Here is a 144,179-nt window from a genome sequence, read left to right as displayed (position 1 = left end):
CTGCAGGAGTGGCATACAGATGGCAGCGGCAAAAGGGGAGGAGATACCTGTCACCCAAATGAAATGAAAAAGAATAGAATGGGCATCAGAACTTCATTTGTATTACTCACTTCAATGATCACACTAAATCTACAGCCATATGCATGCTAGCCCACTCAAAAGGATTATTTCCACCCAAAAATCACTTGCGAATCATAACTATATAAATCGAGGTGAAAACACTATTACAAACGAGTGTTTGTGTGCATGCGTCTGTTAAGACAGAATCCATTAGATGGGATTAGTAACGTGCATAGACACAAGTGTTTGAAGGCGCGTCGAGACAGGGAGGGTTCAACAAGGGCAGATCGACGATGGTCCCACTATGGCAGCTCTGCATCACATAGCGCAGGGGAAGGGGATAGATTCCGAAAAGCCATGTACATGGCAAACTCTCAATTAAATCATCTGTCCATGCATCCATACATCATTCCCTCATCCCGGTATAAAAACGCCTGATTATTTACTCACATCACATTAGAAATTTCCATTGAGTCTGTGCGTAATGCAGTCTGCAAAATCCACTGTGCTCCAGCCCGGAATTCTAGTGTTGTGAAGTAACATGTATTTGGGAACGTCCTGCCTTATCGTCCACTACGCTATTGCGCATCCCATACTATTCATATCAATCATTGCATTCTCGCCATGGCCCCTGTCCCAAGGACATTAAACAATAGAACGTTATATTTGCAGTCAGACCTGTGGGCGTCTCCTCGCCGCTAGCTGAAAACCGAAAGCGCTGTCCTTCGAATTCCTCATTTGCAACATCACGTCGAAAAGGCATCTGTGACCGCTTGAAATCACAAATTCATCCATGTAGTGCGGCAGTGTGTGAAAATGGCAACTGGCTTCACTCACAAATGGGACGCCCCGCCCGTCGGTGAACCTCGGTACAGTGCTGCATGAGGGTCCACCGTTAATCGAGTACTACATTCCACTGACCCTTCACAAGTTTGTTCGCGACTGCAAAGATAGTATGTGAAACAATGGGACCATAGCAGAATGAACATATAAACCAATATTTCACTGCCATCGGGATTAAATACATGATTGTAATAGCAAGATGCCATGCGTCACATTGCAGCGTTGTGTGCGGGACGTGCTCGCCCAAAGGGGATTGCAGCTGGCACAGGTGGAATGAATCACCACAGGTGGAGTCTATACAGCCTGAAAACACATAAATTGCACACCCAACCCCCTCCCACAACCACACCCACTCCAAAATGCTACCGGCAGGACTAGCGATGTTGGCCCTGGGGGACCTGATAGCACTGCAAGTACTACAACTTCAAGAAGAAGACGAACACCAACTACTACAACAACCGGCCGCACAGAGGAGACGCAGGAGGAGGAGGAGGGCAAGGCAGGGCCAGCAAGGGCCACCAGCACAGCCACTACCACCACGCAGGCAGCCCGCAATCCCACGCCTCCGAGCTCATCCGTTCAATCTCACTGCTGAGCAGATCCACACCCTCTACCGTTTGGACGGGGACACCATAACCGCCATTGTGAACATGACACACTCTGACCTTGTCAGCATGATAGATAGCCCAACCGCCATCCCACCCCTACTGAAGGTGGTGTCTGTACTCCACTTCCTGGCCACAGGCACCTACCAGCACACAGTCGGACAGTTGCATGGCATTTCACAGCCACTGTTGTCACGGACACTATCGCAAGTGCTCGATGCCCTCCTGAAGCACGCAGACGACTACATCTCTTTACCACGCTCGGAGCAGGAGATTACAAACACAAAAGTGGGATTCCATGCACTGGCCGGCATACCGGGTTGCATTGGTGCCATCGACTGCACCCATGTGGAATTGGTTGTCCCACATGCCATGGAGGCCCAGTACCGCAACCGGAAACAATATCATTCTCTTAATGTACAGATGGTGTGTGACTCCAACAGGATCTTTACACATTGTTGTGCCCGATTTCCTGGATCAACCCATGATTCTATGGTCTTGAGGAACTCTACAATACCACGCTACATGGAGCGACACGCAGGGAACAGATCCTGGCTACTCGGTGAGTCTCATTTCATGCATGATAATGTGGGGTATGTGATGCGGCAATGACCTGGCAGGAAGGGGGGGGATGCGTACGTAGCAATGTCATTCCACAAACATCCTTTATTGTCCACATACAGGTGATGCCGGGTATCCACTGAAGAGATGGCTCCTTACACCACTCCGGAACCCACAGAACCAGCATGAGGAGGACTACAACCATGCCCACTCACGTACCCGTGTAGTCATTGAACAGGCATTCGGCCTACTGAAGGCTCGTTTCCGCTGCCTCAGCAGGTCTGGCGGGGCACTCCTGTACCGCCATGAGAAGGTTGCAAAGATGGTCATGGCATGTGTCATGCTACACAACATGTGCGTACGTAGAAATGTGCCCATGCCCCCTGATGCAGAACTGCAAGCACCTGAAGATGGTCATGATAAGGGTGGGGATGTGGCAGCACCTCAAGGAGTCCGCGAGGCACAGGAGGCCCGTGAAATTCGTCAGAATATCATAGATCCATGCTTCTAGCACTCACGCCTGGTGGCTGATACATGGACACGGGACTTGTGGCACTGTGTGTGTCTGGAACATGCACAATGTGGACTGTACGCCAATAAAGGCCTCGTACACACAGATCAATGTCCACACATCTCATTGGATGATCATGTAATGTTTATAGCATATGTGAAATTATATTACACACCCCATCGACCCGCCATTCAAGAAAGCCCAACACCCCCCCTCCACACTCCTACCTCCCCCCCGAACACCAGTGTCCAAAGATGCTCATTGTCAGTGGGCAGACGCTATTGCAAGCCCCCTCTCCGGTATCAGGGGCACCCCTGCCTGTGGAGCGCAGGTTCCTCCCAGATCTACGTTGGGGGCTGCCCTGGACGGAACTTGCAACGGATGATGTCTCTGCCTGCTCACGTCCATGCATGTCCCTAAGGGTTTGTGAGAGCTCAGTGAGCACACGGCGCACAGCGGCAAGTTCACCACATACGTCTTTGGACGTCGCATGCAGTTCCCCCCTCAGGCTCTCGGTGCTTCTCTCCATTTGTACCCTTAGTGTCTCTGTACTTCTCTCCATTTGTACCCTTAGTGTCTCTGTACTTCTCTCCATTTGTGCCCTAAGTGTCTCAGTAGATGTTTCTATGACTGCCTTAGAACTCCCACATTCATCAGCATGCTCCTTGAGGAGCGTGGCCAGTTGCTGCTGTTGCACGATCACCTGGTCGAGGGACTGTTGCCTCTGCTGGGCCATGGCCATTTGCGGTGGTGTCACAGAGGGGCTGATCACCTCATGTTGCCTTGCCACAGGGCTTGTGGGGGATGGCCAGTCGTCGTCTTGTGGGTGCCCCTGCGTGGTATCCTCATGGTGTACGGGATGAAACAAACAGGGGGATTGAGACAGGTCATGGATGGGTCCTACATCGACAGCACCGTTTTCTGTGTCGGAGCATGCTGCCATTAATGCAGTGTCACCTATGGTGCTGCTGCCACCAGAAGCAGTGCCTTCTGTGGCATCCATTGGGGGGACCTGTGGTGCTGCTGTTGTGGGCATGCTGGCTGCTGGGGTGCCTGTTGAAGTCCCCTCCTGTGTGCTGCCACTTGATTTGTGCTGCTGCCGTGTCTTGATCCGTGCAGCTGAGGTGGAGGGTCTTTGGCCGTTGGTCTTGGCCCTCTTTGCAGGTGTGCTGGTAGGGGTGTCCTGGAGCTCGTCGTTTGAATCAGACCCTGTGGTGGAGTAAAGGAGGGCGAGCGTTATTTATGGGTCTGTGGAAATTGGAATGGCAATGTATCACATGCATTGGGGTGGTACCTGAGGGTGATTTGGGTCAGGGCCTTGGAGGTGGTTTCATTTTTGTGTGGATTGAGGATGCAGTTGTTTTGCAGCCTGCAGTTAGGGTGTGCATGCTGCACGTGTAGAGGGTGTTTTTAGGATTTTTGATTATTCATGTATTTAATGTGAGTTTTAAAGTGCGCTATCAGGCCAATGTATGTGGACGTTCTCCTGGACATGTGTTTCTGTTGCACTATGTGGACACATGGTACTTCACATGATTGGACATTGTGGATTTAGCATTGTTTTATTTGGCCCACCTACCTGATTCTTCGGATGTCTGCACTCCTTTCTCCATCCCTCCGACTCCCTCTATACTCTCCATTCCAATGGTGGAGGCACAGATTTCTTCCCAGGGGGTCAACTTGATGGGTGATTCCGATCCTCCCCCGGTAGCTGTGGCAATGTTACGGTTGGCTGACAGTATGCTCCGTACGCGTATCCGCAAGTCGTCCCATCGCTTTCTGCATTGCTGTGGGTTGCGGGGTGCGGTCCCCACCGCACTTACCCGCTGTGCCACCAGGGCCCATATGGCCTTCTTGTTCGCAAGTGCCGTCCTGGTCATTTGCGTCGAGAAGACGACGGCAGCATTCTCCTGGAGGGTCTCTGTGAGCACGGTGAGTTCCTCATGGGAGAAGTGGACCTGCCGCTTGCGGTCGCACGCTTTTTTAGCAACTTTTCCCATTTTGATTGTTTTGACTAGGGTGGCTTACGGGTTGGGATGTGTCTCAGGGTCGGATTTGTAATGGTTGTATTCAGTGGCGTAACACAAAATGTGGGGGCCCCCCTGCGAGCCATGCTGAGGGGGCCCCCCAACTCGGCAACAAATCACGGGTTGCGCCACACTCTGGGCCGGCCTAGACTGTCACGCTTGCACAATACGCATGAACGTGCTGCTGAAGGGGTATGCCGCACACTGCACTAGGAAAAAGATATAAATATGTGTTTTAATGCAATATACAGCACAATTTCTGAGATAAATTGGCTATAAAGCCAGAGTGTTTGCAATTGTTTTGTAGGGTAACACAATCCAATACATGCAAGTCACCAACAGTGCACAGGAACATTAATGCTTCCAACTGGCTGCACAATGTAGACCAGTGTAAACACGTAATAACATTATAGTACAGAATGCCAGGCCACATTTAGACATACCTAGACTGTAATAACACTCATCAAGAAGAGAGCACACAATAAAGCATGTGTCTCCATGGCCTCGAACAACACGGCCAAACTCTTTAAAATCTGCAAGGAACTGGTCAATCCTGTTGTGGTCTATACCTCTTCTGTTCCCTCCCATGCCCTGTGTACAGCTCTGGCCTCTCATTTCTCTGCTAAATCTCAGGACATCCTGTCCTCTATGTCCTCTTCCTCTCTCGGCCCATTTTGGCCATCTCTTCTCTCCTCCTCCTTTTTCCTCTTTCTCTCTGACAACACCTGACGAGGTTTCTAGACAAGTCAGATCTATGAAAGTGTCGTCCAAACAGGTGCTCCGCTGCTCCTCCAGAACCATCAAAGCCCATATTGACACCCTCACTCCAACCTTGGCCGATTTCTGTAATCACTCTTTCGCCACTGCAATGTTCCCCTCTCCCTTTGAGCACTCCCTTGTGCACCCACTCCTCAAGAAGCAGTTTGCTGATCCTACCTGCTGGAAAACTATCGCTCAATCTCCACCTTTCCTGAGCAAACTCTTGGAAAAGCTTGCCATCTCTCAGCTTACTCTCCACACTGAATCTGTTGGTTGTCTCCATGACCATCAGTCTGGCTTCAGAGCTGCCAGAGGCATGGAAACTGCTCTCCTTAACACCTGTGCTGCTCTCTAACCTTGATTCCAGCATTCCTTCTATTCTCATCCTTCATCTTTCCTCTGCTTTCGACAGGGTCAACATCGCCATCCTGATCAATCGACTCTGTGAGAACCTGGGCATCACAGATTAGACCCTAGAGTGACTGACCTACTTCCACTTGGACCGCCACTCCGCTCCCAGGTCGATCGTGGTCCCATTCTCTCTGCCACCTCTCTCTACCTGTGGCATTCCCCAGGGCTCTATCCTCTCACGCTGGTTTTTCAACCTCTACTTGGCCACTTTGGCCTCCCTGATCTCTACCTTATCCTCTAACTTTCAGTGTTGTGCAGATGACTCAGCTTTCCTTCAGGCTCCCCTCATCCTCCTCTCCTCTCTTGCTCATTCCTGACTGTCTATCCACGATTCAGGATTGGTGCGCCTCCAACAATCTCTGCCTTAATGCCAGTAAGACAGAGATCCTTCTCATTGGGACCCTTGCCACTGTGTTTCCTCTCTCACTATAGCAGACCACCTTGGGCCCTCTTCCTTTGCCCTCCTGCGAGGCAAAAAACCTTGGTGTCATCTTCAACGCCACACTCCCTTTCTCTCCTAACATCTCGGACATCACCAAGAAGGCCCACTACCAGCTGCTCCTCCTCAAAGGGACTCTTCCCCTTCTCACTCTCCACCAGAAGCTCACTGTCTCTAAGCTGCACTACTGCAACAGCCACTTTCTCAATCTGTCTTCCTCTAGTCTCCGTCATCTGCAAATAATCCAGAACAGGACTGCAAGACTTAGCCTTGGCCTCAAGCCCTGGGATTGTATTTCTCCAGCCCTGAAATCTCTCCACTGGCTGCGAGGATCAAGTTCAAGAACCTTTGCATTGCCCACAAGGCTTTCTGGGGCCAGTGCCAACACTAAATCCAATGCTCTCTTCCAAAATACCTTCTTTCTCTAACCCTTCACTCAGCTACCTCCAACTCTCTAAGGCTTAGACATTTCTCCAGGCAGAGAGTGGGGGTAGACCTCTCTCCTCTGTTGGTGCCTCCAACTGGAATGGCCTCCCTGCCCCTCTCAAACTTGAGGCGGACAACCTGAAGTTTCGGAAGCAGCTAAAAGCTTTCCTCTTCTCTGCTGCTTTCGCTCTCACTCCCCCCCTGCTGACCTACCTGACCTACCTGTCTGCTGTACTGACTGGCTGCTTGGCTACCCTCAGAGTCTCTCTGAGTCCAGGCTCTTTCTTGATTGGTCACCCTTGCACTGCCTCCGGGCCTACCATGCACTTAGGGGCTGTAACTGTAACCCTGCAGTCCATTGTTCTCCTTGCACAACCAATAGCTGCTCTGCCCTGGCTGCACTTACTGAGAGCATTGCTGCCCTGTTTTCCCCTCCCCTCTCACTTGCACTTCCCTGCTCCCTTTTCCCTTGCACTTCTCGTTCTCACAATGACACAAGGCCTAGTGTGATCGTTTGTCTTGTCCTCCCTCTATCATCCCTCCCTTGTGTACACTTGTGTACAGGCGCATTATAAATGACTTGAATCACATCATATCATTTTATCACAGATGCCCAAAAAAATATACAATGCCGCAGAAAGAAATGGCTAGACTGGCAGCACCCAAATGCCAATCTAGCCAGGTAATTAAAGTTAGCAGGACTACTTTATCAGAAATGTCCAGTTAAAAGAAAGTCATACCAAACTGAGGAATGACTAGACTGGCTAAATCAAAATGCCTCTCTAGCCACTAATACCACATATCATGCCTGCTTAGCCTGGACATGGACAACCATTATGATTTATCACGCAATCCTGCCCCCCCACACATCCACTCTCCCTCCCACCCACCACCCCAACCTCCACAATCAGCTCCTCGGCCCAGAATTACCTCTGCGTCCCTCTTCCTTGTCCCAGAGCTTTCGTATGAGGCTCCTTGCCTCATAGGTAAGTACTGGGATGAGGAACAGTGAGACTAGGAGGGATGAAGATTACAGGTAGCTAAATCAGGCATTACCTCCATGTACCTCTACCTCTTCCCAGTACTTTTGTATGAGGCAGAGTGCCTCAAACACACGTACTGCCTCGTATATAAGTACTGGGACGAGGAAGAATAGGGCTAGGAGTAAGCAAGGCATTAAACACAAGTAGTAGCGCAACACCATTGAGTTGACTGGGCTTCAGCACTACCCCCCCCGACATTTTGGGCTATATTGACTCAACTTGGCTAACCTTTAGAGCAGTTGCCAGACCGAACAGGACACAGATTTTAAACAGCACCTGGTTTTTGCTGTTAACAAGAACCCAGCAATTACCAACGTAAAGCATTTCACTGTTAGTACCTGCATTCAAATGCCACATTATTTAGGCGATTGAAATCGTGATGTGGGTTTAGTACTTGCATGCCAGGGGAGTGATTGGAAGGGTAGAGAGGGAACAGGAGACTTATAGGAGAGAGTTAACTGCTTGTAACATTGAATCTGCACTAGAATAGTCTCATTAAAATGCGTAAATAATTTGGATGCGCCCACACAAATAAGTTTCCCCCTCCCCACCGCATGTGAAGTTAGCGCCTCTCCCAACATTTGAAGGGTTAGCCCCCCGAAATGAAGGTTTTCTTGTGCCCCTGTACACAAGCACACACACCATTCACCTTATACACACCCAGTCATCCACACATTTAAGTGTGCACCCTTTCACCATACACTCACACAGGTAGCCACCTATACATTTATGTGTGCACCCTTTCACCATGCAGGCACACCCCCACAGCCACCCATACATTTAAGTGTGCACCCTTTCACCATACACACACAGGCAGCCGGCTATACATTTGAGTGTGCACCCTTTCACCATAGACTCATACACGCACACCTCATGGAGTTGAGGGGGGGCCCTATTACTTAAAAAAGAAATTGGGGCTCATTACGGGTCCAGCAGTAACCGTGCCGGTGCTACCGGCGGGTTGCCGCCAGACCCATATAAAATTACTATGGCCTGACTTCCCGGTGCCACCGTGCTATTTCAAGTCCGGCGGCTGGGAAATCAGGTGCCGGTAATTTCGTTAAACCCCAGACTCCACGGGAATGGGGACACAGAAGCACCTGCACCATTGTTAACGGTGCCGGTGCTTCCGTGACAGGTCTGCCTACCGTGGCTGCTGTGCCTGGCAGGGTCAGACCTGTCGGGCACGGCAGCCCCACCAGGCAGACCTGTAATATGCCGGTCCGGAAACAACAGTGCCTGTAAGCTTACCAGCAGCGTTGTTTCCGGACCGGCATGGTCAGAATGAGCCCCATTGTTTCTTTTTTAAGTCACTATAACTTCATTAAGAAATTATTTCAGTTAAGGACCGAACCATAATCAAAATAATTTCTTTATGATGGCTGAGTGGCTTCAAAAACAAACAATTTCTTTTTGAAGGCATAGGGTTCCCCACCCCCCCCCCCCCCACCCCATGACATGGAGGCCTCCAGCCTAGGGTCTTCCATGTCATGGGGTACGGGGGCCCTCAGACTTCAAAAAGAAAGTTTCTTTTTGTAGTCACTCTGCCTTCATAAAGAAATTATTTCTGTTACAGAAATGTTCTTTATGAATGCAGAGTGAATTTCAAAAGAAACTTTTTTTTTTTTTTTTTTTAATTTTTTCTTTTTTTTTTTTTTTTTATACTGGGGCCCCCTCCCAGCCATGTGCTGTTGGAGCCCCCCACACCGCGGGCCCCCCCGCACCGCGGGGGCTGCGGGGGCCCCTGTTACGCCAGTGGTTGTGTTGTGATTCTGATTTTGTAGGTGTACGGCGTGCTGTTTCCCGTTCCGGCCCCATGTTTTTACTTCCGTTTCCGTATATTTACGGTCACCGTATTTTGCGATTACCGCTCATTACGGTGACCGCTATGATGGGTGGCGCAATTGCACCTAGGGCGCCGTACGACGGCGGTGAGGGGCGTTTTGGGGACATTTCCGCCATCGCGGACTTTGCACTTCCGCCATGGCGTAATGCTCGTGCCCGATGGGTCAGAATTAGCCGCACTTTACTCCATCGTGCAATGGCGGAAACGCTATTTACGCTATGGCGGTCAGGTCAGTTACTTTCTGCCAAGGTCGTAATGAGGGCCATTGTGTTTCTGGCTATTCCACAGAGCACACTGCATTTTGCTGCATAATTTGCAGATTTTGAGATGTCTATCTCCAAGCCGATGACATCCATGGCTCCAGTATTGCCACCTGGTGCTACATCTGCCTCAGCACCACCCCCACCCCCTCCACCACCACCATCTCCCCAAGGGCCTGAAGAGGGGAACAGGAGTGAGGATACAGAGGAGGAAGAAGAGGATGACGAGAATGAGGTAGAGGAAATCCCTACTACCCGCCCTCTGCGTGATTCTTGGGTGTGGCGGTTGTTTACCGTTCATGGGAATGGTCCTAAGGCTTGTGTGAACCGTGTCCCCTGCAATGAGTGCAAAATGGTACTCAGTCGCGGGAGGCATGGTTCGTATAGCTTTGGGACCACTACCATGAAGCGACACCTCAACTTATTCCACACTGGGGCCATTCGCCAGGTTGTACCTTACGAAGAGCGTAGTAGGTTGATTGCCTCTACTTCATCCTCCGTTTCTGATCCCGTCACCACAAGGAACACCTCTGTGGGATAGCGTATTCCTCAAGCTGACTCACAGGCCATACAGAATTCTGATGACCCTTAACTTTCGAGGGTCACAGTTGTATGTATGTACTGTGACACAGTACTCTGCAGGGGGGAGCGACTTCGGAGTGCTTTTGAGACTATTGTCTCACAGCACGGGAAGACCTGCTCACTACCCAAATAAAACCCACTCTACATGTTCCTCTCTCAGCTCGTCCTTTCTTATCCCTGTGGTTGGTGTCCCCCCCTTTACCCTCCTTTCCCCTCCTCTCCTAGTGTGTCGTGTATAAAAAAAAAAAAAATACAAAACAACAAAAATAAAAAAAAATAAGGCTATTTTCAGAGCCGCCTTTCACAGTTAAAATATAGAAGTGAAGATAAATAACGCAGGGCCCTTTGTATTTCTTGAAAGTCCACGGACAGTTTGCGAACATAAAAAAATTGTGGTGCTACCCTATTGTAACCATTGCATTTTTCTCTGGGAGGAAGTGGTGGCTCTGAAAAGAGCCTTTGGGGGGTGTTTGTATGTCAAAAATTATAAATACTTAACACCTACTTCAAAATGGATGCTGTATTTCTAAAAAAGGTTGCAATGCATTTTGTACATTTCTCAGAAAAATCTGATTGCCAGCATAAGTAAGATAGACTCCATCTCTGTGAAAAATGTATGTACTACGAAACATAATATTTTCATTGTGAAAAGAGGACATGCCAAAATCTCTTAGGAAGGCACAAACAGCCTTATTAACATTACGCCTTGCTTTCTCCATTTGTGGACCACATGAGAAAGAACAAAGCCACATTTGTCTCTGCTCAATCCGTGAAAAAATTACTTTGGAGTTTGGAAACATGTCCATGATCTTCTGAAGTCCTTCTTTCATTGCAAATTGCAAAGAAATTCCAGACACATGTCCTAAACTGTTCCCTCCACAATGAATTACAATTATGTCTGGATGTTCCTCTATCTTCAAAGTTGCACAGAGAGGTAGCAAGTCCAACCACTTCATTCCACGCACTCCATGCCAGTGCACTTCCACATGTGCGAATCCAAGATCTATAGATGCTCCACAGCTTTCTGCATGCACCTTCAACCAATGTATCCACGAGTCTCCCAAAATCCACACAATCTGTTTTTTGAAACACTCAGCCATAGCTATCTGTTCTTCTCTCAGCAAAAAGAATATTTGAGAAAACCTCTCCTAGCAAAACACACTCACTAAACTTTACTGACCAATCCCTTGCTACATTCAATCTAATGTGCATGCCTCCCCACCCCAAATTCCCCAGATGTAATACGCAGTGTCCTAGAACTACCGCCATGTCCGCGAACATATTGTAACATGGACAGCCCTTCTACCATTTCCACTTCACTCTCTGTGCCATTCCCTCATTGGATGTAGCTAAGAAATCAAATGACCATCCACCAATCAAATCCAAGACCTCTACATGTAACTACATCATCATAGATCAGCAATGCAAATGTACAGTGAATCTCTCGGAGTACAAGTCTCATACCATTGGCAAGCACGATCTATGAGAAATAATATACAAGTCTCCAAGATTTCTACTCGCAGCTTCGTCCATATCCATATGCATGAACACAAACTACAGGTATGCATATTTTCTATACAGTACATGAACACATTTTCTAGCCGAATTATACCTTGTATAATCTGTAAAATGAATCTACGATCATTTTTTCATTGTCCTAAAATGAACTGTGACTTACAAACCTTTATACCGTTTAATTTCTTCATACACACACACACGCAAATAATGTTAAACTAACGTTTGTGAAATAAAATATATAGACTACATGTAATCAAACAAAATTACATGCACACTCTATGATCAAATCTCAAACAATAATATTTGTACAAACACATAATTGGTTTTAATTTTTTTATTTTATATAATTACTTAAATTTATATAGGACAAGCAGGCTATGACATTGACTCACTATTACGTGGAAAAGCAGGCTATGACATTGACTCACTATTACGTGGAAAAGCTTAGTTAGAGGAATAGTGGTATACAGTGGTACATTATGAATTTCACAAGCCATGGTAAAGATTTTTCCTTTCCTACAGTTAGTCATAAGATAGTTTTAATGGTTTTGAAGAAGGCGCTGAGCATTTCAATTTAAAAACTCTATGTCTAAATTAAAAACAGTGCTATATACAAACCAAATTACTAATTTCTTTCTTTTACAATTGCAGTGAAGACCAGTCTCCTGAAAAGAAGCAGCCAAATTTGAAGTACAAAGAACAACTAAGAAGCAAACTGCTCATTTTAGAAAAAAAGTAAGTAGAATGTTACCATAATATTTGAATTATTACTCAAACACACTGTAAGGTTAACTCATGCTATTTCTGTGCCTACAAAATAGAGATTCTGCACCATTCTGACCAATTTTTCGACACACAAATTACCCAACTAAGCTGCTAGAATTTAGATGTTGTAGAACACACAAATGTTTTAATTGTATAGCTTTAGATATACTATTTATACTTCTCCACACCACTGGCTTACTTTTTTCTGTCATCTGAACCCCAGTTTAGTAACACATTAATTCAAGAATACCCATCCCTAGTAGTTGTACTTCCAAATGCACAATCACACACCATTACATACATCTTTATCATCTTAATCAAACACTCATGCACACAACACACATGCATTGCAGAACACCCCAACCCATACCTTCTGTATTTTTTTCAACAGACCCTAAAGATTGCCTACCAAAAAGGAACTCTGTAGAAAGGAACGCAGAAGTAGAGCAAATGAAAAGAAAAGTCTCCAACATAAACATCCATCTATAGCAGAATTTGTAAAAAAAAGTTCAAACACAACAGCTAATACAGTCATGTGGTGAAACAGAAGAGGTTTTTAGTACAAAAACTTTGCCTCCTCTATCGAAAAGTAAAACAACCCAAAAAACAATTAACAGAAAATCAACTATCACTACAAATAAAAGTCTTCTATAAATCTTGATATAGTACAAAGTAAGCATACCAAGAACAGTATTTTAGCCAAAATGTTCAGTCACAAAGTCCTTCAAAATCTTATAAAAACAGGAGAGAAACCAGGTTCAACACTTCAAGCCTATCGTAGGAAAGTAATCTTAGAAGCGTTGATAGACAGTGCAATTCTTCTCAAAAGAAAGTTATTTATTTTAGTGTTAAACAGAATGAAACCACTAACAAAACTAATAACTAAATTACAAAAAAGACTTCTCAATAAACGAAATGTCAACAGAAATAACTTCTTAAATATCTATGGAGGTGAATGGAGTAACACTACAAGCACAGAACCATACTTTAATGAAGAAGCGTACAAACAAAAGCAAACAAATACAATTGCCATAGATAGCAGTGGTCGAGGTTATGAAAAAGTTAATAATACCATAATGGAACAAGAAGCACTCCTTACAAAAATATGCCCTGAAAACGTAGATTTACCCCTCCATTCAACTGAATCAGAACATCTAGTGTACAAATGGCCATGCACGTCAATGTGTAACATTCCCAAAAAAATGTTCAAGTCTTTACGCCAATTCCTCAATCAATATGTGAAAAGCAAAGACAAAATCAAAATGAAACTACTGCAAAATATGGATGCTTGTCCAGTACGCAAGTACACAGGACTACAAGGCCATTCATTGGCATGCATTACAGGACCTACTTGCAAAACAACCTTCCATGATATCAAAAGGATATCAACACATCATGCAAGTATAAGAAATCTAGTTTATAAACTATACTATGCTAAAAGTCCTGCTTTAGCACTAGCCAATTTAAATAACATTCTTCTACATGGTACAGCAAAAGACCTACTAGAAGAAATCGACTATATCCAGACAAAATATTTTGGAAGGGAAACCCACTTACAAGATGAATTAGCTGTAAACCAACTTTGGAACAATTCTGCACATGGCAACCTTTCACTACACACATACAAAAAATAAATACTAAAATTTGAAAGTACTTCAGCTGAAGTACCAAACCACGTGTGTGTATGTTGCCGCAGAACTTTTTATATAAGTAACACAAAAACTGTAGACCTATAATACAAAATAAAAGACAAAGAAGATTCTAAATGGTTTAAATTAGCTCTCTACCTTATAGCAGAAAACAAATACGAAATAACTGACCCCATAATACTTTGCAGTTACTGCACTACAAAACTTGACAACAACCAAACTCCTTCACGTGCTATCACAAATAACTTGGAATTATATTCACTACCAAAACCCCTTCAACAACTTAATTTATATGAGAGCATCATAATTCAAACAGTGCACCCATTTCAAGCAATAATACGCCTTCAACCAAAAACTGCAAAATTACCTCCCTCTGAATTAGTGAAAGGTATTTACCATTAGATCTAAAAGAAAATGTGCACACTCTAGGAGTGCAACGTCCAATGCAACAATCTTGGTAAATGGAGTACCTACAAAAGACAAAAAATATTGGCAACAACTGGTAGATTTACATAAAGTTAGAGAAGCCCTGCAATATCTTAAAGGAGAGTTCCGGGACTTTTTTTTTATTGTCCCTACGGTTCGGCCATGTGTTTTTAAGCATAACTCGGTAGATCGTAGAAAACTTTCCTATGGACCTTACCCGACTTTTCGTCCATTAACGCACTCGAAATCAGCCGCCATTTTCTGATAATCCTATCACTTGCCGCATCGCCCTGGCTCACCTGCTTTTGCGGCACTAAATCAAATCCCCCGCCCCTGAGCCTGACATCAGCAGACGCGTACCGCCCATTTCCCAACGCCAAAGCACGTTTCGTGTCAACAATCGCTGCGCCTCAGCTAATGAAGTGTCGCCATGGAAATGGCAGGACGCCTCTTTCCTCAATAAGTATAAACACACCGTTTCACAACACACAGCAGCAGATTTTCGATTCCATTACTCTCTGTGTGTTACTTTGAGTATTCTGTGACTCGTTTCTGTGCTCTGGTCAGCTACCTTCGTTGATTGTAGCCCGTGTGAACAGATACCAGTACCACCGCTATAAATTATTTTACTTTCTTTACCACACAATGGCTACAATAATGCCGTATATGTACGAGCCCGAGTACACCGAGGAAGAACTACTGGAAAGGCAAGCACGCGAAAACGATGGGGATTCGGACGACAGTTGGGAGGACCAGTCAACGGATGAAGAGCCTGGACCATGTCGCATGGACGGCGTCTCCACCTGGTGCACGTGCAATCGGTGCGAGCTAATGCCAACTGAGGAGGAGAACTGCTGCTGCCGTGAAAATTCCGGGTGCTTGGCCTACATTTCGGAAGGCGAGCCAAGTCCGCAATGCATCACCGAGCTCCCAGAGTTCAGGGAAGCCTGCCTCTCACGGACCGTGTTGAGGATGATGATGGTGCTTATGCACGAACTTTGCGGCACTGTTCGTCTGCGTAATCCGAGTAACGAGTAAGTATACTCTGGTTGTGATGTCATTGATGCCACTACTATTTCATGGTCGTCTCCCACATATAAAACTACATCTACATATCATTCGAATGCATGTAAATTGGTTCCATGTTGTGCATTTTCTAGATAGAATTTTTTTCAAAGCAGAATGACATTTTTTACCTGAATCGACAGTGATAAGAAAGTTGTCATTTTAATACAGTTTGCATCTTTAATATTCACAGGTGGTACAGGCTGGTGGCCTATCGTTGCTTCACTTGGTGGCTTCACGGGAGGCTCGGACACCGCGTTCGGAGAGTAATACCTGCCTGTGCGGTACTTGCCATTAGACAACATTTCCCCAGCGACAGTGGACAATACCGCGGATTTTCCCTGGATGTGCTGCAACCGCAACTTTACAATGTGTAATGTTTATTATTTATGTTCAATTGAAATTAAGATCTAAAATAAAACCCAACATATATTTTAACAATGGTTGTTTTGATTTTTTAAATGAATCTAGTGTGTCTCCATTGAATAGTCTTCCTGTGCCTTGTCTTGTCACACCACATGTCTCCGGCCAGCATCCTCCCTCACGCTGGCCGCCCACCTTCAATCCACATAACCGTTGAACCCATATGCATCAGACATACATATGTTATTTTGCGGGTTGGCATCAAGCCTCCCGGCCTTGCCTCCTCCCCCAAAAATACTTACCACACCACTTTGTTGAAGCGTTGGCAATAAAAGGAAGGCCGTTGGATTTTATTGATATAAAACATGGTTATAGGTAAATAATCAATATGGTTGATCATAATAAATCATCCTTTTGGGCACCGGGTACAGAGATGACCCCCTCTGGCCCGTGCCGCCTAGCCACCACAGGCCAGCCTGCTGCTGACTAACTGCCTAGGCATCCAGGGTCTCCAGGGTGAACTGCACCCATATATTCTCCTGGGAGGGTGAGGTATTTATAAACTCACCCCCCTGCCTTCCATGTACTAGATCCTGCAGCCTGCCTCTTACATGCAGTTAGATGGCCTCTCCATGGTGAGGCCCTGTGGCAAACGAGTCTTGTCTGCACGACCACCGCCCCAATCCACCCCCCCCCGCCCTATCAAAGGCAGTTTGCACCGGGGTACTTGTGCTGGCAAGTGGAGCTGTCAGGGAGCGATAAAGGCCAAGAGGTGCCAAAGACCATGTACACTTCAAAGTGGTCTATAGAGCATGGGTTGTTGTTCCCATGTCTACCTCCAGACCCCGTGTCTCCTGCCAAGCATCCCCCCTCACGCTGGACGCCCCCCTGCAATCCACATAAGTGTGTCTCCATTCACGAGTCTTCCTGTGTCTTGTCTGCACGACCACCGCCCCAATCCACCCCCCGCCCTATCAAAGGCAGTTCGCACCGGGGTACTTGTGCTGGCAAGTGGAGCTGTCAGGGAGCGATAAAGGCCAAGAGGTGCCAAAGACCATGTACACATCAAAGTAGTCTATAGAGCATGGGTTGTTGTTCCCATGTCTACCTCCAGACCCCGTGTCTCCTGCCAAGCATCCCCCCTCACGCTGGACGCCCCCCTGCAATCCACATAAGTGTGTCTCCATTCACGAGTCTTCCTGTGTCTTGTCTGCACGACCACCGCCCCAATCCACCCCCCGCCCTATCAAAGGCAGTTCGCACCGGGGTACTTGTGCTGGCAAGTGGAGCTGTCAGGGAGCGATAAAGGCCAAGAGGTGCCAAAGACCATGTACACATCAAAGTGGTCTATAGAGCATGGGTTGTTGTTCCCATGTCTACCTCCAGACCCCGTGTCTCCTGCCAAGCATCCCCCTCACGCTGGACGGCCCCCTGCAAACCGCATAATGCCACAACATATACACGTCATTCATTCACAAACACACCCCTGTTTCGAATTCTTTATAACCCACTTCATATTTATAATGAGAACTTCTTTGCACTTTGCTAGTCAACCCGTGAAGGTGCTGGTTTTCTGCTCTTCGTCTCTGTGAACTTCCGTGACCACTTCGAGGAAACTCGTCAGTTTGCAACCTGTGAACTGCTCCCTGTTCTACGACAAGAAACTACTCTGATCCCTGCATCTAACTGTTTGCTCGTCAAGGTAAGGCCATGTACCATACTCATTTTGCGTCCAATTTCTTTTCGTTCAAGACAGTACATGCAAGGAACTAGTCACATGTTCTGAGTTTAGTCAAATTATTTTTCTATTTTTTTAAAGTTATTCAAATACTTATCCGCATGTGAATAACGTGTATAGTTCCAAGAACCAAAACATACCTTGCATTGAACCTTTTATGTGTCATTTAATTTTTTAACACATTGGTATTCATAGAGAATTGTTGATCTTTACTTTTCAGAACTTTCCACAATGCCTGCCTGTTCCATTGGCGGTTGCCCTTCGAAGACCCATAATAAATCTGAAGGTACTATAATGCATGTTTTCCCTAAGACAATAGATCAGATAAGAGAATGGGTCCGATATTGCGGATATCCACCCTCTGAGCTTGAAAGTAGAGTCCTAGAAGTCTTTGCGGACAAGAGGGGTGATCGATACCGCATCTGCAGCAGGCACTTTACCTCTGACATGTACTCCACATCATTGCTAATAAAGAAGAACACACGACGAGCGAGGCGAAAATTGCTCTCAACCGCTATTCCCACTCTATTCGTCCACATCCCTCCACTGGTGAGTCAAGTTTACGTATTTATCTCTCGGCCTTGCGGTAGTGTGTAGCATTAGCTAACAATAATTTCCCCATTTATGTATCCATTCAATATGAAGGCGGAAGATTCTCCATCCGTGTCGTTATTGCAGTCATCAGCCACTTCAAGCGCCTATCGGGTAATCTTACTTGGCTATTCTGCCACTGACTTGTTTTAGGCATGTAAATCAATAGTTTTAATTTATCGTGTAATTATTTTACCTAATGGTACACCCTTGTACTCGTCCTATAGTCTTTGCTTTCAGTTATAATTATTGTTATCCAAAATAATTCAAGTACTGTCTTTCAGGGAGATGCTGAGGAGTCCAACGTATTGACGACTACCGTTGATGTCACTCAGATGCTCGAGGTACGTTTCAGGACAGTTCCATCGATGGAGATCATCAGATCTTGCATTCTTGTAGCGTGATTGTTACACACAATGTTTCTTTTGTTTTTAGCCATTGATATGTCCTTCTGTCGTCGCCCTCCTATGTGTCTTCTTTTTTCAATATTGTGTTCATTACTAATGAAAGTCCTATGTTTCAGGGAGTCGATGGAGCATTAGTCCAAGAAGAATTAGAGCGTGCAGTTACGGGTCGGCGCAACAGCTTGCAGAAGTGTGCACCGCAGTCACATCGTCCCTTGATGTTCTTATGCATTTCGAGGTATGGATACTGACAGCTCGATCAAGCGAGATCATATGACTTGATTACATCCGCTATACTTCCTTCTTTATTAACGCAAGTACTATGTTTCAGGGAGATGACGGAGCTTCTTCTACAAGAACATCACCCCTAGTAGTTGATGCAGAATTCTGGGTGGTGACACTTCCAACGATCGAGCAAATCGAATCATATTTAGATATCCATTATTTATTTTAGACAACTGATCATTTGTGCAGGTCTATTTAGATGAGCCGTTCACGCCTGCACAAACTTTCTGTTCTTTTTATCAAAATAGAAAACCATACTAATGCAATTACTGTGTTTCAGGGAGTCACTGAAGCATCATCTTCAATAATATCATCAATGGAAGTCTATGAGGAGCCCGAGGTATGGATCTTGACAGTTCCATCTAACTAGATCAACAATGCGTGAATAATTGTCGTTTGAATGTTCTACACAAAGCGTTCATTCGTGTTTTGCTATTGAGATGTACGTGGGTATTATTATTATACATACTAATGAAAGTTCTATGTTTCAGGGAGTCGATGGAGCGTCAGTGCGTGATGGATGTGCTTATCAGGAAAACATAGTCGTTGCAGCGCAAGAGGAAGTGGAGACATGCACACACGAGTCGGAGCAACAGCGTCCTGATGTTGAAGTTCGAGGCAAGAAAGTTTCAAAGAAAAGAAAGCAAAAGAAGGTTAGTGTCCTGGTCACTATATTATGTTGTTTTTCACTGTTAATAGTTCAATACTGTAAGTTGTGTTTAAACTGAACACCCCTTTTCCAATCTGTCCTCTAGTTGCGAGTTGGTGTACGAACTAGATCTACACAGACAGTGAAGCGAACGAGAGATGTTGCTTGTCAAACCTTTTGGCAGGGACTTGAGACTGGAGAAGCATCGTGCCAATGGGAAGAATATGAAGTGATTGACAACGGAGCTATACCACCACCAGCCATTGATAGTGAATGTCCTCCTGGTAGTTCGGATGCAGTCGGAGATCAATTCACAGAATCCACACCCGCAAAAACTAAGACCGCGAGAAAGTTGAAGAAATTGTTTTATTCACCCATCGCCGGAGAAGGAACAGATGTTGCAATGGAAGAGAATGAAGTAGACGACAATGAAACACCATCAATATCACTGAACATAGCGGAAGACGATATCAGAGATTCTACCTTTCATGTGAGTGACATGTCCTCAACGTTACAGGCCGAACCAGCTGGGATGCAGAGTGACAGTATAAGGAAAGAGGCCAAATTCATTGTATTCGATAGTTGTTTGATTGATATTATTATTCGGATTAAATGTGGGCATTTGGTAGGTGGGGAAGTATGTGGGGAGCCATTGATTAATGTGACTCGTGCAATTCGAGGCAGTAACCTTAAAATACATGCTACCTGTACAAAATATCATCCTTTCACATGGTCTGCACAACCTATGCTGGGACAACTGCCAGCAGGCAATCTACTTTGTGCAGCGGCTGCACTTTTTAGTGGTTCAAGTTTTAAAAAATTAGAGTCTTTCTTTCAGTTTGTGGGAATCCATTTCATTGCGAAAACTCAGTTCTACAAATACCAAACCGATTATCTATTTCCAGCCATTAGCGAAGCTTGGAGAATGGAAAAAATGTCTATTGATAGTACATTCGCGGGCAAACGGTTCAGGCTAGCCGGTGATGGACAGTGCGACAGCCCAGGATTTTCAGCCAAGTACTGCACCTACCACTTTCAGGACATGGAAAGTAAGAAAATTGTGAGTTCGGTGGTCGTGCAGGTGTCACAAAGTACATCCTCAGTGGCCATGGAGAAAGTTGGCTTTGTAGCATCATTGCAAGAACTACAATCGCGGGGAATGGTGATCGACCTGATAGCCACGGACAGACACGTTTCAATTGCCAAGACAATGAGAGAACAGTACAAAAATATAAATCACCAATTTGACGTTTGGCATCTTGCAAAATCAATCAATAAAAAATTGTCGGCTGCAGGTAAAAAAAAAGAATTGCAAGGTATTTCACAGTGGTCCAAGTCAATCAGCAACCATCTTTGGTGGAGCTCAAAAACATGTGGAGGGTCGTTGGAAATTCTACTGGAAAAATGGCGGTCAGTAATGCCACACTGTACAAACGTTCACCGATGGAACACGAACCAACATTTCCACAATTGTGAACATGGCCATTTGTCCACAGAGGAGGCACGGAAGAAGAAGTGGTTGATTCCTTCATCACCCACTCACAAAGCCATTGAAAAGATTGTATTTGATAAAACTATAACAAAAGCTTTGAGGGGACTCACGGAATTCTGCCACACAGGAGATTTGGAGGTGTTCCACAATATGTGCCTAAAGTACAGGCCAAAACGATTGCATTTTGGCATGGAGGGCATGATAAATCGGACTCTTTTAGCGGTCTTGGCACATAACCATAATGTTGGCCGTCAACAAAGTAGGACGACCGGAACTTTAGGGACGCTTCGCTACAATAAGGCCTTCACTAAAAGAAGTAAACAATGGGTGATCAAACCAGTGTTTGAGGATATGCAATATGAGTTTATTGAGAAACTTATTGTTGACGTCCTAGATAGGCACATAAATGGAGTTGTGAACGAACCTGTGCAGGGGACAACTGCATTGCCACCCAACATTGCCTCTGTTCCATGTCCACCTAAAGAAGAACTCATTGAGAAATACACATCACGGTTTAAATGATTGTAATTTGATTGTCTGTTCTCTCGAGTCTCCTCATGTCGCAGGCCCATTGAATATGTGTATCTATCCAACCTTGTTCATTTGCGCATTAAATTAAACCAAACAGTAATATAAATCATTTTTCAAAAAATATAGAATGTCTCCGTATTTATGGTTCTGTGGGGCTGCAAAGCACGCAGACAAAATGCAAAGATGGAGTGTAAATATCAAGTCCTGTGAGAATGCCTTACACTGAATGTAGCTAACTAGGAATGTGTGCTCGTTCAAAGTGAAGGTCAGCTGCTTTGATTTTTTCTCGGGTGCCAGAATGGCCCACGACTCAGTATAAGGTTCTATTGTTATTTGACCTTGACAGGCCGGGACCACGTAAGAAACGATAATGAATATAATTTCAGAAACGAAAGCCATTTCATGCTCGTTCATTAGAAGAAATAACGTCGGCATAGAAGGAGTGTTATTTCGGGGCTGCCCTACGCACAGACACAATGGAAAATGCAAATATAATGTAAGTAACTCTTTAGATGAGTTTATACCGCAATTTAATTACTATACAGTAGCTTTAAAGACGGGTTAAGTTGTACTTGTTCGTTCTATGTGGCATATTGTTTTCTCTCTCCCCTGCTACAACTGGTCCACTGTCTGCGATCTCGGTCCTGGGTCCTTCCACTCTCCACCTGCACTCCCTGTCAACCCCTGCACTGAGGGACTGTCTCAGTATCCTACAGCCCCCCCTTGACGTTTAAAACCCAGTTGCACTGTCCTAGCTATGAAATAATTTCCATACCGAATATATAAAATGAATAATTTTAATAAAGATCTGATGGTGAGACTAATTTAATTTTTTATGTTTTTCAAACAGGTACTTCACCCATTATTGTCTGTGTCACGAGTACCAGACACCGGCGGACGGCTTTTTCAACCGCCAGTTGCTTCTCCGCGTGAACAACGTTACCACCCTGACCATTTTATGGGACGATCGCCAAGTACAAGTATGCCCTTACGCGGTACTAACGGCTAGATGTAACATACAGACCGTTGTGGTGGCCTAGTGCCTTGTTGTTGGAACAGCCATGCGATTATCAGTGCGACCGAAGAGCTTATTTTATCGTAAACCAACACCCTGTGTACTGCACACGAACATCGCTTGCCTCAAGACGAACTATTTTGGATCGAGAGCAAATAAAAATGAAAATTGCTGAATATTCTCTAAACATTTGATGTCCAATAAATGTACTTTGCCAAATGTACAATCTTGCAGTTTGCTTTTAAACCACAGTTTCATATTCCGAATTGTGGCGCTGTATTGTGAGATGATCTAAGACCCTGTGTACAGCAAAGGAACATCGCGTGCCTCAAAACGAACTTTTTGGAACGTGAGCAAATAAAAATGAAAATCGCTGAATATTCTCTAAACATTTGATGCCAAATAAATGTACTTTACCAAATGTACAATCTTGCGGTTTGATTTAAAAGTACAGTTTCATATTGCGAATTGTGGCGCGCTGTGTTGTGTGAGCTGATCTGTGTTGATTTCCGGGTTCTGTGTGGAGTCGCGTAGAAGACGCCTGGGCGCGTTTGCCTACGCAGCACAGTCACGTCACGGATAGAGGCGGGGAATATGAATGTTTTGATAAAGTCTGTTTCAGGGGCGGGGGATTTGATTTAGTGCCGCAAAAGCAGGTGAGGCAGGGCGATGCGGCAAGTGATAGGATTATCAGAAAATGGCGGCTGATTTCGAGTGCGTTAATGGACGAAAAGTCGGGTAAGGTCCATAGGAAAGTTTTCTACGATCTACCGAGTTATGCTTAAAAACACATGGCCGAACCGTAGGGACAATAAAAAAAAAGTCCCGGAACTCTCCTTTAAAGAGAATAATGAATATTACAAAGAAATTAATATTGAAGAAAACTTGAAAGATACAACTGAAATAATTCAAGAGACACAAGAAGCTGGTCAATTTGAGCTCCTAGATCCTGCTACAATATCAAACACTTTAGACCATTATACAATTGATCCATTGCACTCTAATGACACCATAGAAGATGCACTGGAAACGTACCAAATGCGTCAAACAAAAGGATCACCAATCAGCATATGGGAAAAAAGTATAGAAGCATGTCCTTTTCCTCTACTCTTTCCTACTGGCAAAGGAGGAAGATACGATGATAGACCTATTCAAATATCAGCATCAGAATATAGCTCATTACGAATGTATTCTGAAGATCTCAGATTTCGATAAAATGTGGAATACATATTCCACCTACTCTTTGAAAGTGAACTAGCAACTTTATGTTACGGAGTTGCACACATATTAAAATCAGGATCACACTTTCAAAATATGACAGCTACACAATTATTACAAAAAGTTCAACAAAAAGATGAGGTTTTACAAGCAAATCTTACAAATCTATTAGCAAATATGCGTGGTACTAAAGAGTACTGGTTTCGACGTCATGGAGATGTACGTTGTATGATCAGAAACCTTGGCCCACCCACTTGGTTTGTTACATTAAGTTGTGCAGAATATGCATGGGAAGATTTACATGCTTTCCTACGCATATCAAACGAAAACAAAACAAACATAGATATACTAACACCTGGAGAACTTTGTTCTCAGGATCCTGTTAATGTTTCAAGATATTTTCATCATCGCTTCATTGCTATGCTACATTTTATTTGTAATAAAACTGTTCCTCCCCTTGGAGAAGTGCAACACTTCTTTTGGAGAAAAGAATACCAAACCAGAGGAGCACCCATGTCCACATGCTTTTATGGATTAAAGATGCTCCTAAATTTGGTCAAGACAGTGATGCCACTGTTTTACAGTTTATTGAAAAATATGTCACTTGTGAAATTCCATCAGAATCCACAAATAGTGATCTTCATGCAAAAAGTTTACAATTCCAAAGACACAAATGTGGCAAATACTGTCGTCGCAAATACAAAAACAAAGGGAAATACTACACCAAATGCCAATTTGGTTTCCCTAGACCAGTTACAAATACAGATCAAGTGAACAACCTCATGTCTTCAGTTAGACAGAGGGCCTCATTACATGGTAGGCGGAGGACCAATGTGCTATTAGCACCTTGGTCCATGCCGGTAAAATACCGGCACCGCCTTGGTGGAAAGGGGAATTACCGCCCTATTCCAAGGTTGGCGGGGCGGTAATTCCCCCTTCCCCCATTGCCCTTCCCCATTCCCATTTTTGCCCCATAGGGCTCTATGTGAATGGGGAAGGTGCTAATTACGGTGCCGCAAATTGCGGTACCGTAATTAGCACCCTGGTCCCTTTGCGGGTTGGTTTTTAACGCCTGCTAAACAGGTACCAGTAAACCCTTACCGCCGTCCGTGTAATGAGGCCCATAGTGTTAAAGGTAAGTCACCTAAAAATACATATTGCATGAAAAGAAACGAAGAAGAAAAATATATCAATGATTACAATGCAATCATTGCCCACTTATGGAATGCAAACATAGATGTGCAGTACATTGCAGGCAATTCTACTGCAGTTGCACGATATGTCACAGCATACTTAACGAAATCAGAAAAGACCGAGCTCCAAGACCTCTGGAATGACCTGTCATCAGATAAAACAGTGTCTCAGAAATTATACAGCTTGGGCATAAAAATGCTGCCCCATAGAGAATGTGGATCCTATGAAGCAGCTGATCGATTAACTGGTACTGCATTGTATGGTAAATCTGAAAATATAGTATGGCTAAGTCTTGGTCCAGCTAAATCTAGAAAAAGAGTTCTAAAATCATACGAGGATATAGAAACAATAGCCAAACATGATCCCATCAGCCAAGACATTTTAAAAAACAATTTATTGGACACATACTACCCAAACAGGAGTACCACTTTGGAAACCATGTGTCTATACCTGATGAACAAAACCGTAAATACAAAGTGACAAACTGTGAAGGCAGCTTAGTAAAACTCACCAAACCAAATTTAATTAATCATATCAAATTGTCATTAAAGACTCCTCAACATAAAGAAGTATATTATATGTCCCTTCTACAACCATGGAGAAAAGAAGAAGAAATACTAGATAACTATGACTCATATGAAGACGCTTTCAAAGCAAATGAAAGCAGTATAACTGATGTAAACTTTGCACAGTACAAAACAATGTTGCACAATGAACAGCAACACAAAGAAGAACTCCAGGCCCAACTAGATAAGGATGCTCCTGACAGTAGTCAACCTTCTGTCACAGGAAGCCAAGAACCACTGGGAGACCCACTAATAACAAATGAGGCAGAATTAGCTATGATAGAAGTAGAAAACACCATGTGTCAGTATGAAGATAAAGAAGACTTAACTATACTACAATCAAAGCTAAACAATGAGCAACGTAGCATTTTTCAAGAAGTAACAAAAGATATTGCACATGGTGTACAACATGAAAACAAAGAATGCACCTGTCAAAATTACAAACCTATAATATTGTATGTCAGTGGTGAAGCTGGTTCTGGCAAAACAGTCCTAATCAAAATCATCAGTAAGCTCCTTCAACAATTGACAAACAACAATCTGTCAGCTGTTGTCACTGCCCCCACAGGTTTAGCTGCCTACAACATAAGTGGTGTCACTTTACACCGATTACTACTCCTGCCAGTAGAACACCAAAACAAATTAGATTATTACAAACTTTCTGCAGAAGCTGCAATGGAACTATGCAGAGTATTGAAACAAATGAAAATGCTACTAATAGACGAAGTGAGCATGGTGTCCAACCTAATGTTGGCTTTGATTCACCTCAGATTACAAGAAGTACTCAAAACAAACTATGAAGAGCTCTTTGCAGGAAAACACATTATTGTTTTCGGAGATCTTCTTCAATTGACACCAGTAAAAGGTGAGCCTATTTTTAAAACATTAGGACACAAACTCTGCCGTAAAACTGTTGGCAGCATTGGAAATGTCAACCTTTGCCAACATTTCCTATAGAGAGAATTAACAGAAAACATGCGCCAATCTGCAGATCTCACTTATGCCAACATCTTAAAAAGTATCAGAGTTGGTATACTTTCTAAAGAAGCAGAAGCAATATTGAAAACCCGGCACATTCATGCACTTTATGGTGATAATGCATGTGCTACAGATGTTATGGAACAATTAGCCCACAAAAATGTCAATTGTAAGGCCTTAATGCCAACTCTTGCAAGCTGTTTCAAATTCAATGAAATAATGTTAAGTAAAGAAATGCAACCGATAAATGGAAATTAGCGCCACAGACAAACTAGATGTACATGGAATGACACTACCCATGTGTGACCAAGCCACAACAAGACTAAATAGTTTGGAAAAATCAATCTCAAACACAGCAGGCTTGGAAAAGATATTAAAATTATCCTTAAATTGCAGAGTAATGCTGAAACGTTACCTTGACGTGGACCAAGGACTAGTTAATGGAGCACTCGGTACAGTTGTTGGCTTTCAAACATACCCACGTGACAACAAAATTCAGTTTGTCAATATTCTCTTTGACAAACTTTCAGAAGTAAAAAGAATAGGATGCTCAATAGCTCGATTCTTTCTCTTCAAAGACATGTATGTACGCAGAGAACAATTTTCTCTAACTCTTGCATTTGCAGTCACCATTCATAAATCACAAGGTCTTACCGTAGACAAAGCAATGATAGACATTGGTAACACAGTCTTTAAAGAAGGCATGAGCTACGTAGCACCATCACGCTTACGTACACTTGACAGTCTATATCTAATCAACTTTGATGTAAGTAAAATAAACGCTGATATTCCTTGCATTTTAGAATACAATAGACTTCGTTCACTATACACTCCCCATCTAAACACATATTCTGTTCCACAAAAAGTAAAACATTATAAAAGAAAAATGAATCAAACAGAAAAGCAACAGGATGTCACTGCAAATCTTCCAAAGAGATTAAAAGAAAGTAATACTTCATCAAGTGCCACAAGCAAAAAAGAATCAATTACGGAAAGTAAACAAGGTACTTCTTCAAAGAAGGAAGACAACCTTTAAAAAAAGCAGTCAAGTACAGAACTACCTGGTCCATTTAAACTCTTAAATATAGTTGGTGTAAGTTGCTACGCAAATGTAGCAATGAATATTCTATTTCAATAACCACCAATTGTTGAGAACATTTACTTACACAGTTAAGACCCATTGTGTTTGCAAATGTTAGTACTTCACAGAAATGCAGCAAACAATCCTGACAACACGTATAGTGTTTATGGAATAAGACAACAATTGGACTACTGTGCTGGAATGGTGAAATTCACTATAAACTCACAGGAAGATCCACAAGAATTTCTAATGTACTTACTATTAATACTGGAAAACAAAAACATACCTATAAATGAAATCTTCCAGATTTCATACATGTGGAAACATACATGCACTCTCTGCAACTATGTGACACAAGACCAAATCCCCAATGAACGCTTTCTGTATATATCAATACCTAATTGTGAATCGGTTCCATTTCAGCAACTTGTACAAAATGCAAACCATGGTAGATTATGTTCGACCTGCAATTCAGATAATCGCTCCATGTTAGTAATACAAACACATAGTAAATACGTAATACTAATGCTTCAACATTACAATGCAGATGGTACCAAAAACAACTGCAAGCTGACTGGATTCACACATGGTCAAATATCACTTGGTAGAAAAACCTTCACAACAATAGGTATAATCTACCACGCAGGAGCCACAACCAATTCAGGGCACTACACTGCATATATAAAAAAGAAATGTGGATGGTTTGAATGTAATGATAGTACCATTACTCTAAAGCAGAGATTACCAGCAAATCTTACAAACGCTTTTTTACTGTTCTTAAAACCAAAATTTGATAACTAAACTGTACTTAAACCTTAAGTACACTTGTAGTAAAAAAATATAAACTGTCACAAAATTCCAAAAGCTATCTAGCTGCCTAAAGATGCTACAACAACTAATCAGATAAATTAATACCACTCAAATAGAGAAAAGAATAGACAGTTAGAACATGCCAATTGGTATCTAACTGTCCCAAAATTTAGAAATATCCAAACAGATAAATCAATACCACGAAGTTATATAAAAAAATAAACAGTTAGAATACGCCAAACAAATAAACTGTAGCATAACAGAAAAAGTTTTTTTTTTAATCCACCATGGATTTTTTTTCTCCTACAGACCCAATGATTTTAGCAACAAATACAGAAACTGAGCAAATTGCACAGTACTCTGGTTTGTCATCTACTAAATATGAGGGTAAAGAAAAAGAAGAAAATGTTGATTGTACAATGTAATAAGTCTTTATAAAATACTAATACTAACATGCTATTTTCTTTTATCACAGAAATGAACAAGAAAAACATGGACTCCCGTTACTTAACCAAATAGTAAGTATAACATGATAAATACAACCATCGCAGCATATCACACCCATACTGGCTTATAACATTGTTCCTTATAAATTTGTTTTTGACCAAAGTTATAAGCCACTATGAGTGTGATATGCTGCGGTGCTTGTGGCCAGGGCATAGACTCTTGGGTGCATGGCATATGAGTGTGATATGCTGCGGTGGTTGTGGCCAGGTCATAGAGTCTTCGGTGCATGGCCAAATGGCCATGCACTCAACATTCTATACCCTGGCCACAACCACCGCAGCATATCACACCCATAGATTCAAGCATTGAAACCATTTTAATGTCCACGGACACAAGGAAGTTCCTAGAACACATTCAACTTGCCAGAGGACGATACGGACAGCGTCCTCAGGACACCCCCATTTTCTTTATGTACGAACATTTCAGGACACCGTGAGTGTTCTTAGAACACTTTCAGCTTGCCAACGAACAATACAGACAACATCTTCAGGACACCCCCTGCGAACATTCCAGGACCCCACGAGTGTTCTTAGAACACTTTCAACTTGACACTGAATCCATTCTGTTTATTTACGAACATTTCAGAACAGCCGTGTTGTCCGCAGACAAATCGAACACAACAAAAGCGTCTAGCACATAAAAAAAATACAACATTGCACCTATCTCATACTCCCCCACCCTCCCCAAACACTCTTACACACCAACACACTCCACTAAATACAATTTTTAAACCAAGTTTCACCTCGCTGTCCGCGGTCGTCCGCGAATGCAAGATGTCGGGCGCCACCAAAAATCTGAAGCGCTCCACGCCCCGCGCTGTCCAATCAGCAAACACGTCGGATGTCCGCGGACATCGCGCAAGCCACTCGGCCAATCAGGGCACTGTCTGCGAGCGAACCGGGAAGTCCGAACGGAGATATCACACATTTTTTTGCCTTACATTTTGGTCATTTTAAAAAAAACTACTGGACGGATTTACACCAAATTTGCAAAAGAACGCTTTCGGGACCAAGTCCCTGCTCCTGCCTGGTGTAAATCCGTCCAGCGGTTTGGGCTGTAGGCGTGCGCAAAGTTTTTTCCCATTATGTCTATGGGAAAAAACAAAAGTTTTGGGACCCCCCCTATAACTTTGCCCCCCCTGGACCAAACCTCTACAAACTTTGCAAAACAATTCAGAGTGGGCCATGTACTTTTTTTGCAAAGTTTGGTGAGGATTCGTCCAGGGGGAGCGAAGTTATAAGCCACCCAAAAAATGCCCTTCCTATGGAAACACCAACTTAACCATAACTACATGGACGCTACCGCGTCCATGTAATTAATATATATATATATATATATATATATATATATATATATATATATATATATATATATATATATATATATATATATATATATAATAATTGGGGACTGAGCCGGAGCCATGAGGGAAACCACAAGAGAGAGAGGTGGAACCACAATGGAAATGGAAGAGAGATAGAATGTGTCCTCTATCTGAAAGAAAAGAGGAAATCCAAGACAATACTAGAACCAAGAGGCCAGGTAGAGTGAGGCGCTCCCACTCCATACTGACCGGACTGCCGCACCAGGTCATCCATAGATGAAACAAGAACACTCTCGGTCCCTCGACCAAGTCAAAAACCAGACCAGAAGGAACTAAAGAAAGAAGAGTCTTCCAGAAACCCGGAGAAGAGAAATAGGACAGATATTCACAGGGACAGAAGGTAATTTAATTATAATGTAATTCTGTCTGCCTTCATCAATAATGTTTCCCAAGATATAGTGCAATGATGCCCTCTGGGTGATAGCTGCACTTTATAAAACTCACCCCCAATGCCCAATACCAAATGCAATGTCATTGATGACGTGATTTGTGAGGTCAAGAATAGTGCACACAGTGGGGGTTCGAGTTGTGTTCTATATTAAAGTGGGAATTTGTGAAATTTGCGTTTTGACCAGATGCGATTTGAAGGGGATATTGAGGTTTCGTGAGTAACATGCAGCTGCTCCTCATAGTTGGGGTACTTTTATAATATATTAAATTACAAGGCGTGCCGTAGCAGGCCTGTAGTTATGGTTAAGTTGCTCAACCCATAGGAAGAGCAGTTTTTGGGCGGTTTATAATTTTGCACAAAACATTGCAGTATAGTATATGACCAACTCTGAATTATTTTGCAAAGTTTTGCGCAGTTTCGTCAAGGGGGGCAATGTTAGAGGGGGGCCCAAAAGGTTTGAAATCCAGATAGATATGAATGGAAAAAACCTTTGGTGCATACAGCTCAAACCGCTAGATGGATTTGCACCAAACATGCACATTTGGTGTTAATCCGTCCAGTAGATTAAAAAATAATCCCAAAATGAAATCAACAACATTTGTGATATCTGCATTCGGTCCACTGACTCACAGTTACAGAGTATATTGTGCATTCCTGAAAGCAGCGTGAGGCGACCCAAAGTTCCATGAGCAGCTCTGACCCAAATCATATAATTGTGCTCGCAGGGTCTGGGGGCAGATTCAAATAAATATAAACCAAATTTAGTTTTGACATGGTGGCCTGTGGCAATCTACAATTGTACTGACCAACACCTTTTAGTGTTATTTCATTATTAGATTGGCTTTGAGTGACCTTCCTATTAGGGCCCTAAGTTTATGCACTATCTAAGACTGAGGTTAACACAAAAGAGACCTTTCAGGCTCTGCCCCATCAAAAGCCTTTTGTTCTTGCTGTAAATCTCTCTTTCATCCGTCTCAACACCGACTCGACCCATTGGAAGCAGTTGTCTCCCCCGTGTGGAACACAGAATCATGGTTTATTCAATAGTTAGAGGGAAAGTGATGCTTGTACAAGGCACATTTTTATCACAGCTTGGCAACTCCTATTAAACATTTCAAATGCTTGATACATGCTTGAGGAATGTTAAGCAAGCATTTCCCCTTGTCTAGCTTGACGCTGTGGGCTCGCAGAGAGCTTCATGGCACCCTACACCTCTTTGTGAAGAAATGACGCTTTTGTTCCAATCTCTTCTTCCTATCATCTTCGCATTGGGCAGGGCTGAGGCTGATTTACAGTGCTACTTTGTATAATAAGCCAGCGCACAGCCAGTTTGGTGGGTAGCTCCTAAAATGAAATAGCACTGCTTGGTGCTCATCCATTTATGTCAACTGTCGGTTTGGTCGAAGGTATATGTAAATCATCTTTTGTGCTCCTCTAGTGTGCTCTAACAGTGAGTGATGGAGTGTACATTCCATGGATCAATGCACTATCCATACTCTCTTTACCAAGAATTGATCCGTTGCCAGGGTCAGAGATGTGGGGGCCGTCTGCTCTACCAAACGCAATGTGCTGGTGTTTGCCTGTCAGTATATGACCCCTTCCACAGTATGCTGTTATGCCCATGCTATAGCTTCATGGCTCTAGGAAAGACAATGTGTGGACTCGTTATGCACATGCTGGCATTTCTTTGCAGGAGAACTCTGAGGATCCCTTGACCACGTGACTCTTTGGTGTGTGGTGGCTTCTGAAATACATTGGCCCTCATTACGACCCTGGCGGAAAGGGGTTTACGCCGGCGTAAAGCATGGCGTACCTTTCCGCCTGACTACGAGTTCCCGTAGCGCCATGGTGATTTTTACGCCTGCTTTTTGCAGGCGGAAAAATCCATGGCGCTACGGGACTTGTTGTTAATTACGCCACCGTAATTTACGGTGGCGTAATTAACGCCTTCCCCACTCCCATTATACCCTATGGAGCAAAAATGGGAATGGGGAAGGGTAAATGGGGATTGGGGACTTACCGCCCCGCCAAGGTCGGAATGGGGCGGTAAGTCCGCCAACCCCCATGGCGGAGTTGGCAGCTTTGCGCCATGGACCATGGTGCAAATTGCACCATGGTCCTCCGCCAGGGTCGTAATGAGGGCCATTGAGATGATTCTGGTCAAAGAATTGTGGGGAACAAGGCCTTTTGTGTTCATTATTTAATTGATTTGTGTATTCTTTCAAATATGTGTTCATTAATCTATTAATTCAAAACTAACTCGTCTCTTCTGTCACAAACTCATTGTTGTCTCCACAAATTTAAAATACGAAGAAATATTTGTTAAGAGCTACAATGATTTAATTATCTACACCATGAAAGCTTCCAGAATTACTAGAAAGGTCTGCATTTCTCAAACCTCTTAACCTGTATGCACACTTTTTAGAGCCTTTCTTTTGATGCACTTCTATTATCTCTCCAATGTGTAAATAGGGTTGACATATTTTGATGCAGGAGTCTGCTACCTGTGGTTCGACATATGTGTTGGGCTGCGACTCCCTTGTATCAGATCCGCCAGTATGACATTCTGCAAGTGCTGCCTGCCACTGCCCCCTCGTGAGCATTCAGTCTGCAACACCTAATATGCAACTGCTGTGCTCCAAACACCTTCAAGGGAAAGGGGAAAGGGAGAAATGAACAAACGCCAGAAGCTCTAGTTAGTTTCTGAAGCCCTGCAGAGGCGACGCAAGATACACTATTTTATTTTATTCATACTCAGGATGAAACAATGCTCTTTTGATTACAAAAGAACGTACAATAAATAAGAAACCAGATTGATGGGAAGCAATGAGCTGTTTACAAAGGCGTACGTTGAAGTGACATTCTTACCAGGTTGTGGAGGGAGTAAATGGAACAGTCACTAGGGCCAATACATGGGTGGACTTACATAGATTAAGCACAATCAACATTATACATGTTTAAGTGCAGGTAGGTGGCACTGCCAGTTGTGTTCAGGATGTGACCATGATGGTTGAAGTGCTAGATTGGAGACAGAGAAAGTGAGGGACAGCGACATGTTAGAGCCAAGGAAAAAGTGTCAGTTAGAAGGCAGATGAGAGCCAGGTTAAGAGGGTAACTCAGAGGCGAAGAAGTAGGTTTTTAGTATTGTTTTGAACAAATCGGTATGGACTGTTTCTATGATAAGAGAATTCCATGCAACTGGAGCAAAGAGAGAAAGATAGGAAGCAAGAGGAAGCACAGGGAGAATGAGGTGCCACAAGCCACAAGGGTAGTCGAAGAGGCAGGGCAGAGATTATGAGAAGGTTTGCAGAGTTGGATAGAGGAGGATAGATACTGTGGTGCCATACCATTGATAGATTTGTGAACCAGCTGAAGAAATTTAAATCTGGCCCTGTTTTGCATCGTCAGGCATCCAGTCTGGTGACAGTACAAGGAAGTAGGTGTGAAGTGAGGGAATTCAAAAAGAGTCTGGGTAGCGAAGTTAATGATCTCATCGAGGTTACAGAAAGCATAGTTGGGAAGACCAAAGAGGATGCAGGCACAGTAGTCCAGTTTAGAGAAGATGAGAGTGGTTAAGAGATGCTTGGTGGAATTGAAAGGAGGGAGGTGCCTGATTTTCCTTATATTTAGGAGGTTAAGGTGAGTTTTGTGATGGGTCATAATTCTCTTCCTTATTCAGACACCCCACCCCTTGCCTTTTCCTTCCCCGTGCAAGTGCATAAATGAAGTGGAATGGGATAGATGCTGTTGTACTCATGGGCGAGCAACACATTAAGTGCAATGTAAGGTAAGTGCGAGCCTCCAAGTGCTGAGGATAGACAGAAACTGGGCGGGATTCGGGGTGAGCGGTCAGGGCCCATGGATGCATATACCTAATATGTTTAATCCCTCTGTTGTACCACTGTGGTTGGTTACCCAATTACATGATTTCAGGCAGATCTGAGTTCTCCAATAAGGGCGTTGCCAATGTTATTCTCCTGCCCCATCCCATGTCCCTCGTTACCTCTCTACATTTCAATTTGTCACTGCCCTGCCTGTGGCAACTTCTTACCCAAGAGACTCCTGTACAGCACTTGTAGAGGGGGTGGTCTTCCATCAATTCCCGTTCTAGTTGAATATGTGCCAAGCTCTCGTTCCCATGCACCCATGCGTTTTTCACGATTAACTGTGCTGCCCAGTAGTACTTCCTTATGGTTGGAAGTCCCAGCCCCCATTACCAGAAGGACCTTGTTAGGGTTTTCAGGGCTATTCTCAGGGGACCCAGACCTCATATAACCTCTCTTTGCATGCTTTAGATTTTATGGAACAGGCACTGGGGGATTTTCACTGGGGTGTTCTAGAGCAGATCTAGTAGTTTTGGCAGTGCCATCATTTTAAAGAGATTGACCCTCCCCAACAGCAATATTGGCAGGTTCACCCAGTGTTTCAGATTTCATGTTGTCGCACAGAAAATCTGCACCCTCTATCCTCACCCTAATGCCATGTATTTGAAGGTATCCCTCAGTGGGCAGTCTGCTGCAATCGCCCCTGCTTTCCCTTTCACCGGGAACAGAACTGATTTTTCCCAGTTGACTTTCAGCCCACTGTGGTCTCCTAAGACACTAACCAACTGCATTGCCCTCGGTCCTGAGGTTGTTGGTTTTCACAGGTAGATTAGGATGTCGTACACGTACAATAATATACAGTCGTCCCCACCCTTTGAACGTTTAAAACCCTCAATATTGGTTCCCTTCTCACTGTCTCTGCTAGGGTCTCTACCGCCGGTAGGAACAGGAGGGTTAGAGGGGGCATCCCTGTCTCGTTCTTCTTTGCAGAGGGAATATCCTTGACATGTAGCCATTAAGCCTCACCCTAGCTAGTGGGTCAGTGTAGAGTAGCTTTACACTGGTTCCCTCACTTTTTTCCAAAACTCAGAGGCCGATTCATGGAATAATTAGCACGGTGCAAGTGGGCAAAAACGTGCGAATCGCAGTGGAATTGCGAAAATCGCAGTGCAAGTGCGAAAATCGCACGAAAAGCAGCGCACATCGATTCATGGAAGGGCGTGCGCGAAAAATCCATCTGATGTGCGATAAAAAAGTGTGCGGCGCACGTTGGCGCACAGGCCATCTAACGGCGTGCGCCAGGTCACAGCGAAAATCGCACAGGCCACAGCGAAAATCACACATAGCGTGGCGCACGCAACAAAAGTAGGCGGAACACGGGGCGTAACACTCGGAATGGGGAACAACTTGCCAAAATGTGGGCGTCACGGGGGAAGTACAGGGTGCAAGTGCGCGGAACGCCCACACACTCGCCTACAACACGTATTCATGGAATCGAATAGGGCAAAACAGCGCACGGTCAAACCAGCGCACAGGCACAAACACGACCGCCACAAGAAAGCAGGCGGTAGCGTCCCTGCGCCTGTAAAAAATGTGCGCCAAAAGGTGCGCCAACAAATAGCTCCTATATACAGCTATGATGAATGTCCTATACTGTGGCCCTCCAGGACAAATGACGTGCAAAGGGGTACCCACAAACACGGACACCCGCTGACTGAAAAATAACGTGTGCGTGTATTTCGGGGTGCACGGGAAGGTTCACACGCGAATTGGCTGGGTACGTGGAATCCAGGGGTGCGCGGGAAGTTCCACACGCGATTTGGCTGGATACGTGGATTTCAGGGGTGTGCGGGAAGTTCCACACGCGATTTGGCCGGGTACATGTATTTCGGGGTGCGCGGGAAGTTTCACACACGAATTGGCTGGGTACGTGGATTCCAGGGGTGCGCGGGAAGTTCCACACGCGATTTGGCTGGGTACGTGGATTTCAGGGGTGCGCGGGAAGTTCCACACGCGATTTGGCCGGGTACGTGGATTTCAGGGGTGCGCGGGAAGTTCAACATGCGATTTGGCTGGGTACGTGGATTTCAGGGGTGCGCAGGAAGTTCCACACGCGATTTGGCCGGGTACGTGGATTTCGCGAAAATCGCACAGGCCACAGCGAAAATCACACATAGCGCGGCGCACGCAACAAAAGTAGGCGGAACACGGGGCGTAACACTCGGAATGGGGAACAACTTGCCAAAATGTGGGCGTCACGGGGGAAGTACAGGGTGCAAGTGCGCGGAACGCCCACACGCTCGCCTACAACACGTATTCATGGAATCGAATAGGGCAAAACAGCGCACGGTCAAACCAGCGCACAGGCACAAACACGACCGCCACAAGAAAGCAGGCGGTAACGTCCCTGCGCCTGTAAAAAATGTGCGCCAAAAGGTGCGCCAACAAATAGCACCTATATACAGCTATGATGAATGTCCTATACTGTGGCCCTCCAGGACAAATGACGTGCAAAGGGGTACCCACAAACACGGACACCCGCTGACTGAAAAATAACGTGTGCGTGTATTTCGGGGTGCACGGGAAGGTTCACACGCGAATTGGCTGGGTACGTGGATTCAAGGGGTGCGCGGGAAGTTCCACACGCGATTTGGCTGGATACGTGGATTTCAGGGGTGTGCGGGAAGTTCCACACGCGATTTGGCCGGGTACATGTATTTCGGGGTGCGCAGGAAGTTTCACACACGAATTGGCTGGGTACGTGGATTCCAGGGGTGCGCGGGAAGTTCCACACGCGATTTGGCTGGGTACGTGGATTTCAGGGGTGCGAGGGAAGTTCAACACGCGATTTGGCTGGGTACGTGGATTTCAGGGGTGCGCGCGAAGTTTCACACGCGATTTGGCTGGTTACGTGGATTACAGGGGTGCGCGGGAAGTTTCACACGCGATTTGGCTGGGTACGTGTATTTCGGTGTTGCGGGGGAATGCTACCCAGGTGTTCCCTCTACACCCTCCACGGCACCTGCAGGCAGCCCACACCACAGGGTACTACCCTGCACCCTTGCTCATGACCCACAGGCAACTCATCCACCATGGCCATGCCCACCAGCCAACCCACATGCCACCTTGCACCACTGATCACCAACACATGTCTCCCACCACCCCCACCCCCCAGCCACCAGGGGCAGCCTCCACCAGGCTCCCACTCATGTCTCCCACCACCCCCACCCCCCAGCCACCAGGGGCAGCCTCCACCAGGCCCCCACTCATGTCCCCTATTACCCCCACCCCCCAGCCACCAGGGGCAGCCTCCACCAGGCCCCCACCCATGTCCCCTATTACCCCCACCCCCCGCAGTGCAGGGGCACCCTCAACCAGACCCCACTCATGTCTCCCACCACCCCCACCCCCCAGCAGTCAGGGGCAGCCTCCACCAGGCTCCCACTCATGTCTCCCACCACCCCCAGCCACCAGGGGCACCCTCCACCAGGCCCCCACTCATGTCTCCCACCACCCCCACCCCCAGCCACCAGGGGCAGCCTCCACCAGGCCCCCACCCATGTCTCCCACCACCCCCTACGCCCCAGCAGTCAGGGGCAGCCTCCACCAGGCCCCCACCCATGTCTCCCACCACCCCCTACCCCCCAGCAGTCAGGGACACCCTCCACCAGGCCCCCACCCATGTCTCCCACCACCCGCACCCCCCAGCCACCAGGGGCAGCCTCCACCAAGCCCCCACTCATGTCTCCCACCACCCCACCCCCCAGCAGTGCAGGGGCAGCCTCCAACAGGCCCCCACTCATGTCCCCTATTACCCCCACCCCCCGCAGTGCAGGGGCACCCTCCACCAGGCCCCCACACATGTCTCCCACCACCCCCACCCCCCAGCAGTCAGGGGCAGCCTCCACCAGGCCCCTACTGATGTCTCCCACCACCCCCCAGCCACCAGGGGCAGCCTCCACCAGGCCCCCACTCATGTCCCCTATTACCCCCACCCACCCCGCAGTGCAGGGGCAGCCTCCACCAGGCCCCCACCCATGTCTCCCACCACCCCCTACCCCCCAGCAGTCAGGGGCAGCCTCCACCAGGCCCCCACCCATGTCTCCCACCACCCTCTACCCCCCAGCAGTCAGGGACACCCTCCACCAGGCCCCCACCCATGTCTCCCACCACCCCCACCCCCCAGCCACCAGGGGCAGCCTTCACCAGGCCCCCACTGATGTCTCCCACCACCCCCACCCCCCAGCAGTGCAGGGGCAGCCTCCACCAGGCCCCCACCCATGTCTCCCACCACCCCCTACCCCCCAGCAGTCAGGGGCAGCCTCCACCAGGCCCCCACCCATGTCCCCTATTACCCCCACCCCCCCGCAGTGCAGGGGCACCCTCCACCAGGCCCCGACTCATGTCTCCCACCACCCCCACCCCCCCAGCAGTCAGGGGCAGCCTCCACCAGGCTCCCACTCATGTCTCCCACCACCCCCAGCCACCAGGGGCACCCTCCACCAGGCCCCCACTCATGTCTCCCACCACCCCCACCCCCAGCCACCAGGGGCAGCCTCCACCAGGCCCCCACCCATGTCTCCCACCACCCCCTACCCCCCAGCAGTCAGGGGCAGCCTCCACCAGGCCCCCACCCATGTCTCCCACCACCCCCTACCCCCCAGCAGTCAGGGGCACCCTCCACCAGGCCCCCACCCATGTCTCCCACCACCTGCACCCCCCAGCCACCAGGGGCAGCCTCCACCAGGCCCCCACTCATGTCTCCCACCACCCCACCCCCCAGCAGTGCAGGGGCAGCCTCCAACAGGCCCCCACTCATGTCCCCTATTACCCCCACCCCCCGCAGTGCAGGGGCACCCTCCACCAGGCCCCCACACATGTCTACCACCACCCCCACCCCCCAGCAGTCGGGGCAGCCTCCACCAGGCCCCCACTCATGTCTCCCACCACCCCTCACCCCCCAGCCGCCAGGGGCAGCCTCCACCAGGCCCCCACTCATGTCCCCTATTACCCCCCCCGCAGTGCAGGGGCAGCCTCCACCAGGCCCCCACCCATGTCTCCCACCACCCCCTACCCCCCAGCAGTCAGGGGCAGCCTCCACCAGGCCCCCACCCATGTCTCCCACCACCCCCTACCCCCCAGCAGTCAGGGGCACCCTCCACCAGGCCCCCACCCATGTCTCCCACCACCCCCACCCCCCAGCCACCAGGGGCAGCCTCCACCAGGCCCCCACTCATGTCTCCCACCACCCCCACCCCCCAGCAGTGCAGGGGCAGCCTCCACCAGGCCCCCACCCATGTCTCCCACCACCCCCTACCCCCCAGCAGTCAGGGGCAGCCTCCACCAGGCCCCCACTCATGTCCCCTATTACTCCCACCCCCCCGCAGTGCAGGGGCAGCCTCCACCAGGCCCCCACCCATGTCTCCCACCACCCCCTACCCCCCAGCAGTGCAGGGGCAGCCTCCAACAGGCCCCCACTCATGTCCCCTATTACCCCCACCCCTCGCAGTGCAGGGGCACCCTCCACCAGGCCCCCACTAATGTCTCCCACCACCCCCACCCCCCAGCAGTCAGGGGCAGCCTCCACCAGGCCCCCACTCATGTCTCCCACCACCCCCCACCCCCCAGCCACCAGGGGCAGCCTCCACCAGGCCCCCACTCATGTCTCCCACTACCCCCACCCCCCAGCCGTGCAATTTGCCTGGGTATGTGTACTTCGGGCTGCGCGTGAACTTCCACACACGATTGGGCCTGTGAGAGTGGGTCACATGTATTACAGGGGTGGGCGGGAATATTTACCCACGACTGTGCCTGTGAGAGCGTGCTACGTGTATTCCTGGTGTGGGCGGGAAGATTCACACGTTCGCCTACGGCGTGCCGAAAAAAGGGTCCAATCCTGACACACGTACGCCAGCATGAAGCAGGCGTACGTCGACCCGCGCAGCATAAAAGTGCGCGAAAACCACAAACAAGCTCATACGCCAGGATGAATATACCATTCCTAGCAGCAGTGGCCGTGGGTTACCAAAGGAGGAGGAGGAGGATAGTGAGGGCCCGAATTTTCACTCCCAGAACAAGCCTTTTTGGGATGCCTGATGACCAGGTGTATGGGAGGTACAGGTTTCCCCCACACATAATACTCGACCTGGTCAGTGAGTGGGAGGATGACCTCACATCACCCACCCTGTGCTCCCAAGCACTCAGCCCCCTGGAGAAGGTCCTCAATGTATTGCATTTCTTGGCCACAGGATCATTTCAGCGGACAAGTGCCATAGTGGGTGGAGTGTCACAGGCCACGCAGTCACGCTGCCTACACCAGGTCTTGAACATCATCACTGCATGCCCATCAGTCCGTAGGCACATATACCTGCCCAGGACACCTGCAGAAAGGCAGGCTGCCACCCTCGATTTCTACGGTGTGGCACAATTTCCAAAAGTGCTAGGTGCCATTGACTGCACCCATGTGGCACTACGTCCCCCCAGGGCATCTGAGCACATCTATAGGAACCGCAAGCACTGGCATTCCATCAACGTGCAGGTAGTATGTAATGCTAAGGGAATCATCACCTCAGTATATGCAAACTATCCAGGGTCCACCCACGACAGCTTCATTTACCGAATGTCTACCCTAAGCCGGGACCTCGAAGCTGGGCGGCATGGTGATACATGGCTGCTTGGTGAGTATGAATGCCACTGCACATGCATGCATGTCAGATGCAGAGTAATGTCACTACCCCACTAATGATACCCATCACCTCCTCACCAGGGGACAGTGCCTACCCTCTGAGCACCCACATGATGACGCCAATTCGGAACCCCATCACGCCTCCAGAGGTAAGCTACAACACAGCCCATATTGCAACCCAGGGCATAGTGGAGCGCACATTCGGAGTGCTCAAGTCACGCTTTCGCTCCCTTGACCGGTCTGGCGGGCAGCTGTTATATGCGCCCCCAGTAGTGTGCAGGATCATAGTGGCAGCATGTGTCCTGCACAATGTTGCAACATGCCGGGGCCTGGCCGTGGACATGGTGGTGCCCCCACATCCCCAACCACATGCACGCCCGCTGCGCATGGGAGGGGAGAGGGCACGGGGTGAGGCAGCCCGTACGCAGCTGGTGGCTAATTACTTCACATAGAAATCACACCCCAGTGGAGTGCACACAGGCCTGGCACATACCATCTGATAAGCAATGATGACTCGACCTGACAATTAAGACGAACAAAGGGACTGTCAACTGTCAGAATCATAGCAGCCTGAGATTGTTCATGTGGAAGTGTCACAATGTGTGCATCCCTATCTACACAAACACCACCAATGCAGTGTCATGAAAAGATACTTCCATGCTGCAGAAATGAATACCCACTTGCAAAATACTACATGAAAACAGTGCCATGTCACCCACCCCCTCCCCGGCACGGCCACACAACACACCATGGCATGTCATGCAATGTGAGAGGAAAGAAATTATTCCCCACAACATGCCCCAAGTGTCAGCAGCTACAGTGTCCCTAATGGAAACATGTCCACACATGAAATGCTCACAGTAATGCAGGACCTACAACCCACATTACCAAATACTTACCAAGAATACCAATCACCTACACAACCTCCAACCTACCTTAAACATGACATTACAGACTTAAAAATTAGCTAGCCTCACCACCTGATGATGACAGCCCTCCGAACACTTCCAAGTATACAGTGTTAGCGCCACGCAAGAGTGTAGGTGCACTGCTTACAACATGGACTCCAGTTCCAAGGTGGACCGCATTGTGAAGACATGAGGAATGGACCTGCAAATTTGGAGGATGAGATGGATGCAGAGGCACATATCAATACACCACGCAGTGTACAATACAACAACAATATGCACTATGAATGTATACACAGTATTGACTACAGACTGCCCACACAGCTCATGGGAGTCCAATGTCACCATGTACGTCAATGTCACTTGGGCACACCCTTTGCAAGCCCATGGAAACGGGAAGCAGGAGGGGTGTGTGTGACAAAAACCCAGCATCTGAACCAAATCCATGACAAGCCTGCATGTGCCCAGCCACAATGCAGCGTATGCCCACGGGAGCCACACAAGGCAACACACTGGCCCTCATTACGACCCTGGCGGAGTGGGTTTACGCCAGCGTTATTCGCGGCGGACCCGTCCGCCCTACTACGAGTTCCCGTAGCGCCATGGAACGTTTTCCGCCTGGTTTTTCCGGGCGGAGAAATCCATGGCGCTACGGGACCTTGATGTTAATTACGCCACCGTATTTTGCGGTGGCGCAATTAACGCCTTCCCCACTCCCATTATACCCTATGGGGCAAAAATGGGAATGGGGAAGGGTAAAATGGGGAATGGGGATTTACCGCCCCGCAAAGGTCGGCATGGGGCGGAAAATCCGCCAACCTCTATGGCGCTATCGGCAGCTTTCCGCCGTGCTCCGCGGTGCATTTAGCACCGCGATTTCCGCCAGGGTCGTAATGAGGGCCACTGTCCCAAAAAAAAAAAAAAAAAAAAAAATTAAAATAAAAATTAAAAAAAAATGAAAAATGGCCATTAACGGTCCCGGCGGGGGGGGGGGTTGGGGAGGCCACCCAGGAGGTCCGAGGACAGGGTGCACACCAAAACCCACCTGTGTGGATCTTGCGAAAAAAAAACACCTCCATGGGCTCATGGCCCACACGGCTACCCTATTGTGGGAGTATCACTGCTGTTGCTATTCTCACCCTGTGCAGCTGCATCCGGAGGTGGTGGCACTATGGCAGCCCACGCAAGGCCCTAGTCTGTTCCTCCATGGCTGCAAGCATGCGGGTGTGGTAGGTCTCGTTCTGGAGGATGAGTGTGCGGAGGTCCCCATGCAACAACTCACGGGATGCCCGGACCTCCGCCCTAGTTGCCTGCATCTCAGCTGAGAGCGTATGGGTGAGATGCTCCAGCTGCTGTTCTGTCCTTCGGTCTGTTGAAGCCTCAAGCTCAACAAGAGTCGTCCTGAGGTGAAGGAGTTCCAGCCTCAGGGCTTCCCTGTGGCCCTGGGACTCTATGGAGATGGCTTCCTGCAGAGTCGCCAGTGCCGCCCGCCTGTCCCTGTTGGACGCCAACATGTCCTCCCTGTGTGACTGGCAGATGGAGTCGGTTGCCTGCTGTAGTCGCTCCATCAGCCTTTCGGGGGGGACAATGGAAGTGGCCACCCTATCCATGGCCTGAGCCATCATCTCTGATGATGCTGCCTTTTGGGTTGCCATACCGTAAATGGATTGCTCCCATGCGGTATTGCCAGGTGGCGTACGGCCACCACGTCGGTGGGCACCACACCTGTCTGGGGCAAGGTGAACTGCGCCTTGCTGTGCCGGCACTGCCTGAGGCTGCAGGACTGCATTCCCCCTCTGATCTGCTGGCCCAGGAACAGGATCAGATGTCGCGGAGTGTGACCCTGCATCCGTAACCACCAAAGGCGTACCTGCCAACACTGACATCCCCATTGAGGGTTCTAACCCTGGTGCAGGTGGGTCGGACAGAACAGAATCCCTCCCAGGAACACTCACCTGCAACGGCACGTAGGTCTCATCATCCGAATCAACACCTGAGTACAGCTCGGGGGAGGTGCAGCCAGAGACACCCCTTGAGAGCACGACCTGCAGCAGTTGTGGGTTCTCACCCCCCACCACACCACGTCCCTCACTGGTGGTCGGTCGGCCCTCAGACCCCCCCTGGGTCTGCACCATCTCCACAACCCCAGCAGTATCAGGTGCGTCTTCCCCTGCAAAGACATAAAAGACAACAAATGGAAACAGGCATTAGCACCATGGCACACAATGAGGGCTGAGAGGCTACAGAAACAGTACTTGATTGACACATGTCCCACATGACTAAAACACTCCCATGCATGCACCGTCACTGCGTGTGATGGGGAGGCAGATGCCACACATTGATGACACCAAGATGGAAGATGAACACATTTGCTGCATGCTGCCTAGCAGTGCCATCACACATTGGCCAGTGATTGGCAGGTCAAGTACACATGCCATCACACAGATGGCATGTACCCTGGCCATGAAGTGAAGAGGGAGAGGAGGTCACCAATTGTTCATTCAGTCCAGTTTGTTCATATGATTGATTATTTTCATTGTAATGGTTCTAATGTTTAACATGCAGCTGCCAGTCATGCAGCTGCCAGTCAAAAATGGTCCTATAGCACAGGGACATGTCCAAACTAATCATGTCCACGAAACTGAGCCAGTCCACTGTACCATAGCCATGTCAGACATGTGACAATAGGACTGAGAAATCCCGAGTAAAAGTGGTGGTATGCAAACAATCTGCCTGAATAAGCAGAGGTAAATAAGCAACAGTGTAGTGGCAAGATGACACTCCAAGGGCAACTGGCGTGGTGTTGGGCTGGATGTCTAATGTTGGCCGAAGGGATGCTGCTATACCCAAATGCTGGTGCCAAGAATGTTTAGGAAGAGGCACATGGGTGAGCCGAACCACTCAGGCACACACACCCTCCCCTGGCACACAAACAGAAGCCCTCCCACACACAACATGCACATGGATGACACACATAAGCATGTGCACTCACCGGACAATGCCTCGTAATCTGCCACTACTCCCACGCCTTGGATCTGTTCCTCCGTGACGTAGGTCCCAGCAACCTGCTCATGTGGAGTGAGTTCTATGTCGTCTGCTGGAGACCCACCTCCAGTCACTAGAGTTGCGGCATGACTTGAGGCCAGCTTATTCTTTGCTCTGCACTTCAGGTCATTCCAGCGCTTGTAGCAATCATTAGCAGTGCGCCTCACGATTCCAAGGGCACTTATGATGTCCGCAATGGTCTGTCAGTGTGCCTGACGTTGTGCAGGTGTGGTCTTGGATCCTGCAACAATCACCATTTCGCGGTCATGTGCGGACACATACTCTACAAGTGCATTCAGTTCAGCCTCATTGAAGCTGGGCTTCCTTGACGGGCCGGACTGTGTAGCCGTGTCTGGGGCATCAGCCTCTACTGGACGAGCACTCTTCCTCTTCCGCTTGGAAGGTGGTGGGGATCCGGAGTGTCCTGCGCCGCTCTGGACACTAGGGGCAGGAGCGTGGGATTGCACACTCAGCATGGGAGTTGGTGCAGGCATTATCTCAAGTGTGATGGTGTCAGGGGGAATGTCAGCATGATGGACTTGGACCGACACTGTCCTGGCTGGGTGTGTGAGAGGTGGGGTGGATGGAGCCGCAGCTGCCCCTGCAGCCTCCCCAGCCTGCCTACGCGGGGCAGCAGATGACCTAGCTGCCCCTGATCCACGTGGCCTGATGACACCAACGTTCACCGGCGCACGTGGCCTAGACCTGCTGACCTGGAAGTCAGCCATGGAGTCACCCTGTGCCAGGTCTGGTTCCACAGTGGGCTGGTCCAACAAGGGCTGAGCATGGATGGTGTCAGCCACGGTAACCTCAACCAGGGTGGGGGGAATGGGTGTCCCTGACTGCTCCTCCACACATGGGGGGCTAGGGGCACCCTGCAAGTCATGGCCATGTCCCCTACCGGATCCACCACGGCCACCACTTGGGGCTCGGCCACCTTTGCCACCCTTACGGCTTGTTCGCCTCCCAGCCATGGCACTGATGTTATTGTGCGTATGGGAGTTGATGTGAACTATTGTCCTGGGCAATTGGGGGTCAAAGGGCTTGGGTAATCGTACCCTAGTGCTCTAGCAAGGCTGTATGTCACCCCTGGGGAAAGATGACGGGTCACGCAACGCACAGGAAGCCCAAAAAAGGGAAGTAAGGTGCACGCAACCCCTCCTAGACCACGTGCGTGGAAAAAAAAACCTGCACTACGCTGTGGCACCCAGGAACACAAGAATGAACGTATGCATGTCACACGCAGCCTAGAATGACCTCTGAAGGGGTACGCGACACACGGGGCAAGCACAGATGTTAGATACGTGCGCGACTCACCGTCTGCCAGGAACAAAAGCGTGAAAAATATGCGCGTGTGCGCGTTGGCAACACCCCCGCCAAAAGAAGAATTGTACGCTGTCTGAGGAGACAGGACAACAGTAGTAGGGAAGCTGTTTGAGGAAACAGGCCCAGGAAAAAGAGGAAAAGAGAAAAAACTGTCAGAGGTAACAGGGAGTACGAACTGGAAACGCTGTGAATTAAATCGCGTGTGAACCGACAAGAATTACAGATTTCACCCACTCGCTCTCCACGAAAAGCACGTACAAGGAAATGGCGTTCTACACGTACCTTTTATACACATGTCACAGACGCGCATACGCAATGAGGCCATTTCCACCAATTACGCGCTTTGACACTAGGACGTTTATCTCTTCATTTTTACACGCACCATTCTCTACGGCCATGCGCGTGACGTCACAGCTGCGCATGGAGGCCTTTGGGCCAATGAAATGAAACTGCACGTCCGAGTGTCATCGCGTGTAATCGGAGGGAAGTGAGCGTACACTCGATTGGCCTGGGTACGTGTATTTCTGGGGTGCGCAGGAAGTTCCACACGCGATTGGTGGAAATCCACGTGTGCTCTGTCATCACGTGTAATGAGGGAAACACCCGCGCGCCTCACGTCACAGACGCGCTCACGCGCTAAAGGCCTTTGGTCCAATGAAATCGCATATGCGTGCTGACGTGCATACGCGCTAAGGGCCTTTCCTCGATTTACACGCAGACGTGCAGGATTTTCACGTGCCAAATCACTCCGTATCAAGCTGGCCACGCGTAAGCACATGGAAGGCCACGCTCCTGCCCAAAAGGCCGAATTACTGCCCCCCAGACCCCCGAGCAGCCTCCCACGAGCCATCTGCTGCTGCCTGCCTACCTGCCTGCCTGCTGCCACCGTGCCCTGCCATTTGGTGCCTGCACATCAGCCATCTGCAGGGGTCCATTTGCTGTGTCCACCCCTGCTGGAACAGAAGACTCCCGACTGGGATACCATCGCTCCACAGCCCAGCCCCAGGACCCAGTTGCCCACCCACTCCTGCCTCTGGGGTTGCCATGTCAGGCACTGCTACATCTGGCACCACTGGCAACCCCCGGCCAGAGAGGCAGAGGGGCACCAGCTTCAGTGCCACCGAAGTTGGTGTCCTGGTGGAGCAAGTCCTGGGGCAGTATGATGCCCTCTTCGGAAGTAAGCGCGCCAACAAGGAAGGACGGACTCGGATCTGGACTGACATCGTGACTTCCATCAACGCGGAGGGGGTGGCAGTCCGCGACTACCAACATGTCAAGAAGCGCTGGGATGACTGCAGGTCCAGGACCCTCTTGAAGGCCCGGTGCCTCGTGGAGGGGGGCCGGGGCCGCATGAGTACCATCCAGATGAGGGTCCTGGAACGCGTAGGCCCAGCGCTCCACGGCCAGATCCTTGAGAGGCAGGCCCGTCTGGAGTTGAGCGGTAAGTGGCCAAGCATTGCTGTGTGAGACAGGGCATGTTGCAGTGCGCTGGTTGTCTGATACTTGCCTGTATGTGTGACATAGCCCATGTATGCATGTGTGTGTGCAGGGACGTCATGCATGTGAGACCAGTAATGTGTGAACCACACGGTTGGTGCATGTGTTCAAATGCAACATGGGTTGCCCTATGCGGAATGGCCACATGAAAGCATGCCAGTCTCTGTTCCTGGACATGGGTGAGGGATGGGTGCTGATGCCATGTACATATATGCTGTCCATGTCTGTGTGTCTGAACAGCGTGTCTGTGACTTGTGAATGCCTGGGATGCATGACACATGTCTGTGGCAATGTTCCGGTTCACTGATGCAGCCTAGTCATCCTTGTATCCACTGTGTCTGTGGTGTACGAGGCCAGATGGATGAAACTAGGGTGAAGTGTGTGCATGTGATAGGCATGGCACATGATGCATGTGAGTTCCAAAACAACAGTGTATGTTTAAATAATAACTTGGACTTGTATGCTAATGTCCATAGCATGCGCCATGCCTGTTACCGCATGTGTTTTACCTGCACTGAGCCATGTGTTGTGGAGGGACATGATGGAAGTGATCTTTGACAGTGCCACACATCTGCTATTGCTTCCTGTCTAGGGGACCATTGTACAGTACCCTGATGATTGTGTTCTATGTCTCCCTCTACACAGCGCCACGTGAAGAAGAGGGCGGAGACGGCTCTGTGGAGCAAAGCGGCAGGGATGCCCCCACGGCTACAGCGGAAGGGGTGGGTGAGCCCCCACAGGGGCTTGCAACGCCAGAAGACGGGGTGGAGCCATCCAGGTTGGTAGTTTCCACAGAGGAGGAGGAGGCCGCTACTGAGGTGCACATGGGGCCTGGTGGGAGCATCCCTGCTGGTGCAAGTGTTGCAGTCCAGGGGCAGGGGTAGGAGGCAGCACAGGTCGCCGTGGAGGGGCCTGTGCATGTCACTGTCCCTGACACTGTGACTGCACCACCATGCACCAGCAGGGATGCCCCATCCCAGGCCGGTCCACAGGTAGGGGGGATGTCCATGTCATCTGACTCCCCTCCACCTGCGTACGAGGGGACCCCTGGCCGTATAGAGAAGGTCCTGATTGGTGTCGCGTTGCGCACAGGTGCAATTCGTGATGAGGTGCGTGCTTCCCGGGAGGAGCATGCATGTCATCACGGAGAGCACCGTGCCGACGTGGCCCAGTTGGGAACGGCCATGGTCGGGGGTTTGCTACATGTGTCGGCCAATCTGGCGACCCTCTCCTCCTCTGTGGAGACTATGCACCAGTCGTTCTCCATGCCGTCTTCCGGCCCAGATGCCACCAGGGCCCCCTGTGGACCTGCCCCGACCAATGCAGCCGGCTCGGTGGGGATCCCATCCCTGCCACAGTCGGGAGTCGGAGGTCCAGCAGGGGTGGACACACCAGCAACTGGACCCCAGCAGAAGGACGATGTGACGGCATCATCGGGCAGGGCACGTTCACGACGGCGTCGGTGGATACCATCAGCCTGGATGCCGTCGTGCTGGCACAGGCAGTTGCGTCGGAGGCAGCGGCAGGCTCGACGTGGCAGGCATCATGGCTCGGGGCCATCAACATCAGGGGTGCAGGCATCGGCCGGAGGGCAGGAGAACCCTGGAATGGGAGTGGCTTCCGTGTGGGAGCGGTTAGGCCAGCAGATAGGTGCGGAGCGGCAGCGGGCAGAGGAGGAACGGCTCACAATGGTCAGGGCGGAGAACTCCATGCGGAGGGCGCCGAGGCGGGCTGAGTGCCTCGAGGGTCTTCGCAGGGAGTTGGAGCTGGACACTGCTTTATCCCTGCGAGACCTCGGGGCCAGGGAACATGCCCGCCTCCAAGCCATTGAACAGGAGTTCGATGATGCCCTGGCCCATGACAACATCCAGTGAGCTGTTGGACTAGCCCGCTGCCCATGTAAATAGTTATGTAGTTAGTGTTAGGTTTCCTTTGTTTTTGCTTTTTCTTTGGACCTTTTGGACAATGGGCCACATTTTTGTATATAGTTATTTTTTATTAGGTAGTGTTGTTAGATAGGTTTCATTTCTTTTGTTGGGATCATGGACCCTGGCTTGTTCACCTGTACATAGTTCACTGTTGGATTTTCGTTTCTTTTTACCATTTACCCATGGAGCAATGGCTTTCTATTATAATTTCACATTGGATTTTCTTTTCTGGACTGTGACTTTGGACACCATTCCTTTGGATTCTGATTTTTGGTTTTGCATTTTTTCATGGACATGCTTCTTTTTACTTTTTTTACATTCCCATTTCTGTTAGTTTATTTTGGATTCAATTCTTGTTTTATTTAATACATATTTTTAGATCAAACTTCAATGTGTAGTATCATCTCATTGGTTTCATGCATATCATGATACGTGTTTGGAGATTCACTGACACCCATTGGGTGTATGTGAGGGACATGTGTTCGTTTCAAAACTTGCAATTGCAGTTCTATCATGTTATTTCCATTTCTGAGTGGGTGGATGCAATACTCGGGTGGGTGTTTTGCATTTGGAGGCTGACCATGGGGACCGGGGATCTAGATTGTGTTGACATTTTGGCTGGGGAACATGAGTTGGACATGTATGGGGGCCTGCTGGCAGGTGCCCCACGGTGCTGGGGGGTGGGGGTGCAGGGGAACATGAGTTGGACATGAGTGGGGGCCTGCTGGCAGGTGCCCCACGGTGCTGGGGGGTGGGGGTGCAGGGGAACATGATTTGGACATGAGTGGGGGCCTGCTGGCAGGTGCCCCACGGTGCTGGGGGTGGGGGTGCAGGGGAACATGAGTTGGACATGAGTGGGGGCCTGCTGGCAGGTGCCCCACGGTGCTGGGGGGTGGGGGTGCAGAGGAACATGAGTTGGACATGAGTGGGGGCCTGCTGGCAGGTGCCCCACGGTGCTGGGGGGTGGGGGTGGTGGGAGACATGAGTGGGGGCCTGGTGGAGGCTGGCCCTGCACTGCTGGGGGGTGGGGGTAATAGGGGACATGAATGGGGGCCTGTTGGAGGCTGCCCCTGCACTGCTGAGGGTCGGGGGTGGTGGGAGACATGAGTGGGGGCCTGGTGGAGGCTGCCCCTGCACTGCTGGGGGGTGGGGGTAATAGGGGACATGAATGGGGGCCTGTTGGAGGCTGCCCCTGCACTGCTGAGGGGTGGGGGTGGTGGGAGACATGAGTAGGGGCCTGGGGGAGGCTGCCCCACGGTGCTGGGGGGTGGGGGTGCAGAGGAACATGAGTTGGACATGAGTGGGGGCCTGCTGGCAGGTGCCCCACGGTGCTGGGGGTGGGGGTGGTGGGAGACATGAGTGGGGGCCTGGTGGAGGCTGCCCCTGCACTGCTGGGGGGTGGGGGTAATAGGGGACATGAATGGGGGCCTGTTGGAGGCTGCCCCTGCACTGCTGAGGGGTGGGGGTGGTGGGAGACATGAGTGGGGGCCTGGGGGAGGCTGCCCCTGGTGGCTGGGGCGTGGGGGTGGTGGTAGACATGAGTGGGGGCCTGGTGGAGGCTGCCCCTGACTGCTGGGGGGTAGGGGGTGGTGGGAGACATGGGTGGGGGCCTGGTGGAGGCTGCCCCTGACTGCTGGGGGTTAGGGGTGGTGGGAGACATGGGTGGGGGCCTGGTGGAGGCTGCCCCTGCACTGCAGGGGGGTGGGGGTAATAGGGGACATGAGTGGGGGCCTGGTGGAGGCTGCCCCTGGTGGCTGGGGGGTGGGGGTGGTGGGAAACATGAGTGGGGGCCTGGTGGAGGCTGCCCCTGACTGCTGGGTGGTGGGGGTGGTGGGAGAAATGAGTGGGGGCCTGGTGGAAGCTGCCCCTGGTGGCTGTGGGGTGGGGGTGGTGGGAGACATGAGTGGGGGCCTGGTGGAGGCTGCCCCTGGTGGCTGCGGGGTGGGGGTGGTGGTAGACATGTGTGGGGGCCTGGTGGAGGCTGCCCCTGCACTGCTGGGGGTGAGGGTGGTGGGAGACATGAGTGGGGGCCTGTTGGAGGCTGCCCCTGCACTGCTGGGGTGTGGGGGTAATAGGGGACATGAGTGGGGGCCTGTTGGAGGCTGCCCCTGGTGGCTGGGGGGTGGGGGTGGTGGTAGACATGGGTGGGGGCCTGGTGGAGGCTGCCCCTGCACTGCTGGGGGGTGGGGGTGGTGGGAGACATGAGTGGGGGCCTGGTGGTATCTGCCCCTGGTGGCTGGGGGGTGGGGGTGGTGGGAGACATGAGTGGGGGCCTGGCGGAATCTGCCCCTGGTGGCTGGGGGGTGGGGGTGGTGGTAGACATGGGTGGGGGCCTGGTGGATGCTGCCCCTGGTGGCTGGGGGGTGGGGGTGGTGGGAGACATGAGTGGGGGCCTGGTGGAATCTGCCCCTGGTGGCTGGGGGGTGGGGGTGGTGGTAGACATGGGTGGGGGCCTGGGCGGAGGCTGCCCCTGGTAGCTGGGGGGTGGGGGTGGTGGTGGACATGGGTGGGGGCCTGGTGGAGGCTGCCCCTGGTGGGTGGGGGGTGGGGGTGGTGGTGGACATGGGTGGGGGCCTGGTGGTGGCTGCCCCTGGTGGCTGGGGGGTGGGGGTGGTGCGAGACATGAGTGGGGGCCTGGTGGAATCTGCCCCTGGTGGCTGGGGGTGGGGGTGGTGGTAGACATGGGTGTGGGCCTGGTGGAGGCTGCCCCTGGTGGCTGGGGGGTGGGCGTGGTGGTAGACATGGGTGGGGGCCTGGTGGAGGCTGCCCCTGCACTGCTGGGGGGTGGGGGTGGTGGGAGACATGAGTGGGGGCCTGGTGGAGGCTGCCCCTGCACTGCTGGGGGGTGGGGGTGTTGGGAGACATGAGTTGGGGCCTGGTGGAGGATGCCCCTGCACTGCTGGGGGGTGGGGTTGCAGGGGGACATGAGTGGGGGCCTGGTGGAATCTGCCCCTGGTGGCTGGGGGGTGGGGGTGGTGGGAGACATGAGTGGGGGCCTGGTGGAATCTGCCCCTGGTGGCTGGGGGGTGGGGGTGGTGGGAGACGTGAGTGGGGGCCTGGTGGAGGCTGCCCCTGGTGGCTGGGGGTTGGGGTGGTGGTAGACATGGGTGGGGGCCTGGTGGAGGCTGCCCCTGCACTGCTGGGGGGTGGGGGTGGTGGGAGACATGATTGGGGGCCTGTTGGAGGCTGCCCCTGCACTGCTGGGGGGTGGGGGTAATAGGGGACATGAGTGGGGGCCTGTTGGAGGCTGCCCCTGGTGGCTGGGGGTGGGGGTGGTGGGAGACATGAGTGGGGGCCTGGTGGAGGGTGCCCCTGGTGGCTGGGGGGTGGGGGTGGTGGTAGACATGAGTGGGGGCCTGGTGGAATCTGCCCCTGGTGGCTGGGGGGTGGGGGTGGTGGTAGACATGGGTGGGGGCCTGGTGGAGGCTGCCCCTGGTGGCTGGGGGCTGGGGGTGGTGGTGGACATGGGTGGGGGCCTGGTGGTGGCTGCCCCTGGTGGCTGGGGGGTGGGGGTGGTGGGAGACATGAGTGGGGGCCTGGTGGAGGCTGCCCCTGGTGGCTGGGGGGTGGGGGTGGTGGTAGACATGAGTGGGGGCCTGGTGGAATCTGCCCCTGGTGGCTGGGGGGTGGGGGTGGTGGTAGACATGGGTGTGGGCCTGGTGGAGGCTGCCCCTGGTGGCTGGGGGTGGTGGTATACATGGGTGGGGGCCTGGTGGAGGCTGCCCCTGCACTGCTGGGGGGTGGGGGTGGTGGGAGACATGAGTGGGGGCCTGTTGGAGGCTGCCCCTGCACTGCTGGGGGGTGGGGGTAATAGGGGACATGAGTGGGAGCCTGTTGGAGGCTGCCCCTGGTGGCTGGGGGTGGGGGTGGTGGGAGACATGAGTGGGGGCCTGGTGGAGGGTGCCCCTGGTGGCTGAGGGGTGGGGGTGGTGGTAGACATGAGTGGGGGCCTGGTGGAATCTGCCCCTGGTGGCTGGGGGGTGGGGGTGGTGGTATACATGGGTGGGGGCCTGGTGGAGGCTGCCCCTGGTGGCTGGGGGGTGGGGGTGGTGGTGGACATGGGTGGGGGCCTGGTGGTGGCTGCCCCTGGTGGCTGGGGGGTGGGGGTGGTGGGAGACATGAGTGGGGGCCTGGTGGAGGCTGCCCCTGGTGGCTGGGGGGTGGGGGTGGTGGTAGACATGAGTGGGGGCCTGGTGGAATCTGCCCCTGGTGGCTGGGGGGTGGTGGTAGACATGGGTGTGGGCCTGGTGGAGGCTGCCCCTGGTGGCTGGGGGTGGTGGTAGACATGGGTGGGGGCCTGGTGGAGGCTGCCCCTGCACTGCTGGGGGGTGGGGGTGGTGGGAGACATGAGTGGGGGCCTGGTGGAGGCTGCCCCTGCACTGCTGGGGGGTGGGGGTGGTGGGAGACATGAGTGGGGGCCTGGTGGTATCTCCCCCTGGTGGCTGGGGGGTTGGGGTGCTGGGAGACATCAGAGGAGCCTGGTTGAGGCTGCCCCTGCACTGCTGGTGGGTAGGGTTTCAGGGGGACATGAGTGGGGGCCTGGTGGAATCTGCCCCTGGTGGCTGGGGGGTAGGGGTGGTGGGAGACATGAGTGGGGGCCTGGTGGAATCCGCCCCTGGTGGCTGGGGGGTGGGGGTGGTGGGAGACATGAGTGGGGGCCTGGTGGAGGCTGCCCCTGGTGGCTGGGGGGTGGGGGTGGTGGTAGACATGGGTGGGGGCCTGGTGGAGGCTGCCCCTGCACTGCTGGGGGGTGGGGGTGGTGGAATGACATGAGTGGGGGCCTGTTGGAGGCTGCCCCTGCACTGCTGGGGGGTGGGGGTGGTGGGAGACATGAGTGGGGGCCTGGTGGTATCTGCCCCTGGTGGCTGGGGGGTGGGGTGGTGGGAGACATGAGTGGGGGCCTGGTGGAGGCTGCCCCTGCACCGCTGGGGGGTGGGGGTAATAGGGGACATGAGTGGGGGCCTGGTGGAGGCTGCCCCTGCACTGCTGGGGGGTGGGGGTGGTGGGAGACATGAGTGGGGGCCTGGTGGAGGCTGCCCCTGGTGGCTGGGGGGTGGGGGTGGTGGGAGACATGAGTGGGGGCCTGGTGGAAGCTGCCCCTGGTGGCTGGGGGGTGGTGGTAGACATGGGTGGGGGCCTGGTGGAGGCTGCCCCTGCACTGCTGGGGGGTGGGGTGGTGGGAGACATGAGTGGGGGCCTGTTGGAGGCTGCCCCTGCACTGCTGGGGGGTGGGGGTAATAGGGGACATGAGTGGGGGGCTGGTGGAGGCTGCCCCTGGTGGCTGGCGGGTGGGGGTGGTGGTAGACATGGGTGGGGGCCTGGTGGAGGCTGCCCCTGCACTGCTGGGGGGTGGGGGTGGTGGGAGACATGAGTGGGGGCCTGGTGGTATCTGCCCCTGGTGGCTGGGGGGTGGGCGTGGTGGGAGACATGAGTGGGGGCCTGGTGAAGGCTGCCCCTGCACTGCTGGGGGGTGGGGGTAATAGGGGACATGAGTGGGGGCCTGGTGGAGGCTGCCCCTGCACTGCTGGGGGGTGGGGGTGGTGGGAGACATGAGTGGGGGCCTGGTGGAGGCTGCCCCTGGTGGCTGGGGGGTGGGGGTGGTGGTGGACATGGGTGGGGGCCTGGTGGTGGCTGCCCCTGCACTGCTGGGGGGTGGGGGTGGTGGGAGACATGAGTGGGGGCCTGGTGGTATCTGCCCCTGGTGGCTGGGGGGTGGGGGTGGTGGGAGACATGAGTGGGGGCCTGGTGAAGGCTGCACCTGCACTGCTGGGGGGTGGGGGTAATAGGGGACATGAATGGGGGCCTGTTGGAGGCTGCCCCTGCACTGCTGAGGGGTGGGGGTGGTGGGAGACATGAGTGGGGGCCTGGGGGAGGCTGCCCCTGGTGGCTGGGGGGTGGGGGTGGTGGTAGACATGAGTGGGGGCCTGGTGGAGGCTGCCCCTGACTGCTGGGGGGTAGGGGGTGGTGGGAGACATGGGTGGGGGCCTGGTGGAGGCTGCCCCTGACTGCTGGGGGTTAGGGGGTGGTGGGAGACATGGGTGGGGGCCTGGTGGAGGCTGCCCCTGCACTGCAGGGGGGTGGGGGTAATAGGGGACATGAGTGGGGGCCTGGTGGAGGCTGCCCCTGGTGGCTGGGGGTGGTGGGAAACATGAGTGGGGGCCTGGTGGAGGCTGCCCCTGACTGCTGGGTGGTGGGGGTGGTGGGAGACATGAGTGGGGGCCTGGTGGAAGCTGCCCCTGGTGGCTGTGGGGTGGGGGTGGTGGGAGACATGAGTGGGGGCCTGGTGGAGGCTGCCCCTGGTGGCTGCGGGGTGGGGGTGGTGGTAGACATGTGTGGGGGCCTGGTGGAGGCTGCCCCTGCACTGCTGGGGGTGGGGGTGGTGGGAGACATGAGTGGGGGCCTGTTGGAGGCTGCCCCTGCACTGCTGGGGGGTGGGGGTAATAGGGGACATGAGTGGGGGCCTGTTGGAGGCTGCCCCTGGTGGCTGGGGGGTGGGGGTGGTGGTAGACATGGGTGGGGGCCTGGTGGAGGCTGCCCCTGCACTGCTGGGGGGTGGGGGTGGTGGGAGACATGAGTGGGGGCCTGGTGGTATCTGCCCCTGGTGGCTGGGGGGTGGGGGTGGTGGGAGACATGAGTGGGGGCCTGGCGGAATCTGCCCCTGGTGGCTGGGGGGTGGGGGTGGTGGTAGACATGGGTGGGGGCCTGGTGGAGGCTGCCCCTGGTGGCTGGGGGGTGGGGGTGGTGGGAGACATGAGTGGGGGCCTGGTGGAATCTGCCCCTGGTGGCTGGGGGGTGGGGGTGGTGGTAGACATGGGTGGGGGCCTGGTGGAGGCTGCCCCTGGTGGCTGGGGGGTGGGGGTGGTGGTGGACATGGGTGGGGGCCTGGTGGAGGCTGCCCCTGGTGGGTGGGGGGTGGGGGTGGTGGTGGACATGGGTGGGGGCCTGGTGGTGGCTGCCCCTGGTGGCTTGGGGGTGGGGGTGGTGCGAGACATGAGTGGGGGCCTGGTGGAATCTGCCCCTGGTGGCTGGGGGTGGGGGTGGTGGTAGACATGGGTGTGGGCCTGGTGGAGGCTGCCCCTGGTGGCTGGGGGGTGGGGGTGGTGCTAGACATGGGTGGGGGCCTGGTGGAGGCTGCCCCTGCACTGCTGGGGGGTGGGGGTGGTGGGAGACATGAGTGGGGGCCTGGTGGAGGCTGCCCCTGCACTGCTGGGGGGTGGGGGTGGTGGGAGACATGAGTTGGGGCCTGGTGGAGGCTGCCCCTGCACTGCTGGGGGGTGGGGTTGCAGGGGGACATGAGTGGGGGCCTGGTGGAATCTGCCCCTGGTGGCTGGGGGGTGGGGGTGGTGGGAGACATGAGTGGGGGCCTGGTGGAATCTGCCCCTGGTGGCTGGGGGGTGGGGGTGGTGGGAGACATGGGTGGGGGCCTGGTGGAGGCTGCCCCTGGTGGCTGGGGGTGGGGGTGGTGGTAGACATGGGTGGGGGCCTGGTGGAGGCTGCCCCTGCACTGCTGGGGGGTGGGGGTGGTGGGAGACATGATTGGGGGCCTGTTGGAGGCTGCCCCTGCACTGCTGGGGGGTGGGGGTAATAGGGGACATGAGTGGGGGCCTGTTGGAGGCTGCCCCTGGTGGCTGGGGGTGGGGGTGGTGGGAGACATGAGTGGGGGCCTGGTGGAGGGTGCCCCTGGTGGCTGGGGGGTGGGGGTGGTGGTAGACATGAGTGGGGGCCTGGTGGAATCTGCCCCTGGTGGCTGGGGGGTGGGGGTGGTGGTAGACATGGGTGGGGGCCTGGTGGAGGCTGCCCCTGGTGGCTGGGGGGTGGGGGTGATGGTGGACATGGGTGGGGGCCTGGTGGTGGCTGCCCCTGGTGGCTGGGGGGTGGGGGTGGTGGGAGACATGAGTGGGGGCCTGGTGGAGGCTGCCCCTGGTGGCTGGGGGGTGGGGGTGGTGGTAGACATGAGTGGGGGCCTGGTGGAATCTGCCCCTGGTGGCTGGGGGGTGGGGGTGGTGGTAGACATGGGTGTGGGCCTGGTGGAGGCTGCCCCTGGTGGCTGGGGGTGGTGGTATACATGGGTGGGGGCCTGGTGGAGGCTGCCCCTGCACTGCTGGGGGGTGGGGGTGGTGGGAGACATGAGTGGGGGCCTGTTGGAGGCTGCCCCTGCACTGCTGGGGGGTGGGGGTAATAGGGGACATGAGTGGGGGCCTGTTGGAGGCTGCCCCTGGTGGCTGGGGGTGGGGGTGGTGGGAGACATGAGTGGGGGCCTGGTGGAGGGTGCCCCTGGTGGCTGGGGGGTGGGGGTGGTGGTAGACATGAGTGGGGGCCTGGTGGAATCTGCCCCTGGTGGCTGGGGGTGGGGGTGGTGGTAGACATGGGTGGGGGCCTGGTGGAGGCTGCCCCTGGTGGCTGGGGGGTGGGGGTGGTGGTGGACATGGGTGGGGGCCTGGTGGTGGCTGCCCCTGGTGGCTGGGGGGTGGGGGTGGTGGGAGACATGAGTGGGGGCCTGGTGGAGGCTGCCCCTGGTGGCTGGGGGGTGGGGGTGGGGGTGGTGGTAGACATGAGTGGGGGCCTGGTGGAATCTGCCCCTGGTGGCTGGGGGGTGGTGGTAGACATGGGTGTGGGCCTGGTGGAGGCTGCCCCTGGTGGCTGGGGGTGGTGGTAGACATGGGTGGGGGCCTGGTGGAGGCTGCCCCTGCACTGCTGGGGGGTGGGGGTGGTGGGAGACATGAGTGGGGGCCTGGTGGAGGCTGCCCCTGCACTGCTGGGGGGTGGGGGTGGTGGGAGACATGAGTGGGGGCCTGGTGGTATCTCCCCCTGGTGGCTGGGGGGTTGGGGTGCTGGGAGACATCAGAGGAGCCTGGTTGAGGCTGCCCCTGCACTGCTGGCGGGTAGGGTTGCAGGGGGACATGAGTGGGGGCCTGGTGGAATCTGCCCCTGGTGGCTGGGGGGTGGGGGTGGTGGGAGACATGAGTGGGGGCCTGGTGGAATCTGCCCCTGGTGGCTGGGGGGTGGGGGTGGTGGGAGACATGGGTGGGGGCCTGGTGGAGGCTGCCCCTGGTGGCTGGGGGTGGGGGTGGTGGTAGACATGGGTGGGGGCCTGGTGGAGGCTGCCCCTGCACTGCTGGGGGGTGGGGGTGGTGGGAGACATGATTGGGGGCCTGTTGGAGGCTGCCCCTGCACTGCTGGGGGGTGGGGGTAATAGGGGACATGAGTGGGGGCCTGTTGGAGGCTGCCCCTGGTGGCTGGGGGTGGGGGTGGTGGGAGACATGAGTGGGGGCCTGGTGGAGGGTGCCCCTGGTGGCTGGGGGGTGGGGGTGGTGGTAGACATGAGTGGGGGCCTGGTGGAATCTGCCCCTGGTGGCTGGGGGGTGGGGGTGGTGGTAGACATGGTTGGGGGCCTGGTGGAGGCTGCCCCTGGTGGCTGGGGGGTGGGGGTGATGGTGGACATGGGTGGGGGCCTGGTGGTGGCTGCCCCTGGTGGCTGGGGGGTGGGGGTGGTGGGAGACATGAGTGGGGGCCTGGTGGAGGCTGCCCCTGGTGGCTGGGGGGTGGGGGTGGTGGTAGACATGAGTGGGGGCCTGGTGGAATCTGCCCCTGGTGGCTGGGGGGTGGGGGTGGTGGTAGACATGGGTGTGGGCCTGGTGGAGGCTGCCCCTGGTGGCTGGGGGTGGTGTTATACATGGGTGGGGGCCTGGTGGAGGCTGCCCCTGCACTGCTGGGGGGTGGGGGTGGTGGGAGACATGAGTGGGGGCCTGTTGGAGGCTGCCCCTGCACTGCTGGGGGGTGGGGGTAATAGGGGAAATGAGTGGGGGCCTGTTGGAGGCTGCCCCTGGTGGCTGGGGGTGGGGGTGGTGGGAGACATGAGTGGGGGCCTGGTGGAGGGTGCCCCTGGTGGCTGGGGGGTGGGGGTGGTGGTAGACATGAGTGGGGGCCTGGTGGAATCTGCCCCTGGTGGCTGGGGGGTGGGGGTGGTGGTAGACATGGGTGGGGGCCAGGTGGAGGCTGCCCCTGGTGGCTGGGGGGTGGGGGTGGTGGTGGACATGGGTGGGGGCCTGGTGGTGGCTGCCCCTGGTGGCTGGGGGGTGGGGGTGGTGGGAGACATGAGTGGGGGCCTGGTGGAGGCTGCCCCTGGTGGCTGGGGGGTGGGGGTGGTGGTAGACATGAGTGGGGGCCTGGTGGAATCTGCCCCTGGTGGCTGGGGGGTGGTGGTAGACATGGGTGTGGGCCTGGTGGAGGCTGCCCCTGGTGGCTGGGGGTGGTGGTAGACATGGGTGGGGGCCTGGTGGAGGCTGCCCCTGCACTGCTGGGGGGTGGGGGTGGTGGGAGACATGAGTGGGGGCCTGGTGGAGGCTGCCCCTGCACTGCTGGGGGGTGGGGGTGGTGGGAGACATGAGTGGGGGCCTGGTGGTATCTCCCCCTGGTGGCTGGGGGGTTGGGGTGCTGGGAGACATCAGAGGAGCCTGGTTGAGGCTGCCCCTGCACTGCTGGCGGGTAGGGTTGCAGGGGGACATGAGTGGGGGCCTGGTGGAATCTGCCCCTGGTGGCTGGGGGGTAGGGGTGGTGGGAGACATGAGTGGGGGCCTGGTGGAATCTGCCCCTGGTGGCTGGGGGGTGGGGGTGGTGGGAGACATGAGTGGGGGCCTGGTGGAGGCTGCCCCTGGTGGCTGGGGGGTGGGGGTGGTGGTAGACATGGGTGGGGGCCTGGTGGAGGCTGCCCCTGCACTGCTGGGGGGTGGGGGTGGTGGAATGACATGAGTGGTGGCCTGTTGGAGGCTGCCCCTGCACTGCTGGGGGGTGGGGGTGGTGGGAGACATGAGTGGGGGCCTGGTGGTATCTGCCCCTGGTGGCTGGGGGATGGGGTGGTGGGAGACATGAGTGGGGGCCTGGTGGAGGCTGCCCCTGCACTGCTGGGGGGTGGGGGTAATAGGGGACATGAGTGGGGGCCTGGTGGAGGCTGCCCCTGCACTGCTGGGGGGTGGGGGTGGTGGGAGACATGAGTGGGGGCCTGGTGGAGGCTGCCCCTGGTGGCTGGGGGGTGGGGGTGGTGGGAGACATGAGTGGGGGCCTGGTGGAGGCTGCCCCTGGTGGCTGGGGGGTGGTGGTAGACATGGGTGGGGGCCTGGTGGAGGCTGCCCCTGCACTGCTGGGGGGTGGGGGTGGTGGGAGACATGAGTGGGGGCCTGTTGGAGGCTGCCCCTGCACTGCTGGGGGGTGGGGGTAATAGGGGACATGAGTGGGGGGCTGGTGGAGGCTGCCCCTGGTGGCTGGCGGGTGGGGGTGGTGGTAGACATGGGTGGGGGCCTGGTGGAGGCTGCCCCTGCACTGCTGGGGGTTGGGGGTGGTGGGAGACATGAGTGGGGGCCTGGTGGTATCTGCCCCTGGTGGCTGGGGGGTGGGGGTGGTGGGAGACATGAGTGGGGGCCTGGTGAAGGCTGCCCCTGCACTGCTGGGGGTTGGGGGTAATAGGGGACATGAGTGGGGGCCTGGTGGAGGCTGCCCCTGCACTGCTGGGGGGTGGGGGTGGTGGGAGACATGAGTGGGGGCCTGGTGGTATCTCCCCCTGGTGGCTGGGGGGTTGGGGTGCTGGGAGACATCAGAGGAGCCTGGTTGAGGCTGCCCCTGCACTGCTGGCGGGTAGGGTTGCAGGGGGACATGAGTGGGGGCCTGGTGGAATCTGCCCCTGGTGGCTGGGGGGTAGGGGTGGTGGGAGACATGAGTGGGGGCCTGGTGGAATCTGCCCCTGGTGGCTGGGGGGTGGGGGTGGTGGGAGACATGAGTGGGGGCCTGGTGGAGGCTGCCCCTGGTGGCTGGGGGGTGGGGGTGGTGGTAGACATGGGTGGGGGCCTGGTGGAGGCTGCCCCTGCACTGCTGGGGGGTGGGGGTGGTGGAATGACATGAGTGGGGGCCTGTTGGAGGCTGCCCCTGCACTGCTGGGGGGTGGGGGTGGTGGGAGACATGAGTGGGGGCCTGGTTGTATCTGCCCCTGGTGGCTGGGGGGTGGGGTGGTGGGAGACATGAGTGGGGGCCTGGTGGAGGCTGCCCCTGCACTGCTGGGGGGTGGGGGTAATAGGGGACATGAGTGGGGGCCTGGTGGAGGCTGCCCCTGCACTGCTGGGGGGTGGGGGTGGTGGGAGACATGAGTGGGGGCCTGGTGGAGGCTGCCCCTGGTGGCTGGGGGGTGGGGGTGGTGGGAGACATGAGTGGGGGCCTGGTGGAGGCTGCCCCTGGTGGCTGGGGGGTGGTGGTAGACATGGGTGGGGGCCTGGTGGAGGCTGCCCCTGCACTGCTGGGGGGTGGGGGTGGTGGGAGACATGAGTGGGGGCCTGTTGGAGGCTGCCCCTGCACTGCTGGGGGGTGGGGGTAATAGGGGACATGAGTGGGGGGCTGGTGGAGGCTGCCCCTGGTGGCTGGCGGGTGGGGGTGGTGGTAGACATGGGTGGGGGCCTGGTGGAGGCTGCCCCTGCACTGCTGGGGGTTGGGGGTGGTGGGAGACATGAGTGGGGGCCTGGTGGTATCTGGCCCTGGTGGCTGGGGGGTGGGGGTGGTGGGAGACATGAGTGGGGGCCTGGTGAAGGCTGCCCCTGCACTGCTGGGGGTTGGGGGTAATAGGGGACATGAGTGGGGGCCTGGTGGAGGCTGCCCCTGCACTGCTGGGGGTGGGGGTGGTGGGAGACATGAGTGGGGGCCTGGTGGAGGCTGCCCCTGGTGGCTGGGGGGTGGGGGTGGTGGTGGACATGGGTGGGGGCCTGGTGGTGGCTGCCCCTGCACTGCTGGGGGGTGGAGGTGGTGGGAGACATGCATTGTTGATCAGTAGTGCAAGGTGACATGTGGGTTGGCTGGGGGGCATGCCCATGGTGGATGGGCTGCGTGCGGGACATGAGCAGGGGTGCAGGGTAGTCCCCCGTGGTGTGGGCTGCCTGCAGGGGCCGTGGAGGTTGTAGAGCGAACACCTGGGAGGACCCACACGGCCAATTCACGTGTAGTACTCCCCAGTACCCCTGAAATACACGTACCCTGCTCGCACAGGTCCAATCGCATGTGGAACTTCCCGCGCACCCCTGAAATATGCGTACCCTGCTCGCACAGGTCCAATCGCGTGTGGATCTTCCCGCGCAACCCTGAAATACACGTACCCTGCTTGCACGGGGCCAATCGCGTGTGGAACTTCCCTCGCACCCCTGAAATACACGTACCCTGCTGAAATCGCGTGTGGAACTTCCCGCGCACCCCTGAAATACACGTACCCCGCTCGCACGGGGCCAATCGCGTGTGGAACTTCCCTCACACCCCTGAAATACACGTACCCTGCTGAAATCGCGTGTGGAACTTCCCGTGCACCCCTGAAATACGTGTACCCTGCTCGCACGGGGCCAATCGCGTGTGGAACTTCCCACGCACCCCTGAAATACACGTACCCTGCTCGCACGGGGCCAATCGCGTGTGGAACTTCCCTCGCACCCCTGAAATACACGTACCCTGCTGAAATCGCGTGTGGAACTTCCCGCGCACCCCTGAAATACACGTACCCTGCTGGAATCGCGTGTGATACTTCCCACGAACCCCTGTAATACACGTTCCCTGCTTGGCGTTTGCTGTTTGCCAGCCCTGTGAACTGGTCCAGGGTTAGCACAGCCCTTTGCGATTATTTGTGGATTTTGAAGGCTTTTCCTTGCGCGAGGGCGTTCTTGGGGGCGTAACTGGCGCTGCTGCAGGGTCTCTGCGCCACGCTGCGCCACAGCTGGTTTTGGATGCGAAAATCCATGAATACGCTCTGCGCAGCAATCGATTTTAGCGCACGCGGCTGGCGCAGACATTCGCACGGGCATGCTGTGCGCCAGTCGCGTGCGCCACTTTTGTGCGATTTTCTATGAATTACCCTGTCAATTGGGGCCCTGTTGGGGCCCGGGGTTTTCCCTGGTTGCAATTGGCCGATTGCCGATTGCAATTCCTTCACCATGGGGTCTGCTCCATAGCTTGCTGTATACCACCCGGTATAGTTGGTAGCCTGATCCCATAAAATACCCCTTGCTGCCTTCTAAGTGGGTTTGTCCGCTTTCTCGGTACAATTCCTGATAATACTTTGCAAATGACTCTGCGATTTGAATGCTATTCTTGGAAGTTTCCCCCACCTTGTTCACTATGTCGTGTACCCACTGGGGTTTTATGTTGAGCGTGCCATATTTGTAACTGGGGGTTCAGTGAAATCAGTGCAATGTTACAATTACATTTGTATACAGTATAGTTAAATGTGATATGTTACTTTAGGTTTAATTTGTGTGCAAGTTGATACATGTTATATTTGCACGCGCATAGAAAGATAAAACGATAAAAACGCAAAAAGAAATATAAATGCAATTCAGACATGGTGTGCAACGAAGAGCCTAGAAGCTGGTAACGAGGAGTTTCGTAATGCGCATGTGACTAAGGGGGGCCTGTCATGAAGGAGTCATTGCGGAGGAGCGACAATATTTCTTAAACATGCATGCAGACTGAGATAGATCAACATGTGCTGTGCTTTCTTTATACATTTATTAAAACTTGGCAGCTGGGAGTTCACAGGATGAATTCTGAGCTTTTGTGAATAAACTAGTTTTGCAGGTTGGAAGTTGAAGGAGAAGCAATGATTAACCAAGCAAATGGTCGGCCATCAAAACCAGTCAGGGTATTTATGGCTTAGTAAGTCCATAGAGAGCAGATGTGATCTCTTTTAAGTGCAAAGTAGTTTGCAGAAGGGTCCGGCCATTTGTTTTGAATTGCAATAAACATGGGGTGAAGTGACACTCGAGGCCAGAGTGACCAATACCCACAGGTTTTAATTGTATTCTCAGATGTGCCATGCATGCTGAAATGGAAGTCATTTAGATTACAATGTTCCAGGACACCAGTAAAGTTGGGATGGATGAGATAGTTATCACCAATTCAAATGGAACCCGTTTTTTCGGCTTTGCTCATGTTAATTGATGTATCCATGCGAACCATGTGCAATTACATTTTGGGTTAAGAGGTTTCAGGCCAGTTGTAACCTGTAATGAATTATGTTTTTATAGGAATGTGTAACCATGTCCTGATGTTATGACCTACCATGGACGAATCCCAAAGAGGGGTGTGCTATGAATACGATCTGAAGATGGTAGTCAAGATAACAACAGCCAATGAGAATGGAAGAATTGGAGGAAGATGGGATTTCTTTATATAGGTTTTGTCCAATCACACGTGGTGGTGGCATTGCAATAAATAGAGGGAGTGTTTTAACTGTTGCAAAAATGTATATAATGTGTCAACTTATGTGGTTCGTCGAGACGGGTTAGTTAGACTCTGCAGCGTCATCTAGCTCCTTCCCGGATGATTGTACAATAAACTTGCTTTACGTACAAAAGTTCACTTGCTTTTAAGGTGGTGGGCCTACTTTGGGTTAAGGTCATTAAAGTCCCATTCATACATTTGGCATCCCTGGGTGGTTCCCAGGCTTTCTGAGGTGTTGGGGATCTCCTGTACGCACAACTCACTGCGGCCCCTCTCTGCCCCTCTCTGCAGAAACTAGTCTTCCGTGCACAGTAAAAAGAGAGGTTTGTAGGGACCTTGTTGGTTAAAGACCCGTCTGTTCCCCGGAGGTAGGGCACCATGGTCCAGCTCTGCAGGCTGAATTGACAGAACACCACATCAGAGCACTTCGGGTTCTTGTGAGTGTACATGCGGGGGTAAAGCAAGAGGGAAAAGAAGGGAAAAGGACGATTATTCTTTGATTTATGGGGGCTTGCTAAGGCCAGAATAGGAGTGTGTGTGTGGAGTTATTAGAAGTTACAGGGATAAAAAATGTGAATACTTTGAAGGAGTGAGTGAACTGTGTTATGTTGTAAGTCCTTCGTATATATTTTGACCTTGTTTGTTATTTTAGAGGTGTGAGGTGGTATCCTACCAAGCACATCCATTGTGAGCTTTGACTTGATACCCTTCAGTTTGCTTGTCTGTTTGGCTGGAGTGCTCACCTTGGGGGGGGGGGGGCATTTTATGCTAAGTCCACCTGTAGATACCTTCCTGAAGTATATCTATGGCATTCTTCATTTTGTATTGACTGTGAGGGTGGAGCCCTCACCTTGCTTTTCTTGGTTAGTAGAAGTAGGGAAGGGTATCTTCCTGTACAGGAAAAAACGGTATTGTCCTTCAGAAGACCGTACACGTGATGAAGAGAGCGAGAGCAGCAGTGTTGTAGAAGAAAACATTGCACTCCTTCTATGTTCTAGTGAAGGCGATATCTCAGAGATATTGCCCAGCATGTGTCTTTTATAAGATGCTGTATTTTATGTAAGAGTGATAGTTATAAATCAAGCAAGTAGCTAAGTGAGGTGATTGAGGTAAGAGCAAGTAGGGTGAATGAGTGTGCGGGAATATTAAGAAACCAGGAAGTGGTGAATAAAGAGGTTCTTTGTGTGGAAATTTTGTGCCACAGGTTCGGCTTTGGTGATATTTTATTTATTTTATTTTATTTTATTTTGACACTTATATAGCGCACAAAACCCAGAGGTATCTAGGCGCTTTTAACTTAAGAATACAGTTACAGTAAGTGCTTCAGGTTACAGAAAAGAAGCACAAGAGGAGAATTACAAGTCAATTCAGGGGCATAAACATGGAGCATACCTCATTTTGCAGGGCGACAGCACACAGCGATGCAAGAGTCAATTCAGGGGCATAAACATGGAGCCTACCCTACGTTGCAGGGCGGCAGCACACACAGATGTAAGAGTCAATTCAGGGGCATAAACATGGAGCCTACCCCATGTTGCAGGGCAGCAGCACACACAGATGCAAGAGTCAATTCAAGGGGTGTGAGCAACATTACTGTGTGGTATTTATCCTGGTGCGTCCAGGAAGTGGACAGGGTGTAGACATGGCCTTAGGTGATCCAGGCCGGCTCCCGCCTCCCGGTTGCTCTCATTGGCTAATAACAGCCAGAGCAACCAATGTGAGGTGGGAGCCAGGCAAGCTACATAGACAAGGCCAGGCGGAGAGGCCATCTTGGCAAGGCCGAGGTGCACTGAAGCACCAGTTTAGAAAAGCGAAATTGGATGAAAAAAAGACCCAACAGTGGGTGAAGTCAAAGCAGGATGGGAGTCCTGCAGTCCTTAACGTATTCACAATACATCTAGATCTTCAATGTTAAGGTGCGGCAAAACCGTGCAGTAGGCGCTGTGTGCACTATAATATAACCCATGTGTACCCCCACGATTTTCTGGCAATCTGGGCGATGGGAAGGCAAGTAAGAGGGCTGCAGGAGCAGACATTAGGCTCTGGTGGTAGCAGGAGGAAGAAGGATAGAATTCTACTTTCATCGTGTGTAGCAGGTGATCCGGGTTGACTCCCGCCTCCCGGTTGCTCTCATTGGCTAATAACAGCCAGGCCAACCAATGGGAGGAGGGAGCCGGTCAAGCTACACAGGCAAGGCCAGGCGGAGCGGCCATCTTTGCAAGGAAGAGGTGCACTGAAGCACCAGTTTAGAAAAGAGAAATCAGATGAAAAAAAGACCCAACAGTGGGTGAAGTCAAAGCAGGATGGGAGTCCTGCAGTCCTTAACGTATTCACAATACATCTAGATCTTCAATGTTGATAACACACGCTTACCTCATGATTTTCTGACAATCTGGGCGATGGGAAGGTAGGTAAGAGGGCTGCAGGAGCAGACATCAGGCTCCGGTGGTAGCAGGAGGAAGGATATGTTTGGTGAAATTAATTTTTGATAATTTGGTTTGGAGTATGGCGACTCAGCTGAATAATTTTTGTCAGGTACTTCCTGGCTATTAGGTGAAGATTCTTAAATACCATCAGGAATGGCTACGGGAAACTAAGGGGTAAGAAGCTAAATTCTTGGCCTTTCAAGGGGATCTATGATAAGGAGATATTGGGGAATCTGCATATTTTCTTGACTGCAAGGCACAAATGCTCAAATTTAGAGAAGCAGTTTAACATCTTAAAGCTATGGAGGATGTATGAAAATGGCAGGAAGGGGCATAATGTTAAAATCTCAGAGGAAGGGCTGAAAAAGTAGTGTCCAGGAATTTCTTCTTCACCGCCTCCATGTGGGTGCTATCCATTATCGCCTGCAGAAGGGTACACAGACCGTGATTTTGAATCTCCATTTTCTCCAGCAGCCACTCCGGTGGTTGCGAAATGGACGCAGGTAATGCCTCTATCTGCCACAATTCCTATGAAATGGGAGAGCGAGGAAAGTGTAAAAGTAACCCCTTTAATGGTTAGGGATGCAGAAAGGTTGAGAATGGAGAGCAGAAAGGGAATAACTCCCCCCGACCGCTAGGTTAGCAGAGAGATTAAGGGTGGAGGAACGAGAAAGAGTGAGGCTGGTAGTTAGAAGAGTAGATGAAGGGTTGAGGATGAGGGGGAAAGAGGAAACTATACCTTTTTTCTGATAGGATAGAGGATAGGCTGCAAAGGGTAGTAGAGACACAGGAGTGGGGAAAAATGGAAGAAGTGCTGAGGCAAGCGGTGGAAGAGGTAATGCTGTTACGGTGGCAGAGAAATGAAGAGTGGGAAGAAGTGAATAGACAGAAAGGGAGGTAGAGGAGGGAAGGTGGAGGCATGGACAAGTTCTTATTAGGTTGGATAAATCGATTATTAAAGAGGTCAATGTGGACATGGAGAACAGAAATATTGCCATGGGTAAAGGATTCGAGCAGGGAGAACGGGGACCGGCACCCTATGGTAGTGCTGAGTATGCTTCTGTGTCTGTAGAAATGTCAGGGGAAGTAATAATAGGAATAACAGGCGAGGAGGAATGGGAATCGGATGTCAAGCACAGAAAGCAGGCTGTAGCAGCCCTACCTCCCACTCCAGTAGTAGCGACAGAGAGCACACCATGGGGTCATAGGATGCGCTGTAGTATTCGCATGGCAGCAGTAAGTAGTACTGGAGAGGTGGGGGAAGACCCAGTAAAAGTGGGTGCAACACAGTTTCTGTTGCTGCAGAGCGGTCTGGGAAAGGCGTATTATGTCCCATGGACACACATGGACCGGAGTAATTTGATGAAGACACACCCATCACTCACCGCAGGGGTGGAGAAGTGGATTTATGCATTAGAGAAACACATTGCCGGTGTCATGTTGGCCATAGGGGATATGCAAAGCATGTGCACGGCTCTAATGGGGCAATGGTCAGATGAGCTTTGGAGGAAATCGGGGTATCTGGGAGTTCAGTAGGATACAAATGCCCACGATGGAGCAACTTTTAATAATTGCAGGGCGCAGGTATGAGAACCCCCGCGGATTATATATCCTAATATGCCGGACATGAATTCTATTTTAGCAAAAACAATGAAAGTGGATGATGAACCTGCTGCACACATCCAGTTAATTCAGCAGATGTGGAGGGCAGAGATGAAAGAAGCATGGGACAAGAATTTGGCAATTTCTTTACCACATGCTAAAGAAGGCAATCCCCAAGGAAGTCCAGAATGATCTTGGTAATGTGGTAGGTATGGAGGCCAAGAGTTGCCCCGAAATTCAGGCACACATTGTGCATTTTTGCAAAAGGAGGCAAAAGAAGGAAAAGGAGAGTATAGAACAGGCACACAAGGAAGAGGCCAAGCTAGTTCAGAAAAAGCTAGTGAAAATCTGTTTGGAAGTAACAGTGATTACCGGCTCCATGGAGGGACAGTAGGGACAATTGAGACAAGAGGGACATGGTGAATCAGGTATGACACAAGGATGAATGGACAGGTATGATCCCATTCCATGGCAAATGAGGGGGTTCCCGAGGGATAAAGGTAGATTTTCATGAGGAAGCAGGTCATTTGGCGCCCCGGTTTAATGGGCTAATGGGAAATAACTATAGAGGGTTCTATGGGATTTAGTGTTGGTCGTGCAGAAGGATGGGACATGTGTCAGGAGATTGTCAAGAAAGGTCAGAGTATTTTAATGTGCAAGTTCAGCAGTTGCAATTCCCGATCCTGCCATATGCCCCAGGTTCTGTGCAATTGCAGCAGGCACTGGTTGAGCACAACCCAGGTACTGGGGCTGCACAGACCCATGGGATCCCACCAACCATGCCATCACAGGCACCGGTACAGACATGGGAGAAAAATCCTTTACCCCAAGGAACGGTTACTCATGACACTGGAGCAAGTGTTTTTGGAGGGAGTGCTTGTTCGCTCCTCTGTGCTCATATGTACCAGGAGTTGGAAAGCCCACAGGGGTCTTTGATATGTCCCGCCCTGTCCATTACCACTGACCTGGAAGAGGAACCCCGGATTGGTGTTCAAGTAGGTGACTGAACGTTCTTATTTATGGTCGACACAGGGGCTACAAACGCTTGCATTAACGAAAGTGAGTTCCCCTTCTCAGGCAAAACGATGGATACACTGGGATTCCCTGGGGCTATCCTGTTGGTTCATTATACTGAAGATCTACATATCAAGGTAGGTACACAAAATGTATCTGCTCATTTGTTGTATTGTATAGATATACCAGCAAATCTCCTGGATAGAGACCTCTTGAGTAAGCTTCAAATGTCGATCGCTTTCACGGAGAAAAGTATATTATGCTCGACTCCAGGTTTGTAACCGGTAAGAGAAGCAGTGTGTTTGCATGCATATTGTAGCAACAGTGCAATAAGGGGGGTGCCTGTACATTCAGCTTTGTTTCTTTATGGGGTAATGGTTTTGTTGACTTGGGTCCCGGGAATCAGAAATCAGACATGGTGGGTACTGATTGAGTTTTTGCTTCGGCTTGTTGTGCTGCAGCAGGTAAAACCAACCAGGCACCATTGCTACAATTCTTCTAGAAGCGGAAGTGAACAAGAAAACTGGGTGGTTCTCTCAGACACAGATGAGGAAGGCAGAGAATGGAGAACAGTTCTGTGCATCGATCCAACCTTGTTGCTTAGGGATTTGTCCAATGAGCAATTGTTCGAAGACACTGAAGACACACGAGAGATGGTTTTTGAGATTGGGGTGTCTTGTCGGATAGGGATAGAGCAAAGGGAAGTACTACAGACCATGTTAATGGTTAGGAATCCATCATCACATTGGAAGGAGGATTTGGAAAAGGTGCCCGACCATTTATGGACCAGCAATCCTCATGATGTGGGGTTGCTAAAGAGTGTTGGAGCAGTGCAAATAAAATTGAAACCTGGTGCGATATTACCACAGGTTAAGCATTACCCCATGTCTAGAGAGGCAGGCAAGGGAATTTATGAGACCCTTATGGCGTTGTTGAAGCAAGGCATAATACAACCTTCTGTGTCCCCTTGTAACACGGCCATCTACTCTGTGAAGAAAGCAAAGGGGTCCAGTTGGAGGATGGTCCAGGATTTTTTCACCTTCTCAATAATATTGTTGAGACTGAATTTCTGGTGGTACTGAATCCTGCTAACATTTTCTATAATATCCCTACTGGGTCGACACACTTCTCAGTACCTCACAGAGGTTACATATCAGGGTCAGAGATTCAAGCACACAAGGTTGCCCCATGGGTACTGTGGATCTCTGAGTGTTTTTAACAGAGTTGTTCAGATGGATTTGGGGAATTTACATTTGTCCAGTACAATAATTCAGTACGTGGATGATTTGCTAGTCTGTAGCACTTCAGAGGAGAAGTGTTGAGGAGATTCAACAACGCTCTGCACCCTGCTTTCGGAGAAGGAGTACAAGTGGACAAAGAAAAATTGCAGTAATACCAGACAGAGGTAGTATATTTGGGGAAAGTGATATCGCCTGCAGGAAGGAAGGTAATGCCGGAGAGAGCCAACACAGTTCAGAATTTGATAATGCTTGGACATTCTTGGGATTTAACCCAGTTACTTTTTGCATCAGGTATATTTTGACTGGGAACTGGAGTGCGCGCCTCGCCTTCCTCACTTTTTCACATAATGATATGGGAGTCCAGGACTCCAGAGGAAGCAGCACCAGGGTTATTATGCCCCTCTTTGGAGAGCCATAATGATGGTTTCCCCACCCCCCCCAATTTTGGGAAAGATATGTGCTCCAGGAAGGGTGTCGGTTCCTGGTCACCTGAATTGAAAAAATGTTCTCAATACAACTACCATAATCCTTAGAGCCTGAAGGAGTAACTAAATTGGTAACACCTGAAAAGAAACACAGCCTCCCTGATGATTGTTTGTGACAAGAAAGCGCTTGGAGAAGAAGAACTAAAGAGCAACTGAATTGCAGCACTTGGGATTTAACCCTGTTAATACTTGCAACTGAACTGCAGCACTTGGGATTCAACCCTGTTAATACTTGGACATTCTTGGGATTTAACCCAGTTACTTTTTGCATAAGGTATATTTTGACTGGGAACTGGAGTGCGCGCCTCGCCTTCCTCACTTTTTCACATAATGATATGGGAGTCCAGGACTCCAGAGGAAGCAGAACCAGGGTTATTTTGCCCCTCTTTGGAGAGCCATAATGATGGTTTCCCCACCCCCCCCAATTTTGGGAAAGATATGTGCTCCAGGAAGGGTGTCGGTTCCTGGTCACCTGAATTGAAAAAATGTTCTCAATACAACTACCATAATCCTTAGAGCCTGAAGGAGTAACTAAATTGGTAACACCTGAAAAGAAACACAGCCTCCCTGATGATTGTTTGTGACAAGAAAGCGCTTGGAGAAGAAGAACTAAAGAGCAACTGAATTGCAGCACTTGGGATTTAACCCTGTTAATACTTGCAACTGAACTGCAGCACTTGGGATTCAACCCTGTTAATACTTGGACATTCTTGGGATTTAACCCAGTTACTTTTTGCATAAGGTATATTTTGACTGGGAACTGGAGTGCATGCCTCACCTTCTTCACTTTTTCACAGTTCAGAATATGCCTCAGTCAGTCGCAGTGAAACAAATACAGCAGTTTCTGGGGCTCTGTAAGTATTGAAGATTGTGGATCTTTGACTACTCTAGTTATGTGAGGCCCTTACTGCAGGGCTTGAGGAAGTACAGAAGGTGAAGTGTCTGATAACATGGTCTGAAGAAAAGGTGACTTGCTTCTTGGAAATCAGGCTGTGATCAGCAATGCCCTGTTCTTGGTGACCCTCAATTACAAGAAACCATTTTATTTATTTTCTCACTCGAATGGGCAGGTGATGACAGCGGTCCTGACCTATAAAACATTGTTAGGCATATCATAGCGTACTTCTAGACCCAGTGATGCAGGGAAAGTTCCCTTGTGTGCACGCTTTATTGGCAGCAGCTTTTGCAGTTCAAAAGTCTTCAATGGTTACCATGGGTTGCCCTGTAACATTGTACGTGGAGCATACAGTCTTTGCAAATTTTGAAAAGTCCAAGTTGACTTTGATGACCCAAAGAGTTCTCCGGTAGGAGGTAATTCTATCAAATGCATCGATACATCTGGTACGTTGTCAACTAGTCAATCCTGTGACATTTGTAGCTGAGCCAGTGACACCTGATGTCATTGTTCATGACTGTACAATCTCTGAGGGAGAAGAGTAAGAGAAGACTATGGTTAAAGAGGATGCCTTGGTGGGAAGTGAGGTACTGGTTGTTGATGGGTCCTCGACAATTAATCATGACACTGGTGAGAGGCATACGGGTGCAGCCATTGTGGGCTTTGTGGATGGGGAATTCCAGGTCCGACTGAAGAGATGGTTGCTTTCGCATTACTCTGCATAAGCAGCAGAACTGTTGGCACTTATGAGTAATGGGAAGGCAGTCACTATTTATTCTGACTCTGCATATGTAACCTCAACTCTGCATTCAAGGTTGTCAAGGTGGCAGCGAAGAGGGTTTACGAGATCTAACAGGACCGCTCTCCAGCATGCTGCGCTGCTATCGCAACTAATCAAAGCGTTAACCCTGTCCACAAAAGTAGGTATTGTGAAATGCGCTGCGCATACTAATCATACTAAGTCCTTTGCTCTTGGAAATGATGCCCCAGTCAGGGCAGCGAAGGAAGCTGTGTATTAACCATTTACAGATTCCCAGAAAATGGAAACTGTGTCGCAGCAGGTACAGTTACCAGCCCCATATATTGTGGTCCCAGTGCTTCAAATCAAAGAAGTGCAAGGAAAAGCACCTAAAGAGCAACAGGATCTTTGGTCAATGAGAGGATATGTCCTCTCACCTATAGATTTTCTGTGGAGACAGGAGCTCACGGGGAAGGTAGTAATGCCTGTAGAACTGCTCCTTGTGGCTCTACAAAAACTACATTACCGGTTGCACACTTCTCAACAACAGATTTCAGAAAAGCTCCAGGAGGAGTGGTTTATATCTAACGTCCAGGAACAGGTAAGTAGATTCGTAGGAAAGTGTATAGTTTGCAAGGAATTAAATCCGAGAAACACCATAAGGTCAGTAAGGGAAGTTTTGCCCCGGCCCTCTGGGCCATTTTGGGAGCTCCACATAGATTTTGTAGCCATGCTTATGAGGTGTAAAAATTACTGATAACTTATCGTGATTGGCCATTCTCCCAGTGGCTTGAGGTTGGTCCCTGTGTAAACCCTGATGCTAAGTTGGCAGCAACATTTCTGGTGAGAGAGGTATTTTCACGGTGGGGAATTTGTGAGGTCTTGAAATCCGACAATGGAACCCACTTTTTTAATGCTGTGTTTACAGAAGTTATTTCACTCTTGGAAATGAAGCACAGGTTGTGCTTGGTATATCACCCACAGACCAACAAGATTTAAAAGGTTAAACGGGGTCCTTAAGGCCCACCTGGCTAAGATATGTTATGAATTAAAGGGATTGTGGCTACATTGCCTTCTGTGAGAAACCTGAAGGTGTCTCAGTAGCTAGTCTCCGGGGGTCTGCCATCCAAGTGGCCAGATCCAGTTTCTTGGGGTGGACCACTGAGGGAGGATCACCTGTATGGGAGGTCCTCAGGGAATGGGAGTGGGACACTGATGGGTGAGACGGCGTATCCCCATTCCTTCAACACCTTTTCCCCACCCTCTCACATAGGGAAATCAAAAACACTGCCCCCACTTTTCTGACACTAACACTTTCACAAAACACAAAAGACTACGGACTCACACCAGAACCGTTTAATTTACTTTTCCCAAAACAAGGGTCATGCAAAGTCAGGCAAATGATCAGAATCACACACACCTGACAGCCCTTTCCTTTCCCCACAAGGATGAAAGGTAGAGGAAGAGAGAACAGTACAAGCACTGCAGACAGCACGACGAGACGATTAAAGAGGCACTGAAGTTCAAGAGAAGGAGAAAGGCAATGGGAAGCGAGAGGGTGCTGAGGATAGAAGGGGCCTTGCCCTTTTAGTCTTAGGCCCATGGAACATTCCTGGAAAAAGCATAAGGCTGAGAAAAATAGCACATATGTCTTGTAGCAGATGTCAACGGTAAATGAGGAAAGCTTATGCCGATAAGGAGAACGAAGAAGATTCTTGCCACCATGGTACCGGCCTTGACTCCGAAAGATGGAAAGCCAAGTGGTTTATCACACCCGGTGAGTTGAGGGGAGAACCGATAAGAGCCGGACTGTGGTGAATGAAAGTGGCAAATTTAACTAAGTTCAAAGAACTGTGACACTGTAAAGGGGAGACCATCTGAAAAGGGAACCAGCACTATATGGGTGCTAACTTGAAAGACCCTTTTCGATCGCCGTCTGAACAAAACTACAGATACCAGAGGACCGTAGAAAGGCTGCCAAGATAGGTCAAAGTGGTCATACAGGAGGTCAAGCAAAATCACTGTACGATCGAAAGACCTTGATCTACAAACTGTTGAAAAGCAAGGGAAGTGAATCCCACATATAGAAAAAACAAGGGAAGCAAATCTCACAAGCATTGAACTGTAAAAAAACATTGTTAAAAATAAAGAGGGGTCAGAGCCCAGAAGAGGGGGACACAGGGGTGAGCTACGATCACACTAATCGAGAGCCAGAGTGAACCCGAACAAGGCATGCCACTAAAAAAGGGCAAAGTCCAAAGTCCCAGGAAACAGTGTGTTGACAAGAGTGAACCCGATAGAGGATTGTCCATGTTGAACTGTTAAGAAAACAACATTACATTTTGTGGAAAGAAGAAGAGCCATAATGAACCCGGAGGAGGGAGACTGAAAGAATCGAAAGGGGTCAGCGCCCAGAAGAGGGGTACCTAAGGGAAATCCTCATCCTAAAAAAAAGAAAAAATACAAACTTTCAGTTGTTGAAGGAACTTTTGTTTGTTTTGTTTGTTTAGTTATATTGAACATGTCAGTGCTTGAAGGCAAGAGACTTTCAAAGCAAATGGGGCTTGGCCATCAACGGTCCTGAGAGCTGCCATTGGAACTGTCATCTCGTGCTGGAGAAGCCAGAGACTGTACTGTGCTCCAAGATCCCACTTTACCGCATACTCAAAACATGGGGAAGGGAGACCCAGGCTACTGCTTCCTGACATATTATTCGAGAACACTTCTTTCTTTTCTTGAAAACTGTCCCACACCCTTTTTGGTATTAATTGTAAGGTTTGCCAAAAGGTTTCTTAGTATAGGCCTTTTTTATTTTACTCAACGCCACTAGGACTGCCTAATTTTTATTTTGATGGTTGACGCTGGCTCCCATCTTAGATTTAGGTTTAGATTTGGCATTTTTCCACCCTGCATTCATTGTTCAATAAACACCCTTGAACTGGGATCACTTGTGTCTGTCTTACTTGTTGCCACCATGAGTTCCTTACACTTCCCTTAGCACTGTTTTATTTGAGAAATCAGCCAGGGAGAGAGTGCCAAAAAGATTGTGATGGCGGATAGATTACACACACATCTCTCAACTGCACACACTTCATCTGATGCACATAAGACCACAGAAGTCCTAGGGGAGGGTTTTAGGGAGTACCTTAGGGCTTTAACTAAAAGTGTCAAGATTATGTGCCCGATTCATATAATTTTTTGCACTCCTGAAAAGTGACTTTGCACTACCGAAACAATAATACACTTTGCACAGTTCCATAAATTAGGGTTTTGTGGCAGCAGTGCAAAGTCACTTTTCAGCATTGAAAAGACACTTTGAATTCCATTAATCTGGCCCTTAATCTTCGCAGGTTTTGTCTCCCTGCCAACAGTCTACAGGAGAAAGAGGCAAGGAACCTGACAATCAGCACAAGCAACCACTACTCCCGGGAGACTGGATCTACATACAGACTGTACGCTGCATGAATGAGTGGTGTTTCCATGAGCCACATTGGTTGATGTACGCAACTCCGACTGCTGTGAAGGTGGAGGACAACAAGAGCTGAATGAATATCACCGATATACAAAGAGATACCGGCCCCCTCCACCAGCACAAGAACAGTAGCAGGCTCAAAGTCAATTATATCCTAAGGATTTGCTGGTCATTCCAGTGGAATAGGGGAGTGCAGATAGACATCCAGAATTTGAATGTCCTTGTTTTAAAGAATAAAACATTTTTTCATTTCTAATGTATAATAGTATGATTGCCAGAATGTCTTTTGTTTTTCTTTTGTCATCATGTTTAAAGATGCCAATGAGTATGGATCTAGATGGTTTAAATGTATCTAGTTTCCACAAATCTCAGAATATATTGCTAAGGTCAAGAAGAAATGTTGATGGTGATTTCCTGAACAATGAGGATGATGAAATAGACCCAATAGTAGATGCACATGGTTTAGCAACAGATGTTTGTATGGCATAGTCAAATGGGGAAAGTTGGGAGAGAGAGATCTGTAGGATTTTGCTACATTTGCTCTCCCATCCCCCACGCTTCTGGTGTCCCTAAAAGTAGAGTTAGCAGACGCACTGTGCATAGTGCATCTAGAATTGTGCTTGGTATGAGAGCAGTTCAAAGGGCTATCAGTCACAGAATTCATTTTACCTATCAATGAAAAATGCTCAGCTACAGATCATAAAGAGCAGAAGAATGTTTGGTGTACACCAAGATCCAATTGAGTCTAAAAGGCGTTATTATCATCAATAATGGTAAGGGGCAAGGGGTGAAGAGTTGCAGAGCTGGAGGGATGATCAATCCTCCGAAGAAGAGGTGGCACGCATAAATCAAGAATGTACAAATATGTGGCAAAGTTATTGACAACATCTGACGTGTCTCAAGGAGCAAGAAAAACATGTTAAGATACAGACACTTACCCATTTCTCTCTTTGTTTCAAGGGTAATGGCACAGTGCCTGTTGGCACAAATAGGAACTGCAGCTGCACGCTTCGCATCGCCGACCTGGCTGGCGGTACGGCTGCCCTATTGGACATTTTTTGGACTTGTAGATCGTAGGTCTATAGGCAGTTGCCTCCAACCTGGTAATGTGTGTAACAGTTCTTTTCATCCCCAAAGATCATTTGGTCCTCGCCCACCCAATGCCCAAAGTCACATCTGTGCTCCCTTTGTCCCCTGTGCCCCTTGTGTCCCCTTCATCATCACATAAGAACATATCGAGGACTCTATCTGACCACAGGAAGAAAGGACTATTGCAACGGACCAAACGGTCCAATTACATTTCAGCAGCATTGTCAGAAGCTTTAATGTACATTCCTGAACAATACCGGCTGTTTAGCCACATTGAGACCTTCTTCACGTCCCTCCTGTTGCCTGGAGTACAAGCTGTGGCATATGCCAATTGGCTCCATGTGACCTGGTATGAATTTTTGTTGTTTATTAATTCATCTGAATCAGCGTTCAGTGCCATTAAAGAAGAGATGCGGTCCCTGAGGCTAATTTCCTTACAAAATAGATATATCCTCGACCTCCTAACTGTTATGGTAGGAGGGGTATGTCAGAAGATAAGGAGTATGTGCTGCACATTTGTGCCTCCCAATGATTTGGATAATGGGTCCCTCACTCAGACTAACGCTGCCTTGCATAATCTCAGAGTGATCATGGAGAACAAGGCAGGAATCAGAAATAACCCATGGCTAGATTCTCTTTTCTCTTGGATGCCGTCTTGGATGAGCTTTGCTGTAAAAATTCTCCTACCTATTTTTGTCTTTTTTCTTATTATTTTTTGCTCTTGTCAAATGCTTGTAAGATGTTGTTCTGCCCAGGTACCGAAAGCAGCTGCTACGATGACTGTGACCCTGTCCAAAGCTAGAATCACTACTATTTCATGTCACATGGGTACTCAGACTGAAGCTGTTTTGTGTCCTCCACCGGGTATGGATGATTGTGTGGATCAGTGGTTAGATTGCGGGAAATGGTGGGGGGGCGAGTTGGGTTTATTCAGCAGACGACTATACCCATTTTGGGACCAGTACGAGAGATGATTGTAGGGTTTTTTCCCCAGGAAGATGGTTTTGAAGAACAGGAACATGATTTATTAGCTAAAGTATTAAATAAAGGGGGGAATGTTGGGGTGGTCAGGAAAGGTCTCCATGATGAAGAGGGGTTCATGTTGTGAGCACCATATTTGTGACTGTGGGTGCACTGAAATCGGCACAATATTACAATTTAATATTCATCCACTATAGTTTAATGTGAATGGGATATGTTACTTTAGTGTTATTTTGTGTTCAAGTTGATACATATTAGATTTGCACTTACATAGAAAGATATTTTTCTAAAACTGCAAAATGAAATATAAACGCGATTCAGACATGGTGTGCGGTGAAGTGCCTAGAAGCTGTTCATGAGGAGTTTTATAATGGGCATCCGCGGATGGACGGGCCTGTCATGAAGGAGTCATTGTGGAGGAGAGACATCAGTTCTTAAGCATGTATGCACACTAAGACACATACATGGGGAATGTATAAATCTACATCTGCTGTGCTTTCTTTATAAATGTATCAAAACTCTGCAGCAGCGAGTTCACAGGATGAATTCTGAGCATTTCGGAATAAACTAGTTTTGCAGGCTTGAGGATGAAGGAGAAGCAATGATTAACCAAGCAGAGGGTTGGCCAACAAAACCAGTCAGGCTATTTATGGCTCAGTAGTTCCAGAGCAGATGTAATCTCTTTTAAGTACATGGGAGTTTGCATAACGGTCCGGCCATTTGTTTTGACCAGCAATAAACATGAGGTGAAGTGACACTCGAGGCCAGAGTGACTGATACCCAGGGTTTTCAATTGTATTCTCAGAGGTGTTGTGTAATTGTAATTGTTTATTTGTAAAGCGCTTATACACAAGTAAAGAGCTTCAAAGCGCTTCAAGGTGGGAAGGGAACAAGGGAATACAGTTGTCATTCTTAGGCCTTGAATACTCTGAATGATCTAACAACAATAGCTAGCATGCCAGGCCAGAGGCGTATCTACTAGTAAGTGCTTCACAAAAATAAGAAAGGAAGGGCCTGCAAGGGGAGCATACCGATCATTGAACTACAGTACTGGTCTGGCAACATTTCAAACTGCTTGGTAGTTGGTCATCCAATGCACCTATGCATAAGAATTTCAAGCACGACCAACCTAGGGAGGGGAGACAGAGGGAGGACTGAAATACAGTCTTGCAGGGCCTAGAACATTCAAGGTCAAGGTCGTGCAAGTGCACAGAAAAGGAAGTGCGAGGGAAGGGGATTAGACAAGTGTACCCACTCCAGTAGGGGCCTGGGTTAAATGCAAAGTGGTTGCTCCTCTCAAGGAGCATACTGCAGTAGTGCCAAGCAGAGTGCAGAGGCCCGGAGGCAAGTGCAGGACTGGCGGGGGAGCCTGGCACCTGTGGGGCTCTGGAGGTGCACCAGGTGACCAGGCAGCTAGCTGTGCAGGTTGGGGAAGAGAAGGAATGAGGGAAAGATGCAAAGAGAAAGGAGGTTAGCAGGGGAGAGGGAGAGAGAAAGAGAAAGAGAAGATGTAGGTCTTGTGGAGATTCCAGATCTTAAGGAGGATCAAGATCAAGATAGAGAGAGGTAGGTAGGCTGTTCCAGAGGGAGGCACCTGCAGAGGATAAGGATCGACCCGCAAATCTCCTTTTGGAGAAATGCCTCACCCGCAGAGAGTTGGAGGAGGCCGAGCGGAGGGCTCTGGAAGGAGAGTATTTGTGAAGAGAGCATTGTAGATAGTGAGGGCCCCTTGCAGCATGGGGAGGCAGTGGAGTGATTTCAGCGTCAGACAAATGTGGTTCCTGGTCTTGAGGTCAAGGATACGTCTCGTGGTTTCGTCTGGATAAGTTGAAGCGGTCAGAGAGTAGAAGTAGAAAGATTGTGAAAGAGACTGTTGCAGTAGTCCAGTATGGAGAGAACCAAGGCTCTGGAGACAATGAGCCTCTGGAGGAAGGTGAGAAAAGGTAGACTACCTCGGAGAAGGTGCAGCTGGTAGTGAGACTTTTTGGACATGTCTAAGATGTGAAAAGAGAAGGGGAGAGTAGAGTCGAAGATGACCCCAGACTTTTTGCCTCATTGGTGGGTGGGGGCGCATGACCAAGGGAGGCAGGCCAGAGTGAGAGTGGGGAAGCGGGAGCAGGGGTCCCAATGAGGACAATCTCTGTTTTGCTGGCATTAAGGCAGAGATCATTTGCAGCACACCGGGATGAATTGCAGACAGACAGTCAAGAATGAGAAAGGAGGAGGAAGAGGATGAGGCCGAGGGTAGCCTGAAAGAGAGCTGTGTGTGATACGAATAACACTGAAAGTTGGAGGTGAAGGCAGAGATCTTGTGGGCAAAAGGGGCCATATAGACATGGAAAAACCAGGGGGATAGATTAGATCCCTGGGGGATCTCAAAAGCAGAGAGAGTGATAGCGGAGAGAAAGGACCCAAAATCCACCTGGGAAGGACGGTCAGAGCGAAAGGATGCAGGTGAAGCCAGGGCCTGATCTGTGATGCCCAGGCTATCACAGAGATGAGTGATCAGGATGTTGTGGTTTACTGTATCAAAAGCAGAGGAGAGGTCAAGGAGAATGAGGACAGTGGGAGAGTTAGAGTCAAGGTTTGAGAGCAGGTATTCACAGGTGTTCAGAAGAGCAGTTTCCGTGCTTCTGGATGCATAAAGACAGGTTGATGGTCATGAAGACAACATTTTCAGATTCAGTGTGGAGGTTAAGCTGCGAGATAGCCAACTTCTCCAGGAGTTTGCCCAGGAGAGAGCGATAGTTAGCCGGAATAGAAGGGTCGGCAGAGGGTTTTATGAGCAGAGGGTGCATGAGAGAATGTTTAAGGGAAGTGGGGAAAACTCCAGTGGTGAAGGAGAGGTTGCATAGGTCTGCCAAGGCAGGAGCTAGAGATGTTGTCCCTGATGGTTTTGGAGGGGCAGGGGTACACCTGTTTGGAAGAGACTTTTATAAACCGGACTTGTCTAGAAACCTCCTCAGGTATGACAGGGGAGAGGGAGGAGAGAAGAGAGGGGACATGGTGGGGGCGGCCGAGGTGGCCCAGGAGATGATGGTGCATGAGTGGGTGCAGAGGAGAGAGAGGGCAGGATGTCCTTTGTTTTTGATGTGAAGTGTACAGCAAGGGCCTGGGTGGGTGCAATAGAGGATGAGGTTGCAGTAGGGTTGGCCAGCTTTTTACAGACTTTGCAAAGTTTGTCCATGTTGTTGGATCCCGCGGAGATGCAGGCTTGAATATGGACTCTTTTCTTGTGCTGGATGCAGATTCTATATTGCCTTTGCATAAGGCAGCAGGCCAGTTTGTCACAGGGTACACCTGAAGATCCCCATTTCCTTTCCGCTGCCCTGCACTTGCGTTTAAGTCAGACAGATCAGAGTCTTCAGTCGGACCCTCATGACAGGGGCAAGGATGTCGAGATTATTGGAGATGAAAAGGTGTAAGTTAGAGAAGGCTGTGTCATGGGGGGGACAGTTGCAAATGTGGGAGCAGTGGAGCAGGAGGAGGCAAAGGCAGCCACTGACACTTTTTTCATGGTTCGGAAGATATTGTAGGTGGGAATGCGGTGCAGGGTGCCAGTGCTAAAGGTGAAGAGAGCTTCAAGTGAGAGGAGAGAAGAGAATGATCAGTCCATGAGCGAGAGAGAGGGATATCTGTGGAGATGAGAGCATCCAAGGTGTTGCCAGCAGTGTGTGTCAGACCAGAGGGTAGAATGGCGAGAGAGAGAGCAAGTCACATAGGTTGCAGAAATCTTCTGAAGAGTCAAGAGAGTCAAGATGGATGTTTAGATCCCCCAGTAGGAGGAGTTGGGAGGCGGAGGAAAGGAGAGAAGATGCCAGGTCAGCCTATTCTGCGAGGAAGTGGGTGGACGGGCCCTGCTGCCGATAGAAGCTGGCCAGGGTAAGAGAGGAGACAGGAGAGCGAGAGAGCCTGCAGACTAGGCATTCGAAAGAGGAATAGACCAGAATAGGAATGGAAGAAACAGATATCCATTCTGGAAAGATCAGGGCAACTCCCCCTCCTGGCCTGTTAAGCTTGGGTTAGAAAGGATCTTGTAGCCTTCAGGGAGAAGTGCGTCAAAACATGTGACAGAGCTGTCCTTAAACCAGGTCTCAGTGAGAGCAAGACCATCAAGGTCCGAGTGTTTAAGGAGGTGGCAGATGTCAGAAGAGTGCTTGACTGCAGAGCTAGAGTTAAGAGTGGCAACATGGAGCAGATTGCCATTCTTGAAGGACTTACGGGGGGTAGAGGGGTTCCATCCGCAAGCGGCATGTGTGCCAGAGAGATAGGGGCAAGAGAAGGCAGAGGGGCCATAGGGAGTGCAGGCAAGGGAGCTGGGACAGTAGTAGATAGCAAGGGAGCCAGTGAAGGAGGGTCCACAGAGGGCAGGGGAGCCCAGATGCGTTGGCAGTGGGTGGCAAGGGCACCAGCGTGGGAGAGGCTGACAAGGATGTTGGTGCTGAGTGTGTGGGCAAGGGAGCCAGGGTAGTAGAAGACGACAAAGGAGCCATGGTGAAAAGTGCACTGCGGCCAGGTGGAGGCAAGGAAGCCAAGGTGTGCCTAGCAGGCAAGGAAGCGAAGGAGGCCATAGGTGTGGTTGGCAAGAGAGCATGTGACGAGGAAGGTGGAAAGTTGATAAAGTGAGGGAAGAGCCTATCAAAAAGAAGGAAGTTGGTTTGAGGCCTTTGTAACACGACAATACCATTTCCATAGACATTAATGATGACCCTGGAGGTCGAGGAGGAGGCCAGGAGGACCTCCCAGCAAGTGCCATCATTGATGTGTGAGGAAGAGTAGGGAGAGAGAAGAGCAACCATATGAGGAGTCCATTGGTCAGGGGAAGGAACGACAAAAAGGATGTCAGTGAGAGTCTCTCTGGCGGAAGCACTGACGTAGGTGTCAGTGATAGAAAGGCCAGGGCTGGAGCCAAGAGTGTCCCTCTTAAGTTTCTTCCTGCCAGATTGCTGTAGGGTCGAGGGTAGGAGATAGAGAAACAGTTGTAGAAGATAGGAGAGGTAGAGAGCGCCATGAGGGGGCACAGCATGTGCTACACTTAACCAGACTGAGCAGCTGAGGCACATGGGAGGGAGTTGACAGGAGGGCGCAAGTGAACAAGGAAACACAGTAGGAATGGGAAGAAACAGTGGTCACTAAGGGGAGGGGTGTACAAGGGTGCAAGGACAGAAACAAAACAGAGAGCAAGGGAGCAAGTAGGATTTTAACTAGCAGAACAAACAAATGCAGGATGGGAACACACATCAATTCAATTTTTAAACTAACAGTCAAAATCAACGCAAGTGGAAAGCACCCTAAATTCGATTTTTAAACAAACAGTAACAGGCAACGCAAGTGGAAAGCGCACCTAAATTCGATTTTTATACAAACAGTAACAGTGAATACAAGTGGAAAGCACACCTAAATTTGTTTTTTAAACAAACAGTAACAGTCAATGCAAGTGGAAAGCACACCTAAATTTGATTTGTTGGGACACAGTATTACAGCACAGCAATGCAGAAGTGAGAGCAGTGTGGTGGGAGCTTCAGAAAGGAAGGAATCAATATAAAAGGTGAATCATGCGTAAGGGAACATAAAACAACAGAGATGGATAGGGCAGTGAGAAAGGCCTGGGATGAAGATGGTAAGGAGGGATGATGCATGCTGAAATGGTAGTCATTTAGATTACAATGTTCTGGGACGCCAGTAAAGTTGGGGTGGATGAGATAGTTATCACCAGTTCAAAGGAAACCTGTTCATTCTGCTTTCCTCATGTCAATTGAAGTATGCATGCAAAACATGTGCAATTATATTTAGGGTTAAGAGGTTTCAGGCCAGTTGTGACTTGTAATGAATTATGTTTGCATATGTTATGTTATGTTATGTTATGTTATGTTATGTTATGTTATGTTAAAGGTATTTGTACGATGCACCGTCACCAACGGAATTGGCCCCCAGGAACTCATGAATGTGTAATCATCTGCTGATGTCATGACCTACCATGGACGAATCCCAAACAGGGATGTGCTATGAATATGATCTGAAGATGCTAGTCAAGATAACAACGGCCAATGAGAATGGAAGAATTGGAGAAAGATGGGATTATATTTGTATATTTTTTGTCCAATCACATGTGGGGGGAACTGTACTAAAATATATTGGTAATAATAGGTAATAGGTCTCAGTGGGCTCCCTGGTGGCATCCTACTGCTCGGGACCCTGTGCTACCTTTCCACTGAGAAGAAATTAGACAGTCCTGGGGCGCCCACCCAATCTTTAAACCAATGTTTGAGGTCTAAATCCATTGAGGGCCCCTCCGACCTTTCAGGCAGACCTAGCATTCTTATGTCGCTGCGTCGGGCCCTGCCATCCGCTGCCTCCATCCTTTTTTCCAAGGTCCTTGTTCTGTTTAGTAGATCTTGAATATCGTTCTTCATGGGGCTCACCTTCACCTCTGGGATTCTCATCTCCTCCTCTCCTACTGTTGTCGAGACACTCTGTAGGTCCTCTCTCAAGAACCCCACTTCTGTTCCAATCACATCAATCTTCTGTTCCAGAGCAGGTTTGGCTTCCTGGATTGCTTTTAGTATCTCCTGCATGTATTGTCTTGGCAGCCCCTCTTCCTGTTGTGTCAATCCACCTTTCTCCAGTGTCTCCCATACCCCACGCGTGGGTGTGGTAGAGGGGTCCATCTTGGCCTGCAGGCTCGTCTTGTTATTCTTTTCTTTGGCCATACCCCTGCTCACCTCTGGCTTTGTGGAAGCTCTCAATCTGCCCACTGTGCTATATGGATCCACACACTATGCAGCTCCCATCCATTAGCAGGGTCTGGGTGCTGCAGATCTATTGTGCTCCTTTCCCATTTATGGGGTTCTCTCTGACCTGCCCCTTTACGTTGATAATGGCCCCTCTCGGGTCTCATCCAGGGGTTTCCCTTGGTCGGATATCCCCTGTGTTTGCAGCGTATCCCTCGATATTGTGAGCTCGCCCCGTGTTCTGCGGTGCAGACCCCTTTCAGATCCAGGGGGTGGGGAAGAGAGGCGAGGGAGGGAAAAGCGGGTGGCCTACTGTTCCCCAACCAGATTCTTTAGCCCACTGTTGCATCTGCTTCATCTCCCAGCCCTCACCAACCACCAGGGCCTGCCACACTTCAGTCAGGGCTTCCATAAGGGTGGACCACTCCTCTGTGTAGGCCTCTACATCTCCAAACAGCTCAGTGCACCATCCATCCGCTTGGCTGCAGTTTCGGTTCCACTCCAGCTGGGATTAGGTGTCTATCCCGGATTCTGCCTCTGACCGGCAGTGTACATTGGCCCCTCATGGGAGGGATTGAGGCCTCCATGGCCCTTGGGATGTCAGGCTCCTCTCCAGTCACCATCTTGGATGGGAGCCAGCGCAAGCCGTAAATCTCCAATATCTTCTCACATCTTGTCAGTACCATTCTCTCGGCCTCTGCATGTAAGCCTCGAGCAATCCCTGGTCTCTTCGTACAGACCCTGAGGAATTTTAATTACTTTTCAGGATGTTTTTTTGTGGCCTTATCCTCTACGTCAGAGCAGAGAAAGCTCTTTGTGTGACTATCTCATGTCGCTGTGTAACAGCGCCCCGGGATATCCTTTCTCCATTGCCTTTGAGTGGGAATGTACGAAATATAATTTGGCTATGGAGGACGATATGCAGAGATCAAGTAATTAGTGGTGATCTGAGTCTCTTTCGGTACCAATTTAAAATTGAAAGTTGGTGGCTCTGAGCAGGTGTGCCCTATATTTGCTTGGGTTTCTTTATAGAGACAAAGGTGATAGGTAGGAGGGATCAGGCTATGGTATTAAAAATGACAACGGTTGTTGATGAGGTGTCTCTCTTTTGTTCAAGTGTTCTATGATGATGGACTTTAAGGGAAATGAGGTATACATTACTTTATAATTAGTGGTGTCTACGTATGTGTAAATAGTCCACATTTGGTGCTCTGAGTTTTGCTGAATAATAGATGGGAGCAGAGGGCAGAAGGGAGGGCTTCTCGTGGTTTGGCTGTGATTGTAGACCCTTGGGATTGCAGAGTCTAACACTTTTGGTAAAAGAGGTGATGGGAGGTGGGTGGAAGCGTGGGGAGGAGTGGGACTAATCTGGGACAAGTTATGTTTTTTTTTGTTAATCATTGTATCCTTGTCTTTATATTGTCTGTCAGTGATCCTTACACCTTTACTTCTGGAACTAGAAATTGTGAGAAACCTGAAGGTATTCTCACATCTATTTCCCAGGGATCTTCTGTTCAGTTGACCAGGGAAGGGCCATCTCTTTTGGATCCCAATCCTGGTGGTGGACTAGCGAGGGAGGATTACCTGAGTGGAGGGTCCTTGGGGATTGGAGAGAGGGGGCCTGAATGCGAGACATAGTATCCCCCCTTTCCTGATATTGACCTACTCTGCCCTCCCTTAGACTTTATGGGCTATTGCCAATCTCATCCCATCCTCCCATATAGTTTTCCCTTAAGTACTAAGAAGAAGAAGAGGCAACTAGGAGCAGTGCAGATTTCCTATTACATACACCACTCTGGTACTAGGACGAAGAAGAGTGGTCTGAAGGCATATGTCAATGAAGATTAGGCCTGGCACACTAATAGGCTCAAGGAGGGTCAGGAAATTGAATACACCTCATTTCACCTGCAACCTGTTAGTAAGAAAGGAGAGTATAAAAGGTGGAATCCAGAAGCACATGAGAGGTGTAGGCGCAGAAGGGGAAGAGAATCAGGGAGTTTCTGTTCTGAGGAGTGAGAAGCCGAGACAGCAATGAAGATCCCGAGAGTTTTGCTGAGGTGACTCTGCAGGACTGGATGCCCCTGTGAGGGCAGGCGTACAGCAGGTGCTGCCGGGGAGCAGAGGCCGAGCCAACCATGAAGGCCAGCATTTGCTGAATGGAGCACCTGGCGAACTGACAAGTTGGTTTTCCCACTCGGGAAGAAGACGCTGAATGGAGCTACAGAAACCCGGTAAGTGTCTTGAGACACTAGGAATGCTCCAAGGGACGTTGGAATTGGTAATGGTCCACGGAAACATTGAAAACTGCATTTATTGAATATCGAACTGCATGAAAGGTGCTGTTTAAGCCCACACAAGTGAAAATAACATTTATTGAATACCGAACGGCATAAAAGGTGCTTTTCAAGTTGGTATAACTTAAAGTTACATTAATTGAAAGCCAAACTGAATGAAAGATGCTATCCTGATGAATACAACACAACATTAAATTTACTGAATCTTGAGCGGCAGGAAAATTGTGGTTTGAGTGAAACCAAGTAAATGTTATATTTATGTAATACTGAATGAAAAGAAAGCTGTTACTTGATCAGACTATGAAGTGCTAAAGACTGTATGAACGTTCTGGGACAATCGAACATAACAAGTAACCCAATACCAGAAAATCACGTAAGAATAATGTGAAAGTGAAGAGTTGTCTTGAATATTATTCAACAACGGCTTTGGGGAAACGTATGGTTGCATGACCTGTGATGGGTGAACTGTATAGTATGACAACCGCGCCTAGGCTAGGAAGTTTCTTAACAGTGACATATCCAATATTAAGAGTCAAATCACAGGCAAGGTATGTGGTTGCTGGTTGCCTGACCTGGAATGGGTTGACCGTGTGGCATGACAACTGCGCCTAGCTCAGAAACCACTACATATTAGAAAAACAGAAAAGAAGTGTCTGCCCTTGGTGAAGCCAACCAAAGGATAGTCAAATGGACCATGTATTCTCTTGTGAACTTGTGAACAGAGGTAGCAAGTCAACTGTTCAGTATAAATCTTGGGAAAGGGAATCCTGAGAACCAAAGAAATTGAGAGTTTTTATCTTGGGGAAGGGAGTCCCAGGATCACAGTGTCGTATAAACTTGAGTTCATTTGAACTTGGGGAAGGTAAAACCGAGACCTTCTTTTGATGCGAACTGTGATGCCAGTGAACCTACAGAAGGTATCTTCAGAACGTTATCAACCGCATTGAAGTGAAGTTACATTGGAACTGTATTGAACTTGTGCACTTATATTTGGTTGAGAAAATGTCCCCACTAGATATTTTTCTAGTTGTGGGGACAAGCATAGGTTTTGACACACAGACAGGCTTTTGGATTGGACTCGTGGACACAGACTTTCCTTAGATTTCCTTAGGCAGGGAAAATCCCACCATAGTGTAGGGTTAGTTAGGCATTATACCATCCTGATCATTAATAAAGCTTTGTTTAGAAATATACATATTTTATCTGTGTCATCTCTCTTGATACCATGCTTGTCTCACACAATCTATACTTTAGATCCCACAGGAACATCAGGGTGTGTAATAATTGGTGCTGGAAAAGTGACAATTGTGCATGTGTTGCTTTCTTTCAATATGGCCGACCTGATATGTTCCCTTAGCATGGCCACAGTGAACGTGAGAGGGTTGAACTCCCCATTTAAGAGATTGTTGGTCAACAGTGAGTTTTTAAGAGGTTTAAATTAAATATATTGTTTCTTCAGGAAATACATTTGGTTAAGGGCTCAGAACCCCAATGAGGGAAGGGGTATAGATAAAGTATACTTTGCCTCGGGAGATAAGAAGAAAAGGAGTGGCTAACGTGGTACGAGAATCAAGTAGATTTTTCAAGGATAGAACTTTGTGTGAACAGAATGCATGTATATCATTCTCAGGGGATGTTATCAGGGAGCCATGTATGATTGGGTCAGTATTTTGTCCTAATTGTACCAGTTATCCTTTTGGGAAGACGTAGGCAAACAAGTCATACTGTTTATAAAAGGGGCCCTTTTTATAGTTGGCGATTTTGACATGGTGTTAGTCCCTGCACAGGATAGAAAGAGAATGAAAAAGACTCAGATATCTAGTAGGAAAGCCCCTCGATTCATGGAGATTAAACATGACTAGGGGGTGGTTGATTCTTGGGTAGCTAGTGCTGAATACGTTCTTTTGTTTACTCATTATTCTGCCGTACACAACTCTTATTCCCATTTAGATCTGATTTTAATGGAGACATCTGTTATGAGTTCTGTATGTTAGGTAAAGTCGAGTACCATTCCATGGTCAGACCACAACTAGTTTCGGTGATGGTGGGGGAGTGGAGAGGTAGGACCAAACGTGGGAGTTGGGCATGTCATGATTACTTACTTAAGGACAGAGGGGTGGGGTTGGAAGTCGTGATGAAAATCAGGGAATACGACAATGGTGAGGTTAAGACCTCATCCCTATGGGATGGGTTTAAAGCCACAAGATGGGGAAATTGATAAGAATAGGAACCCACAAAAAACAGGAAAGAATGCAGAAGGAATCTAACTTACAGGGTAACATTGAAGAATTCCATCCGGGTAGACCACGTAGGAATTATGTTAACCCAGCAATATCTAGAGAACTTAAAGTTTGTACGGCAGAACTTAAGGTCCTTCTGATACATGACATGGAATGGAAGTTACAATTCTTGAAACAAAAATACTATGAAAGGGTGAAATGGCCAACAACAATTTGGCGTGGAGACTTAGGGAAGAACGAAAATCTAATATTGTGAGTGTCATCCAGAATTCTGCTGATCAACTAGGGATGATGAAGGCATCAGAATATCTGAGGGATGAGAGATAGATTAATTACTTTTTAGATGTGATTGACATTCCCAGATTGACCCCGGAAGATGCCTCCTCTTTGGATTCTCTTATTACTGAGGAAGAGGTCATAAAACTAATAAGAATTAGAAAAGTGGCAAGACCCAAGGAGATTACGGTTTTACAGTGAGAATACATAATAGTTTGTGTTCTCTTTTAGCTCCTACCATGACAAGATTTTTTTATGAAATGTTGACAGGGTTGTCCCTTCCAGGGTCCATGTTGGGGGATCGTTATTGTGATTCCAAAGGAGGAAGAGGATGCTTTGCGTTGCTCCTCAATGGGCCTATATCCCTGTTGAATACAGATGTGAAAATATTCAAACAAATTTGGGGGAATAGAATGGATAGAGCTCTTCCATCCATGATCCACAGAGATCAGGTGGGGCTTGTTAGAGATAGACAGGGCTCTGATAACATAAGAAAAACTCTTAGACTGATCCAGAAGTGTAGTGCCTGTCTGTCTTTTTGAACTCATAGAAAGTGTTTTATTGGGTGGAATGGTGATTCATGAGTATAATATTGAGAGATTCGACTTTGGAAAGAAATTCAGAATGCAGGTTTTTTCCCTTTATGATGGTCTCATACCCAGTGTCTGATCAACAGTGCTCTATCGAACTGCCTCTGGTTGGTCAGGGTATTAGACAAGGTTGTCTTCTGTTGCTGTTGCTTTATGCTTTGGAGATGGAGCTCCTGGCAGTCACTACAATAATTAATTCCTTAATTAAAGGAATTGAGTGTAGTGGGCTGGAATTTAAACTTTCCCTATTCTCTGATGATATTCTGGGTTATCTTGGGGACTTAAATGAATTACTTCAGGAGATGGTGGCAACTATGTAAACTTATGGAAAGCTAGCTGGTCTTAATATTAATATTACAACATCATGCATCTTTTTAAAAGGTGGTGAAGAAACAGGTTATGTATTTGACCATTCATTGTATGGAAAGTCAGTGGAAACCGTTGCAATAACGTACCTGGGTATTGAGGTTCCAAGAGACGTTAACAGACTCCATGAACTACACTACAATACTTTCACGGATGTCCTTAATAAAGACTTTAAGAGATGGTCTACTCTAACCTTGCCCTGGTTTGCACATCTATTGAAAAGCTAGAATGCTTCATTTTTGATGGAACTTCAAGGTATGCCATTTCTTGGAAATTGTAACTAGAACTAAGTTCTGCATTAAATAATTAATGGTTTTGAAGAACCTAAACAAGTTGAAATGTCGATTTGATGTGTTACTGGTAACTAAACCCAAAATTCTGCACATGAAAGAAAACAACCAATTGTGGTTGATGAAATAATCACCATACAAGGTTCAATTTAATAAGATAAGGAACTTTATCATTTCTGTTGATGGATTGTAATTTGAGGTCATATTTCTGTGATCAAAATCTAAGGAAATTTGTACACACCCCAATTGGTGCCGATCATTAAGACCCTCAAGAAAACTATTTAGATGATATAACCAGTATTGTTCTTTAATGGACATTTTTTCTTACATTCTATTTTTATCATCACAAATTACTTTCTGTATTGCCCACCATTTTAATTCATCCTGACTAACGCCCATCGTGATAAAATGTCAAACTAACTGGTAAGAACTGTTCTTTGTTCGAATCCTAAATCGATGTTCAATGATTTGAGTTCTGTGGCAGGGTCCCGGGTCTCTCACATTAATTCATGCTCCAATCAGGATCCTCTGATTGTGGGGTGAATCTCGGGCCTATTTCCTTGAGTTCACTCAGCCAATCAGCGATCTCGTACCTCCTTAAGCAAGATTGTGGCTCTATAAAAGGCCCACATAACTCCCTGTTACTTTTTGGATTATGCTACGTATGAGGAATGGTGTGACAAAGGGCAGTCTCACAATTGGTAGGTGTTAAAAGTGTCTTCACCAGTTTAAGAGCCGATTTTAGGAGTTTCGTGTTGTTTGTAGATTGTTGTCTAAATTTGTGTCCTTTTGTCTACTTAGTGCTTGTTCTGTGTCCTGTCTGTTTCCTCACTAAAAACAACATGCCGACATGCCCTCTCTTCTTGCAATTTTCCCTTTTTTTGCCCTGAAAATCTTAAAAGCCAAAACATTTATCTTTCCTTGTTCCTTTCCACAACGCCCCCCCAAAAAATCAAAACAACTGTTACCCTTTCCAAGTTTCCACTTTTATGTTTTTTTTGTTGTCACACTATTGAAATTAAGGGTGTGTTGGGAGGGAGTGATGCCTGTTTGACAAGCCAATGGAAATATCTGAACATTCAAAAGTGTGATGTCTTCAATGACATAGTGTGGTGATAATTCCAACTATAAAAGGAGAACACATATGGTATGGGATCTGACTCTGGAATCTTAAGCTGCACAGAAGGACCCTACCTTTTCCAAATGAAGTGCTGAACCTGGACATTACCTGGGAAAGTGGGCCTTATCAATGAGGAAAACATTGTTTGGAGCAGGCTTCCTTTCCAAGAGGGAGGATAGGCTGACTGGGAGTTCTTCAAAAACGCATATGGCCCATTCTGGCTCAGCACAATAAAGAATATTTCAAAGTGAATTTAAAGATTCCCCCAAATGCAATTAGGAAAGTCTGCTAGAATCATTGCTTGGTCCCTGGATTTAGAGGGATTGGGGAAATGATTTCCACTAAGGGGTGCCTATTTCAAATACAATATGTTGATATTTGTGCATGAACTGCAACAGTGCTTTCTCATTATATTGAAGGTCAAGTGAGATAGGAAACATGTAGAAAATACAACATTTTTTTGATAACAGAGTGCGGGGGCTGATATACATTATTATTAACAGAATGAGAATAGTTGCTAGTTTGAGTTATATCATGTTTTCCCCTGCAATAGGTTTCAGGGTGATTACTAATAAATAAGTACAAACATGCTTAGTCTGTGCTATGTGCACTGGGTAAAACAGGGAACAATTACCAGCATTGACAGTGAAGTATTTGGTTAATGATACCTAAAATAAACCGAATACAGCAATATTCACAAGTGTAGACTAACACTTTGGACTGTGAATCGGTGGCCATGCTTCATAGCATAACTACAGAATTGCTTGATCATTTGCAACCTGGGAAAGACATGGATATTTAAAAGGTGAATGGAGAAGTGAAAGGGAGTTTATACATCCTAATTCCGCTCCCATGCAAGTTGATACCAATATAAATAAATCTTCTCCTCTCTTTGATGCTTCACAATAGGGGACAGGCTCTGCACTTGATTCGGGAAGTGAATTGGGAGAAGTACTCATCCTTATATTCGGAAATCATAAACCCATGTTCCTATATTGGCTGGATGCACCAATATCCTGGGTGTTCTAAATTGATAACTCTTTTCTTAATCCAAACTTGCAGAATTAGTTGAAAATCATTGTAGTCTACATTCAAATTGCATGCACATGCTAGAAATCCACAACCCACTTTCACACTGGAGGGGAGGGGGGCGAACTGATGTAAACATGTGTGCATGAATGGCAATTTTCCATGCAACTTTTCTCTGGTACCAATACTTGTTTTTGATACTGTAGAAAGTAAAAAGTTCTAAACTTTAATATAAAGACCGATCAGCAGCAAGGTTGGCACAGAATTGATGATGCTGCTTGGAGGTCGCATTGTATTATTTATGATTAGAAATGTTAGGAACATATTTTATTGTTCTGGTGTGAATGTCTGTGCAACCCAAGGCAGGTCATCACTATTTTTGTATATAGGTTCTCATCTTGTATATATCTGATTATGGTGACTTCCCCTACATAAGGGAAGGGGGGCACCATTTATTTTATTTTAAGAAATGTGAGTTTAAATGATACACACAGCTTGCTTCTTGTCACATAATTGTGTGGTGGGATTAAAGACCAGGAGACGGTACATCCGGAATTGCCACTTAGTGAAAAGCTCGACATATTAACAAGTATCTCAGCATTTTTATTTTGTGCAGACTGGTGGTAGAACAATGCTTGTCTGATGATATGGGGAAGGTGTCTAATGTTACGGGGAGGGTTGCACCTCAAATCTGTTCACATATTCACATGCCTGTGCACGGGGCCACACCATATGGGACTGCATAGGTGTGGTAGCATGTTGGTACCTGCTTTACCTCGACAAATTCTTTCCAGAAGTGTGTGCTAGTGGCCAGATTCATTAGGTATTTAATCTGTGTGAAGTACTGCCACACTTTTGTTTTTCATTGTCGCTAACAACACACATGCTGGGTTCATCTCTGCATGATTGTGCTGATGGAAGCATTCTGAATGTCACATAATCACCTAATCTGTGACATCAAAGGATCTTTCTTGAAGTACACAGGCGGGGAGAGGGCTTCTTTAAATACAACAGCCTCTCTATGTGTGTTGTCAAAAATTATAGAGGCTATGCTACTAATCATATTTCCTGCTCATGCCAAGTATCACTGCTCTCCTGCAACAACACACGCTCGTGCCTGGACTTTAATGGATGATAATGTTTATCTTGATCATCATCCATGTCACTGTCATCACCATTATTGTCCAACTTATCAGTGGATGGGAGCAGTGGAGATAGAGATCAGGAATTGTCAAACTACTCCAACTCTTCAACTACGTCATCTTGTTCTTCCCTGATCTTCTCCACATACAGCCATCCCCTTCCCACGTTTGCCCTTGATACAATGTATGGAATTTGAAATGAAAACTCCTTTGTCAGTCTTGATGGATATTCATTGTCACAGTACAAAACGTGTGATCCTAGCACAAAAGGAATTGACATCAACAAGTCAGCAACTGGTCGGGGCCTCTCATTCACTACTGCGTCAACCGGTATCACAGCCACATGCACCACAAAACTATCCCTCGCTGCTTTTCAGTGCCTGTGATTTACTAGGTAATAACAGTGTCATCATTGGAGCTGGTTTGTTGGCTAAGTGTATATGTTATTCCACAGGCTACTGAAATTAAGTGACTTTTCATTTTTATAAATGTCACTTGTTCAAAATGGGGCACTGAGAGGATTCACCTCCTGTTTGGAACAACGCTCCTGACCACAATAAACACTCTTGTTGACTGCACACTTGCTGATGGGCAGCTTAAATATTGAATAGTCACTCTTACAAGTGCTATGGGCCAGACAGATGCCAGGCCTTACTGTACCAATACTATAAAGGGTCACCATCCCTTCTCACAGGTGAAGTGTCTTGTACATAGGCATCAATCGTCTGTGCAGCTGATGGTCTGCTGTCAGTTCCTGTTGGCAAACTGGTTACATTCAAGATGCCTGGGTGACTGAAGAAAATGTTCCACAGCATCCTCTCCCGGTAGACTGAGCATACCCTGTTCATAAAACTTGCAGCCGGTGTCAGTGATTTTCTTCTCATTGATGTCATCTTCTTGATTTTGACATTCCCAGTGTAAGTGTCAACATGTAGGCTGCTTGATGTTCATAGTGCTACCTATCTTCCTTCTCCAAATGATGGCGCAAGCAGTGCAGCAAAGCATCCTTGCACATTTGCACCGTGGTCCCTCCTAATGATGTTTGAACCCTGCACTTCAGGGAACACTTTGACAAATGAGGATCACAGACAGACAAGGCAATCCCGCCCACTATGTATCACTCCCTCTATTGTACAGCACTACATTGCTTTCTAGGTATGTTTGCACTAAATAAATCACCTACATATATACAAACATGTTTGCTACATGTCCTCCTCCTCGACACAACATATGCTGATGAAAAGCATACATTTGTACAGTGAAATTCGGGGGGCCCATTAAGGAAGCCAGCTGGCACTCAATGTTTCCTTTAAATCGAACTGCCTGAGGATCACTTTGCAAAGTTCTAAGCAGGTCCAATACATTTAGGTCTAATCAGCATCACCTGCTAAAACATGGACCCTCACCATGCCAGACTTGTTCAGCTCATGCAAGTACACCCGACAGAGACCTGCACTGAGGGATGCATTTGACACTGAACATGCTTGGTGGCCTCTTCAAAAGGTTGTAGCACAGAGCAGAGCCCTTCACTCAGTATCTAAAATGCCCATTGTAGCTCTCTGCTGTGAGTGTTGAAGTAATCTGTGATGGCACTGCACTACTCTCATAGCCTATCCAACATGTGCAATTTAGTATTCTAACAGGTGGCCACTTAGGTCTTTACGTTTTGCAGTGGCAACTTGTGGTGTACCGTACACCCGTGTACCTGCAATTGATGAACAGCATTTTTGGTAAGGCTTGCTGAAATGTGTGCTGATCTTCTTGGCCACAATTATTTTCACAGGCTGGTATATGGGGGTAAAGCATGTGTTGACAAGGTGAAGGACATGCGCAAAGCAGAAGACATGCATTATCTTTCAAATTCCAAAGGCAGCAAGAATATTACATCCATTGTCTGCTGCAACAAAGCCTACATGGAATTGACAAGGTATAAACCATTGTGCCTCCACCTCCTTCACCTTTTCCCTGATGTCAAATGCCCAGTGGTTTCTGCCATGAAATACCTTCATGCACAAAGTTGACTGGTGACAAACTTCATCATACACCTGGTCCCACTTTACATTAATCCAGGATTGCCCTTGGCTAGTAGAGGTAGAAAGACCAACCAATGTGCTGTGATGGCCATGCAGTCTATAGTCTGACCACTCGTCCACATGTCCATGGGGATGTGGATTTATCTCCCATGGACTGTAGAAATACCAGCCCCACCATATCCATAACCTTGGGGTACAATTCTGGTACTGCTTCGAGTGACAAACTGAATACACGTGGCAGTGATGGTGATGTTCTAGTTGACAAATGGTAATCTGATGTACTTTCTGATCTGTGACAGGAAGACTGCTACCCGAAGAGACTCTACATGGGGAGGAGTAATGTTATATTATTACTATAGACTCTGTATATGTGGTGTAATTCCACTCCTCCTCTGTATCGCTGCTTTCCAACAGTAACACATTTGCACCTGAACTCTGAAGGATGAAAATCTTTATCTTGATCATAATTCAGGTGATAGTCTTCATCAGTATTGTCTGACTCTCAGTACAGCGACAGGCTGACAGTGCACAGAGCACATAAAACCTCCTTTACCTCTGACTTCTTCCTTTCCCATTCGCCTAATCTTGACCTCATTGCCCTTACTGAAACCTGGATATCTCCCTCTGACTCTGCAAGCCTTGCTGTCTTTTATGACCCTGCCTACGCCTTCACTCACTCTCCCACCCCACCGTTAGTGGTGGTTGTGTAGAACTGTTTTCATCCGCCAAACATCCTATCTCTCCTACTCCACTATCTCCTGATAATTCTCCCTCATACAAATACACTATCTCCACAATCACTGACACTTATAGCATAAATATTATCTCTCTCTACCAACCACCTGGTCTGATAGGTCAGTTCTATGACCACATCTTCCAACCATTGACTCTATCCCTCCCGACCACCACCTCATTGTAATTGGTGACTTCAACCTCCCCTCTCTCTCTTCTGCTCTATCCACTGACCTGACTTTAACTCTCTTCTGCATAACCACGCACTCTCTTCTGTCCCCTCTCTACCCACCTATTCAAATGGAAATTCTCTCATATTCTTATCGCCTCTCAACTCTTCACCTCTTTGCTTCTGCCTTTGCTCTTCCTCTCCCCTGCTGATCGGTCTGCTTCGGCTAAGTGCACCTGGCTACCCTCTGATTCAGGCCCAGGTCCCTGCCCACCCAGCAACACACCTGCACTGTCTCCTAGCAATTCTTGCACTTGGGTCTGTATCTGTAACCCTACAGTCCCCTTACCTGCACTTATTAGACACCACTGTCTGCGCTTTAAACCTTGCACTTGCCACTTTGTTGTTTTATCCCTTGCTCAGCACTTTCCACCTCTCCCCTAACCCTCGCACTTTTCCCCATACCTCTCCCTGCACTTGCGCGTTCTCAATGTCAATTGGCCTAGTAAGATCTTTGTTTTGTCCTTCCCTTGTTCCCCCTCCCTTGCCTCGTCATGCTCTGAAACACTTGTGTATGAGAGTTATACAATAAAATATCATATCATATCATAATATCTCCACGGCTCCTTTTCCCTGTGATAACTGTATTGTCTTTGCCTCAATCTCCACTGCTGCTTCTTTCTCACTCTCTCCATCTACTGAAACTATTGCTAAGCACACATTTCCCTCCTCCAGACACCATGACTACCTGTCCTACCTACACCACTCTCTCCCCTCCTATGCCAAACTCACCTTTACTTCTACTGAGGAAGCCTTCACTAACTTTAACACTGCTCTTTAAGCTCCCTTCTCTTCTCAATATCCTCATACCACACTCTCTCCTAAATGCTCCCCTCCATGGCCCTGGATTACACCTCTCATCCGCTCCCTCAAAACAACAATGCAAAAAAAGCTTTGCACTTTGCGAATGTCAAGATACTCCTTGGATCTGCAACTCTATCTCACTCATCTTCAAAGCTATTCCTCTACTCTTCACCCTGCCAAACACGACTTCTGTCTCTCTTTCATTTCATCTCAATCCAAACAACCTAGGTGCCTCCAAAAGTCTCTCAACTCAATTATCTCTCTTCCTAACTCACCACTAACTCCTCTACTCTTTCTGCAGATGATCTTGCTCTTTACTTTCCTTCTAACATTTCTACCATTCACAATACCCTTGTTACTCACATTCTATCCCTTCCTCCTGCTCACTTTTCTCCATCAGACCTACCCTCCTCTCTGCTAGTATGTATTCCTCTGCCCTCATGAACACTGATGAGATTCTCACTCTACTCCTCAAGGCTAACCTTTCCTGTGCCCCCACTGACTCACTGTTCCTGCACATTGTGAAGCACATAGCTCCCAGTGTGGCTCCACATCTCGCTTCCCTCTGCATCTCCTCTTTCGACAATATCAATTTTTCCTCTTCTAATAAAACAGCTACTGTCATCCGTCTCCTTAAGAAACCTGGTCTTGATCCTTACTGTGCTGCCAACTTTCATTTTGTCTCTCTTCTAGTACAGTATTCCAAAATCCTAGAGCGTTTAGTATTCAATAGACTCACTTAGTTCCTTGATACTCACAACCTCTAGGACCCTCTTAAATCTGGCTTCTGACCTCTGCATTCTACAGAGAAAGCTCTCATCAATGTCAGCATCTTCATCTTTTCCGCTCCCATGCAAACCTTTTTTCTATTCTTTTTCTTCTCGACCTATCTGCTGCCTTCGATACTGTCGACCATTCTGACCGTCTCTCTACATTATCTATACTTGGCATCAGAGATAAGGCCCTCGCTTGGCTTGTTTTTTACCTTACCAATAGACACTTTCAGGTGTCCTTGAACTGCCCTTCCCCCCCAATCCCATACTGTTGGAGTTCCAAAGGACCTGTCATTGGTGCACTTCTCTTCACTCTATATACTTCAGCTCTTGGTGCCCTGATCTCCTCTTATGGCTTCTACTATCAACTCTTTGCTGACAACACTCAGATCTTCTCCTTTCATGCCTTATCAAACGTGCTGTTGTCAACAATGTCAAACTGTCTATCCACCATCAAATATTAGATGCTGTCTCACTCTCTCATTCTCAACTCCACAAAGATGGAGGCTCTCTACTTCCCATCAAAACCAGCTATCTCTTCCTCTCCCCTTTGTTTTCTCTTCTCTCTTGACTACCTTCCTTACTCTGGTTCCGCTCGTACCCTCGGTGTCATCTTCAACCCATTACGCAACTTCTCACTCTTCATCTCCAAATCTGCCACTGCGGCCAGACTCAACCTCCTCAATAGCATACAAATCTGTCATCTTCTTCCTTTCAAAACTGCTAAGCAGCTAATCTCTTCCTTGGTCATTTCTAGAGCTGACTACTGTGCCAGTATCCTCTATGACCTTCCCAACTATGCTTTTTCACATCTGGACAAAGTCCTCAACTTTGCGGTTCGCACACCTTTCAACCTTTATCCTTTTATCTCTACCATCTCTGCCCATCACCAGACTGGTTGGCTATCTATGAAACAAAGGGCTAAGTATAAACTTCTTTTCATTATCTTCAAAACTATGCATGAACTTGCCTCAGCCTAGCTCTCTGCTCATCTCACTCCCTACTCTCCTCCTCGCTCGTTACAATCATCCTCGGCTCACCTGCTTGCAACAATGCAAGCCCCCTGTGCTCCCTCTCATTTACGCTCCCTTTGCTCCCTTACTCTGGAATGTTCTTTGTCTCCCGCTCTTCCCTACTCAAACACTACCACTATTAAAATCTAACCTCATAGCCCTCCTTTCTGAAGAACCTGTTTCCTAGCACTCTACGCTACTGCATCAGCCTGTTTTCCTCTCTCTCTTCCCTTCATAGGCAATCCTCAAGCACTTAATTCAGCATTTCCTCCACCACCCCATTCCAGAGTTAATCTGTCCTCTTTGCATCCCTGGTTTATGTTTCCGTCTTTCTCTGCATCATGTGATCTCCAAATCACATTCTCTCACCGCATTGTAAAGGACCAATGTCCTCCACTCTGTCATCAATGGTAAATGTTGTGAGCATTTTTTGTGCCAAAAATGCATTGCCTGCCCTGTGTTTTTTTAACAAATAAATAAAAACTTATCAATGGATGGGTGCAGTGTCGATAGAGACCTAAAATGTTAGATTCCTCACACTGTTGAACTAAACCATTTGCTGATCTTTCCTGATCACGGGTGTAATTCTAGGGGGTGACAAGGGTGTTTGTCCCCCCAACCTTTGTGGCACATTTTGTCCCACTCATTTGGCAAGGGCCCCTTTTATTTAGATGTCTTGTTCGCCCCCCCCCAGCATTTTCAGCAAAGTTACTCCACTGTTCCTGATCTTCAGTAGCTAGGATCTGCACATCCCCCACTGCTGCCCTTGAGTTAGTGGATGGAACTTGAAGTTCAATCTCCTCTATCATTCTCAGTGAAATTGTGGCAGGAACGTTAGTTGTTTGATACCTTCAATTAACCATGTGCAATTCTGGCATCCCCAGTCGACATACCAAGTGTTGGGCAAGTGAGAGGGTTTTCCCACCCCCCTAGGTGATACGGAATCAGAAATAAACACTTAGAGAGCACATCCAGGGAGCAAGGGGCTGCACATGGAGGGTCGTGCGCTATCACCTTAGTGCATGCATTACAAACTATATGATAGCTGTGGGTGCAAACACAATTTTGGCAAACGGCAGCCATCTTCGAATTAGACCCAAGCGCAGCAAACAACATTTTGTGTGTTAGTATTAGACCCCTTGTATGAGCAAAAACACCACCCTCACCCTGACCAGGTCTCACAGAGTCCATGAAATCTTCCATTGTTCTAAGAAAGTTACAGGCCCTCAAACCCTGGAAAGAATCTGCTCTGCAAAGTCATGAGAAGGGAGCAGAGCACCTCTTGGCAGTGACACCCCATGGGACAGATACCAAGGCCCTCCTTCCCCCCAATGATCCCCACACGAGAAATGCCGGGGAGTAGGGAACGACAAATTGTTTTTTTGGTTGGGACATTTGCAGCGTGTGCAGTGCGCAATTAGAAGAGTAGGGATGCCTTAAAGTATGTACATCGCTGCAAGGGGAGGGGAGACACCTTTATAATACATGTACAAGGTCTTGCCCTTGTACCGGCAGATGATCGAGAAGTACTATAAGCAGTGGTAGACAGAAACACAAGGGGGTATGCCTAGCCCCTGGCAAGAGCAGGGCACCGATAATAAGGAACCTTTGGAGCATGTGACCACATTTCTAGCAGAAAAATACAAGGGTAAACAACTACAGAAAAGAAAGGAAATTTTAGATACATGGAAGATTATTGAGGACATGGAAGATACTAACGAGGGAGATGCATCGAGATCACATGAGTGGGACAAGCATGCTGAAGCAGAAAACAAGGGGATATATCCATTAGCAGCTCTCCCAGCGACAGAGTACACTAACCCAACCTATGTGTCCACACGGGCCACGGTCCCTCCACCCCCATATATACCCACTCCAGCATACCGCTTCGCCTCAGGAGTGTGCATGCAGAGGATATTAGAAGGGACGCTAGAATCGGTGCGAGCAGAGCTAGCATGACTGTGAACAGACCAGAGCGAAGCAAAGAGGAGCAGACTAGACGAGTGGAGGGCAGGGGACTTTTTGTTCAGATTGGACAGTATGGCAACAAAGGATGTGCACATGGAGAAGAAAAATGACGAATGAGCAAGCAGCACAGTTATGGGATTGTAAGGTCAGACAGAGGTTTGGGTGGCGATCCAGGAGAGGACGGGTGGAGTACCGTGGACGATATAGCTACAGAGCTCAGAACATTCAGCGGCAGCAGTGTTATTTGCAGATGCATTTACAGTTTGTAGAAATAAATACTTGTTATCCTTGCAAGCATGTCATGGGCCTTTTCCCTAGCGGGCTGTATTTTATCTTGTGTGAGAGTGCAGAATTGTGCCTTCATAAGTGCTGATGCAGATGTGAAAATGTGAAGGAAAAAACATGCAGCAAGTGGCCCTCTGTCTCTACCTTGTTTGGGTGGTTAAGACATGTTTCATTTCATTTATGGAATTTCTACAGTGCTTTCGACAAAACAACACTATTTAAGGTAACATAGTACAATAATTGGATACAGACAATTGATTACCAAGAGGGAAGAACATTAGTGTGAGAGAAGTTACATTTTTAAAGTGATAAGAAAAGTAGAAAGAATAGGAGAAGAACGAATGGAGCAAGGGAGTGAATTCCAAAGCTTGGGAGCAAATAGGGAAAAAGAGCAAAAGCGAGACTGTGGACATGTCTGTGCACATGGAAGTTTTTGGGACTGTTAGAAGAAAGAGGGATTAGGGCCAGAAGGAGTGTACGGGGACATAGAATAAGACTAAGGACACAAGATAAGAGAGAGCCAGCCAATGAAGACATTTAAAAAAGATACAAAGAAAGTGAAAAAGAACACTAGATTCAAAAGAAAGCCAAGAAATGGAAAGAAGAGGAGATATAAGTCTGAGGGGAAAGAGTGAAGAGAACATGAATGGAGAAGGTAAAAACAGAGCATAGAGGAGCACGGTGTTAGGCAGGTAGGCCAATCAGTAGGGTAGAGCAGTAATCCAGGTGAAATAGGAGCAGATAGGAGATAAGACGTTTAGTACCTTGAAAGGTGAGAAAAGAACAGGCTTTGCAGATATTAAAAATGTTGTAGACTACAGACGTGCGCTGTGCCATAAAAGAAAGAGAGAGGTCAGGGGAGACACTGAGATTACGGGCAGAAGGGGAGAAAGAGATGAGAGAGCGGGAAGGAGATGGCAGAGGGAGGAAGAGAAGCAGAAGGGATGGAGTAAGGAAAACATTGAATTTCAGTCTTGGGCGAGTTAAGGTGAAGAAAATGAGAATGCATCCAAGACTGGAGAGAAGACAGGAAGTAATGGTAGAGTGAATAGTATCTGAGAAGGAAGAAAAATAAAGAAAGATTTGTGAGTCATTCGTGTAGAAATGAAATTGAAGACCAAACAAAGTGATAATATAGGTAAGAGGGGAGGTGTAGAGGGAAAGAGAAGTTGGCCAAGAACAGAACCCTGGGGGACACTTGCTTAAGGAGAAAGGAGTCAGAGAACTTTCTAACCCAAAATATAGCAAAAGAGCAATTAGGGAGGTAAGATCGAAACCAGGAGAGAATGGAGCCAAAAAAGACCAGAAAGGAGAGGGAAGGGAGAAGATGAAAGTAATCCTATAAGTGCAAGCAGCAGAAACAGTCCCAGGGAATTACATGGCCATTACAACTGTACCCTTACTGCTCAAAATCTTGGACAAAGCAGCTTAACTGCAAGTCCAAAAGTTCTTAGAGGATAACCGTCTCCTAGGCCTGCGGCAATCTGGATTCTGCCCACGACACGGCACCGAAACGGCCCTCCTAGACCTTAAGAACCAAATGGATGATCTTAGAGATGCAGGCAAACCTGCCCTCCTATTGCTCCTTGATCTATCTGCAGCTTTTGATCTCGTGGACCACAACACCTTGTGCCACCATCTAGCCACCCAAGCCAACTTCTCCCCTAAAGCCTGTCAATGCATCACCTCCTTTCTCCAAGAAAGGGCTATGAAAGTCTTCTCAGAGTCTGCATCCGCCACCCCCAGCCTCCTTACCTGCGGTTACCCCAGGGGTCCTGTATCGCACCCATGCTTTACAACCTCTTCACAAGGCCCCTGTTCAGCATCCTGCTCTCCCTTGGTATATCTTACACCAACTATGCTGATGACACACAGGTACTTATCCCAATGACGGGCGACTACCTAGCAGACACCAACATCCTCACCACTATTTACTCTACCATCCAATCCTGGATGGCAGAGATATGGCTCTGCCTCAATAGTGAAAAAACTGAACTCCTCCTCATAGGGTCACCCTTCACATAGGGTAACCTCGGAGATCAGTACGCCTCCTTCACCATTGATAACATTCCTATAAAGGTCTCCGACCATGTTAAGACACTTAGGGCCTCATTCCGAGCATGGCGGTAAGGGATAGCGGCCACCGCTAACGAGAGCGGTGGCGGTAATCCCTTACCGCCATACTCCGAGTTCCCTTTGCGCCATGGTGGTTTTAACACCTGCTTTTAGCAGGTGTTAAAAACCATGGCGCTAAGGGACCTTGATGTAAATTACGCCACCGTAATTTACGGTGGCGTAATTGACGCCTTCCCCACTCCCATTATGCCCTATGGGGCATGAATGGGAATGGGGAAGGGTAAATGGGGATTGGGGAATTACCGCCCCGCCAACCTTGGAATGGGGCGGTAATTCCGCCATCCACCAAGGCGCTGCCGGTCCGGGTACGGCGTCAACCAAGGCGTTAATAGCGCCATTGGTTAGCGCCGTACTCGGAATGAGGCCCTTAGAGTCTACCTGGACTCCGACCTATCCATGGACAGACAGGTTAATGCTATTGCCGCCTCCTCAGCCTACTACTCCAAAATCCTCAATGCTGCCAGGCCCTTGTTGGCCGGTCAGAATTGCCTCACAATTGCCAGGGCAATTATTGGGTCAAGGCTAGACTACGGCAATGCCCTCCTCGTTGGGACCGTCCAACAAAAACGTGGCCAAACTGCAGCTAGCTCAAAACAATGCGCTCATTGCAGCCACCTGTACCACAAGAAGACACCCTATCTCCGAAATCAGAAGGCAAGCACACTGGCTCCCTGTCGAAGAGAGGATTGTATTCAAAACTCTTGCCCTCACCCACAAATGCCTCCACGAACTTGCCCCTCCCTACTTGACAAATAGAATCACCAGGCACACGTCCACCAGACCCCTAAGATCTTGTTATGCCAACACGATCGTCACGCCTATTACACGTAAGGTCCGCGCTGGTGGCGCCAGCTTCCCCACCCTAGCAGCCACGCACTGGAACGCAATTCCACCTCACCTAAGACTGATTGAATCACACCTAGCCTTTCGCAAGGCTATCAAAACTAGACTCTTTGTCTAAACTGAATGTCAAACATGAATCTGTGTCAGCCATTTCTTGCATATGTGCTTACTACTGTGTAACGATGAGCCCACCGTCTGCTTAGCTTCTGTAACAGCGCCTTGATGCCTTATGGGCTGCAAGTGTGCTTGATAAATGCAAATAAATGAAATAAATAAATAAAGATCGATCAAGCTCAGAATAGAAGAATGTTGTCCAAACGTGTTGTTCACTGATTGAAAGCTATGGCCAGCCTCCTTGAATCTTTGATACTTTCTCCAACAAAACTCACATGAGCATGAGACTTGTATAAGCTGCCCTCAGGGATTCTCTGCACCTCCTGCTTGTCAGCTGATTTCTTGTGTCTTATTCACTCACCCCGAGAGATGGACACTGAATGGTATACCCTGCCTGCTTAGGTCTCTGCCACTTTCTCCCACAAAAAACACCTACCAGTGAGTCTCTCACAAGCAACCTTTGAGGATTCTCTGTTTCTCCTGCTACCCCTCCCAAGTGACACCCAATGGCAGATGTCCAGATGTCCAATAGTAGATGCTGAATGCCATCTCCGACCTCCATCATTCTCTGTTACTTCCCCCAAAAAACATGCGTTTCAGTCTCACACAAGGTGCCCTCAGGGATTCTCTGTTCTTTCTTCTCCTCCCAAGTGTCACCCAATGGCACATGACTCGTTCTCTCACTTCAAGAGACAGACACTGAATGGTATTGCCTGCCTCCATGAATATCTGCTTCTTCTCTCTACAAAAATCAGGTGAGCGTGCGACCAACAAAAGCTGCTCTCTGTAAATCTCTGCTTCTCCTCCAGAGCATTACCTGATGGCACATGTTTCAATCACTCAGTTGATCAAAAGGAGACTTAAGGGTATCATCAGCCTGCTTGAACCTCCCCCATTTATTCCACACAAAACTCACACAACAATGACTTTCACACAAGCTCACCACATGGATTGTCTGCCCCTCCACCCAAGCGTCGCTGGATGTCACAAGTCTTGTTCACTCTTTTCAAGTGACAGACACTGAATGCTATCTACCATCTCCCTACATCTTGGCTAATTTTCTCTCCCACAAATCATGTGAGCATTGTGTTTATTTGCCGGGAAAATAACCATGTTGTTCTTAATATTTAATGTCAGAATATTTTAAACTTGTGACATAATATTTTCTGTACAATATTTAAACCGTTTAAAGCAATCCTGAAATAATTAATATATTCATTTGCCCAGTGGATTTCTGAGACACTGCATCAGGTTCATCTTCAACTGAAGGATGGCAAAGGTCTTTATTTCACCAAGAGTCTCATGGTTTTTGTTATGGTCAGTCCGTCGACAAGGCACACTAATGGGCTTCCCTCTCTCAACCTCCCATGAGCTCCCTCCACCCTAACACAGGCATCCTTAAACTTAAGGTTCTCAACTATAGATTGGTAACTCCTGCTGTCTAAAGATCTGACTGGAGTTGTGGGCCTAAAGTCTGTAGCCTCCGTCCAGGAGTTCCTAAGAGTTTCCTGACTTATAGCTTTTCCACAGACTTTCCAATGAGAGTGATGTTTTTGTTGTGCTGATCCTAGACATATTGCTCTGCTCTCTCACCTATTCGCTCCTTCTTTCTCCTTTCTCTGTTTTTACTACTCCATCTGACTTGCCTCTGCACTATACTAACTCAGTTCCTCAGTCTGCCTCATTTGTCATATCATCTGTGATGCCATGTGTGACATCATGAACATTGAACTGAGGGGTTGAGAAATCGTTTTGATTGTAAAGATAAATGCTGAACATCTTTGGATTTTTGTTGTGGCTATTAGGTGGCACTGTAAACACTGCCTAGAAGCTTAGACTATTACCTTGATTTTGACTTTTAAACTGTGATTTTGAGGGCAGTGATATCCTCTTGGAAGATTTGAGTTATCCACAAAGGTGTTTTCTTATTTAGAGCTGCCCTTTCTGCAAAGAAAATCATTCTGAGAGATGAGATTGGAAAAGTATTGTTTTTCCCTACAGGTCTGTTTGGATTGAGGACTTGCACAAAATGTCTCTAGTTTAGAGGGTGATTGTATGTATATAGAAGAAATGTAATTTGTATGGAGGGATTTGGAAAAGGTTTTTGGAGTTGTTGTGATTTCTGGACTTGTGCTTTTTCCCCCCGGCCTGTTTGTCTGTAAACTTATCTTGTATTATTGTAAATATGTTAATATAAATGTGACTACTACCTGCCAATCCCTGCCCAAAACACCCCCCATAGTGGCACAAAGTGTTTGAGTGGGGTGTGAAAGAGTGCTGTGCGGTGGTTATGAGGATTCTCTTTCAATAGATAATGAGTGTTTTGGTGTTATATTTCTTCACTGTGAAACTATGGGCCTCATTCTAAGTGTGCCGGTTCGGAAACAACGGTACCAGTAAGCTTACCGGACATTGTTTCCCTTCCCCTGGCCTCTCTCATGCCCCTGTTGAGCCCCTCCAGTGACTCAATTGGCCAGATCTGGTAACCGGCCTTATCACTGTGATGAAGAAGAGGGCTTGTTGGAGAACTTTGTCATCATGCACGGTTTGGTTTGTTTCTTCACAGTGCCCCTGGTACACTTCCCAAGCAGTAATACTGTCTCTCTTTCTCGGGTCCTCGACCCCTTGATACTGGTTTCTCGAGTCCCAGACTCTTGTTTCTGTGTTTCTCTCTCTCGAGAGTCTCAGACCACTTTGTATTGGCTTTTGGGGTCCCAAGCCCTGTTTGTGTTTCTGTCTCTCGGGTCCTCGACCTCTTTGTATTGAATTATCGGGTCCCAGACCCCTGTTTCTATGTTTCTCTCTCTTGGGTCCCGGAGCCCTTTAAATTGGCTTCTGTAGTGCCCTTGAGGTCCCCGGGCCACCCCGTACCTTCTGTATGGGCTGCCATTTTCTCAGCTCAGTCTCGGCCTTCTATCGTCTTTGACGGTTCTTCAGCGCTGTTTCCTGTTTGCGTATTGCAATGCGTGGCTCCCCTGCACTTTCTGGGAGCATACCTGCTGGACCGACTTCCTGGGCACCTTTCTGTGTCGGGTCCTCGGTCCTCTTCCAAGCAGGTTGGGACACTCTCTCACCTTCCGCCATGTCCCGCCCAGTAGCTGCAGGTTCAGCTCTTCCATTTTCATTTTGCTCACGGTGCCTCTGGGGAGGGACTGGCAATGTTGTTAGTCCCTCTTCTCTTTTTAAGTTCCCTGGAACACAAAAACTAGACTGCTCAGTGTGATGGTCTTGTGAGTTATTTCTAGAGCATCTTCCTTGTCTGAGTATATTGAAGTCACAGTTCAGTGGAGTCAGCCCTGATCTTCCTCGTCTCAGTATACTGAGGGAATAGTTCAGTGGAGTTGGCCCTAATCTTCCTCGTCCCAGTACTAGTGGTACTATTGCCAGGGCAAACATACATGGGAGAACTTGTGTGACCAGAGGAAGCAAAGAGGGTGAGGGAATAATGGTGGGTGAGGCTATTTCATACCACATTAACCCATGGTGTCCTCCCTGTGTCCCAGGGGGGAATCCCGCCCATGAGATCCACCCACTGAGTACCACCTCAGGGGTCTATCGGGTAGTAGCCTCACCTCCCTGGCTTCATGGAAAGGGTATCCCCCTCAGGGAGAAGGGACAACATCACAGGGTATGTCGCAGTAAGCATAAATAAAAGTGTCTACATTGTGGGAGTGAAGCTTTCTTTAGTACTAGTGCAACATGAATTGACTGTTTCTACTTAACTAGCGTGAGTGGCTATTTATGGTAAATTGATGTCAGTTTTAAATGACCAAGGTTAATTTAACTAAATGAGTTATGAGAAGATGGGAGTTTGTTGGGTTGAGGTGTGTAGTATATTTGTGCCAACTCTTTTCCTTCCTCGTTAGTGTATCTGTTTTGTTTTGGCATGTTGTTTTGTAAGCTCATCTGTTTTTTTACTGGTGAAATCAAAATAATGTTTTCTTTTTATATCACAGGTGAACTGGTGTAGCCATATTTGTTTTTCCCATTTTTTGTTGTCCGTCTCAGCCACAACAATTCTACTGGTGCAACTTAGACAAACGATACCTACCTACTGCTTTGTGTTGTTTCTGCATTTGGAAGTATATCACCAATACAGGGTTTGGAAAATGTTTGTCTGTGTGTCTTGAGATTCATGTGTCCTACTGCGGTTGTATGCGTTGAGAGTGTGTATTGTGAGGTTGTTAGTGTGCAAAGATTTGTTTCAGGTGTGAGAGTCTTTTTAGGGTTCCTGTTAATGCTACATTTGGTGATGTGAAATATGTTTTTGGGGTTTTTAAACTGCAATCTGTGTTTATGATGGCTGTAAACGGGTGGGGATATGGATGACATACACTGGAGGTTAGTGTTGTATATGTGGGTCTCATGTTTTCATTTGTTTGTGTTTTCTAAAGAAATATATAGGAACATATACTGGATTCTACACATATTGAGGATGTGGCATTCATTGCAAGATGCTGGCTTGTTGATACCTCGAGGGCGTGTATAATATCTTTGCTGCAAGCACTCTGAGACACATATGACGTTGGATCTAGAAAGAGATACTTCCTTGCTAGGATGTTTTGGTTACTTTATTTTTGATGGGCTATTTATGTGTTATAAAATGGCACAGTACCAACTTAATTATGGCTAGTGTGGGACGGTCCTGTGTGTTTTTTGATGCATGCATGTTTGATTTGGTTATGCTTTGTTTTGTTTGGGTGATGTGTGAGTGAGTACTGGGTTGGTGGCTGTGAGGATTCTCTGTGATGGGGTAACAGATGATGGATTTGTCATGATTGTTTTTGCTGCCAAATGTTGATGTTTTGTCGTACTTAAAACACTCTGGACTGTGATATGTGTCTTTTGAAATGCCACTTTAGGTAATAGGTGAGGAATGTTTTATCGTGTTGTTGATACTCTGAAATACGACATATGTCTTTTTGAAGTGCACCTAGGTAAATTAAATATAGTTATGTGATGCTGGTTGGGCTGTACGATCTGGGAGGAGGCGGCTCTTAGGACTTGCTATCATTTGGTAATGTATGCTTTTACATGTTTTTTGAGGTGCTGGGAACAAAATATTTTCCTTTGATGTATTTGAGAGGTGGTGTATACATGATGTTTTAGGCCTGGATATTGTTGATGGTATGGATGCACAAGCCTAAAGGGGATGAAGCACAGGCCTTCAACTTACTACTCTCTGCTTGGGCCCTGTTTGTTAGACTGTTAGAGAAAACAGTACATTTTAATGCTTATTCTATTTGTACATTTATAAAGCAATGCACAAAGCCAGTGGGCATCTAGGTGCTGGTTGCAGAGAATAAAGAGGAAACAGAGAGGGTGGACAGGTAGGGGAGAGCATCATTCGATAGGCATTGAAGGGAGATGGACAAAAGGGGGGTTACACAGGTGCGGAATGTCAATTGAACAAGAATGTTTTAAGGGTGTTCCTGAAGCAGTTGTAGGCAGGTTCTTGTTGGTTGTGGGAGGGAAGCACATTCCAGAGGGTGGAGGATCACACAAGAAAGCTGCCGCCCCCCGCTTCATGGTGTAGTGAGGTGGTGAGCATAGGCAGATCTTATTGGCCTTGTCGCATGCATGCATGTTTGATTTGGTTATGCTTTGTTTTGTTTGGGTGATGTGTGAGTGAGTACTGGGTTGGTGGCTGTGAGGATTCTCTGTGATGGGGTAACAGATGATGGATTTGTCATGATTGTTTTTGCTGCCAAATGTTGATGTTTTGTCGTACTTAAATTATTATTGTCGCGGAGTGCTTCTTGAGTTCTGGGACAGGTAAGAGGTGAATCATTCTATAGGCATTGATGGTTGATGGACAGAATCTTGAAGTGAATTCTGTCCTTGACAGGGAGCCAATGTGCAGATGTTCTGGCTTACGAGATGTGTTTCTGTCTTCCAATGTCAAGGGCAGCCAGAGGGCATTGTTTGTATGACTTGTAGTTTGTGTTAAGTTCTTTTCAGGAACGGGTGCCACATAGGAGAGAGTTACAGTAGTCACGTTTAGTTCCTATGAGAGCATGTTCTACTTCAAGACGGTTCTTGGGTGAAAAGAAGGGTTTGCTGGCATTGGCTTAGTGGCGTAACCTGAAGAAGCTGCAATGTGGTTGACTTGGCGGGTCATGGTTAGTGCAGAATCTGGGTAAACACCCAGAGTCTTGATAGCGACGGCTGCTGGGATGGTATGGCCTTCAATGGCGAAGGTTTTGTAGGCTTGGTCCAGTTTTGAGAGGCAGGCATTTTGGCCTATAAGGAGAAGCTCAGTTTTGCCATTGTTGAGACAAACCCTGTGTGCGGCATCCAAGATTGAATGGCTAAGTAGATAAATGACATTTTGAGCGAATCAGATAAGTGATCTCCGGTGATAAGAATGAGGATGTGTGTGTGATCGGCGTAGTTTGTATATTATATGCCAAGGGAGTCCAGGTGGTTGAAAAGCGGCTTGGTGTACACGTTGTAGAGTGTGGGGGAGAAACAGGAGCCTTGGGTTACAATGCATGGGATAGGTGTGAGAGTGGTGGCGGCGTCTCCAGCAGTGAAGACACAGGAACATCTGTTGGCCAGAAAGGAGGCAACCCATTGGGGGCTTCCGCTGAGAAATGGGCAGAGGAGGTGTGGGTCTGACACAGGATCTCGTGGTCCATGAGGTGGAACATAGCAGAAAGCTCAAGTAATAGTAGTAATGAGAGATCACCATGGTCGTTAGCTTTGTCAACCTGATTCTTGAGGTCTAAGAGGGCTTTTTCAGTACCATCGTTGGGGCGGAAGCTAGATTGTCGAGTGCCTAATATATGGTGGAGCACCAAGAATGCCTGGATTTTCAAGAGGAAAGGGACAGTAGTTATAGGTTGGTAATTAGTCAGGACAGCCGGGTTGTGTGTAGGTTTCTTCAGAAGGGGAGAAAACCAGGATTCTTTCAGGGCGGAGGGGATGGTGCATGTGGCAAAGGATGAATTAATTATAGCAGCGATGAGGGGAAGTAGTGGTTTTACACACTCCTTCACCAAAGAGGCAGGGCAGATATCTCCTTTGCAGCATGAGTGTTTGAGACCAGCACCAGTCTTCAAAAAGGGTGGTGGTGCTACTAGGTTGGAAGTGGAAGGGAGGGACATTGCTTTGGGAGTTGGGTGGAATGGTCCTGTGTGACATGTCTGACATGCTGGTTAGCTGGACTTTTGTCTTAGATTTAAGCTGTATGATTTTCTGTGTGAAGGTATCTTGGACCGAGTTGGACCAAGCATTGTCTTTAGTGATGGTGGAAGATGGAGAGATCAGGGTCTCTAGTTCTTGGAGAATCGCAAACAACTCACTTGAGCAAGAGACTGCTTTGGAGATTCTCTCATTGTAAACAGTTGCTGTCGAATTCTGTAAGGCAAGTGTGAAGTGATGTGAAATTCCAGAGAGACAGGTCTTATTGGCTATGGTAAGTTTTTTGTGTAAGGCAGCTTCGGTGGCTCTTTCGCAGGCAGAGTTTCTCAGAGCTTTGGTGTGACCCAGGAGTTAAGATGTGATGACTTGGTTTTCCTAGTTTTAAGGGCGGCCAGGCAGTCTTGCTGAGCAGGGTATTGTAGTGCTCGACCAAAAGGGTGGTGTCCTGGGTAGAGGCGAAAGGGGTGCTGAGGACGGGATGACCTTGTCACTGGTCCAGTTTTGAGTGTTGTGTACCAGGTTGGTAGTTGGGCCGACTGCTAGTTTGGCTGGTGCAGTGGGGCTAGGGATGAAGAAGATGATTGTGTGGTGGTCGGACCAGGGACATGGTGCATTGGAGATGATGCAGATGTTGCTTTTGTGGTCCACTAACCAGTCTAAGGTACAACCATGCAAGTGATGTGTTGGGTACATCCTAAGGCGGTCAGAGAATTGGATAAGGTGGTGGCATCTGAATCCGTGGAGTCATTGAATCCAAGAGTAAGGCCACTCAGGAGTAGGAATTGGGTGGTGGGCTTAATGTTGGTGGACAATAGGTGGATGAGATCAGTTTCAAAAGTGTTGATGTGGCCTGGAGATCGATAGATGAGATGGATGGTGGTGGTGGCATTGTCGGATTGTTTGAGCTTAGCTGATAATAGCTCACAGTTAGTGAGTGTTGCATGTATGGGTCGGCGGGTGTGTATGTATAAGTGTTAAGTTGCTCTGGATCGCAAACATACCTTATATTTGGTGGCTACGGTGGGTCTGTTGGTGCCACTGTGGGTTGACCATCTCTTGATGAAGCAATGGATAACCTCAAAGTGCCACAAATGTTGGATTTGTGCTTGGCTATGTGACTAGTGTGTTTACACTGGCTGTATTATGCACATGGAGGAAACAGGTTATGTTTGCTTTATATCTTGCTAAAAAGAGTTTTTTCCCAAAGATTTGGGAACTCCCGTCCCCTGCACACTATCTGCTATCTGAAAATTCAGATCAATAACTTACAGAAGTGGTTCAGTATTTAATAGAGTGATAAACAATTTCTTCAAATAATTATTTTTCAAAGAAATGTTTTTTCTTCTCAATTTCAGTCAATAGTTCAGACAATAAGTAGAATAACTATCTCACAGTCAAAATAATATCAAACAATTCATATTTTTATTGTACATAGTTAGGCCCAACGTGTTTCGAGTAAACACTCGTCTTCAGGGGCAATAGCGCAAAATTCCACAAGTTTCTAGAAAGACAAAGAAATGTGTACATCTTAGAATAACATTCTGGATCTTAGAATGACATATTTAACACTCTAATTAATTTTTAGAAAACAACATAAATATATTTACCACTGTTTCTGCCTGATTAAACAACTTATGACCATTGATAGTGCAATATATCTCAAAGGTAGAGCTTTAATTAGCAGCTTCCAGAGTTATAGTGAGGGCCTATGTCCTTCTGAATGTGTAACCTCTAAGTCACAGGTTTAAAACATTGTACGACCGCCCAATTGATGAATGCACCTTCTGCAGAGATCTGTATGTAACTTGCAGTTCCGGTTGATAATTGGCTATTTATATTGCACTTCATGCTGGACTCCACTGTCTAAGCGCGTTCTGTTTATTGTACCCCTGTTTCTCAGCATGTCTTGTTCCCAAGAGGAGCGCCTTGCCCCCTGAGCAATCCTCCTAGTGAGATATGATATATTATTTGGTATTTATAGCGCGTATGTACTCAAGTGTTTCTAGGCGCCACAAGACAAGGTAGGGTGGACAGAGGGAAGACAGGACATCGATCCACTAGGCCAGAGAGGAGGAGGAGGGGGGTGCCAGAGAGGAGGCAGAGGAGCAGGAAGGAGGTGGCAAAGGGGCTGGAGAGCAGCTAGAAGGAGTGGCAGGAGAAGGGAGGAAGTTGATAAGACACAGGAGACACCTATCCAGAAGGAGGAGAATGGGCTGAGAGCCCTGGAACATGACGGAACCATTTTGATAGATATTAATGATGGTGACATGATCTTTGTTACCCTGTGCAAGCCTCTTGCCCCCACTACAGTTTTGGGGCTTGCAGTTATTAATACACACAGACCTCAGCAACCCCAGAGAGGAAGGAGGGTTAGGACCTTGTTGGCTGGCTAGGAAGGGGGGATTTAGGAACACCAGGTAGAAGGTTAGGGAGAGGTTGTGGATGGGTACGGGGGTATTAGGGTAGTGCTACTCCTCGGCTACTGCTTTCTCGAGTAGGTCCCTGCATCTTCTCTCTCTCTCTCTCTCTCTCTTGCTCTCTCTCTCATACACGCACACAACCATACATGCACTCTTTATGAGTCTTCCTCTTGGCACCCTATGAACTTCTCATAGTGCCCCTCCTCAGGTATGCTTTCTGATTGACAACCCACTTGGTTGTCACATGCTATCCAAGTGAACAAAACAGAGTGAACATAACAAAACATGAGAAAAGGAACTCAGCTTCGTGGAGCGTCCTGGCTGTCCCCAACGCATTGTCTGTGGTCTCTGTCACGGCGTCGAGGCTGCAAGAATGAGCCAAGTGAGAGGTGTACCAACTGCAAGTTGTTGTACAACACAGAAGGTGCTCGCTGCCTATAGCAAACCTGACACGCACACTGTCTTACACGTGATTAGTAGCATGGGTAGAGGAATCCTGAGCATGCAGTACGGTTCCCAGTCTAGATGCAGTGCGCTTGTTGTAGCGCTGAGTTCTACTCCGCTTGTGGCAGGGGTTCGTTAGGAGAGCGGTGACAAGCTGATTAGGGTGGGGCGAACAGATGTTCTCTGTGGGGGCTTGGCCCCTGCACACATTCCGCTCTAGTGCAGCTTGGCTTAGTCATGCAACTTATCTGCTCTTAGAGCAGGGGCCGGAGTTATCCAGTGGGGGCTTGACCCCTGCGCGTGTTCTCTGCTCTGGTGCTCATGAGACGCACTTTCCCTGTCACCCTCAACTCCTCAGCTCTTGTTTTGTATGTGGTGACGGGCCAGTGATGCATTCCAGGGTGGCCTGGCCCCACGCACGTGCTGTGCTCCCCGGAGCTCCACAGAACATGTCTTCTCTGATCAAAGCCTTGAGCACAAGCCCCGGGCTGGGGCCGCGCATGTCGTTTCCATGGTGTGTGCCAAAGATGGCTGCCATTTTGTAGTCCTTAGGCTCATGGGGATAGTAGTTTGATAGCTGTTCCAGATTTTCTGCCTGCAGGAAGGGCAAAGTATCAGTCTGTATGGATGCCTCAGCTTGAGTACATGGCATCTGTGCTGCATTGTAAGTACCTCATGCCTGGCAACCCCTTTTGCTGTCTTTTGGGTCTTGGTGCCTGCAACGCCTGTCTGTCTTACCCCTGGTCCATGTCGCCCTGCGTCTGATTCCTGGCTGATGGCTATGGAGGAGTGGAAGGAGGCTAAGAGGACCTCCCATCGGTTGCCGCCATTAATTGGAGAGGAGGAGGAGAAAGGAGGGAGAACAGAGACCATATGAGGGGTCCATAGGTCTGGAGAGCGAACAGCAAAGGATATCAGTGAAAGTCTGACTGGAGGAAGCGCTGATATAGGTATTAGCGATGGGCAGGCCTGGGTTGGAGAACAGCATATCCTTCTTGAACTTTTTCCTTCCAGACTTAGTGAGAGGGATAGGATAGGAGATAGAGTAGCAGTTTGAAAAGATGGGAGAAATTGAGAGCACCATAGAGGGTGTGAGGAGGAAAGAGGAGGAAACACAGGAGGCCCCAGAGGGGAAGATTCACATAGTAGGAGACACACAGGAAGCACAAGCAGGTAACACAAAACAAGGGGAAAGCAGGAAACAGCATTGACGTATGACGGGGGAGGGCAACAGAGATAACAGCCAAATGTGGGGGACAACAGAGATCAACAGCCAAAGGGGGCAGTGGCCACAGTAGTAACCAATACACCCAACAGCAACCAACAGTGGTCAGCAGTAGGGTGTGCAGAGACAGAGCAAGTTAAAAACAGGCGTTAAAGTTGAAGTATGCGCAGTGCAAAAACACCCAGATTCAACTTTCCTAGAAAGAGGGAAAAAGGCCTCGTCTTTAACACAACACTAATGCAAAAACACGAAGATCTGACTTTCCTATAGAGGAAAAAAGGCCTAGTCTTTAACACAACAGTGAAGCAAAAACATACCCAGATTCGACTTTCCTAGAAACAGGCAAAAAGGCCTTTGTGTACAAGATACGGGTACATGTAACCTGTATTTACCTGAGAAAGGTCCCTGTTTCATTCCAATCACAAGTAACTTATCAAACCTATGTGCTTCACTTTTTTCACTTCGTTTTTCTGAGGTCAGTTGGGAGAAGAGGGAAGGCTTGTCTATGACGATGGTTACCTAGTCCAGATTTCACAAAGGAAATGTGATAGTGGGCATGCAGGTTCTTGGAGGGGTATTGGGAATTGGGTGATCAGTCATGACCCCACGTGGCTTCACGTACAACCTACTTTTTCAATGTGTCCTCCATCCCCCCAAATTGCTAGGCTGGATTGATCCCTGATAATACATCAAAAATAATTATTTTCTATTTTAGTTTTAGGGGGGCTCGTCCTCAGAACACAGCTCTATATGTTACTGGCCCATTCTGTTAAGAAATGCGGGATACATCTCTAATCTCAAATCAACACACATCACCTCAGAAATCTTCTGAAACACAATGCCACCCACTTATTAGTAATATGCATTAAAGCTCTTGCTATTGCACATGATCAATATATTATACAATGATATGTGAAATCACTACACAATTTGGATTTAGTTCATTTTAATTTTTGTAGTGTCCACAGAAGGCATTACATAATCAGTTAATCAGATAGGGCCTTAATTGTGACTTTTTACAAAGGGATAACATAAAAAAGAGCGCACAAGATGTTCACTTAAATAGGCTATGAAGTTAGGCGACAATGGCAGACTTAATGAGACATTGTTTGTGTGCAATATTACGTGGCAATAGTTCAGCAAACAACTGAAATCAGGTTTCAGTACTATGGCTCTCCAATGCCATGACATATTATATAAGGTTGAATAGGAATTAAGAAATCTTTTTTAAAAGTTGGCTTGGCAAACAACTCTTATGATTTTTGTGAAGGCTAATGCCAACCACAATTTATTATTTTGCTTACCCAGTCCTCCTGCGCCAGATCTAGCCTGTTTCCAATCCACATTTCCATTGTCTACCAAGGTTACTGTCGTCCACATCCCCTAGCCTACCAATGGGCTTTTTTAATTTCCCCTCTACAAAGAGTATCACACATTGTTTTGGTTGTAGGCCATTGTAGAATGTCACGCTATATTGCACGGCACACAACATCTAGGGAACTCCTTCCCCTACAATGGATGTGGCGCACAATAAAGCGCTTTTTATCTTTACTATAGTACAGATTCTTTTTGAGTAGGCCTCCAACCCGTCTCGCACCCAACCTCCACAAACACCCCATGTCACAATGGACTAGGAACCAGGCCGGTGTGTATCAATGAGATTTGTATTAATTTATTATTTAATGAAAAAGGAAAATAATCAAAATACAGCAGCCACCAAAATTGTGGCAACACAAATGCACTATCCTATTTAGAGCGAACAAGTGGAAATGGGTTGTTACACTCACTTTTGTTATACTGACAAACAAGAAAATACAATCAGGTTGAAATAGACTGTTACACTCGCTCTTGTTTTAATGACAAAACAGGAAAATAATTTCACAGAAAGGGATAGCACCACAGTTTAACACTCAATTTAACTTGATTCCTTTGAATGGAAGGAAGTGGCAAGGAGTAGGAATATAGGGGGAAAATCGGATTTCAGGTGAAGGCCACCACCACAAAATGGGAAGCCAGCAAAGAAAGGGAAACCCCGTTTTTGGAGCAAAATGGAAGAATGGGGTTTTGATTATTTCTCACAACTGCAAGGAGAGAGAATAGAAGAACATTTTTATTGCTTACACTTAGGAGATAGGCAAAGTTTTAGAGAATACTAATCAGCACACCAGGGCAAAATAGACATGAAGTAGGAACATCGTTTTTTGGGAGAAAGCAAATGCAAAGGGAAAAATGCAGTGGCAAATGGAAATTCATTCACACTGGGGCTTACAATGACAGGCAGCTCAGGGAAGGGGTTTAGCTTACAATAAGAATATTGGTTTTTAGTGACAAGGACACAGGCTCATAACAGGTAGACTTCTAGGCAAAAGGAATTGCTCACACGGGAACAACGTTTTGGTTTAATAGAACGGATGCAAATAGGAATTTGTTTGGTAATGCACAAAATACACTGACAAATTCGGTTTTTAGTTACAAGGAGAATTATTCTTTTGAGGCAACACTTTACTGACTATGGGCCTCATTACGACCCTGGCGGAAAGTGACTGACCGGACCGCAACAGCGTAAATAGCGTTTCCGCCATTGCACGAAGGAGCAAAGTGCGGCCAATCACGACCCATCGGGCACGAGCATTACGCCATGGCGGAATCCGAAAGGCTGCGATGGCGGAAATGACCCCAAAACGGCCCTTACCGCCGCCGTACGCTGCACCAGGTGCAATACCGCCACCCATCTTAGCGGTCACCGTAATGAGCGGTCACCGTAACGAGCGTGCACCGCAAATTACGGCCACCGTAAATATACGGAAACGGAAGTAAAAGCATGTGGCCGGAACGGGAAACAGCACGCCGCACAACTATAAAATCCGAATCCCAACACAACCATAAAAAATCCGACCCTGACACACATCCCAACCCGTTAGCAACCCCAGTTAAAAAAATAAATATGGGAAAGGTAGCCAAGAAAGCGTGTGACCGCAAGCGGCAGGTACACTTCTCCCGAGAGGAACTGACCGTGCTCACCGAGACCCTCCAGGAAAATTCCGCCGTCGTCTTCTCCAGTCAAATGACCAGGACGGCCCTTGCCAACAAGAAGGCCATATGGGCCCTGGTGGCACAGCGCGTAAGTGCGGTGGGGACAACACCCCGCACGCCACAGCAATGTCGCAAGCGGTGGGACGACCTGCGGATCCGCGTACGCAGCATACTTTCTGCGAACAGGAACATCGCCACAGCTACCGGGGGGGGTTCAGAGTCGCCCATCAAGTTGACCCCCTGGGAGGAAATCTGCGCCTCCACCATAGGAATGGAGAGCATAGAGGGAGTCGGAGGGATGGAGAAAGGAGTGCCGACATCCGGAGAATCAGGTAGGTTGGCCAAGAGAAACAATGCGAAATCCACAAACCACGAACATGTGCAGTACCATGTGACCCCATAGTGCAATACATACTTTGCCCTGACAGCGCCCTCTAAAAGTCAGAATGAACAAACAAATCAATCAAGAAGCCATAAACAACCCCTACATGTGCAGCATGCACCCCCTAACTGCAGGCAGCCAAATGAATGCATCCCCAATCCACACGAAAATGAGACCACCTCCAAGGCCCAGTCCCAAATCAGCCTCATGTACCACCCCAATGCATTTGATACGTTGCCATTCCAAATCCGACAGACCCATAACTAACGCTCGCCCCTCTTTACTCCACCACAGGGTCCGATACCAACGACGAGCTGCAGGACACCCCTACCAGCACGCCTGCAAAGAGGGCCAGGACCAACGTCCCAAGAGCCTCCACCTCAGGTGCAAGGATCAAGACACGGCAGCAGCAGGAATCAAGTGGCAGCACACTGGAGGGGACTGCAACAGGCACCCCAGCAGCCAGCAAGTCCACAACCCCAGCACCACAGGTCCCCCCAAAGAACGTATCTGATGGCACTGCCTCTGGTGGTAGCAGCACCATAGGTGACACAGCTGTCATGCCAGCATGCTCCGACACGGAAAACAGTGCTGGCGACGTAGGTACCATCCATGACCTTTCCCAATCCCCCTGCATGTTCCATCCCCTACACCATGACGAAACCACGCAGGGGCACCCTGAAGACGACGACTGGCCAACCCCCACAAGTCCTGTGCCAAGGCAACATGTGTTGAGCAGCCCCCCTGTCACACCACCGCAAATGTCCATGGCCCAGCAGAGGCAACAGTCCCTCGACCTGCTGATCGAGCAACAGCAGGAAGCGTCCACGCTACTCAAGGACCATGCAAATGAATGCGGGGGTACCAGGGCAGCCATGGAAACATCCACCGAGACACTCAGGGCACAAATAGAGAAAAGTAGTGAGAGCCTCAGGGGAGAAATGGAGAGAAGCACCGAGAGCCTGAGAGCACAAATGGAGAAAAGCACCGAGAGCCTGAGGGGGGAACTGCATGCGACGTCCAAAGACGTTTGTGCTGAACTTGCTGCTGTGCGCCGTGTGCTCTCGGAGCTCTCACAAACCCTCAGAGACATGCATGGACGCGAGCAGGCAGAGACATCATCCGTGGCAAGTTCCGTCCAGGGCAGCCCCCAACGCAGATCTGGCAGGAACCTGCGCTCCACGGGCAGGGGTGCCCCTGATACCCGTAGAGGGGGCTTGCAATAGCGTCTACCCACGGACAGCATGCATATTTGGACAATGGTGTTGGGGGGGGAGGTAGTAGGGTGGAGGGGGTGTGTTGGGCTTCACTGGGTGGCGGGTCCATAGGGTGTATAAATCAAATCACATTAACAATACAGCACCTCATTATCATCCAATGACATGTGTGGACATTGATATTTGCGTACGAGGCCTTCATAGGCGTACAGTCCACAATGTGCCTGTACTACACACACACAGTGCCACAGGTCCCCTTTCCGTGTAATAGGCACCATGCGTGGTTGCTAGAAGCATGCATCTATGATGCTCTGTCGGATTGCACGTGCATCCTGTGCCTCATGGACTCCTTGAGGTGCCTCCACATCCCCACCCTCATCATCATCATCATCTTCAGGTGCATGCAGTACAGCGTCAGGGGGCATGGGCACATTCCTACGTATGCACATGTTGTGCAGCATGACACATGCCATGACCATCTTAGAAACCTTCTCATGGCTGTACATGAGTGCCCCGCCAGACCTGCTGAGGCTGCGGAAACGAGCCTTCAGTAGGCCGAATGCCTGTTCAATGACCACACGGGTACGTGAGTGGGCATGGTTGTAGTCCTCCTCATGCTCGTTCTGTGGGTTCCGGATTGGTGTAAGGAGCCATCTCTTCAGTGGATACCCGGCATCACCTGTATGAGACGAATAAAGGGTGTCAGTGGAATGATAGTGCTAAGTAGCCCCCCCCCCCCCTGCAAGGTCATTGACGCATCAAATGGGCCACGATGTCATGCATGGAATGAGACTCACCGAGTAGCCAGGATCTGTGCCCTGCGTGTCGCTCCATGTAGCGTGGTATTCTTGTGTTCCTCAGGACCATAGAATCATGGGTAGATCCTGGAAATCTGGCACAACAATGCGTAAATATCTTGTTGGAGTCACACACCATTTGCACATTGATTGAATGAAATTGTTTCCGGTTGCGGTACTGGACCTCCATGGCATGTGGGACAACCAATTCAACATGGGTGCAGTCGATGGCACCAATGCAACCCGGGATGCCGCCAAGTGCATGGAATCCCACTTTAGCGTTGGTAATCTCCTGGTACGTGCGTGGTAGTGTGATGTGGTCGTCGGCGTGCTTCAGGAGGGCATCGTGCACTTGGAAGAGTGTCCGTGAGAACAGTGGCTGTGAAATGCCATGCAACTGTCCCACTGTGTGCTGGTAGGTGCCTGTGGCCAGGAAGTGGAGTGCAGACACCACCTTCAGTAGGGGTGGGATGGCGGTTGGGCTATCTATCATGCTCACGAGGTCAGCATGTGTCATGTCCACAATGGCGATTATGGTGTCCCGGTCCAAACGGTAGAGGGTGTGGATCTGCTCAGCAGTGAGGTTGAACGGATCGGCTCGGAGGCGTGGGATTGCGGGCCGCCTGCGTGGTGGTAGTGGCAGTGCTTGTGGGCCTTGCTGACCCTGCCTTGCCCTCCTCCTCCTCCTTCTCCTCCGTCTCCCCTGTGCGCCCGGTTGTTGTACCTGTTGTTGTTCGTCGTCTTCTTGTAGTTGTAGCACTTGCAGTGCTATCTGGTACCCCAGGCCCAACATCGCTAGTCCTGCCGGTAGCATTTTGGAGTGGGAGTGGTTGTGGGAGGGGTTTGGGTCTGCAATATATGTGCTGTCGGCCTGTATGGCCTCCACCTGTGCTGATTGAATGAATCTGTGGCAGATGCAATCCCTTCTGGCCGAGCACGTCCCGCACGTAAGGCTGCATTTGGCCGCATGACATCTTGGGATTTGAATCATGTATCAAATCCCGATGGCAGTGTGATGTACTTTGACTGATCTTCATGCTATGCTCCCATTGTTACACATGCTATGATTGCAGCCGCTTACATACCTGTGAAGAGTCAGTGGTATGTAGGGCTCGATCGATGGCCGACCCTCATGCAGCACAGTAACGTACTTCACCGACGGGCGTGGCGTGCCATTTGTGATTGCAGCCAGTTAGCATCATGACACACAGCCGCACTACATTGATGTAATTGTGAATGCAAGCGTTCACAGAAGCCTTTTCGACGTAATGTTGCAAGTGAGGAATTCGAAGGCCAGCATTTTGGGTTTTGAAGTAGCGGCGAGGATACGCCCACAGGTCTGGCTGGGAATGTAACGTTCTATTGTAGAATGTCCTTGGGACATGGCCCATAACGAGCAGGCAATGAATGATATGAATTGAATGGGATGCGCAACAGCGTAGTGGACGATAAGGCAGGACGTTCCCAAATCCATCTTGCTTCACAACACTACAGATCCGGCCAGGGGCACAGTGGTTTTTGCGGACTGCATTACGCACAGACGCGATGGAAGTTTCACATATTATGTGAGTGAATATTCATGCGTTTTCATTGCGGGATGAGGGAATGATGTGTGGATGCATGGACTGATGATTCCGTTTAGGGTCTGCCATGTACATGGGTTTTTTGATTCACTCCCCTTCCCCTGCGTTATGTGATGCAAGGCTGCCATAGTGGGACATACGTCTATCTGCCCTTGTCGGATCCTCCCTGTCTCGACGCGCCTTCATACACTTGTGTCTAGGCACGTTACTAATCCCATGTCATGGGTTCTATCTTGACGGACGCATGCACAGTAACCGACGTTGACAATGGTGTATTTAGCTCGATTGGTTTCGTTATGATTCGATACTGATTTAGGGGTGTGTATATTCCTTTGGAGTGGGCTAGCATGCATATGGGTGTGGATTTGGTGTGTTGAATGAAGATTGTAATGCATCATGAGTCCCGTAATGCAATCGGTTGATTTGTGTTTCTTTTGGGTGACAGGTATCTCCTGCCCTATTGCAGATGCCATCTCTACGCCACTCCTCCAGATGGTTTTTACTCTCGACTCCTGCAGCTTCGGGTGAATCAGTGGAGCACCATTTCGATCATATGGGACGATCGCCAATGGGCCACATGCCCTTACGCTGTACTGGTGGCTAGGTGCAACATTTCGGCCTTTCAGCTCGACTAGTGCCTGCCTCATGGGACGGACCTGCGGTTCTTGCCGCTTCCATGTTGCCTTTTGGAACGTTGATGTAGGCCCTGTGTGCCATGATGGTACAGGGCGTCACACAAGTGGAAGCCGGTCAATTATTGCAGATGCAGCCCTCGGTGATGATGGTTGTTTTGGTGGTATTTTGCAAATTGCTGTGGGGCCTTTGTCATTTGGATGTGCATTTAAATTGTATTCCGATATTTGTCGTGTTGCGTTGTTCTTTGCAGGTGATGTGGCGATTTTCGCTTTGTGGCGGTATGTATTGCGTGATGATCTGCATTGTGTTCCGCCTTCTGAGTTGAGTTGTGTGGTACAGTACTGGCCGCGTTTGCCTACGTAGCACAGTATGGTCACGGATAGGGGCTGCCATTGTGACTGTTTACATGATGTGCTGTTCAGGGGCGGGGGATTGGCTTTTGGCCGACTGGTGCCTGTCAGCCAGGTCGATTGGTGGAATGATGGGTTGTTCAGAATGTGGCTGGTCACAGGTGACTGTGTTTGCGTGCGTTTGTTGGAGGGGGACTGGGGTCATGTCCATTGGAATAGCTTCTGTATTGATGCCATCTGTGCCCTGCAGCTCCCATCGGCCCCTCTTGGGATGAGCCTGGCTGCTCAGTCACTCTGCCGACTTGTGTGGTACATGCTTCTGCTGATGGTTGGTTTGTTTACTGGCATGAGTACAGGGCTGGTGCAATCCCCCTCAGGATGCTGTTTTGGATGTTGCCTTGCGCTGGTGGCAAGCGATGGGGGACTACTGTTGTTTTGTGTCATGTGTTCTTGATTTTCATTTTGATGTATTGTACCTTCACATGCCTGTGCTGCGTCAGTACGGCTATGGTGACATGCCGTACATGGATGCCCACTCACGGGGCGCTTTGAGCCCCTGCATGCTTTTCTACGTTGGCATGCATGGGTGAATTGTGGATTTCACTGGTTGCATAGTGTGAGTACATTGCGCCTGCCAGGAGTTGTGCAATGAGGCCAGGGAGTGGAGTACAGGCACTCAGTGGGCCATTTACGGTTGGTTCGCGTTGCCGTATTTCTCGCCATGGCGGAATGGTACTTTACGACGTGCTTGATGGCGTTCAGTACATGTCCGCTAGGGTCAGAATTCGCGTACCGTTGCGCCATGGCGGTGATTCCGGTTTTGCAAGGCGCGCGTGCGCGTACTTGGTGCAGTTAGCGTTGCCGTTCACTGCGGTGTCGCTAATGGCATCGTACTTTACGGTGACGGGTCATGATCGCAACGAGCGGTGTTCGATGGCGGTATTGCATTTCCGCCATCATTTTTCCATTTCCGCAAGGGTCGTAATGAGGCCCTATAGCAATTAAATAAAAACACCAGGGCCAAGATGGTTGATTTTGAATTGCAACAATCTTGAACCAGGAATTTCAATGGGGGAATTAATTGATTTACTGAAGAAAGAAAAATACTAAGGATTTACACAGACAGCTGAGTGATTTTACAAAGGAGATATGATAACATATACAGGCAAACAAGAGATTCTTCTATGGGGAGATGACTGGATTGCACTGGCAATTTGGGGTTGTCAATGGGGTATTGTAGTAAATGTACGCCTAAAAAAATGAAGGGTTTATGCAATTTAGGGTTGGGGTTGTATGCTACTTACAAAGCAAGCCTTGGTTTAGGATTCATGAAAGCCAGCTGGATCTCAGGACACTCTGGACAGATAGGGCAAGGGGTCTGGTCATTGCACTCTCAAAGATGGTAAAATTTAGCAGCCTACTCTCCGTCCTCCTTCTCCTGTTTCCCGTTTTTTGTGTGTCTTGAGTCCTAGTACAGTCCTCCTTACATAATGTTACAATCTAGGGGGACTACACTGTAATTATCCCTGCCCCTCAGATAGGACAGTTACCACCCCTCTCTCCGCCCCCATCCGGATTGGTTCAGGGGAGGAGAGCGCCATCTGTCTGTTTGCATTTATTATCATTCTTTGTTCTCATTACAACTGTTTGGAAAAAACTAAGTATGTATCATAACTTCATAATTATACTAGTCACTACCATATGAAACATATATTCAGTGTTAGCTGTTCATAAGGAATTAGGTACGCCGATCACCAACTCTGTACGACATAGCATGGCCCTGTGACACATTTTTGTCTTTTTCATAAAATGTACAACAGTTATGAATCTGCAAATGATCAAGAATGTTCCTATTTCAATTTCCACCTTTTCATCAAATCTTTTAATTATCACATGTTCAGATAAGCCAGAAAACTAGCCTAACTGCCCATTTAAGTCCCCAAAGTACAAGGTAAATGCATTTTTTTTCTCCTCTAAACTACCTGGAAATTACATGAGAAATTGCATGAAATTAAATTAATCCTCATTCTGATTGCTGTGCAAAATGCCTAAAACTGAAATCAGTCTTTTAATGTCAATTGGGAGTGTCTGTTCAACTTGTGGGAGGACCACTTCATCCTCCACAGCCATCTGTCTTCCTCTGGGCTCAGCCGGTGACCAGAGAATTGTATGAGTCCCCGTTGAAATTGGCAGTTTGCCCTTTGAAGTGGGTGCAGGAAGGGCTCACACCTTCTTGTCATGCTTCAGCCACATGTCGCCTTCTTTGAAATCTCTTTGCTCCTGCCTTCATGTCTGCAGAACAGGGAATTATGACACCCTCAGCAGCATCACATTTTATTGCGGGATTGTTAGAGGATGTGTGTGATATCCAGCGGGAAGTGGGGCTTTGTCATTATGAAGTTCCTGCCTTCAGCCAGAACTGGTTTTTCCTGCAGGAAGTGTCTCTTCAAAGGTGACTGGAGTTTTGTGGGTTCAAACATAATATACATTTTCTTTGGTCACCCCCCACATCATATTTCCCTGACATTTTCTGTGTGGGCAGTGCTATCTTTTTCCACTGTGGCTTTTTAAAGCTGTTTTTCTTTTCACACATTTGCAGGCTGCTTTGATTTTAATGTTTAAAATCCTTTCTAGCAGGTCACAGGATTCTTTGATTTCTCCTTCTTGGGTGAATTTGCATTTGCTATTTGTCCATAGATGATGATGGGTAGGCCCCCTTTGGCCATGGTTATTTAATTTGACATGAACAAAGAGAAAAAGCCAGGCCATTTTTGGTTGCAGTGTTGAAAGGGCTGCTGTTCATGTGAAAGGGAAAGCAAAAGTTGTTTTTGGTTGCTGTGTTGAAATTCTTGCCCCTCATGTGAAATAAAAGTAAAGCAAGTCCGTTTTTGGTTGTAGTGTAGAACTTCTTGCCATTAATTTGAAACACAAGCAAAACAAGGCCGTTTTTGCTTGCAGTGTTTAAATGCATGCCTCTCATGTGACAGGGAACGCAAAGCAAGGCCGTTTTTTATGCCAGTGTTTAAATGCTGCTGTTCAGATGAAAGGGGCTTCTGTTTGGGGCCTTTAAATGCACCTCACAAGAGCAAATGTACATTCATTCATATAGAAAGAATTATAAACAGACAGCAAGAAACTATGGGATGTATTCCACCGAATGGATCCAAATGACATCTGATAGACAGCAAGAACAACAGTCAAGTTGTATATGATGTCACTTGGAACCCGGATGTGGAATTTGTTCAATAGTTGAAAGCTACCCATCTACATTTGTATATTGTGCTTGGCCCCCATGTGTCTCTTTTTAACCCCAGATCTGTCCCCTATGCTCCACCATTGCCGGGGATGTAGAGTGGAGGCATGGGGAATTGTACAAAACACACACAATGTCAGTTTCCATCTCACACAACAAAACAAATGTAAAGACTCCTTGCAGAGAAAAAACTGCATCCCCCCTCCATGAAGGTACAGCAGTTGATTATGTATTGCATAATCCTCGGCCATGACATCAAAGAAGGAGGCTACAGAATTCAGAAAGGGCACAGTTGCTAATACACAGACAACACACTTTGTTTTTGACAGAAAAGTATATATTGTGCAAAAGTTCATTGCGCTCCACCCACAAGCCCTTTCCTATTAAATATAAGGCAAGGCCATGCCCCATGTCATTTATAATAGGTCAGGGGCTGTGTTGCCTTCAGGATCCGAGTCCATTTTGTGATATCTCTCTCAATGATATTCTAATACTGAATGGTGCTCTCAATGATTAGGAATCATGTATTAACCTCCTGCAGAGTATCTGGTACGGCACTGAGGTATGGTGCCACCATTCACATTTTGAGAGCCACTGACCCATACATTTACAGAAGAGTATTTTCTGTCTTCCCAGGATGCAAAGGTCAATTGAACCTGATTAGTAAAGTGGAAAGGCTTCATACCTGTTCTCAACTGGGTACTCTATTAAGGAAGGGCACTTCAAACATTCAAACCACGTTGTTATGTACTTCTCCCATCTCATTCGTGTTTTAGGACCCTATCTGAAAGCTATATTCCTTCTTTGTCATTGCATGGCATTACGAGCGTAGAGGTTTGAACACTCCACTTGAAAAAAGAACCTTCTCTAGGATGTGGCTCTAAACATTTCTGATGGGGATGCACTGGGACAGATGTAGATAACCATGCCATCAGTCGGAATCAGACCTTCTTAATAACCAATGCCATTAATTTTTGGTTTTCCCTATATTTCCTTTTGGTGATTTGAGAGAACGTGGCTAATTAAAGCAACCAGGGGATGGGCTGCCAGAACAACACATGGATATTGCAATTATTGAACACTGTCTTTGAGTAATTGCACAAGGTTGACAACTTCTATCGTCCCTCATCATTGACTATAATGCCTGGAGCTGATCGCAGTTGTTGGATTGTGCATCTTAGATGCCTACCCCTACAGAGAGTGCTGCCAAAATTGGCTATTTCCTATATCGGAAGCAGGCAACGATCAGGCTCTCACTTCAACTGTGTATCCCCTGCAATGTACAAAATGCCAAAGCAGGAGCAACATAGTTCATTCTCCTGTCTGCATTCTTGCATATGCCAAGGATGAAAATGGGTTTGGGGGCTTTGGCCATGCCATTTTTTACTCCACCAAAGGCTGAGGCCAATGAGGAACCACAGGTTGCCTACCTCTCCTAATGCAAAGTGATGGGATCTTTTTTAATTTCCAACAGGTCTGCCCTCCGGCACTCAGGCCTACAAATAGACAGAGGGAGAGAGAATTCACAGAGTTGTGCTGTTTGCTTTGTGTTTTATTTACATATATTGACTCAACATTAATTTAATTTCAAATTAATTAATTAGTGCACATTGATCAGGAGATGTTCATTCAGAGGTGTTCAGTCAGGGGGTGCTTTAATATGGTGTTTCAGGAAGAGTTCTTAAAGGTTTGAGGGATGCATGTAGGCTGGAGGTGGATAAGACAGAGTCTTGCCTGACTAAGAAGGCACAGGAGCTGTTGTGAAGGAGAGGTGCAGGGGAGCTTACAGTGAGCAGCAAGTTTATTGAAACTGTTGCAGGGGTTTTCCCAAGAGGGTCAGTCTCACAGGAGAGACATTCCTCTACATTACACAATAGAGTTGGCATGGCAGACAGACAAATACTAATATGTTATTTATTGTGGGTGGAAAGGCAGAGATGCCTAAAAGCTTAGGTCATCCAGGGTGGGACCTTTTGCTCGCTACTGGTATCACATTGCTGAAACTTTCTAGCTCCACAGCCACTATTGGCCATCTTGGAGGCATTATATTGGGTGGTAAGTCATTAAATGTACGAGTTAGATGAGCCAGTTTGCCTTGACTACCAATGCACAGTCTGACTCAGCGGTTCAGTTTTTAAGTACCAACTGTGTAGGAAATCACTAGAGTAGAGACCCATTTTTATATCCTGGAAAGTTGAATGAGCCAAGTGAACTATAAAATAAGCCTGTGTGAAAAATTATAATAATAAAACATTCAACTGATCAGACTGAAATATTGTTTCACATTATTCTTTGGGGACAGAAATGGACAGCAAGACGTGATCATTTGACCTATACAAACAGGGCATAAATGGAAACAAAATATATTCAGTGTTGTCTCTACTCAGAAAAAAACATTGGTAGGCAGGACTGAACCCACACTACTTGGGTTTCCCAGTAGAGGACTCCAAACTCTGGTCCACCGCCACTATGGCAAGGATGCCTGTCTGAATGCTTATTGCCTGATAATTGTGAGCCTGCGTTTATTGTGGCCAGGACACACAGGTTCAGGTGCTTTGAAGCCTGCTGAATGATTCTTTGCCACCAGTAGTAAATTGATAGACAGTGGGCCTCATTACGACCCTGGAGGTAGACATGCCGCTATTTGCGGCATGGCTACCCCCATTCCGGTTACCAGGTCCAGGTTCCTGAAATGGGGAAATACCGGCCCATTCCAACCTTGGAGAGCCCAGTATTTCCCCATTCCAGGAACCCAGACCCTGTACATTCCCATTCCCATTCGAGCCCCCATAGGGCTCAATGGGAATGGGGAGGATGCAAACAATGGGCCCGTTAATGACGGGCCCGTTGTTTGGATCCTGGTCTGCTCGCGGGACCCGCTAAGGACACCTGGTTTTACCAGGCATCCTTAGCGGGTCCCGCCTGCCAACCTCGTAATTATGCAGTAGGGGTTTAACAGCGCCGGCCGCTCTACTGGCCCCGTTAAACCCCTACCGCTAGGGTCGTAATGAGGCCCAGTGTCTCACACATCTCCATTTACTGTGAATCAGTGATGCAGTTGAGACAAAACTTGTGGTGAGAACTGTTGATGAGAAAATAATTTCCAGTGACACATTCTCATGCCACACCATTCCAACTAGAAACTTACATTTCCAGTATCACATTGTCCTAAAATAGTTAACTATGTCAGTATGACACTGCCCCAGTAAGACAAATTGCCATGTGAAGACAATGGGTCTCATTACGGGGCCAGTGGTAACCAGCCGGTGCTACCGACGGGTTGCCGCCAACCTCGTAAAACTGTTTCTGCCACCTGATATCCCGGTACCACCGGCCCTGCAGGCATTCATGTGGTTTGGCAGTCCGGAAAGGGTGCTGGTACGTTGCAACTGGCACCCTTATTTCCAGACCACCAGGCTTGTTATGAGGACCAATGCCATGATGCAAAAACAATTACATTTTTTTGTCCCCAGAACGTACTGAGCCTGTTTAAAATCCCCCAAATTTTCATTACAAGCAGCTGGAAGAAGGTGTCAGTGGCGTGACATCGCTGAGGTGGACCATTCGGTTCGACAACTGCGCTGGAAACGAAAGACCAAGCACCCGGCAGGGCCATTGCAGAGTTGCGGGGAGTGGAAACAGAGAAGAGGGAGCGGCTAAGTGGAGTGGCTGAATCCAAGACCCCAGGATGAACTTGTGACCTGGTTGCTCCAAGAGGAAGGTAACGGGGGCCATGGTAGAACCGGTACAGGCTTGCAAAGGATTAAATAGTGCATGGGGATTCATCTCCCTTGTCACAGTAGCCACCCTTAAGCTGCTGACCCTGAAGAGTGTAACAGGAGTAATCTCCCTCATACCACACCTTGATGAGTGCATCAGGAGTAATCTCCCTTGTCACAGTAGCCACCATAAAGCTACTGACCCTGAAGAGTGCAACGGGAGTAATCTCCCTTGTCACAACAGCCACCCTAAAACTACTTACCTTGAAGAGTGCATCAGCAGTAATCTACCTCATCACAGTAGGCACCTTAAAGCTACTGTCCCTGAAGAGTGCAACATTAGTAATCCCCCTCATCACAGTAGCCACCCTAAAGCTACTCACCAGGAAGAGTGCATCAGGAGTAATCTCCCTTGTCACAAAAGCCACCCTAAAGCTACTGATTCTGAAGAGTGCATCAGGAGTAATCTCCCTCGTCACAGTAGCCTCCCTAAAGCTGCTGACCCTGAAGAGTGCAATGTGAGTAATCTCTCTCATCAGAGTAGCCACACGAAGTCTACTGATTCTGGTGAGTGCATCAGGAGTAATCTCCCTCATCACAGTAGCCACCCTAAAGCTTCTGATCCTGAAGAGTGCATCAGGAGTAATCTCTCTTGTCACAGTAGCCAACCTAAAACTACTCACTGTGAAGAGTGTATCAGGTGTAATCTCCATCACCACAGTACTTACAAGGAAAGTGCATCAGGATTCTTCATTTCAGTGGTTGCCAGAAAAGCAAGACTGACCAAGAGAGAACTAATAAAGTGTGGAAAGCCTTGGGAGAAATCTCCCTGGCTCTCGTGACTCTAAGGTTTGCAATTCAAATACTTGGAGGAGAGTTTGGAAGGAGTTGCAGGAAACCTTAGGAAAAGTCACAAGAACTGTATAAAGTGTTCATGATACCAGGTCAAGGGAACCACTCTCCTGTTTAGTAAATCAGACTATATTTCATCAGACCAACGGGTTAAGCCTGGATAGAACCCATTATTATTTGAACTTTCAATATTGGTGAACGTTGTGATATCTGGAGAAGCGAAGTCATCCTCCCTAGTCAATCACAAGACTGTAACTAAATTGAGGAAATACCATTGTTATCTGGAACTCTCAACACTGCTGAAGGCTGGTGAAATCAAGAGAAGGCAGCCTTTCTCCTGGTCCACTTTGAACGTATGGTTCTGAGTCATCAAAACTGTGATTGATCCCCATAAAGAACCAGGAGGAGGGAGCCATACTCCTGGATAACTTTAGTTGGTTATGTTTTAGTGGTAGGGCTAGAGTGGAGGAGAATTCTAGGAAAAGACAAGGGCATTTACATACCTTTTCCTCAAGTACTGTCAAGAAGATCGAAGGAGTGATGCAGATTACTCCCTCATCAAAGCCAGAAAGTACTGAGAAGAAGAGGCCCCAAGGAGACATCAAGATCACCCCATGGAAACCAGATAAACAGTTTAGCAGTTCGCTGCAGAGGGTTGAGCTTCAGAATATAAAGAGAGAGAAAGGACTACAAAGAGAGGGAAGCCGACGTGCGTACTAGAAACCCTGGGAAGTTCAAACCTGGGAGTAGATAGACAAGCTGCAGAGGTCGGTCCTCAATGAAGAGGACACCGAGTCCAGGTTGGAGGGGCACTACGGAGAAGGCAGGTTTGTTGAGGCAACCATCACCTGGAAGAAGGTCATCAGTGTTGTGAACTGGCTGAGGTAGACCTTTCGGTCCGACAACTGTGACGGAACCGAATGACCAGTGCCTCGCAGAGCCAGTGCAGAGCTGCATGGAGCACAGAACAGAGAAGAAGGAATGGCCAGGTGGAGCAGCCAGATCCAAGACCCCAAGTGGAACGAGTGACGTGGTTGCTCCAAGAAAGAGGTAACAGGGGCCACGGTAGACTCCTGTAGGGGCTTGAAGAGGAATAAGGAGTGGATTGGGAGTAATCTCCCTCGTCACATTAGCCACGCTAAAACTACTGACCCTGAAGAGTGCAACGTGAGTAATCTTCCTCATCATAATAGCCACTGTAAAACTACTAACCCTGAAGAGTGCATCTGTAGTAATCTCCCTCATCATAATAGCCACTATGACGAATCCTGAGGTATGCGTTAGATGGGGAAGTCCTTTTGCATGATGCCAGGAAGGTGATGCTGCTACCCGATACTATGCCTGGGGGTGGTACTCAGCTGGAGGATCTCATGGGGAGGGAGGACCCCATTGAGAGCAGGGACCACTTCGGGAGAACGCAGTATCCCCTTCACCCTCCCACCTTCCCACAAGACCCCTCCTATTCCCCATTACCTATTACTTAGATGTATGTAGTAGAATATCCCCACTGTGAACCAGTGGGATGAAGAAGAGGCCACGAGGAATGATGATCACTTCACAGAACGAGTACACACGTTCTAGTCTCCCAGACGCTCCTACTGATCAGCTGGCAGTTGAAGTAGGAGAGGGAAGAGAATGATGGTGTCTTCAACTTCGGTGCAGCACGGACCGAGAACTCTGTGAGGCCGGCTCAGCCCCAGAGTGCAGAGCGGCAGACAAGATCCTACAAGGCAGTACGCCTGCAAAACTCTTGCTGAAGAAATGCAATGCAAGAGGCATGCTGGGGAGGAAGCAGGACACTCATCAGTAATTGAGGCTACTGGCGTGCAACAGAGCTGCCGGATACTTGCAGGGAATGGACGTGGACTGAACAAAGTCCTGAGAAGCCAGGAACGCCACTGAAGCTCCTGGGAGACCCACAAACAGCTGCTGAGTGACGGCCCATACCCTACAGGTACAGGGGTGTCTGGTCACAAGGCTGGGGACATCCAGAGAGTGAAAGGGGCTCGAGGAAAAGCAAGAACGTAAGATCCACTAAGGCAGACTAACCTAGTGAAGGTGGAACCCATACAATGAAGGCATACCCCTACCAGTAACTAAGGGGAACACAAATTGTACAAACATTATTGGCACACACAGCCCTTGGCAGGAGAGTGAACCAAGGCTGCGGATGAAGGGGAGCACAGATGAAGAGAACATGGTATATAAACAAGTGAATGAGGTCTGGCACCCACATAAAGAAAGCTACCCAACCAGAAATAAAGGGGAACATGAACTGAGAAAACATCACGAACCCACGCAAACCTTGGTAGGGGAGTAAACCTGGTATGCAGTGATAAAATCGCGGCAAAAATGTTGTCTGTGCAAAAAATTGTGGCAAAAATACTGTGGTTTCACCCGGTAAAGGTGTACCCCATTATACCATTTAAGGGGGGCGGGGGTTGCAGGGGTGTCCTCCGCTTCCCTTAAATGATATAATGGGTCCGGTCGTTGCAGGGGTACCCCCCTCATCCTTTAAATGGATTGCTGCAGCAAAACCTCAGCCTTTTTACTGCGATATTTTGCGTCCATGGCCATTTTTGCTGCGGTTGTAACACATTGAACCGTAAACCAAGGCTGTGGAAGAAAGAGAGATTAAACAAAGAGAACATTGTGACCCATCAAGTGAAGGGTTCTGGGGCCAAGCCTGGGGAAGAATACCCCAAGTTAAAAGTAAGAGGAACACAGAAGCAGTGTGTACAAAAGACACTTAAGGACCTTGGCAGGAGAGTAAACAAAGGATCTAGGTGGAAGCAAATACTGAGAGAGAGAACTGTGAAAGCAACAGCGTGGAATACCCTACTTGGCAGGAGAGGGTGCTAAGGTGAGGGGTGCTGAGACTAGGGTCCAGGGTCCTCAAACCGGTTTGGCCAAGGTGACCAGGCCATTCTTCCTTATTGCAGGACCTGGGAGTCAGGTCTATCAATGAAAGACAAAGGGCCTGATTCATGGAAGTGTTTTATAATGACACAATCCCATAGGAAAACATTCCATGAATCAGGCTTTAGACTCTTTGTCTTCATATATTAAAGCAACAGATATAATGTTGGATAAAGCTCCTTGAGTTTTGTGGAACTTTTGTTTGCTTTTCTACATCGTTTGGAACTTTTGGTTTTGAGCTACAAAGTTGGGCTGAAGGTCAGCAGTCAGAGTGAATTTCCTTTTTCACCTTTTCTTGAGTTTCAGCTTGTGAGGGATAGGTTAGGATTTGGACACATACCGTGGATGTTTACTTTGGACAATCTGACGCAGACAGTTTAATTAGCTTGTTTTTTTGAGGCAGGGAAACCGCTCTTAGCAGTAGGGCTAGATAGGATTTCCTCCAACCCCCATTTGGTTGTTAATAAAAGCCTTTGCCAATCAACATACCACCTCTTTGTCCGTCTCTTACTCCTAGTCACTCACATACGGTGCCAGAGTGGGATCAGAACTGAATTGATGCAAATCTGGGGACCCTGAAATTTACCAAACTCTCAGCTAAAGCCTCTGCCACCAACTGTAGCTACCAAAGAGTCTAACTTCACCAGAGTGCACATACATCCAACTGACATCAAAAGCGGAGTTAGCCTCGAGGTATGGGCTGGATGTATTAAGTGCTTTGAATCACATTGTGTATAGGCGCTATACAAATAAACTATCAATCAATCAATCAATTAGCAGGAATAGTGGACCCCGACTATAGGGGAGGTGTGAACATTTTAATGCAAAACAAGGGGATGCTCTCTTGCCAAATTAAGGTAGGGAACAAGGTAGCCAAGGATATCTTGGAGAGGGCAGTGTTCCCCAGCATAAAAGAAGTGTGGGAGCAAGGTCTAACAGACAAAGGTACAACACGGTTTGGGGAGGCAGATATGATACCATCTACCAGTGACAAGGTACCCAAGCCCCAAGTGGACCAAGAGGAGACTAAAATCAGGCCAGATCTCGCATTTGCACAAAGAAACAACCCAATCCTATCTGAGGCCTTCCGTAAGGTAGTACCAGAAGCAAAAGGAAGAGCAAAAGAGGGTCAGTTTGTCTTTGTAAAGCATGTACTACTATATAGGGGAATGGTGAGAAGTGAGGGGGTGGCAAGTTCCCAAATAATAGTTCCCAGGAGTTAGTGAAGGGTAGTTCTTCAGATTGCCCATGCCCATCGCACTGCTGGTCATCCAGGAACTGTCTAAGAACCAAGATCAAGTGGTTGATAGGTTCTATTGGTGTGATATATATGATATGATATGATATGGTATTTATAGCGCGTCTATACAGCACAATGAGGCAAGGGACGGGAAACAAAGGGAGGACAAAGACAACAATCTTACTAGGCAAAGTGACATTGAGATTGCCGAAGTGCAGGGGAGAGGGGAGGGGAGAACTGCTGAGGGAAGGGGAGGAAGGGCAAGTGCAGCACACAGGATCAAAAAAGTAGTGCGGCCAGCAGGTGGCACTGCAAGGGTTAAGTGCAGACAACATGTGTCTGATAAGTGCAGGTAAAGGGACTGTAGGGTTGCAGATACAGACCCAAGTGCAGGGGTTGCCATGCGGCAGAACAGGTGTGCAACTGGGTTTGCAGGGACCTGGGCCCGAAGTTCAGAGGGTAGCCAGGTGACCAGTGCAGGATCAGCAGGAGATCATCAGGGAAGAGGAAGAGAGATAGCAGAAGCAAAGAGGAAAGTCGTGAGATGCTTCCGGAACCTGAGATGGTCTGCTCAAGTTTCAGAGACGCAGGGAGGCTGTTCCAGAGGGAGACACCAGCAGCAGAGAGAGATCTGCCCCCGACTCATTGCTTGGAGAAGCGACTGACCCTGAAGGAGAGGAGCGAAGAGCTCATGTAGGAAAATATTTCCGAAGACAGAGTTGGAGGTATTGCGCTCTCAGGCCCCAGAAGGCCTTGTGGACAACGCAAGGGGTCTTGAACTTGATAGTTGCAGCCACTGGGAGCCAATGGAGAGATTTCAAGGCTGGAGAGATACGATCCCTGGGCTTGGGGCCAAGAACAAGTCTTGCTGTCCTTTTCTGGATGAGTTATAGAGGGCAGAGAGTAGAGGCAGGAAGATTTAAAAAGAGGCTGTTGCAGTAGTCAAGCCTAGAGAGAACCAAAGCTCTGGAGACATAGAGCTTCTGGGGGAAGGAGAGGAAAGGAAGAATACTTCTGAGGAGGTGCAGTTGGTAGTTTGACTTCTAAGATACATCAGAGATGTGAGGAGAGATGGAGAGTGTGGAGTCAAAGATGACCATGAGGTTCTTAGCCTCACAGGTGGGAGCAGGAAGAGGGGCAAGGGAGCCCAGCCAGAGAGTGGCAGGAAAAAAAGGTGCTGGGGTGCCGATGAGGAGGATCTCTGTCTTACTGGCATTCAGGCAGAGATCATTGGTGGCACACAACTCCTGGATTACAGACAATCTGGATGAGAGAAGGAGAAGAGGTGGCAAAGGGCAGCCTGAAAGCGAGCTGAGGCCGGGCCTTTTTGCTGATATCAAAAACTATGTTGCAGCCAATCCCTTGTGCCGAAAGACTGATCCCCAAAAGCCTTCAGCAGATCCCTTAAAACCTTTACTCATTACAGATATACCATTTTTGAGAATAGAGATGAATATAGCGGGACCCTTGGAGCCTTCCAAATTGGGAACCTGTATATTTTGGTCAATTTACAATATGCCACATGCTAGGCCAAGTCTTTCCCTATGTGAAGCAATACTGCTCAGCAAATCCTAAAACATCTAATCCCTTTCTTATCACGGGTTGACTTCCCCAAAGAAATCCTTTCCTACCAGGGCACAGCTTTTATGAGCAGATTCATGGCTAAGGTAAAGGAATTCCTTAAAATTAAAACCCTCAGGATATCTGTATACCACCCACAGACTGGCGGCCTGGTCCAGTGATTTAACCAAACCCTAAAGAGCATATTGAAGAAACTGGTGAAGGCAGATAAAATAAATTGTGACATGATGGTGCCCTGTGCCTTATTTTCTATAAGAAAGACACCCCAAAGCTCTCTGGGATGTTCACCCTTCGAACCTCTTTATGGAAGAGATCCCAGAGATGTACTAGACATGCATTAGGGAGACATGGGAAGAGAGGGAGGAAGCTATTTTACCATTGTCTCAGACTGCACAGTGAATTAAGGAGCACATGGCATTGGTAAGGGACATAGTAAACGCCAATCTAGCTAAGGCCCAGGAAAAGCAGAAGAGCTATTATGATAGAAAGGCAACCCCTCATTCTTTCTCCACAGGACAAAAAGTCCTGGTTCTGCTTCAACACCAGAAAACAAAATATAGTTCCATTTGTACAGTCTCTATGAGATCCTGGAACAGACCGGACCATGTAACTACCGAGTCTCCGAACCAGAAAGACGACTAAAAATACAAATATACCACATCAACCTCCTTAAAGACTGGAGATAAGACCCATTACAGTCAACTTCTGTGGTGGTGGTGGCTTGTTTGTTACCTGAAGAAGGGGATAGTTTAAATATAGTCCCCAATGACCTCCCTATCCAACAACAACAGGATATTCAGGAACTACTGATCCAGTGCCCCGATGTATTCCGACATGAGTGAGGAAGGGTAAAAGGTGTGTATCTTCATATTCGCACCACCCTAGGAAAGGTCATAAATCTGAGACCCTTCTGGATCCCGGAAGCTCAAAGGGAAGCAATCATTCAGCAGGTGGAGAAGGTGCTGGCTGGGAATATCATAGAACCTTCTCATAGTTCTTGTGGCAAAGACAGATGAGTTCTGTATTGACTTTTGCAAATTAAATATGGTGTCTCAGTTTGATAATTATCCAATGCCAAGAACTGACAACCTAATCGATCGACTGGGTACCTCCAAATATATCTCCATGGTTGATCTGACTAAGAGCTATTGGCAGGTCCTTCGGAACCCTGATGATAAGGAGAAAACAGTCTTCTCCACCCCTACAGGACTGTTTCACTTTAAGGTTCTTCCCGTTGCGCTCCACAGAGCACCAGCAATCGTCCAAAGGTTGATGGACCAAATCCTAAAGCATTACTCGAATTTCTGTTGGCCTTATTTAAACGACATTGTTATGCACAGTAAGAAGTGGGAAGAACATATGTCACATCTATATCAGATAGTTAGAGCCTTCCGTGATGCCGGGTTAACTCCCAACCCAAAGAAGTGCCACCTGCCCCAATCAGCAGTTAAATACCTAGGCTTCTTCATGGGCAATGTCATGGTCCAAGCACTGCTAGAAAAAGTAAAGGCAGACAAAGAGACCCCTACACCTAAGACCAGGATGGATTTAAAAGATTTTTATAGGACTCGTAGGGTATTATAGAAGATCCATACCTAATTTGTCCTCTATGACTTCCTGTTTATCTGATAAGAAACACAGAGCCACAGAAAATCCACTGGGGAAAGGATGATCAGGCTTGCTTTGCCTCCATGTAAACAATTCTGTGTTGTGAGCCTGTGCATAAGGTGGCCAATTTCAACAAAGAGTTTGTCCTAGAGACAGCACCTTCAAGATAGGTCTACGGGCGGTGCTGTCCCAGGTCTACGATGGGATAGAACATCTGGTGCTCTTTATCAGCAGGATGTTGTTTCCCAGAGAGAGAAAATATGCTACTATAGAGCTAGAAGCCTTAGTGATCAAATGGGCAGTAGGCAATGGCGTAATACAAAATGTGGGGGCCCACCGAGAGACCTCCTGATGGGGTCCCCTCAAAGCTAGCTGCCAACATAGTTATGCCCGACCACCAATTCAGACCACGCCCACCACATATGACCCGCCCATACACATTTGCTCCACTCCTACATTTATGCTCCACTCATAGCCAATAGTCCCACTCATACCCTGACGAGCATCTGCACTCAAGTGCAACGTAGTAACTTTTATTTTGTAAACATTGCTACCAATTAATGTACAATGTATTGTATCTAATACATATCACAGTCCGAATATAATGCAATACTTATGTTATCCTACAACACATACAAACTAAGAAATATACATAAAGAAGTCATAAAGATAACAAGCCCCAAATCAGAGTATAGTGATCGAAGTGAAATATTAAAAAATATATGCTTCTGCTTGTCAGAAACACAATATAATCATCATCCCAAATCAGGTACTGGAAATTTGCAATTGCAGATTTCCAAAAATAAAACAATTTTAATGACATTTGTATATTCATAAAAAAAATACAGAGAAAAGGCATGTGTGCATGCCAATCTACAGTGCATAAACATCAATGGGAAACAAAAAAGGCAATTGAGCAGGCTAGTTTATGATATAATGTGGCTTCCTTCCAAAGCATTGCCATAATATATTATTTAAGCACATGAAATGCAAAGCAAAACCTTAATAAATATCTTTATCAACTGAACCTGGGAAGATGTGTTTAGTTGCTTAAATTGTCCTCTTCACGGTTTCACCATTTAACCAAAGTTTGTGATCCTGGGAAAATAATTTATTTGGTCTGTGTCTTATCTGCAGATCTGTAAGGTACTCACTTCATAGCTTATGTTAATAAATCATACTGTTAAAAAAGCCTAATGACCACGGAGTTGCTCAATATATAATAATAGTGCAATTTAGGTATTTTGCACCACACATATATTTGCCGCTTGCTTACTTATGGCAACTTATTCTACTTCCATGATGCCTCCAAGTACCAAAGACTGATGATGCTCCTCGCAATGTCCTTTTCTGGGAAATCACTTCTGTTGGTGCAATCCAAATGCAAATTTGGAGGTTTGCATGTATTTTTCCACACAGAGCTTGGACAGAGCTCTAATAGATGAGTTTCCTGAGTCTGTAATTGTCCTGCTTTTTTTTCTCTTATAGTATGTGTTAAAATTACCAAAAAGTTGATTGATGGGGTGCAAATGAGACCATATGGAATTGCGCGGTACAATGCATTTGGGCAGAAAAGTAGCAGGACTTTTTTCCTGGCACGCCCCCTCCAACCCACTCTTGCAATGCTGGAACCTGTCAGCACTACACATCACATGCTTACTGTGAGATGGAGACAGCACCACACATGACATCAAAATGGCTAACTGCCTTTAAAATCTTGACCCGTGCTTCCCTTTCAAATCATGTAGTTAGCAGATATGGCAGTCAGGGAAAGGCACACAAGATGAGTACATGAGGGGGAAAGAGGAACACACAGGAAGGAGATAGGACACGGGTGGCCTAACCAATCCTGTGACCCGGGGTTAACCAGGAAACAAACCAAACCCTAACAGGCATTATTGGGATACTTAAAATGCCTAGGACAGTATAAAAGGAGACAGCAACAGGCAGAGACGTTGGGAGTTAGGAAAGCTGCTGGTGCAGGTGGAGAAAGAGTGGTCATTTGAAACTTTGGCTCAATATCTTACTCATGGGACTTCAATCTTATTTGCGGGCACATTCGTGCCTCCTTCTAAAAGCATAATTAATTGTTTGTGAAGCACGCACCTAGGATCACAGTCTCACTCATTGAATAATGACAACCTCACACCTAAGATACTCTTCCAAACCTGTTCAGTGTCAATCGTAACCTTTACATTAATGGAGTCAATCCCAACGCTGGAAAGCATAAGATTTTTGTTAAAACATCAACATTTAATCAAGAGCTCTGAACATCGTACCCAGTTTGGTTAACAATAAACCTCTAAACTGACTCACCTGACAGGCCATACTAGGGCTATGATGTCATTTGTGTTTTTATTCCGGGCGCCCGTGCCTGCAAAAACAGGCAGTGGGCATCGGTGACTGGAACAACACTGTTCTATCAAAGAGGCCTGACAATGCAAGTAGAAATTACTAACATCAAGATAAACCGCTTACAATTAGTGCACCTCAAAATTGCCCAAAACATGTTCAATGTCATGGGTCAAGAAGAACCCAAATCCCCCACAATCCATTATTCCCTCTGCTCTTCTACACCTCCAATCCTCTACCTCAGTACTAACTGTCCCTACAAGCCTATGCTATTTGGATTCTGCTCACATTTGCTTATTGCTATTTTGGAAACACATTTTGAATACTTATATCTCAATGTTACACCCTATTGTAGACATGCAGTGACTGTGGTTGGTGTTCTCCTGCCCAGTCGATTATCCAACTAGGGAATAGACCCCTCAACAACTGGGGTCCACAGGGGATGTTTGTATGGAATCCTCGACAACTTAAGTGATTTAAGACTTCATCCTGTTGCACTCAGGAACCATCATACACATTGTGTCAAAGGGCCTACAAATCACAGCATGAAACAGGCACACACTGAAGTGGCTGAATGTAGGTGGATACTACACAGGTGAGGGTGTGGGTGTAGTGATGAATCAAGGGATTCAGTCACTTCTCCCCAGCGGGGAACCTTTTGTTGTGAGGCTATGGAGTTGATATCCTCCCTAGGGATACAGGCAAGAGGGACCTCAATGGAAGAGACTCCCCTCATGGGGATAAAGACTTCCATTCTGATGAAAAACTCCATTCCCAACACTTTCAGCAAATAAATAAGAACATTGTGAAACCTGTTGAGAAGGATCCGGAAGGGTCTTTATATATTTGTTACTGTGATACTGCATACCAGGTACTGAGATGAAGAAAACCAATAGAGGCATGACGAGTATAACTAAGACACTGAAAAAGGACTTCCACATGACGCTGGAGAAGCTCAAGAACAGTGTCATAACAAGGGGAGGAGGAGGAAGTGTCATGAATGAAAGCCAGGAGTTTCAAACTGGCT

The sequence above is a fragment of the Ambystoma mexicanum genome, chromosome 6q (genome assembly GCF_040938575.1).
Source record: "Ambystoma mexicanum isolate Mex_15411 chromosome 6q, UKY_AmexF1_1, whole genome shotgun sequence".
Classification (NCBI taxonomy): domain Eukaryota; kingdom Metazoa; phylum Chordata; class Amphibia; order Caudata; family Ambystomatidae; genus Ambystoma; species Ambystoma mexicanum.
The sequence above is the reverse complement of the archived record's forward strand: the minus strand, read 5'-3'. Positions refer to the sequence as shown.